General features: G+C 43.8%; 2 protein-coding genes across 3 annotated transcripts; one reads left to right on the top strand and one right to left on the bottom strand.

Moving 5' to 3' along the window:
* Positions 1–1,076: 1,076 nt before the first annotated feature.
* GPR137C (G protein-coupled receptor 137C) lies at positions 1,077–30,637 on the bottom strand. Its single transcript, XM_067463114.1, has 7 exons — positions 30,198–30,637; positions 17,333–17,376; positions 15,299–15,527; positions 7,244–7,387; positions 6,979–7,104; positions 4,183–4,295; positions 1,077–1,289 (listed from the first exon to the last, which is right to left on the bottom strand). The coding sequence occupies exons 1-7, from the start codon at positions 30,507–30,509 to the stop codon at positions 1,118–1,120; spliced, it is 1,140 nt and encodes a 379-aa protein (XP_067319215.1). The 5' UTR covers positions 30,510–30,637; the 3' UTR covers positions 1,077–1,117.
* A 563-nt stretch (positions 30,638–31,200) lies between these two features.
* Positions 31,201–92,993, top strand: TXNDC16 (thioredoxin domain containing 16). 2 transcript variants are annotated; one of them, XM_067463113.1, is made up of 21 exons: positions 31,201–31,281; positions 32,661–32,733; positions 36,516–36,680; positions 38,413–38,495; positions 39,572–39,648; positions 41,492–41,566; positions 47,705–47,826; positions 52,061–52,148; positions 53,636–53,792; positions 56,385–56,551; positions 58,880–58,940; positions 61,593–61,731; positions 65,681–65,827; positions 67,743–67,802; positions 71,797–71,965; positions 72,560–72,684; positions 75,444–75,528; positions 80,655–80,793; positions 83,295–83,455; positions 84,475–84,668; positions 92,060–92,993. In XM_067463113.1, the coding sequence occupies exons 3-21, from the start codon at positions 36,536–36,538 to the stop codon at positions 92,353–92,355; spliced, it is 2,490 nt and encodes an 829-aa protein (XP_067319214.1). In that variant the 5' UTR covers positions 31,201–31,281; positions 32,661–32,733; positions 36,516–36,535; the 3' UTR covers positions 92,356–92,993. The 2 variants fall into 2 exon arrangements, with proteins under 2 accessions (XP_067319214.1, XP_067319212.1); XM_067463111.1 differs by having other exon boundaries at positions 36,483–36,680.
* The last annotated feature ends 15,154 nt before the right edge of the window (positions 92,994–108,147 follow it).

The raw sequence follows: 108,147 nt of genomic DNA, 5'->3' as shown, positions 1-108,147 counted from the left end.
AGAAGCTTGGATCTGGAGTTTCATGGAGTGCTTAGACTTCTCTGCCAGTGAGTTCCAATGGTAAATGACAAATCTTCCCTAGGAAACTACAAATCCCATAATTTCAAGAGTTAGATCACACTTGTGCAATGAGAAAGGGGGCATAGCATGACTGTGCCTTCTCGATAGGGAAGTTTTACTCAAATCTCCACATTTCACACAGTTTGGTCTTTTTTCAGGTTACAAAACAGCACCCTTTGGAGGTCCTCAACCAAACCGAAGCGTGGCTTTCCTTTTGTTCCTAAATCAGTGCAAATCCATTTCTCCTGATGAGAGGGACCCATTCCCCAAATGCCCGTGCCAACTGGCTATCCCGCAGCCAAGGCAAGCTTGCAACTATAGTTCCTTGTGGTGCCAAAACAACACATCCGGTTCCCACCTCTGCTTTCCGCCGTGTGAGTATCGAAATATCCAAAATCGTGATTTTTTGCTTTGGAAAATGAGACTGTGAAGCCACAAAGGGCTGAATGAACCCAAGGAGTTGGTCACAAAGGGGAATTGTGGCCATGCAAAAGGGACTGCAGTCCCAGAGAAGAGGAACAAATGGCAAAAACACAATTACAAGTCGTGGCGTCCTTGGAAATGTGTCTTGTTATGCTCTCTCCCTTTGTGTATTTCTTGTACAGCTTGGATGCAAACAAGACGCAGTTCAAGACTATGTAGAGCGGTTCCAGTCGTCTCCGGAAGACTAAATGAACGTCTCCAAGATAGATATGTGCAGTTAGTTGGGAAAGAAAGGGTTGCCCAGAACAGATATTACTATCTCATGCTGCTGGAGAAGAAACACAAGATGGGGTGGGGGAAAAAGGGAACCCTTCCTTTGGAAATATTTTGGTTAAAAGTGCAAACACCGATCTCTCCAACCGTCAGAGGACTTTGTTTACGAATGTATGACCACGAAAATGCGGAAGCCATTGCAACGTCAACGCTTCCATCATGGCAGGAAACGGCATAACAAGGAAGTTGGCCTTTTGGACCAAAGTGCACCGCACCGTATTGTTCCTTCCCCATATTACGGGGAAGTAATATGGGAATGGGAACTCCCCCAAGACGCTGGGGGTGCTTCTCTTTTCCCAGGTCAGTTCTGCAGCGCCAGGTGCCCGTTGTGGTGATGCCTTGAATCCAAGCTGCCGTGAGTGAAGAGCAGCGGAGCAACGTCCGTGGAAGGAGCCGCCGAGGAAGGGATCGAGGCGCAGATGTCGCTTCCCGTCAACGATCCGTACCATCCAGAGCTCTGAGGGGTTGATATGCTACGGAGAGAAGAGGACGGTGAAAGGAAACTTGCAAGAACAATTAGGAACAGATGGTGCCAGACCAGAGAACCTCTGGCACAACTGATCACAGAATCATAACATTAGAAGAGCTTACCTGACCAAACGTATCTCTCATAGAATCATAGAGTTAGAAGAGACCTTGTGAGCAATCCAGTCCAACCCCATTCTGCCAAGAAGCAGGAAAATTGTATTCAAAGCACTCCCAACAGATGGCCATCCAGCCTCTGTTTCAAAGCCTCCAAAGAAGGAGCCTCTAACACACTCTGGGGCAGAGAGTTCCACTGCTGAACAGCTCTCACAGTCAGGAAGTTCTTCCTAATGTTCAGATGGAATCTCCCTGAGTCCCTGAGGGGAGATGGTGGTGGAGTATAAATAAAGTATAATAATAATTGGGTTGTTGTAGGTTTTTTGGGGCTATATGGCCATGTTCTAGAGACATTCTCTTCTGACGTTTCACCTGCATCTATGGCAAGCATCCTCAGAGTACCTCTTGTCCCTTGTCCCCGCCAGACGCGATTGCGACAATGGGGGAACAATGAGCAGAGTATCCTCAGATGATCTTAGGCCCCTAGGTGGATCGTAGCGGGAGATACGTTCGGACAAGTGAACTGGGCCAGAACCGTTCAGAGCTTTATAGGTTAAAGCCCACCCCCCCCCCCCCCGGCACCAACTTCTGCTCTGGCCAGAGTGAAGACAAAGGGGGGCAGAAGAAAGTTCCAGCTTGTCTCCTGTGTTTTGCTAATTATTTATTTATTTATTTATTTATTTATTATTTAAACTTATATGCCGCCACTCCCCTGGGGCTCGGAGCGGCTTACAAGAATGGCTAAAATCTAACAAAGTTTAAGAGCAATTTAAAACAATTTAAAAACAACAGTATCAAACATTAAAAGCCTGTCGAAACAGGTATGTCTTCCATGCCCTGCGGAAAGCTGGCACGGACTTCAGGTGGCAGAGCATTCCAGAGTGATGGCGCCACTGCTGTGAAGGCTCTGCGTCTGGTTGCCGTTAGAGGCAAGGTCTTGACACTGGGGACTTCCAATGGATCTTGGTCCTCAGAATGGAGGGATCTCTGGGGTTGGGAGGGGGTGAGGCGGTCCCTCAGATACATTGGCCCCAGACCATGCAAGGCCTTCAAGGTGAGTACCATCACTTTGAAAGTGATCCAGTGCTCCATGGGTAACCAATGCAGCTGTAGTAAGATTGGTGTTATATGGCATCTCATCGGAATTCCCGCAAGAAGCCGAGCAGCTGCGTTTTGTACCAACTTGAGCTTCTGAATCACCGACAGAGGGAGGCCAATGTAGAGGGCGTTACAGTAGTCCAGTCTTGAGATGACCGTGGCCTGGATCACCGTAGCGAGGTCGTCCCTGGACAGGGAGGGGGCCAGCCGTCTAGACTGCCGCAGGTGAAAGAAGGCGGTTCTGCTCATGGCGGAGACCTGGGCCTCCATCCTCAGCAGAGGGTCCAAAAGGATTCCCAGACTCTTTACCAATGATGACGGGTGTAACGCCTCGCCATCCAGGGTGGGCAGATGGATGTCCCCACTGCCCGGTCCACCCAGCCATAGGATCTCCGTCTTTGCTGGATTCACCCTCAACCTGCTGGCACGTAGCCATCCAGTCACGGCCTCGAGGCACGGATGGAAACAATCGGGTACAGAGTCCGGTCGGCCTTCCATCTTCAGCACCAGCTGAGTGTCATCGGCGTACTGATAACACTCCAGCCCAAAACCTCGAAGCAGTTGAGCAAGTGGTCGCATATAGATGTCAAACAACAGAGGGGAGAGAATGGCCCCCGAGGAACCCCACAAGAGAGAGGGGACCTCTCAGAGACCAGGCCTCCCCTCTCCACTCGCTGTCCACGGTTGTGAAGAAAGAAGGACAGCCAGTTGAAAGCTCTCCCCCTGACTCCAGCAACAGCAAGGCGGTGGGTCAAGAGATTTATTTATTTATTTATTTATTTATTTATTTATTTCCGTCGCTTTTACCCCACCCTTCTCACCCCCGGGGGGGGGGGGACTCATATAAATATAATATTTATAATATTATAATGTAATACAATATAATACTACTACTAATAATACAATATCATCATTATATATTTTATATTACATGTAATAATACTAATAATATTACAATATAATGGTATAGTACAATATAGTAATATATAATACTGATATTGTACTATGCTAATAATATAATGTGTGTGTGTGTGTATGTATATGTATGTATGTATGTATGTATGTATGTATGTATCTCTCTCTCTCTCTTGTAAGCAGCTCTGAGTCCCCTTTGGGGTGAGAAGGGCAGCATATAAACGTTGTAAATAAATAAATAAATAAAGCCAGCACTTTGAATTGTGCTCAGAAGCTGATAGGCAGCCAGTGGAGCTGGCGTAACAAGGGCGTTGTGCGCTCCCTGTACCCAGCCCCAGTGAGCAGCCTGGCTGCCGAACGTTGGACTAGTTGAAGCTTCTGGGCAGTATTCAGAGGCAGCCCCACGTAGAGTGTGTTGCAGTAGTCTATTCGGATGCAACAAGAGCATGGACCACTGTGACCAAGATGCCTTGGAATCTGGTGGAGTCCCCTTCTTTGGAGGCTTATAAGCAGAGGCTGGATGGCCACCTGTCAGAAGGGCTTGGATGGTAGAAGGGGGTTGGAATGGATGGCCTTTGGGGGTCTCTTCCAACTCCACGATTCTAACTCCTGCCCAAATATTCTCTTCAACATGCCCCACTAAAGAGGCAGGAGTCCTCTCTTGTTTTCTCATTGCAACCCTAATCCCAAGCAAGGTCTCAGAATATTTTGTGTTGCACGCAGAATGGATTTCTGTGAGGAAGAATCCCAGAGTCCGATCACGCCACCTACCTTCCTCCTCCGCCAAGCCTGGGAAGGTCGTCGTCGCTGTCGTACCGCCTTGGGTTGTCAAAGAAGTAAGCTCTGGAGCTGTAGCTGTGGCTGTTGATCATCCCCGAAGGCGCCTTTTGGGGAAAGAGCACAGGGAAATTGGGCCTTTATAGCAGTACAGGCAGCCCCCAAGTTACAAACATCTGACTCCTAGTTAAGACCGGGGCTTTTTTATTTATTGTGTCAGTTGTATTGTAGCAAAAAAAACAACAACACAAAATTTGCAGACTTGGCATTCTATTAAATATCCTTTGACCAGTATCTGGCTGGCCACTTGGAATGCCTCTGGTGTTCCCACAAGAAGGTCCTCCATGGTGCATGTGGCAGGGCTCAGGGTGCATTGCAGCAGGTGGTCTGTAGTTTGCTCTTCTCCACACTCACATGTCATGGATTCCACTTTGTAGCCCCATATCTTTGTAGCCCCAGTCTGTTCAGCGCCTTCCAAGTCGCCCAGTCTTCTGTGCGCCCGGGGGGGGGGGGGGGGGGGAGTCTCTCATTTGGTATCAGCCATTGGTTGAGGTTCTGGGTTTGAGCCTGCCACTTTTGGACTCTTGCTTGCTGAGGTGTTCCAGTGAGTGTCTCTGTAGATCTTAGAAAACTATTTCTTGATTTAAGTCTTTGGCATACTGGCTGATATCCAAACAGAGATGTCACTGCCTTGGTCCTTCCACTATTGGTTGCTACTTCCCGGCGGATGTCAGGTGGTGCAATACCGGCTAAACAGTGTAATTTCTCCAGTGGTGTGGGCGCAGACACCCCGTGATAATACAGCATATCTCATTAAGAGCCACATCCACTGCTTTAGCATGGTGAGATGTGTTCCACACTAGGCATGCGTATTCAGCAGCAGAGTAGCATAGCGCAAGGGGAGATGTCTTCACTGTGTCTGGTTGTGATCCCCAAGTTGTGACAGTCAGCTTTCATATAATATTGTTTCTAGCACCCACTTTTGGCTTGGGATTCAGGCAGTGCTTCTTGTAAATCAGAGCACGGTCCAGAGTGACTCCCAGGGATTTGGGTGTGCTGCAAGGCTCCAGTGGGATTCCTTCCCATGTCATCCTTAGAGCTCGATACTTGTCTGTTTTTTAGATGAAAAGCACACAAAACCAGCTGAAAAGCACATGTCAGCTGGTTTCCCCTGTAATAGGCAGTAAGAGTACCTAGAGCTTTGGAGAGCTTCTGTCCAGCCATTTCTAAGCTCACTGCTTGGGTGGTGATGGCATGATCGTCAGCATAGATGAAACTCTCTGTCCTTTCTGGCAGTGGCTGGACATTTGTGTAAATGTTGAACATGGATGGAGCAAGCACACTCCCCGGAAGCAGGCTGTTCTTCTGTTTTTGCCATCTGCTTCTTTGGCTCTGGAATTCAACAAAAAAGCTCCTGTTTTGTAGCAGATTTTCCATGAGGCAGGTGAGGTGAAGAACAGGGCTGAAACAACAGGAAGTGGGAGGAATCAACCCCTCGGAAGGAAGGGAAATCCACTCCTAGAAGAGTTATTATCATGGGGAAAAGAGGTCTCCACTGAAGTGTTCTCTCTAATATTTGCATAACAAGCCACATTTCTCAAAATCCCATTCTCACAGGGAAAAAAAGTGAGGTGAGATCTTCCGAACAGGTACAGACAGCCTGAGGGGTATTAACCCTTCCCTATACTATCCAAATATAAACTACACAGACACACACAAAATGCACCTGCTCTGGCTTATTTGTGTCCAATTCTGGGCACCACAATTGAAGAGAGATATTGACAAGCTGGAATGTGTCCAGAGGAGGGCGACTCAAATGATCAAGGGTCTGGAGAACAAGCCCTATGAGGAGCGGCTTAGGGAACTGGGCATGTTTAGCCTGAAGAAGAGAAGGCTGAGAGGATACATGATAGCCATGTATAAATATGTGAGAGGAAGCCACAGGGAGGAGGGAGCAAGCTTGTTTTCTGCTTCCTTGGAGACTAGGACGCAATGGAACAATGGCTTCAAACTACAAGAGAGGAGATTCCATCTGAACATGAGGAAGAACTTCCTGACTGTGAGAGCCGTTCAGCAGTGGAACTCTCTGCCCCAGAGTGTGGTGGAGGCTCCCTCTTTGGAAGCTTTTAAGCAGAGGCTGGATGGCCATTTGTCAGGGGTGATTTGAATGCAATATTCCTGCTTCTTGGCAGGGGATTGGACTGGATGGCCCATGAGGTCTCTTCCAAATCTTTGATTCTATGATTCTATGATTTATTTATGTATTTACTATATTTATATCCCACCTTTCTTGACCCTGAAGAGGACTCAAGACGGCTTACAACAATGGCATTATCACACAGGTAAATCAGCTGTTAAACTGATAAACCATGTCTTTGAACTGCCAGGAACAAAGACATGCCATTGCACAAAAATATATATTAAATGTCATATATATATACACACACACACACACACACACACACAATTAAAATGAGAGCATTTTAACCCCCTTCCACACTCCATCCTATTCACATTTGCATGTTTTTGAACTGCTAGGTCGGCAGAAGCTGGGGCTAACAGTGGGACACTCCACAGATTCGAATCTGGGACCTTTCAATTAGCAAGTTCAGCAGCTCAGTGGTTTAACCCTCTGCGCCATCGGGATCTCCTTATAGAAATATTACGGGATTATTTTGTACTCGATTCTATTTTATTTTCAATTCATTGGACTTAAGTGACTAAAATTTAATTGAAAAATTATTAGAGAAAACAATAATAAGATGGCGAAACGCCTCCACTCTTCCCTACCAAATTCTGCGACAGGCGCTGGGCTCTGAAGAACAGCACCACAAATAAGGTCGGGATAAACTCCCAGAGGAAAAAAACCATCCCAAAGACGACGTATTCTTCGCTGCTGACATCCTCCCCTCGAACCTGTGTAGGAACAGGAAGGAAGCATTCCAGGCCGTGAAATGAAGGCAAAACGACACATCTTACAGATAGACCCAATTCAACCCTTCTCGACAGATGGTCATCCAGCCATCCATTGGACTCTGATGGTCCCCTCCTTTACCTTCAGGTTGTCCCAGCCGTAGTTGAAGGGATTGGGCATGTGGTCTGGAGAGACGGTGACGGCCACCAAGTTATAGAACGCCATTGAAGAGTAGAGGAGGACGACAACCGAACCCACGAGCAGCGCTTGGCAGACAGACGTGCCCTAGATTTATTTTGTTTGCAAAAGAAGAACACATCTACATTAAAAATACAACAGGCTGGTAGACAGATCCGTCCCCCTTAAGTGGTTGTTTATGCTGGGTGAAACGTTCACCGGGAACTGAACCGGAACAGAAGGTGTATTTTTAAACTTTTGAATATTTGAATGTGCACAGATCGGGAAGTGTGTGTGTGTGTGTAAGTGTGTATACACGCACACAGACACACACACACACACACCTGCCCCAGCTGCAAAGGTGGGTCTTGCTAACCCATTGTAAGAAGCAAGTTGGAGACTTACCAGCCAGCCTACTGAGTGCATCTACAGCAGTGGTTCTCAACCTGGGGGTCGGGACCCCTGGGAGGGTCGCGAAGGGGTGTCAGAGGGGTCGCCAAAGACCATCAGAAAACACAATATTTTCTGTTAGTCATGTGGGTTCTGTGTGGGAAGTTTGGCTCAATTCTATGGTTGGTGGGGTTCAGAATGCTCTTTGATTGTAGGTGAACTATAAATCCCAGTAACTACATCTCCCAAATGTCAAGGTCTGTTTCCCCCCAAACTCCAACAGTGTTCACATTTGGGCACATTGAGTATTCGTGCCAACTTTGGTCCAGATCTATCATTGTTTGAGTCCACAGTGCTCTCTGGATGTAAATGAACTACAACTCCCAACCCCAAGTCAAGGTCAATGCCCACCAAACCCTTCCAGTATTTTCTGTTGGTCATGGGAGTTCTGTGTGCCAAGTTTGGTTCAATTTCATCATTGGTGGAGTTCAGGATGCTCTTTGATTGTAGGTGAACTATAAATCCCAGTAACTACAACTCCCAAATGTCAAGGTATGTTTCCCCCCAAACTCCAACAGTGTTCACATTTGGGCACATTGAGTATTCGTGCCAACTTTGGTCCAGATCTATCATTGTTTTGAGTCCACAGTGCTCTCTGGATGTAGGTGAACTACAACTTCCAAACTCGAGGTCAATGCCCACCAAACCCTTCTAGTGTTTTCTGTTGGTCATGGGAGTCCTGTGTGCCAAGTTTGGTTCAATTCCATCATTGGTGGAGTTCAGACTGCTCTTTGATTGTAGGTGAACTATAAATCCCATCAACTACAAGTCCCAAATGACAAAATCAATCCCCCCTACAATCCCACCAGTATTCAAATGTGGGCGTATTAGGAAGATACATCTTGCATATTAGATATTTACATTGCAATTCATAACGGTAGCAAAATTACGGTTATGAGGTAGCAGCGAAAATAATGTTATGGTTGGGGGTCACCACAACAGGAGGACCTGTACTAAGGGGTCTTGGGATTAGGAAGGTTGAAAACTACTGATCTACAGTGTAGACACAATCCATGAGATGCACAAAGCAAAGGGTTTTGGGCAGGGAATAAAAACAGGCAGTGTCATCAGTGGGGCAATGGTCCTTCTCTAGTTTTTAGTCCAAACATCACAGGAGATCTCCATGGTGCTGAACCCTCCTAAACTGATCTCAGATTGTTTTTTCAAAGGCTATACTACAGCAGCGTTTCTCAACCTGGGGGTCGCGAGGGGGTGTCAGTGGGGTCGCCAAAGACCATCAGTAAACACAGTATGTTCTGTTGGTCATGGGGGTTATGTGTGGGAAATTTGGACCAATTCTATCATTGGTGGGGTTCAGAAAGCTCTTTGATTGTAGGTGAACTATAAATCCCAGCAGCAGCAACTCCCAAATGTCAAGGTTTATTTTCCCCAAACTCCACCAGTGTTTACATTTGGGCATACTGAATATTCATGCCAAATTTGGTCTAGATCCATCATTGTTTGAGTCCAACGTGCTCTCTGTTGTAGGTGAACTACAACTCCCAAACTCAATGCCAATGCCCACCAAACCCTTCCAGTATTTTCTGTTGGTCATGGGAGTTCTGTGTGTCAAGTTTGGTTCAATTCCATCGTTGGAGGAGTAAAGAATGCTCTTTGCTTGTAGGTGAACTATCAATCTCAGTAACTACAACTCCCAAATGACAAAATCAATCCCCCTCAACCCCACCGATATTTTTTCTGTTTTTATTTATTGGTTTATTATTTGTTGTTTTGGCATTGAATGTTTGCCACTGTGTTTGTTTTGTTGAAAACCGCCCCAAGTCCCTTTGGAGAGATAGGGCAGTCTACAAATTATTATAATAATTAATAACAATAGTAACAACAACAACACATAGAATCATAGAATCATAGAATCAAAGAGTTGGAAGAGACCTCAAGGGCCATCCAGTCCAACCCCATTCTGCCAAGAAGCAGGAATATTGCATTCAAATCACCCCTGACAGATGGCCATCTGTTTAAAAGCTTCCAAAGAAGGAGCCTCCACCACACTCCGGGGCAGAGAGTTCCACTGCTGAACGGCTCTCACAGTCAGGAAGTTCTTCCTCGTGTTCAGATGGAATCTCCTCTCTTGTAGTTTGAAGCCATTGTTCCATTGCGTCCTAGTCTCCAGGGAAGCAGAAAACAAGCTTGCTCCCTCCTCCTCCCTGTGGCTTCCTCTCACATATTTATACATGGCTATCATATCTCCTCTCAGCCTTCTCTTCTTCAGGCTAAACATGCCCAGCTCCTTAAGCCGCTCCTCATAGGGCTTGTTCACACGATAGACATCATCATCATCATCAATCATCATCATTATTTGAAACACAACAAGAGGAGTCCACAGCAGACACTCTGCTGGCTGTTGTATTGGATCACACGTTGGACACTTCCCATGTGTCTAGGACTGTGTGATGTATTGGTGGATAATGCGTGCAGATCCAAGGAAGGTGGCCTTTTGCAGCTGACGTATGGTAATTTTGTCAGCGCCAATTGTTTTTAAGTGCAGGCCAAGGTCTTTAGGCACTGCGCCCAGTGTGCCGATCACCATTGGGACCACTTTGACTGGCTTGTGTCAGAGTCTTTGCAGTTTGATCTTTAAATCCTCGTTATTGTGTAAACTTTTTGCTGCTTGTCAATTCTATTGTCACCTGGGATTGCAACATCAATGATCCATACATTGTTTCCCCCCACAATCGTGAGGTCAGGAGTATTGTGCTCCAAAACTCTGTCTTAATTCAGAAGTCCCAGAATCATAGAATCAAAGAGTTGGTAGAGACCTCGTGGGCCATCCAGTCCAACCCCAATGGCTTCAAACTACAAGAGAGGAGATTCCATCTGAACATTAGGAAGAACTTCTTGACTGTGAGAGCCGTTCAGCAGTGGAACTCTCTGCCCCGGAGTGTGGTGGAGGCTCCTTCTTTGGAAGCTTTTAAAGAGAGGCTGGATGGCCATCTGTCAGGGGTGCTTTGAATGCAATATTCCTGCTTCTTGGCAGAATGGGGTTGGACTGGATGGCCCATGAGGTCTCTTCCAACTCTTTGATTCTATGATTCTATGATTCTACCCCATTCTGCCAAAAAGCAGGAATGTTGCATTCAAATCACCCCTGACAGATGGCCATCCAGCCTCTGTTTAAAAGCTTCCAAAGAAGGAGCCTCCACCACACTCCGGGGCAGAGAGTTCCACTGCTGAACGGCTCTCACAGTCAGGAAGTTCTTCCTCATGTTCAGATGGAATCTCCTCTCTTGTAGTTTGAAGCCATTGTTCCATTGCGTCCTAGTGTCCAAGGAAGCAGAAAACAAGCTTGCTCCCTCCTCCTCCCTGTGGCTTCCTCTGACATATTTATACATGGCTATCATATCTCCTCTCAGCCTTCTCTTCTTCAGGCTAAACATGCCCAGCTTAGTTTAACGTGTTCATTTTCTGTAACTTTGTCCGGCTTGTGATCCCACCAGTTCTTTGTCGCAGGCAGATGGTGTTGGTGGCACAGGTTCCAATGAATCATCTGAGCAACGGTGTTGTGCCTCTGCTTGTAGTCTGTCTGCGCGATCTTCTTGCAGCAGCTGAGGATGCGATCTATTGTTTCATCTGCTTCCTTGCAGAGTCTACACTTGGGATCTGTCGTCAACTTTTCAATTTTGGCTTGGATGGCCTTGGTTCGAATGGCTTGTTCTTGTGCTGCCAGAATCAGGCCCTCCTTTGTCTCCTTTTTCAGAGTCCCATTTGTGAGCCACAGCCATGTTTTTTCTTTGTCAATTTGGCTCTCAATTTTTGCCAGGAACTGTCCATGGAGAGCCTTCTTTGGCCAGTTTTCTCTTCTGCTCTGGATTGTGTTTTTACGGTATTCACTCTTTGTCTTTTGCACTTGAAGCAGTTTACTACTATTGACTTCCCTCATTGTTGGTTCTTGACCTATTATTATTATTAATATTGGGTTGGTGTGAGTTTTCTGGGCTGTATGGCCAAATTCCAGTAGCATTCTCTCCTTATGTTTCCATTTGTGAGCCATAGCTATGTTTATTACTATTATGTTTATTTATACCCCACTTTTCCTCTTCATTGGGAGACTCAAAGCGGCCTGTAACAACACAACCGCCAACGATCTTCGATCTAACAAGCGCACTAAAACCTCCCACAAATCCTTACACTACATCTAGGAGAATTTTGCAAAATGTGGTTAACAAAAAATGAAGATTCCCAACGATGCCCCGTGATTCACCTCGTCCTCATCTTTCCAACTGGAATGTGGAACTACATTTTCCCTGCCTTCTCCCTGTCTGCAGAACGTTAAGCCAGCGATATCTTGGGGGGTAGAGACCTGTCTGTTCTGGCTTATATTAAGCCTGCAAAGTACCATGCATATTGATGGCGCGCTATAAATAATCCACACTCGCTAATCCATGCAGGGAAGGGAGAAGCGCTTCACGTCATAGAATCATAGAGTTGGAAGAGACCTCATGGGCCATCCAGTCCAACCCCATTCTGCCAAGAAGCAGGAATATTGCATTCAAATCACCCCTGACAGATGGCCATCCAGCCTCTGCTTAAAAGCTTCCAAAGAAGGAGCCTCCACCACACTCCGGGGCAGAGAGTTCCACTGCTGAATGGCTCTCACAGTCAGGAAGTTCTTCCTCATGTTCAGATGGAATCTCCTCTCTTGTAGTTTGAAGCCATTGTTCCATTGCGTCCTAGTCTCCGGGGAAGCAGAAAACAAGCTTGCTCCCTCCTCCTCCCTGTGGCTTCCTCTCACATATTTATACATGGCTATCATATCTCCTCTCAGCCTTCTCTTCTTCAGGCTAAACATGCCCAGTTCCCTAAGCCGCTCCTCATAGGGCTTGTTCTCCGGACCCTTGATCATTTTAGTCGCCCTTCATATTCTTGCAAAATGGGAGCTGCAGGGCTGTTGGGTCTGTTAGCCTGTAAATCAGTGGTTCTCAACCTTTCTAATGCCACAACCCCTTAATACACTTCCTCATCTTATGGTGACCCCCAACCATAAAATTAGTTTCGTTGGTCCTTCATAACTGTCATTTTGCTGCTGTTATGAATAGTAATGTAAATATCTGATACGCAGGATGTATTTTCATACACTAGACTAAATTTATCACAAATACTCAATACGCCCAAATTTGAATACTGGTGGGATTGGGGGAGGGATGTTGATTTTGTCCTGTGGGAGTTGTAGTTGCTGGGATTTATAGTTCCCCTATAATCAAAGAGCATTCTGAACTCCACCAATGATGGAATTGAATCAAACTTGGCACACAGAACTCCCATGACCAACAGAAAATACTGGAAGGGTTTGGTGGGCACTGACCTTGAGTTTTGGGAGTTGTAGTTCACCTACATCCAGAGAGCACAACATGATGGATCTTGACCAAACTTGGCACAAATACTCAATATGCCCAAATGTGAACACCGGTGGAGTTTGGGGAAAATAGACCTTGACATTTGGGATGTGTAGTTGCTGGGATTTGTAGTTCACCTAAAATCAAAGAGCATTCTGAACCACATCAACGATGGAATTGAACCAAACTTGGCACACAGTTCTCCCATAACCAACAGAAAATACTGGAAGGGTTTGGTGGGCACTGACCTTGAGTTTTGGGAGTTGTAGTTCGCCTACATCCAGAGAGAAATGTGGACTCAAACAATGATGGATCTGGACCAAACTTGGCACGAATTCTCTATATGCCCAAATGTAAACACTAGTGGAGTTCGGAGGAAATAGACCTTGGCATTTGGGAGTTGTAGTTGCTGGGATTTATAGTTCACCTACAATCAAAGAGCATTGTGAACCCTACCAACGATTAAATTGGGCCAAACTTCCCACACAGAACCTCCATGACCAACAGAAAATATTGTGTTTTCTGGTGGTCTTTGGTGACCCCTCTGTCACCCCCTTGCGACCTCTCAAGGGGTCCCGACCCCCAGGTTGAGAAACACTGCTGTAAAGACTCCCAGCTAATCCAAGAATAAAGCAGACCAATCTCTCTATATAAACACAAAATAAGTATGTACATTTTGGGTCTCTCTTGGGAGAGATAAAGCTGGGTGTAAACAAATATAATAATAATAATCATCATCATCAACAACATCATCTATCTATATAAATAAAAATGTAATGTTCGTTTGTGGGATTAACATAACTCAAAAACCACTGGACAAATTGATACCAAACTTGGACACAAGACGCCTAACAACCCAATGTATGTCCTTCACTCAAAATTTTTTGATTTTGTCATTTGGGAGTTGTAGTTGCTGGGATTTATAGTTCACCTACAATCAAAGAGCATTCTGAACCCCACCAACGATGGAATTAAACCAAACTTGGCACACAGTTAGAATCATAGAATTAAAGAGTTGGAAGAGACCTCCTGGGCCATCCACTCCAACCCCATTCTGCCAAGAAGCAGGAATATTGCATTCAAATCACCCCTGACAGATGGCCATCCAGCCCCTGTTCTCCCATGACCAACAGAAAACACTAGAAGGGTTTGGTGGGCATTGGCCTTGAGTTTGGGAGTTTTAGTTCACCTACATCCAGAGAGCACAATATGATGGATCTGGACCAAACTTGGCACGAATACCCAATATGCCCAAATGTGAACACTGGTGTAGTTTGGGGAAAATATACCTTGACATTTGGGATGTGTAGTTGCTGGGATTTGTAGTTCACCCTCAATCAAAGAGCATTCTGAACCACACCAACGATGGAATTGAACCAAACTTGGCACACAGTTCTCCCATGACCAACACAAAATACTGGAAGGGTTTGGTGGGCAGTGTCCTTTGATTTTGGAGTTGTAGTTCACCTACATCAAGAGATCACTGTGGACTCAAACAATGATGGATCTGGACCAAACTCTACACGAATACTCAATATGCCCAAATGTGAACACTGGTGGAGTTTGGGGAAAACAGACCTTGACATTTGGGAGTTGTAGTTGCTGGGATTTGTAGTTCACCTACAATCACACAGCATTCTGAACCCCACCAACGATAGAATTGGGCCAAACCTCCCACACAGAACCCCATGTGGGCCACAGCAACGCGTGGCAGGGGACGGCTAGTTATAAATAAAAATGCAATATATCTTTGTGGGATTAACATAACTCAAAAACCACTGGGAGAATTGACACCAAATTTGGACACAATACAACAATCAGGCCAACAAGTGACCATCACTCATAAAAACACTGAAAAACACAGCGGAAGAGACTTAAAAAATAAAAAAATACATCACAACGAATGTGCGAAACCACATATATACACACACGAAACACATATACACAGACTGGGCCACAGCAATGTGTGGCAGGAGATGGTTAGTAGTATTATATATAGAGAGTAGGCCTGGGCAAACTTGAGCCTTCCAAGTTTCCAACTCCCACAATTCCTAACAGCCTACCGGAGTTGAAGTCCAAGTTTGGAGGACCCAAGTTTGCCCAGGACTGATAAAGAGAGATTTCAACACAATCAAGGTGGCTATGCAGGTGGCTGAACCCACACAATGTCTCCCATTTGGATGGTGGGATTTCAATGGGGGACCGTGTGCGCCCGTACCTTGGACTCGAGGTAAACATTGGCCGAGGACATTTTGGAGAGCCGGCACATGGTGCAGGCCAGCAAGGCACAGGAGAGGATGAAGAGGCCGTCGTTGATCACGACCCGCGTGAAGAGGGCCCAGCGCCGCTGCTCTTCGGGCGCATCGTCGTGTGCCAGTAGCGTGCAGGTCAAGTTCACGAAGAGGAAGAGAAGGCTGGTGAAGATGGCGCCCAGGTACAAAACCACCCTGGAAAGTTGGATGGGAATAAAACATTGGTAATACTCACAAATAGACGGAACCATGGCCAAGAGAGCGTGCTACTATTGGACCAACAACTTTTGGGCTCTACTTATGGAAAAAGGAAACTTCCTTATGCTGACGTTCCCAACGCGGATTTGAAATGGCCCATTTCTATTCCCTGCCCAAACCCTTCAAGCTTTGGGTTGTTGTAGGTTTTTTCGGGCTATATGGCCATGGTTTAGAGCAGTGTTTCTCAACCTGGGGGTCGGGACCCCTGTGGGGGTCACGAGGGAGTGTTAGAGGGGTCACCAAAGACCATCAGAAAACATAGTATTTTCTGTTGATCATGGGGGTTCTGTGTGGAAAGTTTGGTCCAATTCTATCGGTGGGGTTCAGAATGCTATTTCATTGTGGGTGAACTATAAATCCCAACAATTACAACTCCCAAATGGCAAGGTCTATTTTCTCCAAACTCTACCAGTGTTCACATTTGGGCATATTGAGTATTTGTGCCAAGTTTGATCCATATCCATCATTGCTTGAGTCCACAGTGTTCTCTGGAATTAGGTGAACTACAACTCCAAAAAACTCAAGGTCAATGTCCACCAGACCTTCCCAGTATTTTCTATTGGTCATGGGAGTTCTGTGTGCCCAGTTTGATTCAATTCCATCATTGGTGGAGTTCAGAAGGCTCTTTGATTTTATAAATCCCAGGAACTCCAGCATTACCAAATGACAAAATCAATCACCCCCAACCTCACCAGTATTCAAATTTGGGCGTATTGGGTATTTGTGCCAAATTTGTTCCAGTGACTGAAAATACATCCTGCATATAAGATATTTCGATTAGAATCATAACAGTAGCAAAATTACAGTTGTGAAGTAGCAACGAAAATAACATTATGGTTGGGGGTCACCACAACATGAGGACCTGTACTAAGGGGTCGCGGCATTAGGAAGGTTGAGAACCACTGGTTTAGAGGCATTTTCTCCTGCTGTTTCACCTGCATCTATGGCAAGCATCCTCAGAGGTAGTGGGGTCTGCTGGAACTAGGAAAAAGGGTTTATATATCTGTGGAATGACCAGGGTGGGACAAAGGACTCTTGTCTGCTGGAGCTAGGCGTGAATGTTTCAACTGACCACCATGATTAGCATATAATGGCCTGACATTGCCTAGAGCAAACTTTTGTTGAGAGGTGATTAGATGTCCCTGATTGTTTTCCCTCTGCTGTTTTGCTGTTGTAATTTTGCTTTGTATATATTTCATGGCGTGCAGCTACACTATAGAATTAATGCAGTTCGATGCTGCTTTAAACTGCTATGGTTCAATGCTATGCAATGCTGGGAGTTGCCCTCTTTGGCGGAGAAGGCTGAAAGCCTTGTGAAACCACAACTCCCCAATACAGTGCCGGTGTGGCCTCAGATGAATCCCCTTATTTGGGGATAGATACCACCTAAAGGTAAAGGTTTTTCCTTGACATTAAGTCCAGTCATGTCTTGACTCTGGGGATTGGTGCTCATCTCCATTTCAAAGCCGAAGAGCCGGCGTTGTCCATAGACACCTCCAAGGTCATGTGGCCGGCACGAGTGCACGGAGCACCATTACCTTCCTGCCTGAGCGGTACCTATTGATCTACTCATATTTGCATGTTTTCAAACTGCTAGGTTGGCAGAAGCTGGGGCTGACAGTTGTTGTATGACCCCCGGTAATCGTGGTATCAGTATGCCTTTGGTCCACGTTCTCCCCTTAAACATCCCCTTAAACAAAATTACACCCCAAACTTTGAACCCACCTTCTCATAGAACTTACTTGTATCTGTTGAATTCGGCGGCACACTTGACTTTGAAGATGACCTATGGAGGAAAAAAAATCTTTGACATTTTATTGCAAGCTGGGGTGTATGTATTGCATCATACAGATATTTTGGGGGAAGCAAAAAAATCCTTATCTTAAACAGGATGAAACCAATCAAATCCAGCAGTTGTGTTTCTCTGAGTTGTTATAAGCTGCTTTGAATCTCCCAATGGAGAGAAAAAGCAGAGTACAAATAAACATAATAATAAACACAGATGTGGTTCACAATGACAGATTCCAAGTGTAGACTCTGCAAGGAAGCAGATGAAACAATAGATCCCATCCTCAGCTGCTGCAAGAAGATCGCGCAGACAGAGTACAAGCAAAGACACAACACCGTTGCTCAAATGATTAATTGGAACTTGTGCCGCACATACCATCTGCCTGCGACAAAGAACTGGTAGGATCACAAGCCGGAAATTTTTTCAGCGGTGACCAGGGGAGCATTTGCACAGCTCAGGCTTGTGCGCCAGCTGCGCCCGTACCTCGGGAAGTCTGACTTGGCCACGGTAGTACACGCTCTGGTCACATCCCGCCTTGACTACTGCAACGCTCTCTACGTGGGGCTGCCCTTGAAGACAGCCCGGAAGCTTCAGCTGGTCCAGCGCACGGCAGCCATGTTACTAACAGGAGCGGGACGCAGGGAGCACACAACGCCCTTGTTGTCCCAGCTCCACTGGCTGCCGATCTGCTACCGGGCCCAATTCAAGGTGCTGGTGTTGGCCTACAAAGCCCTAAACGGTTCTGGCCCAAAATACCTGTCTGACCGCATCTCGGCCTATGAGCCCACGAGGACTTTGAGATCGTCCGGGGAGGCCCTTCTCTCGATCCCGCCTGCCTCACAGGCACGGCTGGCGGGGACGAGAGACAGGGCCATCTCGGTGGTGGCCCCTCGGCTGTGGAACACCCTTCCTGTGGACATCAGACTGGCACCCTCCCTTATGACATTCCGCAAGAGACTAAAGACGTGGTTGTTCGAGAAGGCGTTTGAATAAGTGGTGCTATAATTGGCAATGACGATAGGAACGGAACACGGAAAACGATATTTGGATTGTGGTTCAACGATAAGACGTCGCGAATGACTTGTTGTAAGTGTATTATTGATATTGATGTTGTTGTTTGATGATGTTTTTGATATTGCTAGTTGATGTTAGCTTATGTTGTAATTGCACCTTATTTTACATGTTGTACACCGCCGTGAGTCGCCCCAGGGCTGAGAACGGCGGTCTATAAGCACAGTAAATAAATAAAAATAAATAAATAAATTAACATGTCAAGCTACTCTGGGACTTTTGGATTCAGACTGATAGAGTTTTGGAGCACAATACTCCTGACCTCACAATCGTGTTAAAAAACAAAGTATGGATTGTCGATGTCGCAATCCCAGGTGACAGCAGGATTGCAGAGAACTGGAAAAGCTGAGACGATGTAAGGATTTAAAGATCGAACTGCACAAGCCAGTAAAGGTGGTCCCAGTGGTGATCGGCACACTGGGTGCAGTGCCTAAAGACCTTGGCCTGCACTTAAACACAATCAGCGCTGACAAAATTACCACCTGCCAGCTGCAAAAGGTTACCCTTCTGGGATCTGCACGCATTATTTGCCGATACATCACACAGCCCTAGACACTTGGGAAGTGTCCGACGTGCGATCCAATACAACAGCCAGCAGAGAGATCTTGTTTGCTGTGGACTCATCTTGTTGCATTTCAAATAACAATAACAACAACAACAACAACAACAACAACAGTCCTAGACGCTTGGGAAGTGTTCGACTTGTGATTTTGTGATACGAAATCCAGCATATAGCTCTCGTTTGCTGTGACATACTGTGCTTTTGTGTCAATAATAATAATATTTTTTGTGTGTGGTTGTGTCAGGAGTGACTCTTGGTGTGAGAGAATTGTCTGTCTGCAAGGACGTTGCCCAGGGGACGCCTGGATGATTTTGATGTTTTTATCATCCTTGTGGGAGGCTTCTCTCATGTCCCCGCATGAGGAGCTGGAGCTGATAGAGGGAGCTCATCCGCCTCTCCCCGGATTTGAACCTGCGACCTGTTGGGTCTTCAGTCCTGCCAGCACAGGGGTTTAACCCACTGCGCCACCGGGGGCTCCTCTATAATAATAATAATAATAATAATAATAATAATAATGTATTGTCGAAGGTTTTCATGGCCGGAATCACTGGGTTGTTGTAGGTTTTTCCGGGCTATATGGCCATGGTCTAGAGGCATTCTCTCCTGACGTTTTGCCTGCATCTATGACAAGCATCCTCAGAGGTAGTGAGGTCTGTTGGAAGTAGGGAAATGGGTTGATATATCTGTGGAATGACCAGGGTGAGACAAAGGACTCTTGTCTGCTGGAGCTAGGTGTGAATGTTTCAACTGACCACCTTGATTAGCATTTAATGGCTTGGAAGTGCCTGGGGGGAATCTTTTGTTGAGAGTGATTTGATGTGCCTGATTGTTTACTCTCTGTTGTTTTGCTGTTGTAATTTTAGAGTTTTTTTTAATATTGGTAGCCAGATTTTGTTCATTTTCATGGTTTCTTCCTTTCTGTTGAAATTGTCAACAGAAAATCATTCCTGATCATTCCACAGATATATAAACCCTTTTTTCCTACTTCCAACAGACCTCACTACCTCTGAGGATGCTTGCCATAGATGCAGGTGAAACGTCAGGAGAAAATGCCTCTAGAACATGGCCATATAGCCCGAAAAAACCTAAAACAACCCAATAAGAATAATAATAATATTATTATTGTTGCACCAATAGATCACTTGTGCACAACCTGTGGCCTTCCAGATGTTTTGGATTGCAGCTCCCAGAATCCCTGTCCATTGGACAAGCTAGCAATAGGGAGCCATAGGTTTTGCATCACTGGGCTAGTGTTGCAATCCAGAGCAGGAAACGAGGCCCTAAGATAACTATCCACCACACTTGACTGTGAAAAAACAATCCTTTTTTATTGAAGAAAAATGGTTTCAAAATAAAGGAAAAATGCAAAGTCAAAAGCCACAGCAAAATCAGCAAACATGAACGTCCATGAACAAGATCAAAACCCAAAGCCACACTGTAAAATACTGGAACCTGTTAGCAATCCACTAACCGTACTTGGTGTTCTAGAAATCTTTCAAGACGATGGCCAGGGAAACCGGGAGAACTGCCAAGGTCTTCATCAATCTGAAACGATGCCTGAACTGAGAAAGTCAGCCCGGCGGAAGGCATTTAAAGCCGAAGAATTGGTTTTGTGATACGTTGTTTGTATTTCTTTTAATCTGGAAGACCTTCGCAAGCTGAGTGATTTACTCCTGTCTTGCCAGATCTGGCCCCTTCTGTTCTCATTAAGGTTCCCAGGTGCAGAAGGGAGTGAAAGGTCTTGGCTTCCCTCTGAAACATTCTCATGAACACTGGTACTTTCATTTTCCAAATCTACAGAAGTTTCTTCCTCACTAATTTCAGGAGCATTGACATCAAGAAGTACATTTTCATTAGCATCAGGAGGTACAAACAGAGAATCAGGTTCAAACTCAGACTGAACCCCAACAGCTAGATAAAAAAGTGCATAGACCAACACTGGACAAGTACCACAATTGCTTTGACTGAGCATTAAGCATTGTGTTACTGCAGCATCTCTTTAATGGTACAGTAACCACTTCTAAATAGGTTCTTGTGGGTTTTTTCGGGCTATAGAGCCATGTTCTAGAGGCATTTCTCCTGACGTTTCGCCTGCATCTATGGCAAGCATCCTCAGAGGTTGTGAGGTCTGTTGGAAGTAGGAAAATGGGTTTATATATCTGTGGAATGGCTGGGGTGGGGCAAGGAGCTCTTCCCTGCTGCAGTTAGGTGTGAATGTTTAGCTGATCACCTTCATTAGCATTTGAAGGTCTGCCTGAGCCTGGGAAAATCTGTTGCTGGGAGGTGTTAATCTGTGCCTGGTTTTTTCCTCTCTGTTGTTTAGCTGTTATAATTTTAGAGTTTTTTAATACTGGTAGCCAGATTTTGTTCATTTTCATGGTCTCTTCCTTTCTGCTGAAATTGTCCACATGCTTGTGGATTTCAATGGCTTCTCTGTGTAGTCTGACATGGTGGTTGTTGCTGTGGTCCAGCATTTCTGTGTTCTCAAATAATATGCTGTGTCCAGGCTGGTTCATCAGGTGTGCTATGGCTGACTTCTCTGGCTGAAGGAGTCTGCAGTGCCTTTCATGTTCCTTGATTCGTGTCTGGACGCTGCGTTTGGTGGTCCCTCTGTAGACTTGTCCACAGCTGCATGGTACACGGTAGACTCCTGCAGAGGTGAGAGGATCCCTCTTGTCTTTTGCTGAACGTAGCATTTGTTGGATTTTCTTGGTGGGTTTGTAGATTGTTTGTACATACATGCTTGCCATAGATGCAGGCGAAACGTCAGGAGAAATGCCTCTAGAACATGGCTCTATAGCCCGAAAAAACTCACAAGAACCTAGTGATTCCAGCCATGAAAGCCTTCGACAATACACTTCTAAATGGATGTTTTGCACTACTGCAGTCCCCATCATCTCCCAGCCAGGTAAGGGCGTTATGGGAGTTGTAGTCCATCAGAACTGGAGTATCTCAGGCTATGTTTACAGAATGCAAACAAGAACACTCCCACTGCTTCGACTTTCCCTTCTCCTTTTTCAAAGCAGGCGCAATGGTTTTTTGCCATCCAGTCCTTGCGCATAGCGATTTGGATATCAAGCCCCACAGTGTCTGATTGAGTTTCAAGCCATCTAAATACTTCTTGTAATCCAGAAGAAAAAGAACATTCTTTTGATTCTTTTATTTCCATCCGTGCATGGGCATCTGTGGTTATTTTTAAGCGGTGCACATAGAGGAGCTTCCTTGCGCTTGTCCTGCGAACGCCACACCCCCAAGAACCCAATGAAATCATTGTTGACGCCACGGTCCTAAAGTGACAGGACAAATTTGCAGCAAATCAGTCGAGCGAGGGTTGGTTTGCAAGACCGGGAAGATAAACAACATTTTGTCCTTTTGCAAACAACAACAACAATAGGAAAGTAACCTTAGGAAGACGAAAACACTTGCCTAAAAAATACTCCAATCTGCTGAGAAGAGACAAAGCATCCAAGCGAAAAGCAGGTTCGGATCCAAGTCTTGCATTACGGCATGCACTTTTCCCAGGAGTAAATCCCACCGGGCAATGCGTCTTTCAATTCCAAGTAAACATCCGTGGAAATTGCATTGCAAGAGGATGCAAAACACCTCTTTTCAGCAGAGACCCAGGAGGTTGTTTTTGTTCCCAACGGAGGAGAAAACATCGAAAAGAATAGCTTATTATGGGGTTGCAAAGAGGGGAATCGACAGGACCCTAACTCGAGATGTGGGTGATAAATCAATTCAGGCGCAACCCATGTTTCACTCCTAAGCTATTCATTACCTAGAGATGCAACGACTCCATCAGTTGCATCCTTCCTATTGCAAAGGAGGGAATATAAGATTAAATAATGTAAAAAGATGATAATATTATGGAAATGAAGCCCGAGAAAAAGAAATGGATGGGAAGGAAAAGCAATGGCAACAATAGGAAGAGGGGGAAGCGGCTCTCAAGCCATGACGTAATGCTGTTCGGCTGAGCCAGCGCCGCTGTTGCTCTTCAGTGCAGCTCTCGCCACATATCTCTAGCTCTGTATCTATACTCTGGAATTAGTGCAGTTTGAGACCACTTTAACCTCATAGCTCAAGGTTTTGGGATCCTGGGATGCGTAATTTGGTGAGGCACCACCACTATTTTGGAGATAACAACAACAACAACAACTAACAAAATGAAGTTCAACAGCCAAAACTAACAAAATGAAGTTCAGCAGGGACAAATGCAAGATACTCCACTCATTCTGTATTGGATGGAAGGGCAGGATAAAAAGACGACACCAAATTGGGAGGGAGAGCCAATACTCCAGAGGGCAGGAGCAGGATTCAAAACGATCTTGACAGATTAGAGATGATGGGCCAAAACTAACAAAATGAAGTTCAACAGGGACAAATGCAAGATACTCCACTTTGGCAGGAAAAACAAAATGCAAAGATACAGAATGGGGGACAATGCCTGGCTCGAGAGCAGGACGTGTGAAAAAGATCTTGGAGTCCTCGTGGACAACAAGTTAAACATGAGCTAACAATGTGATGTGGCGGCAAAAAAAGCCAATGGGATTTTGGCCTGCATTAATAGGAGCCTAGTGTCTAGATCTAAGAAAGTCATGCTCCCCATGCTCTATTCCGCTTTGGTTAGACCACACCTGGAATATTGTGTCCAATTCTGGGCACCACAGTTCAAGAGAGAGATTGACAAGCTGGAATGTGTCCAGAGGAGGGCGACTAAAATGATAAAAGGTCTGGAGAACAAGCCCTATGAGGAGTGGCTTAAGGAGCTGGGCATGTTTAGCCCGAAGAAGAGAAGGCTGAGAGGGGATATGATAGCCATGTATAAATATGTGAGAGGAAGCAACAGGGAGGAGGAGGGAGCAAGCTTGTTTTCTGCTTCCCTGGAGACTAGGACGCAATGGAACAATGGCTTCAAACGACAAGTGAGGAGATTCCACCTGAACATGAGGAAGAACTTCCTGACTGTGAGAGCCGTTCAGCAGTGGAACTCTCTGCCTCAGAGTGTGGTGGAGGCTCCCTCTTTGGAAGCTTTTAAACAGAGGCTGGATGGCCATCTGTCAGGGGTGATTTGAATGCAATATTCCTGCTTCTTGGCAGGTGGTTGGACTGGATGGCCCTTAAGGTCTCTTCCAACTCTTTGATTCTATGATTCAAGCAAGAACGGGCTTGTATGAATGTAATCTTGTCCTTTGGAGCTCTTTCCATCAGGGGCCAGCTGGCCATCTGTCAGGACAGCCTGAGACTGTTGGGAATTGTGGGACTTGAAGTCCATAACACCTAGAGAGCCCAAGTTTGCCCATGCCTGGTCTACACTGATGTGTCAATGCAGTTTCAGCATAGCTCCAGCCTCTTCTTTTTACAGTTCTTGCTTGGGTTTTGCACCACCCTCTTGCACCCCTCTTTTCAAAGTTCCCCAAAGCTTTCTAGACACAATAATAAACAGGAATAAATCTTTGCTCTTGCAAGGGGAAGAAATCCACCTCATTTGAAAGCCCTCCAAAACTGTGCAGAACAAGAGAGGAGGGAAAAGGATGAATCCATCTTTTGTTTTCCTTGTTGTGATTGGGAAGGGAGGAGAGGCAAGGAGAAGCCCATCTCGCCCGCCTCTGTGGAATGCCATAAAAACACACACAGAGAGAAAAGAATGAATCAATCTTTGTTTGCTTGTTATTGGGAAGAGGAGAGCGGGGAGAGAGCAAACCCTCCAAGGTGGGGTTGTTGTTTGGGTTCTGGATCTGGCAGATGCTGCACCCGAATGTGGTAAACAAGAGGAAAACAGGGGAAGACAGCAAACTTAGGCAAGGAGGTGTGTCCCCTCTGGCATGAGCATGCACCCACCCATGCGTATAGGGCAGGAATGCACTATTAGCAAATAAACAAACATATATCTCTCTGTGTGGGTGTTGTCACTGTATTGCAAGAACCCACCACTGGTAAATAAACAAACAAGCCAACACACACACGCCTGCAAGGAAAGACACACATGTATGGATGCACAGAAGCAAACACATGAAAAAGCAATCATAAAAGCATGCATACTTTGCCTATGTGTGTGTTGTCACTGGCAAAGGCAGGCAAAGTATGCCTCCTTTTGTGATTGTTTCACTGGCAAACATGCTTTTGCGATCACTGGCAAACAAACAAACAAGCCCAACACACACATGTCTGCAAGGAAAGACGCACATGTATGGATGCATGGAAGTAAACACATGAAAAAAACTATCACAAAAGCATGCATACTTTGCCTATGTGTGTGTTGTCACTGTGCAATACAGTGACAACACACACATAGGCAGGCAAAGTATGCATGCTTTTGTGATTGTTTCACTGGCAAAAATGCTTTTGCGATCACTAGCAAACAAATAAACAAACAAGCCCAACACACACATGCATGCAAGAAAAGACACACATGTATGGATGCACGGAAGCAAACACATGAAAAAACAATCACAAAAGCATGTACCTATGTGTGTGTGTGTGTTGTCACTGTGCAATATAGTGACAACACACACACACACAGAGGAAGGCAAAGTATACATGCTTTTGTGATCACTGGCAAACAAACAAATAAGCCCAACACACACATGCATGCGAGGAAAGACACATATGTATGGATGCACAGAAGTAAACACATAAAAAAACAATCACACAAGCATGCATACTTTGCAAAGTATGCATGCTTTTGTGATTGTTTCACTGGCAAACATGCTTTTGTGATAATTGGCAAGCAAATAAACAAACAAGCGCAACACACACATGCATGCAAGGAAAGACACACATGTATGTGTGTGTTGTCACTGTCCAATACAGTGACAACATGCATACAGAAAGGCAAAGTATGCATGCTTTTGTGATTAATTCAATGGCAAACATACTTTTGTGATCACTGGCAAACAAATAAACAATCCAGCCCAACACATGCATGCATGCAAGGAAAGACACACATGTATGGATGCATGGAAGTAAACACATGAAATAAACAATCACAAAACCATGTATAGTTTGCCTAGCTGTGTGTGCGTGTTGTCACTGTGCAATATATTGACAGCACACATACACACACAGGAAGGCAAAGTATACATGCTTTTGTGATCACTGGCAAACAAATAAATAAGCCCAACACACACATGTATGCGAGGAAAGACACATATGTATGGATGCATGGAAGCAAACACATGAAAAAAAAACCAATCACACAAGCATGCATACTTTACCTATGTGTGTGTTGTCACTGTGAAATACATGTATGTGTGTGTTGTCACTGTGCAAGACAGTGACAACACATATAGGCAGACAAAGCATGCATGCTTTTGTGATTGTTTAAGTGGCAAACATGCTTTTGTGATCATTGGCAAACAAACAAACAAGCCCAACACACACATGCATGCAAGGAAAGACACACATGTATGGATGCATGGAAGCAAACACACAAAAAAACTATCACAAAAGCATGTATAGTTTGCCTAGGTGTGTGTGTGTTCTCACTGTGACAACACACACACACACACAGGAAGGCAAAGTATTCATGCTTTTGTGATTGTTTCCATGGCAAACATACTTTTGTGATAATTGGCAAACAAATAAACAAACAAGCCCAACACACACATGCATGCGAAGAAAGACACACATGTATGGATGCATGGAAGTAAACACACGGAAAAAAACAATCACAAAAGCATGCATACTTTGCCTAGGTGTTTGTGTGTTGTCACTCTGCAATACAGTGACAATACACACAGAGGAAGGCAAAGTATGCATGCTTTTGTGATTGTTTCAATGGCAAACATACTTTTGTGATAATTGGCAAACAAATAAACAAATAAGCACAACACACACATGCCTGCAAGGAAAGACACACATGTATGGATGCACGGAAGTAAACACACGAAATAAACAATCACAAAAGCTTGCATACTTTGCCTATTTGTGTGTGTGTTGTCACTTGACAATTCAGTGACAACACAGACATAGGCAGGCTAAGTATGCATGCTTTTGTGATTGTTTCAATGGCAAACATGCTTTTGTGATCACTGGCAAACAAATAAACAAATAAGCTCAACATGCACATGCATGCGAGGAAAGACACTCATGTATGGATGCATGGAAGTAAACACACGGAAAAAAAACAATCACAAAAGCATGCATACTTTGCCTGTCTACAGCTTTGCCTGCATTGTTGTTGTGGTTTAATCTCATTCATTGTGACTCAAAGTATATTAATATTATAATATAATATAATATTAATTAATAATAATATTAATGCCTGTTTCATTATCAAATAAAAGTATAGGATAGTTGCCACCCGGCTTGGAAACAATCCACGTGAAAGGGATCTGGGAGTCTTAGTAGACCATAACGTAGACATGAGTCAATACTGTGATGCAGCAGCTACAAAAGCCAATGCGATTCTAGCTGGCATCCATAGGAAAATAGTTTCTAGATCAAGGGAAGTCTCTTCTGCTTTGGTCAGACCTCACCTGGAATAACAAGGATGTTTGGACAAGATGGAACATGTCCGGAGAAAGGCAACCCAAATAAATGGTCAAAGGTTGTATGAATGTACACCTGTCTTTTGCAAGCTCTTCCAGCAGGGGCAGTCTGGCTATCTGTTGGGAGGGCTTGGATTGGGCGCCCCTACCTGGCAAGAATGGGCTTGGATTGGATGACTTCTGGGGATCCCTTCCAAGTCCAGGATTCAATGAATGAACGCCTGTCCTTTGCAAGCTCTTCCAGCAAGGGAGGTCTGGCCATCTGTTGGGAGGATTTAGTTTAGTTATTCCTACTTGGCACTAATGGGCTTGGACTGGGTGAATTTTGGGGGTTCCTTACAAGTCCAGGATTCAATGAATGCAAACTGGTGCTTTGCAAGTTCTTCCAGCAGGGGCTGCCTGGCCATCTGTCAGGAGGGCTTAAAGGTGAGTAGGTTGGATGACCTTTGCGGACCCCTTGACTCAATAAATGTAAATGAGCTTGGACTGGATGGCCTTTGGGGACCCCTTCCAACGCTAGGATTGTATGAATGCAAGCCCAGGGGCTGCCTGGCCATCTGTCGGGAGGGCTTTAGAAGGCGGGTGGACTGGATGTCATTTTGGGGTCTCTTGATTCAATGAATGTAACTGGGCTTGGACTGGATGGCCTTTAGGGAGCCCCTTCTAACTCTAGGATTGTATGAATGCAAGCCTAGGGGCTGCCTGGCCATCTGTCGGGAGGGCTTAGAAGGTGGGCGGACTGGATGCACTTTGGGACCTCTTCTCAACTCTAAGATTGTATGAATGCAAGCCTGTCCTTTGGGAGTTCTTCCAGGAGGGGCTGCCCGGCCATCTGTCGGGAGGGCTTAGAAGGTGGGTGGACCGGATGTAATTTTGGGGACCCCTTGATTCAATTAATGTAAATGAGCTTGGACTGGATGGCCTTTGGGGGGACCCCTTCCAACTCTAGGATTGTATGAATGCAAGCTTGTCCTTTTGGGAGTTCCTCCAGCAGGGGCTGCCTGGCCATCTGTCGGGAGGTCTTTAGAAGGTGGGTGGACTGGGTGGCCTTTGGGACCCCTTCGAAACTCTAAGATTGTATGAATGCAAGCCTGTCCTTTGGGAGGCTGCCTGGAGGGTGGACTGGATGGCCTTTGGGGACCCCTTCTAACTTTAGGATTGTATGAATGCAAGCCTAGGGACTGCCTGGCCATCTGTGGGGAGGGCTTTAGAAGGTGGGTGGACTGAATGTCATTTTGGGGTCCCTTGATTCTATGAATGTAAATGAGCTTGGACTGGATGGCCTTTGGGGGCTCCCTTCCAACTCTAGGATTGTATGAATGCAAGCCTGTGGACTGCCTGGCCATCTGTCGGGAGGGATTTAGAAGGTGGGTGGACTGGATGTCATTTTGGGGTCCCTTCATTCAATGAATGTAACCGGGCTTGGACCGGATGGCCTTTGGGAACCCCTTCCAACTCTAGGATCGTATGAATGCAAGCCTGTGGACTGCCTGGCCATCTGTCGGGAGGGCTTTAGAGGGTGGGTAGACTGGATGTCATTTTGGGGTCCCTTGATTCAATGAATGTAAATGAGCTCGGACTGGATGGCCTTTAGGGACCCCTTGATTCAACGAATGTAACTGCGCTTGGACTGGATGGCCTTTAGGGACCCCTTTCCAACTCTAGGATTCCATGAATGCAAGCCTAGGTCCTTTGGTAGTCCTTCCAGCAGGGGCTGCCTGGCCATCTGTCAGGAGGGGTTAGAAGGTGGATGGACTGGATGTCATTTTGGAGTCCCTTGCTTCAATGAATGTAACTGGGCTTGGACTGGATGGCCTTTAGGGACCCCTATCCAACTCTAGGGCTGTATGAATCCAAGCCTGTCCTTTGGGGGTTCCTCCAGCAGGGGCTGCCTGGCCATCTGTCGGGAGAGCTCACAAGGTGGCCTTTGGGGACCCCTTCCAATGCTAGGATTGTATGAATGCAAACCTAGGGGCTGCCTGGCCATCTGTCAGGAGGGCTTAGAAGGTGCCTGGACTGGATGACCTTTGGGGACCCCTTCTAACTCTAGGACTGTATGAATGCAAGCCTAGGTCCTTTAGGGGTTCCTCCAGCAGGGGCTGCCTGGCCATCTGTCGGGAGGGCTTTAGAAGGTGGGTGGACTGGATGTCATTTTGGGAACCCCTTGTAACTGGGCTTGGACTGGATGGCCTTTGGGGTCCCGTTTCCAACTCTAGGACTGTATGAATGCAAACCTGCTGTTTGTAGATTCCTCCAGCAGGGGCTACCTGGCCATCTGTCGGGAGCGCTTTAGAAGGTGGATGGACTGGATGTCATTTTGGGAACCCCTTGTAACTGGGGTTGTATTGGATGGCCTTTGGGGACCTCCTTCTAACTCTAGGATTCTATGAATGCAAGCCTGTTGTTTGTAGATTCCTCCAGCAGGGGCTGCCTGGCCATCTGTCGGGAGGGCTTTAGAAGGTGGGTGGACTGGACGTCATTTTGGGGTCCCTTGATTCAATGAATGCAAATGAGCTTGGACTGGATGGCCTTTAGGGACCCCTTTCCAACTCTAGGATTGTATGAATGCAAACCTGCTGTTTGTTGATTATTCCAGCAGGGGCTCCCTGGCCATCTGTCGGGAGGGCTTTAGAAGGTGGTTGGACTGGATGTCATTTGCCTGGCCATCTGCGGGGAGGGCTCAGGTGTTGACTCACCTGCGCGAAGTAGAGGTTGAGGAGGGCGAGTGCGGCGAAGCGGAGGGCGGCGGGGGCGGCGCCGAGGAGCCAGCGGGGGGCGGCGGGGAGGCTCCGGCGGGGGCGTGCCGGGAGGAGGGCGGCGCAGAGGACGGTGCGGAGGGCGGCCCAGAGCAGACCCAGGAAGAGCCCCGCCGCGCGGAAGCTGAGCCGCTTCTCCCTCCCGCAGAGCAGCAGCCAGAGCTGCAGGTAGGCGAAGAGGAAGAGGCCGCCGCAGAGAAGACCCTGCACCAGCCTCGCGCCCAGCTCCAGCCCGGGCTGCAGCCCCGCCATCCTCCCCGCCTTACCACCCCCTCTCCCCGGCTTGCATGGCTCTCACACCCCGGCCCATTGCCAGCCTTGGGCTCAGATTGCACCCTCCCGAGTCGCACCACCGCCGCCTGCTCTCTCCGCAAACTCAGCAACAACAAGCGAGTTTTGAGGCTCAGCCTCGCCTCCTGATTGGCCCGCGGTGTGCACAGCGCCGCCGTCATTGGTCCTTCAGAAGTGACTCCCCGCCTCCTTTCCCTCTTGCATCCCTCTCTCGCTGAGACTCAGGGAAGGGGCGTGGATTTTTAGGTTGGCGCCGCCCGCCCGTTCCGGATTTCTCCACCTCTTTCTCATCCTCTTTTTCTCATTCCTTCTGCATCAGGGTTGTTTTTCTTTTTGGTCCCTTTCTTTTTTCCACCCTTCCCCCTTTCTCTCCGCCCACCCGGAGCTAAAAAGAGGCCTGCATTGAATAGGGGCTCTTTGCAAAAAATAATATTTTGCAATAATAATATTTTGTTATGTTATTTTGACCAATTCTCTAGATATTATATTATATTATATTATATTATATTATATTATATTATATTATATTATATTATATTACATTATATTATATTATTATATGTTTGTTTTGGGGTTTTAGCTTGCATTTTGCAAAATAATATTATGTTATTTTGACCAATTCTCTAGTTCTTATATTATATTATATTATACATTATGTTATGGGGTTGTTTTCGCATGCTGAAGTATTCCAGGCGTTGCAATAGAAAACTGAAAAATAAAACCAGCCTTGGAGGTATATATTCAAAACCAGGCTTCCTTTTTCTTGCAAAAGCAGTTTAAAATCTGAAAATTGTGTTAAGATTTGATTGCAAAGGTTTGGCTGCTTTTCTCCTTGGCTTGCTAAGCATCCCATATTTTAAATATATCTTATCTATTTATAATCAGAAGCCTCTGCCAAGGATCTTTTCCCCAAAACCCAACAGATTGCACAGAATTAGGCCAGCTCGCAATGTAAGCCTGGCTTTTCTTCTTTGATAGGATGGGTCTCTGTGCATTAATTTGCATTAATTAATTTGCATTTATTTATTATTATTTATTATTACATATTTGAATTTATTTATTATTTATTATTTATTAATTTGCATTTATTTATTATTTATTATTATTATATATTTGCATTTATTTTTTATTATTTATTAATTTGCATTTATTTATTATTTATTATATATTTGCATTTATTTATTATTATATATTTGCATTTATTTATTATTTATTATTATTAATTAATTTGCATTTATTTATTATTTATTATTATTATATATTTGCATTTATTTATTATTTATTACTATTAATTAATTTGCATTTATTTATTATTTATTATTATATATTTGCATTAATTTATTATTTATTATTAATTAATTATTTGCATTTATTATTATTATATATTTGGATTTATTTATTATTTATTATTATTAATTAATTTGCAATTATTTATTATTATTTATGTGCATTTATTTATTATGTATTTATTATTTATTTGCATTTATTTATTGTTATTACTAATTTGCATTTATTTATTATGTATTTATTATTTATTTGCATTTATTTATTATTATTACTAATTTGCATTTATTTATTATTTATTATTATTTATTTGCATTTATTATTATTATTTGCATTTATTATTATTATTATTTATTATTACTATTTATTTGCATTTATTTATTATTATTATTTATTTGCATTTATTAATTATTTATTATTTATGGGTTATTGGGAACCATTATGAGTTGTTTTGGGTTGTTTTGGATTTTATGCATACATAGTCATAGTTAAAACCTGGGCCTTTAAATGGCCCCCAATCCTTTGCATCATAGCCTTGCATTGTTGGAAAAGGTTCCCCAAAGGTCATCCATTCCAACCTCCCAAAAAGAGGAGATCTGAATTCGAATCCTTTCTCTATTGACAATCCCCAGTTGTTTGCTTCTTGGAATAAAATAGACCCAAGGACTCAAATCTTGGAAGTAACTACAACAGAGTTAAGACAAAACATTATATATATGTATATGTATTTATGTATGTATATGTATATCAAAAGACATAGAAATCAAAACATTTAGTGCTGGATTTGGGACGATGAACAGTTATTTTTATTTTTCAACTGATTTATAGTTATTGGCGACAAGCAATTGCAGACCAGCACATCCGTCGCTACAAAGAAGAGTAAATCCTCCAAAAGAAACAGGTAAGTCTTCTGTTTATTGCCATAGGATTGCAAAGAAGGAGGCTCCTTTGGAGGCTTTGAAACAGAGGCTGGGTGGCCATCTGTCGGGGGTGCTTTGAATGCGATTTTCCTGCTTCTTGGCAGAATGGGGTTGAACTGGATGGCCCAGGAGGAGGTCTTTTCCAACTCTATTGATTCCTAATTTATTTATTTGTCGTGTCAGGGCAACCAGTCAATTATATTACATTTCTAACAGAACAAAGCAAACAAACAAACAGACAAAATACAAAATTTGCAAGCTTGATAGTTGATGAAATGTCCTTTGACCAGTATCTGGCCACTTGGAGTGCCTCTGGTGTTGCTGCAAAAAGGTCCTCCCTTGTGCATGTGGCAGGGCTCAGGTTGCATTGCAGCAGGTGGTCAGTGGTTTGCTCTTCTCCACACTCGCATGTCGAGGATTCCACTTTGTGGCCCCATTTCTGAAGGTTGGCTCTGCATTTCGTGGTGCCAGAGCACAGTCTGTTCAGCGCCTTCCAAGTCGCCCAGTCTTCTGGGTGCCCAGGGGGGGAGTCTCTCATTTGGTATCAGCCAGGTTTGAGCCTGCCACTTTTGGACTCTCGCTTGCTGAGGTGTTCCAGCGAGTGTCTCTGCAGATCTTAAAAAACTATTTCTAGATTTAAGTCGTTGACATGCTGGCTGATACCCAAACAGGGGATGAGCTGGAGATGTCTCTGCCTTGGTCCTTTCACTATTGGCTGCTACTTCCTGGCGGATGTCAGGTGGTGCAATACCGGCTAAGCAGTGTAATTTCTCCAGTGGTGTGGGGCGCAGGCACCCCGTGATAATGCGCCATGTCTCATTAAGAGCCACATCCACTGTTTTAGCGTGGTGAGATGTGTTCCACACTGGGCATGCATACTCAGCAGCAGAGTAGCATAGCGCAAGGGCAGATGTCTTCACTGTATCTGGTTGTGATCCCCAGGTTGTGCCAGTCAGCTTTCGTATGATATTGTTTCTAGCACCCACTTTTTGCTTGATGTTCAGGCAGTGCTTCTTGTAGGGAAGAGCACAGCAGTGTAGACATATAAATCTGATAATGTGAATTATTAGATTTGGTAATCTGGAGTATATGGTAGTGTAGACTCATATAATCCAGTTCAAAGTAGATCATGTGAATTTTCTGCTTTGATAATCTGGATTATATGGCAGCGTAGAAGGGAGACAATGAAAGCTGGATATTTCGTAACTTCTGCAAACAGATCTGAAAGCTGAAATTTAGCATTCATCCATAGATTAAATCTTAATATCAATTACAGTTACCAAAACATATTTGGTACTTTCCAATGTTAAAAAAGTTGGGAAGGAATGCTTTTCTCTGCAAAAAGAGTAAACAACCGAAATGTCAATCTGAATGGGCTTATTGTTTGCGAACCAGGATTCTAAATGTTTAGGGCTGGCAAATGTCATTTATTTTACAGTGAAACGACGGGTGCGTCTACACTAGAGACACTGTTTTAATTGCCATAGCTGCATGTGATGGGATTCTGAGCATTATAGTTTTACAAGGCCTTTAGCCTTCCCTGCACAAGAATGCTGGTGCTTCATCCATCTGTCAGGAGGGATTGGATTGTGTCTTCCAGCAGGACATATCACACGATATGATGTCTTCCTGGATGATACTTGGGGCCTCTTCCACCTCTTCCTTTTCAAGCACAATGTCATTATGTGTCTCCCCTTTTTTTGTCCTTCAGAGGTTTTGAAACAGGAGTGGAGTGGCCATCTGTAGGGAGGGCTTTGATTGTGTCTTCGTTCTTCTAGAAGGGGGTTGGGCATTCTATTCTATGATTCTAATTCAGCAAGGTTGTGCAAAGGGGGTGGGGGATTATGCACTTTGCAGTCAGCTCAGGCAAAAGCAAACTGTCTGCCCTTCTTTAGCATTACCTATTATTATTATTAGGTAAACATAAAGGTTTCCCCTGGGCATTAAGTCTAGTTGTATCTGACTAGATTAATCAGGCCAGAATCAAACCCTGTTTTTTGAGGTATTCATTTCTAAGCCGACGAACCAGTGTTGTTCATAGACTCCTCCAAAGTCATGTGGCCAGCATGACTGCATGGAGTGTCATTACCTTCCCGCCAAAGCGGTACCTATTGATCTCACATTTGCATGTTCTCAAACTGCTAGTTTGGCAGAAGCTGGATCTAGCAGCAGGAGCTCACCCCACTCCCCGTATTCGCAGCGCCAAGCTTTCAGTCAGCTGCGCCTTGGTTACACCCACACTGGACTATTGCAATGTGCTCTACGTGGGGATGCCCTTGAAGACAGCCCAGAAGCTCCAACTGGTACAACGGGCGGCAGCCAGGCTCCTTACTGGAGCAAACTATAGGGAGCATACAACACCCCTATTAAAACAGCTTCATTGGGTGACGATAACTTGCCGAGCCAAATTCAAGGTGCAGGTCATGACCTATAAAGCCCTAAATGGTTCGGGCCCTGCCTATCTCCGTGATTGCATCTCCTTCTATGAACCAGCACAAGCTCTAAGATCTTCCGGGGAGGCCCTCCTCTCGGTCCCACTACCGTCTCAAGCGCGGTTGGTGGGGACGAGAGAGAGGGCCTTCTCAGTGGTGGCCCCCCACCTCTGGAACGCCCTTCCAAGGGAAATAAGACAGGCCCCATCCCTCCCCACCTTTCGTAAGAGCTTGAAGACCTGGTGGTTCAAACAAACCTTTGAGAACGACTAGTTCTATCTTCTACCAATTACCCAGGTCACTTTCTTCTCTTAGGCCCTGGAAATGTACAGCCATAGACTCTACCTAATTTCCCGGGTCCTCCAAAATCACAGTCGCCCAGCCTGGCCTTTTAAACTGCTTTGGAAGGCAGGATTATTTTAAATATATGTTCTATTGTGGTTTTTGATGTTTATACTGTCTTGTTAATTTTATGTTTATGCTGTTTTCTTTGTATGTATTGATGATGTCGCTTGGAAACCGCTCTGAGTCCCCTCGGGGAGATAGAGCGGTATATAAATAAAGTTTTGTTGTTGTTGTTGTTATGAAATTTCTGTGGTTTTTAACCATTGTACACCGCTTTGAATCCCACTCGTGGGATAAATGTTGTTGTTCATTCGTTCAGTCGTCTCCGATTCTTCGTGACCTCATGGACCAGCCCACGCCAGAGCTCCCTGTCGGCCGTCACCACCCCCAGCTCCTTCAGAGTCAAACCAGTCGCTTCAAGGATACCATCCATCCATCTTGCCCTTGGTCGGCCCCTCTTCCTTTTGCCTTCCACTTTCCCCAGCATAATTGTCTTCTCTAGGCTTTCCTGTCTCCTCATGATGTGGCCAAAGTACTTCAACTTTGTCTCTACTATCCTTCCCTCCAGTGAGCAGTCGGGCTTTATTTCCTGGAGGATGGACTGGTTGGATCTTCTCGCAGTCCAAGGCACTCTCAGCACTTTCCTCCAACACCACAGCTCAAAAGTTTCACGTGGGATAAATAAATAACTAAAATATTCTGTTTTTCATCTGTGAAATGTCCTTACAGGGTGCAGCTATATAGACTTAATGCAATTGGACACCACTTGAACAACCTTAGCTCAATGCTCTGGAATCCCGGGAGTTGCAGTTCTACAAGGTATTGTTTGCAGCTCTGAGGATTCCATCGTATTGAGTACTAGTATCTCTAGTTAATCCCGCAGTGCAGATGTACCCCTGTTAAGAGACTTGATGCAAGTTGCATCAATAACAGTAATGCTTTTCATTTTAAAGGGCCGGTGCCTCTGTGACCACATTGAACTGCAGGAGCCGTGCTGTTCCTTCCAATGGATCTTTTCTTCTTGTTCCTCCTCGTCTTTGATGTGGCCAGATGTGAAGAGGAGGCTGCTATTCCGGAGCTCGGCTCCCAGGAGGAGCATCTCAGCACCTTGCCGAGGTCGAAAGCAGCCTTGGTCTATTTTCGGAAGGACAGTGAGTACTTCTTGCTCCTTGCATTTGTAGTGCCTTTGGTTAGGAAATGAAATTTTATTTATTTACAAATAAAATGAGAAAGCTTTAGTGAAATAGTGAAATAGTGACATACAGAATATGAGGAAGAAACTAATCTCAGCCGGTAGACCAGGGGTCCCCAAACTACGGCCACGCCCACCCGGCTCCGCCCATCGCAGGAACCCTCTGCTCTGGCCACTCTGGTCTCCAAGGAAGCAGGTAAACTACAACTCCAAAGCCTTTTGTAGTTTACCTGCCTCCTTGGAGACCAGAGCGGCCGGAGCAGAGGGTTCCTGCGAAGGCCGGAGCGGCGCCGGGTGGGCGTGGCCAGAGAACGCCCACCCGGCGCCGCTCCAACCATCGCTGGAACCCGCTGCTCCGGCCGCTCTGGTCTCCAAGGAGGCAGGTAAACTACAACTCCAAAACCAAAGGACACTGCCCACCAAACCCTTCCAGGATTTTCTGTTGGTCATGGGAGAACTGTGTGCCAAGTTTGGTTCAGTTCCACCGTTGATGGGGTTCAGAATGCTCTTTGATTGTAGGTGAACTATAAATCCCAGCAACTACAACTCTCAAACGTCAAGATTCTATTTCCTCCATACTCCACAAGTGTTCACATTTGGGCATATGGAATATCAGTGCCAAGTTTGGTCCAGATCTATCATTGAGTCCACAGTGATTGATGGAGGCAGGTGAACTACAACTCCAAAACCAAAGGACATTGCCCATCAAACCCTCCCAGTATTTTCCGTTGGTCCTGGGAGAACTGTGTGCCAAGTTTGGTTCAATTCCACCGTTGATGGGGTTCAGAATGCTCTTTGATTGTAGGTGAACTATAAATCCCAGCAACTACAACTCTCAAACGTCAAGATTCTATTTCCCCCATACTCCACAAGTGTTCACATTTGGGCATATGGAATATCAGTGCCAAGTTTGGTCCAGATCTATCATTGAGTCCATAGTGATTGATGGAGGCAGGTGAACTACAACTCCAAAACCAAAGGACACTGCCCACCAAACCCTTCTAGTGTTTTCTGTTGGTCATGGGAGAACTGTGTGCCAAGTTTGGTTCAATTCCACCGTTGATGGGGTTCAGAATGCTCTTTGATTGTAGGTGAACTATAAATCCCAGCAACTACAACTCCCAAATGACAAAATCATTTTTTTTTTGAGTGAAGGATATACATTGGGTTGTTAGGTGTCTTGTGTCTAAAATTGGTGTCAATTCGTCCAGTGGTTTTCGAGTTCTGTTAATCCCACAAACAAACATTACATTTTTATTTATATAGAAGTGTGGGTCTTTGTTTTTTGATTTTTTTTTGTGGGGGGGGGGGGGTTTGCACTGCAAATAATATATGTGCAGAGTGCATAGGAATTCATTCATTTTTTTTTTCAAATTATAATCCGGCCCCCCAACAGCTTGCGGGACTGTGACCCGGCCCTCTGTTCAAAAAGTTTGGGGACCCCTGCGGTAGACTGTTAGGAATTGTGGGAGTTGGAGTCCAAAACACCCGGAGGGCCAAAGTTTGCTCATGTGTGGTGTAGAGTATCACTGTCCAGTTCTGATCAGAGTTTCCTTTTCAGTTCTTATTTGCAACTTTTAATTACAGTCCGGCAAGGAGTTTTAGTCATTATCATAACTCTGAACTGTGTGTAACTCTAATGATCATAACTGTGATTATGAGCCTGAAATAGAGTTTGTTTGTATTTACAGCATCTCCGTCGGCTGAGATTTTCTTGGAACAACTAGAAAACTCCGTCGAAGCCCTCCGAGATTACGGAATTTCAGTCTTAAAGGTATATACATCCATTGAATGCATGAAGGAAAAGGGCTGGATGAGTGCAATGAAATGAGAGAAGTGGGAGGAGGATTATACAATCCTTTTCCGCCACGCAGGAAAAGCACAATCAAAGCAACCCTGACAGATGGCCATCCAGCCTCTGTTTAAAAGGTCCCGCTTAGAGAAAAGACATTGAAGAAGAGGACATGATAGCCATGTAAAAATATTTGAGAGTATGTCCTCTTAAGTGGAAGGAAGAGTTGTTTTCCTGCAACTGTCCTATAGAAACTATGCAGTTTGAAACCAATTTAACTGCTAATAATAATAATAATAATAATAATAATAATCTGCAAAGACTCTGGCACAAGCCAGTCCCAGTGGTGATCAGCACACTGGGTGCAGTGGCTAAAGACCTTGGCCTGCACTTAAACACAATTGGCGCTGACAAGATTACCATCTGCCAGCTGCAAAAGGCCACCTTAAAGGGATCTGCACGCATTATTTGCCGATACATCACACAATCCGACGTGTGATCCAATACAACAGCCAGCAGAGTGATCTTGTCTGCTGTGGACTCATCTTGTTGTGTTTCACACAGCAGCAGCAACAACAACAACGTTTATTTATACCCATCTGCTGGTGGGGATTGGATTGTGCCTGGCAGAATCGGGTTGGGCTGGATGGCCTCTAGGGGTCCCTCCCAATTGATTCATTATGTGCAGCCATTCATTGGTTCGAATCCGGGGAGAGGGCGGATGAGCTCCCTCTGTCAGCTCCAGCTCCCTGTGCGGGGACATGAGAGAAGCCTCCCACAAGGATGGTGAAACATCAAAACATCTGGGCGTCCCCTGGGCGACGTCTTTGCAGACAGCCAATTCTCTCACACCAGAAGTGACTTGCAGTTTCTCAAGTTGCTCCTGACACGACAAAAACAATGTGTGCAGCCATTCATTGTATGCTTGGAACTGTTACCCACACCAAGGTTCGTCTGGAATTTGTTAACTAATGCGGTGCCTGAAAAATTGGCCCAATATTTTCAGATATGCTCTCTTGATAAATATAATCATAAGATGCCTTCCTTTCTTGTCACAGGTGAACTGCCACAAAGAAGGGGAAGCCTCACGTTACTGCAGAGAAGACAATTCGATAGGGAAAGCGTACCTGTTCAGGTAAGTCGTTCACTCGATTGCAAAGGTAAAAGTTACCAAACTCAGGCCCCTTTTACATTGCCACATAATCCAGATTATCAAAGCATATAATCCACATAATCCACTTTGAACTGGATTATATTAGTCTACACTGTCATATACTCCAGTTCAAAGCAGATAATCTGGATTTTATGTGGCAGTGTAGAAGAGGCTACAGACTTCGCTTAGATGGAACTGGGTTGTGATTGGGTTTCCAAAAAAGTTGGTATATATCTCAAATAAAAGGGGAAAGCTGGCTTTGATTCTGGCCTGATTCATCTAAAAATTTGCAAACTGCATTATTGTTTTCTCAAGTTGGATGTTTGTTGAGCCCCCCTGAATGACACAGAATCCTGGAGTTGGAAGAGACCTCGTGGGCCATCCAGTCCAACCCCATTCTGCCAAGAAGCAGGAATATTGCATTCAAATCACCCCTGACAGATGGCCATCCAGCCTCTGTTTAAAAGCTTCCAAAGAAGGAGCCTCCACCACACTCCGGGGCAGAGAGTTCCACTGCTGAACGGCTCTCACAGTCAGGAAGTTCTTCCTCATGTTCAGATGGAATCTCCTTTCTTGTAGTTTGAAGCCATTGTTCCATTACGTCCTAGTCTCCAGGGAAGCAGAAAACAAGCTTGCTCCCTCCTCCTCCCTGTGGCTTCCTCTCACATATTTATACATGGCTCTCATCATGTCTCCTCTCAGCCTTCTCTTCGTCAGGCTAAACATGCTCAGCTCCTTAAGCCGCTCCTCATAGGGCTTTTTCTCCAGACTCTTGATCATTTGTGTGGCCCTCCTCTGGACACATTCCAGCTTGTCAATATCTCTCTTGAATTGCGGTGCCCAGAATTGGACACAATATTCCAGGTGTGGTCTAACCAAAGCAGAATAGAGCATGGGGAGCATGACTTCCCTGGATCTAGACACTAGGCTCCTCTTGATGCAGGCCAAAATCCCATTGGCTTTTTTTGCCACCACATCACATTCCTGGCTCATGTTTAACTTGTTGTCCACGATGACTCCAAGATCTTTTTCACATGTACTGCTCTCAAGCCAGGCATCGTCCCCCATTCTGTATCTTTGCATTTCGTTTTTCCTGCCTAAGTGGAGTATCTTGCATTTGTCCCTGTTGAACTTCATTTTGTTAGTTTTGGCCAATCATCTCTCTAATCTGTCAAGATCGTTTTGAATCCTGCTCCTGTCCTCTGGAGTACTGGCTCTCCCTCCCAATTTGGTGTCGTCTGCAAACTTGATGATCACGCCTTCTATGTCATCAATAATTGTATTGCCAAAGGGTTTCATGGCCAGAATCACTGGGTTGTTGTAGATTTTTCGGGCTGTATGGCCATGTTCTAGAAGCATTCTCTCCTGACGTTTCACCTGCATCTATGGCAGGCATCCTCAGACATTGTAAGGCCAACCTCTGAGGATGCGTGCCATAGATGTAGGCGCAACATCAGGAGAGAATGCTTCTAGAACATGGCCATACAGCCCGAAAAACCTACAACTCCTCATCAATCATTTTTCCCCATATTCCTTTTAAGATGTTTATAATCAGAGTCAGTGATCATTTAGAATCATCGAGATGGAAGGGATCCCAAAGGCCATCTAGTCCAACCCTCTTCTCAATGCAGGATCTCCAGCGAAAGCAGGCATGGGCAAGCTTTGGCCCTCCAAGTGTTTTGGACATCAACTCCCACAATTCAATTTTCTTTATGTGTTTTCAGCTCATGTTTATCTTCTCTCGATTTCGTGTATTGCCTGGAGATTGCACCCGCCTACCTGTTGTTGTTTCCTCTTATTTTGCGATATTCTGATTCCTCCGCAGGGGCCACGTGCTGCTTCGGGAGCTGCCTACGGATGCCTTGTTCAGCGTGGATGCCATTGTGGCCAACGTCCTCTTGTGAGTAGTGACACTTTTCTTTTTCCTGGTCATTTCCCCCCATTCTGTGCTGCAGGGATTTTGGAAGAGTCCAGGATTTGAGGGATTTATTTATTTTTTTATTTCTCGTGTCAGGGCAGCCAGTCAAATATGTTACATTTCTAACAGAACAAAGCAAACAAACAGAGAAAATACAAAATGTGTGAGTTTGGTAGTTGATTCAATGTCCTTTGACCAGTATCTGCCCCTTGGAGTGCCTCTGGTGTTGCCGCAAGAAGGTCCTCCATTGTGCATGTGGCAGGGCTCAGGTTGCATTGCAGCAGGTGGTCAGTGGTTTGCTCTTCTCCACACTCGCATGTCGAGGATTCCACTTTGTGGCCCCATTTCTGAAGTTTGGCTCTGCATCTCGTGGTGCCAGAGCGCAGTCTGTTCAGCGCCTTCCAAGTTGCCCAGCCCTCTGTGTGCCCAGGGGGGAGTCTCTCATTTGGTATCAGCCATGGGTTGAGGTTCTGGGTTTGAGCCTGCCACTTTTGGACTCTCGCTTGCTGAGGTGTTCCAGCGAGTGTCTCTGCAGATCTTAGAAAACTATTTCTAGATTTAAGTCGTTGACGTGCTGGCTGATACCCAAACAAGGGATGAGCTGGAGATGTCTCTGCCTTGGTCCTTTCACTATTGGCCGCTACTTCCCGGCGGATGTCAGGTGGTGCAATTACACCGGCTAAGCAGTGTAATTTCTCCAGTGGTGTAGGGCGCAGACACCCCGTGATAATGCAGCATGTCTCATTAAGAGCCACATCTACTGTTTTAGCGTGGTGAGATGTGTTCCACACTGGGCATGCATATCCAGCAGCAGAGTAGCATAGCGCAAGGGCAGATGTCTTCACTGTATCTGGTTGTGATCCCCTGGTTGTGCCAGTCAGCTTTCGTATGATATTTTTTCTGGCACCCACTTTTTGCTTGATGTTCAGGCAATGCTTCTTGTAGGTAAGAGCATGGTCCAGAGTGACTCCCAGGTATTTAGGTGTGCTGCAATGCTCCAGTGGGATTCCTTCCCAGGTGATCCTCAGAGCTCAGGATGCTTCTCTGTTCTTGAGATGAAAGGCACATGTCTGTGTTTTAGATGGGTTGGGGATCAGCTGGTTTTCCCTGTAATAGGAAGTGAGAGCACCTAGAGCTTCGGAGAGCTTCTGTTCAACCATCTCAAAGCTCCCTGCTTGAGCAGTAATGGCACGGTCATCAGCATAGATGAAACATAAGCAACCATTTGAGGGATGAAGCACAGTCATGGAGAAAAGGCAGAGCAAGAAGTAATTGGTAACAATAGGGATGCACAACCAGCCAAGGGTGCATCTGCACTGCAGAATAGATACAGTTTGATACCACTTGAACTACCACGAGCCAGTTCTATGGAATACTGGAAACTATAGTTTTGCAGGAACTTTGGCCTTCTCTGCCAAAGAGTGCTGGTTACTTATCAAATCCCAGGATTCATTAGTGTAATGAATCCCTTTCCTTAGCTAGCGGACAAAAGCCTAAAGGGAGTGGGCCTGGCGAAGTCACAGCATCCATTTTAGGAAAGGGAGACAGGGAGAAGCCATCTTGGGTTAGGTTTGCCTTAAGGGGGGGCGGGGCGTGTTCAAGTCTAGGAGGGAAAATCAGAAGGCTAGGATTCTGCCTTTTTACCCTGTTTATGTATAGTTGGATTGATTGGTTATTTATAGCTGTCAATCAGTGTTGCATCCCAGTTCAAGAAACGAGACCATAAGATTAAATCCACCACACTGGACTGTAGGAAAAGCAATCCTTGTTTATTGATGAAAAATTGGTTACAAAAGAAAGGTAAATGCAAAGTCAAAAAGCCACAGAAAAACACACAGTCAGTAGAATCTCTGAACTTGAGCAAAATTTCAAAAGCCACAATACAAGAACCAGGAATCTGTTAGCCTTTTACTAACCATGAACTTGATAACTAAGCCTCTGGGATTACTGGCCATGAAACACAGGAATTCTGCCAAGGCACAGCCACAGTCCCAAACGTTGCTTGATCTAAAGAGGCACCCGGCAGGAGGCCTCTTAAACCAAAGAAGCTATTCTTTGAAACGCCCCTTGACTTTGACGTCTGGGCCTGTTTCTCCTGTAATCGATGTGACCTTCGTAGAAATTGGGAAACATTTCTGTCTCTATCTGTTCTCTTCGGTCCTCATTAAAAACCCCAGGTGGAGAGATATCACGGCTAACTTCCAAAACATTTTCCTCCAGCTGTTGAGTTTCGTTTTCATTGCCGCTGACCTCTGCATCAACAACAGATTCCACACTGTCAGGGTCAGGGAGAGCTTGCTCAGTTGGAAAAACTGTCAGAGAATCCGGTTCACACAGATCAGGATCAGGCTGAACCCCAACACTCAGTGTTGTTTGCACCAGTTGAATTGCTTTTTCAGCCCAATTGTTTGGCTCCACCTCTTCCTGGAAGAGGGGAGTGCTTCCCTTTTTTATTCCACCTTCAGATTTTCTATCAGATGGACTTGGCTCTAAAAGCCCCTGATTAAATTACCTCTCAGCACCAATTCTGAGGTTCTTACCCTTGAGACTTATGCTTCATGTTCAGACCAACCTGAATGACGTTGGAAAGTCTCAAGCGCCTTCAGACCAGTTCCTTTGGCACCAGAGGAAGACCCTGTGTCTTCAAACATAGGCCATCTGGACTGGGGTTGTGAATTGCTCCGGCATTTACAGCCATTGAGAAAGAGGGACCTGGAAAAGCTTCTCAGCTTCAAAACTTCTTGGACCCAAGACAACCAGAGACTGTAATGTACATTTTCCTTCACTCCTTTGAAACTTCCAGCTTATTGCCTTAAAGCTTTGTGAACAATAAAACATATTTTGAGTTATCTACAGTGTTTGGGTTTTTGAGAATTCCAGTTTCCTAAAGGAGGGCAAGAAGCAATCCCCTGGGGGAAAGATGTCACGTCCATGCCTCTTTCACTAAGAGCTATAGCCCCCCAGGCGCGACTGCAAAGGTCTGTTCATTTCCTAAAGACGTCTAGTTCAGGATTTTTGGCTAGATTCCTACGGGGGATTTTTGGGAGTTACTTTCAGAGATTTATTTCCTGAAGTATTTTTCTGTGGTGGAACTTTTAAGACTTGTAACCCAGAAGTTTTTAAGATCTTTACTCAAACACAACCACAAGCTTTTTATGCCAGTATTTTACTGAAACCATTAAGCATTTGTACCTCAAATATTCAAGCCTGTTCAATAAACATTCTTGCTATTTTTATCAACTTATACCAGCCTCAGTGTGAATACCTTTGTGGTCAAAGTGTTATTACAGTCAGCTTTTAACAGCCTTTAAGAAAACTATAGTGACACAGAGTGTGTTTGTTGGGGTTCAGCCTGTGTCTGAACCTGAACCTGAACCTGATTCTCTGATTGTATTTCCTGATGCTAATTTATTTCCTGATGCTAATGAGGATATTGATTCTGAGGTCAATGTAGAAGAAACTCCTGCAGCCTTGGAAAGCGAAAGTCCAAATTCCCATGAGAATATTTCAGAGCCAAGCGGTGAACTTTCACTCCCTTTTGGCTCTTCAGAGAATCTGACACCTGGGCTCTCTAATGAGGATAGGAGAGGGCAGATTTGGCAGAGCAGGGGGGAATCGCTAGGTTTACGAAGGTCAGCTAGATTGAGAGAAATGCAAACAAGGTCTTCAAAGCCTTCAGGCGTGTCACGTAATAGATTTCTTGGCTTTAAGTGCCTCCCGCCTGGATGCATCTTCAGACCAGGCATCATTTCAGATTCATGTGCAAACTCTTGCAGTTCTCCTGCTTCCACTGGCTTTGTTCCAAGGAGTTTTTCTAGTGCTTCAAGTACGGTTAGTGGATTGCTAACAGGTTCCAGGATTTAGCAGTGTTACTGTGGGTTTTTGATCTTGTTCATGGACATTTCTTGTTGGTGATTTTTACTGTGGCTTTTTACCTTGCATATTTTCCTCTATTTTTGTACTCATCTTTCATCAATAAAAAGGATTGTTTTTCCTGAAGTCAAGTGTGGTGGATTGTTGTCTTAGGGTCCAGTTTCCTGCTCTGGGTCGCAACATAGAATCATAGAATCAAAGAGTTGGAAGAGACCTCATGGGCCATCCAGTCCATCCCCTTTCTGCCAAGAAGCAGGAATATTGCATTCAAATCACCCCTGACAGATGGCCATCCAGCCTCTGTTTCAAAGCTTCCAAAGAAGGAGCCTCCACCACACTCTGGGGCAGAGAGTTCCACTGCTGAACGGCTCTCACAGTCAGGAAGCGCTTCCTCGTGTTCAGGTGGAATCTCCTCTCTTGTAGTTTGAAGCCATTGTTCCATTGCGTCCTAGTCTCCAGGGAAGCAGAAAACAAGCTTGCTCCCTCCTCCCTGTGGCTTCCTCTCACATATTTATACATGGCTATCATATCCCCTCTCAGCCTTCTCTTCTTCAGGCTAAACATGCCCAGCTCCTTAAGCTGCTCCTCATAGGGCTTGTTCTCCAGACCTTTTATCATTTTAGTCACTCTCCTCTGGGCACATTCCAGCTTGTCAATATCTCTCTTCAATTGTGGTGCCCAGAATTGGACACAATATTCCAGGTGTGGTCTAACCAAGGCAGAATAGAGCATGGGGAGCATGACTTCCCTAGATCTAGACACTATGCTCCTATTGATGCAGGCCAAAATTCCATTGGCTTTTTTTGCTGCCACATCACATTGTTGGCTCATGTTTAACTTGTGTTACTGAACAACCTCTCAATAATACCTCAGCCTGAGTATTATTAATATGGTGGCAGCAGAAATCTTTTCAAGATTCATTTTAAATCTTTCAGTTCCAGTGGTTCGCAGTTCCTATCTTTTAAAAGTACAGTTGGTTCAGCAACCACACTCCCTCTATGTTTTGGTGAGCTAGTTATAGTGGTGATGTATCGTTATAATTTGGCTGAGCAGTGTTGGGATTATTTTTCTATATTTCCCCGTCTGATAAATCAATTTAAAATCTTACTACTACTTGGCTGCTCATTGTAATTAGCGTAGAATCATGTGTTAAAAGTGGTGTCAAACTGCATTCATTGTACAATGTAGATGTACCCCAGGTCTCATGGGGCTGGTTGTGGACATTTTTGAATGCCACCTATCTAATTATGTGCATTTATGCAAATATAGATAATCCAAAATACAGAAAATCCAAAACAACTGCTGGTTGGAATAATTTTGGATAAGGAATATGCAACCGTACCAATTCGGCCTATGTTTCCAAATTAAGAATGGAAACCATTTGTGCAGTTTTTGAGCAAGAAGAGATCTCCCAGATGTTCTAATCTGTGGTTATGGTTACTAGGAACTTTAGTAACTCTAGTACAGTGGTTCTCAACCTGGGGGTCGGGACCCCTGGGGGGGTCACGAGGGGGTTTCAGAGGGGTCACCAAAGGCCATCCAAAAACATAGTATTTTCTGTTGGTCATAGGGGTTCCATGTGGGAAGTTTGGCCCAATTCTATCATTGGTGGGGATCAGAATGATCTTTTATTGTAGGTGAACTATAAATCCCACCAACTACAACTCTCAAATGCCAAGGTCTATTTTCCCCAAACTCCACCAGTGTTCATTCACATTGGGCACATTGAGTATTCATGGCAAGTTTGGTCCAGATCCATCATTGTATGAGTCCATAGTGCTCTCTGGATGTAGGTGAACTACAACTCCAAACCTTAAGGTCAATGCCCACCAAACCCTTCCAGTATTTTCTGTTGGTCAAGGGAGTTCTGTGTGGCAAGAAAGGTTCAATTCCGTTGTTAGAGTTCATAATGCTCTTTGATCGTAGGTAAACTATACATCCCACTACAACTGTCAAATGACAACATCAATCCCCTGCCAGTATTAACGTATTTGTGCCAAATTTGGTCCAGTGAATGAAAATACATCCTGCATATCAGATATTTATATTATGATTCATAATAGTAGCAAAATTATAGTTGTGAAGTAGCAACCAAAATAATATTATGGTTGGGGGTCACCACAACATGAGGAACTGGATTAAGGGGTCGTTGCATTAGAAAGGTTGAGAACCACTGCTCTAATAAGTTTAAATTAATTAGATCTGTAATGGTAGCATAATGCATTTTCCTCTTTTTCCTCCTTCCAGCGCCCTCCTCTTCAACGAAGTGAAGTATCTACGGACCCTGGAAGACCTCCAGAAGCTGGAAGGCTCCTTAAAGGGCCAGTCAGATCTGGTGTTTGCTTATGTCCAAGCCATTGGGACAGCAGGTTATTATTCACATTATTCCTGAATCCATATTAATCTCTTGAGTTTTGTCAGAAATAAAATTATCTTCAGGCTATGTGTAATTTATGTTGGAAATGAAATGCACATGCGGCCCGCTCATTGTTATGTTATTTTGGGTATGATTTTGCTTCATTGTTTTTCTACTCATATGTTGTATGTATTTTACTGTGTTATTATTGTGTTTTGATTTTACTTTATTGGGCTTGGCCTCAGGTAAGCCGCCCTGAGTCCCCATTGGGGAGATGGTGGCGGAACATTAAATAAAGTTTATTTATTTATTTATTTGCAGTATTTATATTCCGCCCTTCACACCCCGCAGGGGACTCAGGGCGGATTACAATGTACACATATATGGCAAACATTCAATGCCAATGACACACCACACATATAGACAGACAGTCAGAGGCTATTTAACTTTTCCGGCCGCCAGGGGAGCTGTCACTTTCATCATCCATCTGCGACACCGATGAAGTACTTCCGCATTCCCCGCATGCTTTTGCTGGAGTGCTTTAATGGAGTCTTTTTTATGGCCTTGTAAATTAGTTAAATTAGCCTCCCCACACATAGGTGGTACCTAATTTTCCTACTTGACAGATGTAGCTGTCTTTCGGGTTGCAAAGGTCGACAACAAGCTACACAATTGGTCAGAAGCTCACTCCAACCCGGGCCGGCTTCGAACTCATGACCTTTTGGTCAGAGTGATCTTAATGCAGCTGACATTCAGCCAGCTGCGCCACAGTCCCGGTTATTAATAATATATAATAATTATTATAATATATTATTTTCAGGCTTAGATTCAGGTCCAATCTTCAAGATGTTTAGTTGTATTTATTTCTGCAATTATATGTTTTTAGAACCTGAAAAAATCCAAAATTCCTAACTTGTCTTTATCCAAATCCCAGAATAATCAAACCTTCAAAAATTAATCTTGCAAATTTGAAGGGCCAGCTATAGAGGAAACTCACTGCATCAATTAAATTTGCTGTGTAACAAAATTAGAATTTTTTTTCTGTTCCTGGTTTGAAAGTGTTATTTCCTGTTTAATTGTGCCGTCCTTACTTTGAAAGTAGTTGTTCTATTCCAGAAACTTTGTTCTTGTGGCACAAACTATGTTGAATTTGTTGTGACTATGAGATATTCATTGAGATATTCATTCATTTCAATGAGATATTCATTGAATAGTTTTTCAGTGAATATCTCATTGAAATGAATGAATATCTCATAGTCACAACAAATGTATTGTCGAAGGCTTTCATGGCCGGAATCACTGGGTTGTTGTAGTTTTTTCAGGTCACTACTTCTGAGGATGCTTGCCGTAGATGCAGGCGAAACGTCAGGAGAGAATGCCTCTAGACCATGGCCATATAGCCCGAAAAAAACTACAACAACCTAGAGCAAAATGTGCTGTAGCAGGATGTCCCTCCCTCAGAAACAAAGTTTGTGCAGTTTAATACACTTTTTCCATGTTTTTTTTATGATAGGACCAATTAGGAAATAACCCAGTAACACAAATTGAGTTATAGTGTTATGTCTTCACTTGTGATCCCAATGCTTGGCATGCATGGGTCTTCCTGCAGATGTGCAGGACATTTGGCACCTTTTGAAGCAGAACTTGCGCACAATCCTGCCACCTGCTGTTGTGAGGTGGTATGGCAAGGACTCCTGGCTCAAGAAGGCTTATTTTATTTATCGAGTCATCAGCAACCACTCAATTATATTACATTTCTAATAGAACAAAGCAAACAAACAGACAAAATACAAAATTTGTGAGTTTGGTAGTTGATTAAATGTCCTTTGACCAGTATCTGGCCACTTGGAGTGCTTCCGGTGTTGCTGCAAGAAGTTCCTCCCTTGTGCATGTGGCAGGGCTCAGGTTGCATTGCAGCAGGTGGTCAGTGGTTTGCTCTTCTCCACACTCGCATGTCGAAGATTCCACTTTGTGGCCCAATTTCTTGAGGTTGGCTCTGCATCTCGTGGTGCCAGAGCGCAGTCTGTTCAGCGCCTTCCAAGTCGCCCAGTCTTCTGTGTGCCCAGGGGGGAGTCTCTCATTTGGTATCAGCCATTGGTTGAGGTTCTGGGTTTGAGCCTGCCACTTTTGGACTCTCGTTTGCTGAAGTGTTCCAGCGAGTGTCTCTGTAGATCTTAGAAAACAATTTCTAGATTTAAGTCGTTGACGTGCTGGCTGATACCCAAACAAGGGATGAGCTGGAGATGTCTCTGCCTTGGTCCTTCCACTATTGGCTGCCACTTCCCGGCGGATGTCAGGTGGTGCAATACCAGCTAGGCAGTGTAATTTCTCCAGTGGTGTAGGGCGCAGACACTCTGTGATAATGCGGCATGTCTCATTAAGAGCCATATCTACTGTTTTAGTGTGGTGAGATGTGTTCCACACTGGGCATGCGTACTCAGCAGCAGAGTAGCACAGCACAAGAGCAGATGTCTTCACTGTGTCTGGTTGTGATCCCCAGGTTGTGCCAGTCAGCTTTCGTATGATATTGTTTCTACCACCCACTTTTTGCTTGATGTTCAGGCAGTGCTTCTTGTAGGTGAGAGCATGGTCCAGAGTGACTCTTCCCAGGTACTTGGGTGCGCTGCAATGCTCCAGTGGGATTCCTTCCCAGGGAATAATCCTCAGAGCTCGGGATGCTTGTCTGTTCTTGAGGTGAAAGGCACATGTCTGTGTTTTAGATGGGTTGGGGATCAGCTGGTTTTCCCTGTAATAGGCAGTAAGAGCACCTAGAGCTCCGGAAAGCTTCTGTTCAACCATCAAGAAGGCTGTGCTAATGTGATAATTGCACAATGCAGCAACCTTACTGAATTGCAACACTGTGCTACCTATGTTCACCCAAAGACATGCACATCCACATGGCCAATGCTTATTTGCATACACTACCTATTTTGAGTCTGACCTGGTAGCAATGATGGCATGATGCAATGCATTCTGCAACCTTTTAATTACAAATTCCCACATTGCGTGAAAATGCCCAGTAAGACATCAACAGGGGTCTGGCTTTTGTGGCAGTACCACCATAATTTTCATCTAAAATGGATGTAGATCTGAAATGAATGAGGGAGATACCCTGGTCTTTGAAGTCATAACACTATGTAACGAATTTGGAAAAAAAAATATGTTCCTGGTTTGAAAGTGTTATTTCCTGTTTAATTGTGTGGGCCTTACTTTGAACTATGTTGAATGCGTTGAGACTCGATGATAAGATACTTATGGAACAAATGGAGCAAAATGTACTGCAGGATGTCCAATAGAAAGTTTTTGGAGTTTAATAAACTTTTTCCATGTTGGGTTGTTGTAGGTTTTTATCGGGCTGTATGGCCATGTTCTAGAGGCATTTTCTCCTGACGTTTCACCTGCATCAATGGCAAGCATCCTCAGAGGTACTGAGGTCTGTTGGAAGTAGGAAAATGGGTTTATATATCTGTGGAATGACCAGGGTGGGACAAAAGACTCTTGTCTGCTGGAGCTAGGTGTGAATGTTTCAACTGACCACCTTGATTAGCATTTGATGGCTTGGCAGTGCCTGGGGGAATCTTTTGTTGAGAGGTGATTAGATGTGCCTGATTGTTTACTCTTTGTTGTTTTGCTGTTGTAATCTTTGAGTTTTTTAATACTGGCAGCCAGATTTTGATCATTTTCATGGTTTCCTCCTTTCTGTTGAAATTGTCCACATGCTTCTTGTGGATTTCAATGGCTTCTCTGTGTAGTCTGACATGGTGGTTGTGAGAGTGGTCCAGCATTTCTGTGTCCTCAAATAATATGCTGTGCCCAGGCTGGTTCCTCAGGTGCTCTGCTATGGCTGACTTCTCTGGTTGAAGTAGTCTGCAGTGCCTTTCATGTTCCTTGATTCGTGTCTGGGCCATTCTGCTGCTGCGTTTGGTGGTCCCTCTGTAGATTTGTCCACAGCTGCCTGGTACACAGTAGACTCCTGCAGAAGCGAGAGGATCCCTCTTGTCCTTTGCTGAACGTAGCATTTGTTGGATTATCTTTGTGGGTCTTTTTCCATGTTTGTATGATAGAACCAATTAGGAAACGACATTGACAACACAGGAACAACCGTGCTGATTTACCAGGTTCCTTTCTGATTTTGGTAACTTCATTGCAATTTTCAGCTTGGCCAGATTTTTCTGTGAGTGAGAGATGAAGCGGTAGATTGGTGTTCTACATTAAATTGCAGAGTATATTTCTCTTTTTCTTTCCAGAACACAGAGTTGTGATGGAGGCGGCTTTTGTCTATGGTTCGTTCAAGTTTGCCTTAACCACCGAAGTGGCCCTTCTGAGGAGCATCCGGTACGTATTCAGCAGATAGTGGCCAGGGGACACATACGGCAGCTTTAATTTCACTTCCTCGTGTGTGTGTTGTACCTCAGAATAGATTCACCTTGCTGAAATCACCTTATCTGCACACAGACTGAAGTCTTTGTAGTTTATTAAAAGCAAAAGATGAAAAGTTTAAAAAGCACGTAGTGTTCCAAAGATCAATAAAACATAGCACTGTAAAGCAGAATTCCAAATGGCACCAGCAAAACTGTTGCATCCCAGTTCAAGAAACGAGACCATAAGATTAAATCCACCACACTGGACTGTAGGAAAAGCAATCCTTGTTTATTGATGAAAAATTGGTTACAAAAGAAAGGTAAATGCAAAGTCAAAAAGCCACAGAAAAACACAGCAGTCAGTAGAATCTCTGAACTTGAGCAAAATTTCAAAAGCCACAATACAAGAACCAGGAATCTGTTAGCCTTTTACTAACCATGAACTTGATAACTAAGCCTCTGGGATTACCGGCCATGAAACACAGGAATTCTGCCAAGGCACAGCCACAGTCCCAAACATTGCTTGATCTAAAGAGGCACCCGGCAGGAGGCCTCTTAAACCAAAGAAGCTATTCTTTGAAACGCCCCTTGACTTTGACGTCTGGGCCTGTCTCTCCTGTAAACGATGTGACCTTCGTAAAAATTGGGAAACATTTCTGTCTCTAACTATCTGTTCTCTTCGGTCCTCATTAAAAACCCCAGGTGGAGAGATATCACGGCTAGTGATATCACGGCTAACTTCCAAAACATTTTCCTCCAGCTGTTGAGTTTCCTTTTCATCCCCGCTGACCTCTGCATCAACAACAGATTCCACACTGTCAGGGTCAGGGAGAGCTTGCTCAGTTGGAAAAACTATCAGAGAATCCGGTTCACACAGATCAGGATCAGGCTGAACCCCAACAAAAACCAAATCCCATGAGAACATGACAAAATCCCAAGACCATGGACACAGGAAAACGAGCACAAGCTGCTTGGTTGAGCGAGAAGTTGCTCTGACAAAGGTTTGTTTTCAAACACACTGCTTAATACCCCTTGCAATACATGAAAGCATTTCCTTGGCCTCCAACCTCCTTCTTGTTGGCTATTCTCACACTCCTTCGAACTCTGAATTCCAAACTGTCAGCCCGATCTAAGATTCCCGTTTCCTCAAAGTCAGGCTGCTCATTAGTGTCAGCCTGGTTGCCTTCTTGCTTACTATCAGGCTGAGAACTGTCCTCCTTCTCTGAGTCAATTTGCACCTGGCTAGTTTCAGTATCAAAAACATCATTCCCAGCTGTGGGAAACTGAACTTGCACATCCTGTTCCTCAATATCTACAACAGGAACATTTTGAACCTGATTGTGAACCTGAATCCCATCATCCTCGCCAGAGTCACTCTGAGACCCCATCTGAGTCTCAACACTATCAGTCTGTGTCTGTGGTTTCAGCTGAGTCACAACAGTGTGTTTCTTTGTCCTACAGAAGTGGAGAGCCCGAAGTCCCCTCTTCGCAGCTCTTTTTCTGCCACTGTGCCATGCAAACGGATCCCTCCCAGCCGTGCCGAAGGACCCGGATGGAGTGGCTGCTGACCACGCTAACCGTCCACAAGTTCCTGAAGCTGATGCGGGAACCCCTCGTGGTATGTCGGGCGGTGGCGGAGACCTCCCCAAACTCTGTCCAGAATTCTTCTGCGCTCACCGTTGCTCATGAGAGCATCTTGAATCTGTTTTGGGCTTTAGTCTGAACTTTAAAGAAGTCATCCAAGATACTGAAGGTATTCTGTAGAGCAGTGTTTCTCAACCTTCTGAATGCCATGACCCCTTGATACAGTTCCTCATGTTGTGGTGACCCCCAATCATAAAATTATATTAATTACTACTTCATAACTGTAATTTTGCTACTGTTATGAATCGTCATGTAAATATCTGACATGCAGGATGTATTTTCATTCACTGGACCAAATTTGGCACAAATACCCACATTTGAATACTGGTGGAGTTGGGGAGAAAGGTAATTGATTTTGTCATTTGGGAGTTGTAGTTGCTGGGATTTATAGTTCGCCTACAATCAAAGGGCATTCTGAATTCCACCAATGATGGAATTGAACCAAACTCAGCACACAGAACTCTCATGACCAACAGAAAATGGTTTGGTGGGCATTGACCTTGAGTTTGGGAGCTGTAGTTCACCCACATCCAGAGAGCACTGTGGACTCAAACAATGATGGATCTGGACCAAACTTGGCACGAATACTCAATATGCCCAGGTGTGAATACTGGTGGAGTTTGGGGAAAGTAGACATGCTGGGATTTATAGTTCACCTACAATCAAAGAGCATTATGAACCCCCCCCCCCCCCACCACCACAATTGAATTGGGCCAAACTTTCCCCACACAGAACCCCCATGACCAACAGAAAATACTGTGTTTTCTGATGGTCTTTGGCGACCACTTTGACACCCCCTCGCGACCCCTCCCAGGAGACCTGACCACAGGTTGAGAAACGCTGCTATAAAGGATACAAAATTCAACGTGTTGGACCCCACCACTCAATTTGAATTAAAACCCAGAACAGATTCATTGTGCCTCTACTTCCTCTTTGGTTTCTCTATGCCTGTGGAAGTTGTCAACATTGAGGGCCCTTCCATACAGCCATATAACCCAGAATATCATAGAATCATAGAATCAAAGAGTTGGAAGAGACCTCCTGGGCCATCCAGTCCAACCCCATTCTGCCAAGAAGCAGGAATATTGCATTCAAATCACCCCTGACAGATGGCCATCCAGCCTCTGCTTAAAAGCTTCCAAAGAAGGAGCCTCCACCACACTCCGGGGCAGCGAGTTCCACTGCTGAACGGCTCTCACAGTCAGGAAGTTCTTCCTCATGTTCAGATGGAATCTCCTCTCTTGTAGTTTGAAGCCATTGTTCCGCGTCCTAGTCTCCAAGGAAGCAGAAAACAAGCTTGCTCCCTCCTCCTCCCTGTGGCTTCCTCTCACATATTTATACATGGCTGTCATATCTCCTCTCAGCCTTCTCTTCTTCAGGCTAAACATGCCCAGCTCCTTAAGCCGCTCCTCATAGGGCTTGTTCTCCAGACCCTTGATCATTTTAGTCGCTTTCCTCTGGACACATTCCAGCTTGCCAATATCTCTCTTGAATTGTGGTGCCCAGCATTGGACACAATATTCCAGGTGTGGTCTCACCAAAGCAGAATAGAGGGGTAGCATTACTTCCCTAGATCTAGACACTATACTCCTATTGATGCAGGCCAAAATCAAGGTAGATAATCCAAAATATTTCTGCTTTGAACTGGGTTATCTGAGCCTACACTGCCATATAACCCCGTTCAAAGCAGATAGCTGTGTGGAAGGGCCTGAGTCTCCTTGTGGAGAGAAAAAACAGGATATAAATAAACAAACACAACAACAACATCTGAGGTCTTGGAACCTATGAAAGTTCAGCCAGCCCTACACACTTTTTTTAATTTTTAATTTGCGACATTTCTATGCCACCCTTCTCACCCCGAAGGGGACTCAGAGCTGCTTACAAGGCGTTTTGGACTTCAACTCCCACAATTCCAACAGCTGGTAGGATGTTAGGAATTGTGGGAGTTGAAGTCCAAAACACCTGGAGGGCCCAAGTTGGCCTATGCCTGGTGCAGAGGCACCCAAAATGAGTTTTTGAAGGCACAAGCCCTATGAGGAGCGGCTTAGGGAACTGGGCATGTTTAGCCTGAAGAAGAGAAGGCTGAGAGGAGATATGATAGCCATGTATAAATATGTGAGAGGAAGCCACAGGGAGGAGGGAGCAAGCTTGTTTTCTGCTTCCCTGGAGACTAGGACGCAATGGAACAATGGCTTCAAACTACAAGAGAGAAGATTCCATCTGAACATGAGGAAGAACTTCCTGACTGTGAGAGCCGTTCAGCAGTGGAACTCTCTGCCCCGGAGTGTGGTGGAGGCTCCTTCTTTGGAAGCTTTTAAGCAGAGGCTGGATGGCCATCTGTCAGGGGTGATTTGAATGCAATATTCCTGCTTCTTGGCAGAATGGGGTTGGACTGGATGGCCCATGAGGTCTCTTCCAACTCTTTGATTCTACGATTCTATGATTCTTTGCTGTTTTCTGCACTTGACTGTATTCAAAACTAAAACAACTCTCTTTCCAAAAGTTAGGGTGAGGGGGGCACCCTGTTATGGGTTTTCAGGGAATGAACAACTTCTCTTTTCTCCAGGTGGAAGTCGCTGGAGACCCCCAAAAGGTTTCAACGCCTTCCTTGCAGTTGGGCCTCCCTCTGGTCTTCATTCTGACCCACAAAGAGACTTTGGAAGCCGACCGGAGGACAGCCGAGTCGCTGGCCTGGAGGCTCTTGGGCAGAGCTGGCGTTCTCCTTTTGCCACGGTATGTCGTGTTACACTATGCAACATATTTCCTGGGTATATAAATGTCATTTCCTAATTGGTTCTATCATAAAAACATGGAAAAGGTTTATTTAACAGCAAAAACTTTGTTTCTGAGGGAGGGACATCATCCTGCACCTCGTTCTGCTCTGGTTTTTCAATGAATATCTCATCATTGGGTTGTTGTAGGTTTTTTCGGGCTCTATGGCCATGTTCTAGAGGCGTTCTCTCCCGACATTTCTCCTGCATCTCTGGCAAGCATCCTCAGAGGTAGTGAAGTCTGTTGGAACTAGGAAAAAGGGGTTTATATATCTGACGAATGACCAGGGTGGGACAAAGGACTCTTGTCTGCTGGAGCTAGGTGTGAATGTTTCAACTGACCACCTTGATTAGCATATAATGGCCTGACAGTGCCTGGAGCAAACTTTTGTTGAGAGGTGATTAGATGTCCTTGTTTGTTTCCTCTCTGTTGTTGTGCTGTTGTAATTTTAGAGTTTTTTAATACTGGTAGCCAGATTTTGTTCATTTTCATGGTTTCCTCCTTTCTGTTGAAATTGTCCACATGCTTCTTGTGGATTTCAATGGCTTCTCTGTGTAGTCTGACATTGTGGTTGTTGGAGTGGTCCAGCATTTCTGTGTTCTCAAATAAAATGCTGTGTCCAGGTTGGTTCATCAGGTGCTCTGCTATGGCTGACTTCTCTGCTTGAAGTATTCTGCAGTGTTGTGTTTCCTCATCAGCTTCTCTCTGAGGTCAGTGGTTCCCTTGATGTCTGGCAAGAACACTTTTCCTCTGGGTAGATCTTCATCTTTACTCTCGTGGCTTGTTCTTGGTCTTGCAGCTCTTCTGATGTCTGAGGTGGAGTCTCCATCGGCCTGGAGAGCCCAGTTGAGGTGGTTCAGTTCATCTTGGAGGAGGTGGGCTTCGCAGATTCTTTTTGCACGGTCTGCCAAGGCTTTAATGGTGCTTCTTTTTCGACTTGGGTGATGGTTGGAGTTTTTATGTAGATATCAAAGTTGGTTATATTGGATATATGTGTCAAGTTTAGTCAAGATCCATCGTCAGTTTGGTGCACAGTGCTCTGTTGGGAACTATAACTCCCAACTAAAGTCAATCCCCTGCAAACCCTGCCAGTATTTGAAGTTGAGCATGTCTGGTTTGCATGTCAAGTGTGGTCCAGATCGATCATTGGTTGGGTTCAGAATTCTCTCTGGATGTTGGGGAACTATAAATTCCAGATTCTATGGTCAGTTCCCCCCAGGCCCCTTCAGTATTTTCTGTTGGTCATTGGGGGTTGGGGGGGGGGTGTCTGTGTGCCAAGTTTGGTCCAGTTTCCATCATTGGTGGGAGTTACAGTGCCATCTAGAAGTTGGAGTGTTTTGGAGATCCATTGCTACTAACATACAAACTTTGACTTTCACTAGATAGATAACCAGATTTATATTGTAAAATATTTAAATTGTTTTATTTCATACTATAGTGAATTTAATTATTTATTTACAGTATTTATATTCCAACCTTCTCACCCCGCAGGGGATTCAGGGCGGATTACAGTGTACACAAATATGGCAAACATTCAATGCCAGAGACACACAATAGATATAGAAAGTCAGTCAGAGACTATTTAACTTTTCTGACCGCCAGGGGAGCTGTCGCTTTCATCATCCATCTGCGACACTGATGAAGTACTTCCGCATTCCCCGCATGCTTTGCTGGAGTCTTTTTTTATGGCCTCTTAAATTAGTTAAATTAGCCTCCCCACACATAGGTGGTACCTAATTTTCCTACTGGACAGATGCAGCTGTCTTTCGGGTTGCAAAGGTCGACAACAAGCTACACAATTGGTTGGAAGCTCACTCCGACCCGGGCTGGCTTCGAATTCATGACCTTGTGGTCAAGAAGTGATCTTAATGCAGCTGACACTCAGACAGCTGCGCGACAGTCCTGGTGCTCAATGTTTGTTTGTTTTCCCACTACAGTCTCTCATTCTGTGGGTCAGGGATGCCCATGGGGAAGATATCAGGCCTAAGATGTGGAGTGCATCCACGTTATGGAATTAATCCAGTTTGTCACCACTTGAATTGCCATGCCTGAATGCTATGCACTCATGTGGGTGGGGTTGTAGTTTGGCGAGGCACCACCAACACTACAATCCCCATGATCTCATAGCATTGAGCCATGGCGTGGATGCTTTCTTGATGGGGTAGGTTTCTGCATGCAGGGAAAAATTACACAGAAAAGTACTAATCTCTGTAGTCGGATGCAGGAACTGAACCCTAGATATTGCATATTGCATTCCCCATTTCTCAGTTCTGGTTTCTGTTTCGACAGGAGTTCTGCTGGTCCGGATGTTCTTCCCCAGCATAACGTGGCCATCAGGAAAGCTGAAGAGGTTAGTTTCTTCCATTGCCCTTTAAAGGACCTTTCATATTTACAGTTATGACAGTGTATGTCATTTAGCGTGTTGTAGGTCACCTTGAACCGAGCTTGGAAGCCATTTGGGAACTAGGGCAGTGCTTGCAAAACTGGCATTGCAGAGTCTTGCAAAGGCACCACTAATAGGGATGTGGCTGTTGCTTTTTTTTGCAATAGCTGCAGCTTCCAAAGGCTTTTCAGGAGCAGCCATGCTTCATATACCACATTCAATGCTTTTTATAACAGATTGCTCCTTCATACTTATATATATATATATGTATGTATATATAATTTATACCCCCGCTACCATCTCCCCAAGGGACTTGGTGCGGCTTACATGAGGCCGAGCCCACAATACAACAATAAAAACAATAGCAACAGTAATCTATATAAATAAAAATGTAATGTTAGTTCGTGCTACCATCAGAACTCAAAAACCACTGGGGGAATTGACACCAAATTTGGACACAAGACACCTAACAGTCCAATTTATGTCCTCTAAAAAAATTGATTTTGTCATTTGGGAATTGTCGTTGCTGGGATTTATAGTTTACCTACAATCAAAGAGCATTCTGAACTCCACCAATGATGGAATTGGGTCAAACTTAGCACACAGGGCTCCCATGACCAACAGAAAAAACTGGAAAGGTTTGGTGAACATTGACCTTGAGTTTGGGAATTATAGTTCACCCACATCCAGAGAGCACTGTGGACTCAAACAATGATGGATCTGGACCAAACTTGGCACGAATATTCCATATGTCCAAATATGAACACAGATGGAGTTTAAGGGAAATAGACCTTGACATTTGGGAGTTGTAGTTGCTGGGATTTATAGTTCACCTACAATCAAAGAGCATTCTGAACTCCACCAATGATGGAATTGAACCAAACATGGCATACAGGACTTCCATGACCAACAGAACACACTGGAAGGGTTTGGTGGGCATTGACCTTGAGTTTGGGAGTTGTAGTTCACCTACATCCAGAGAGCACTGGACTCAAACAATGACGGATCTGGACCAAACTTGACACAAAAATTCCATATGCCTAAATATGAACACAGATGGAGTTTGGAGGAAATAGACCTTGACATTTGGGATTTGTAGTTGTTGGGATTTATAGTTCACCTACAATCAATGAGCATTCTGAACTCGACCAACAATAAAATTGGGTCAAACTTCCCACACAGAATCCCAATGATCACCAGAAAATACTGTTTTCTGATGGTCTTTGGCGACCCCTTTGACACCCCCTCACGACCCCCTCAGGGGTCCTGACCCCCAGATTGAGAAACACTGCAATAGCTGCCGCTTCCAAAGACTTTTCCGGGGCAGCCATGTTTCATATACCACATTCAATGTTTTTTATAACATATTACTCCTTCACACTTATATATATATAATTTGTTGTTTGCAGAGTGTTAAGTTTTGCATCAATATTTGTGTACTATGCTCTCTTAACAGTGATATAAATTACTACTGGAAATCCGAGTATGTTCTAGACATGCTTGCTGAAGATATTTGCCAATAGAGGCTGGCGTTAGTAGGAGTACTAGTAATAACAACAACAATAATAATGGGTTGTTGTAGGTTTTTTTGGGCTATATGGCCATGTTCTAGAGGCATTTTCTCCTGACGTTTTGCCTGCATCTATGGCAAGCATCCTCAGAGGTCGTGAGGTCTGTTGGAACTAGGAAAAAAGAGTTTATATATCTGTGGAATGACCAGAATGGGACAAAGGACTCTTGTCTGCTGGAGCTAGGTGTGAATGTTTCAACTGACCACCTTGATTAGCATTTGACGGCCTGGCAGTGCCTGGGGGAATCTTTTGTTGAGAGGTGATTAGGTGTGCCTGATTGTTTACTCTCTGTTGTTTTGCTGTTGTAATTTTAGAGTTTTTTTAAATATTGGTAGCCAGATTTTGTCCATTTTCATGGTTTCTTCCTTTCTGTTGAAATTGTCCATATGCTTGTGGATTTCAATGTCTTCTCTGTGTAGTTTGACATGGTGGTTGTTGGAGTGGTCCAGCATTTCTGTGTTCTCAGATAATCTGCTGTGTCCAGGTTGGTTCCTCAGGTGCTCTGCTATGGCTGACTTCTCTGGTTGAAGGAGTCTGCAGTGCCTTTCATGTCCTTTGATTTGTGTTTGGCCAACGCTGCTGCGTTTGGTGGTCCCTATGTAGACTTGTCCACAGCTGCATGGTATTTGGTAGACTCCTGCAGAAGTGAGAGGATCCCTCTTGTCCTTTGCTGAACGGAGCATTTGTTGGATTTTCTGGTGGGTCTGTAGATAGTTTGTGGGTTGTGTTTCCTCATCAGCTTCCCTCTGCGGTCAGTGGTTCCCTTGATGTCTGGCAAGAACCCTTTTCCTCTGGGTGGATCTTTGTCTTAAGTCTCGTGGCTTCTTCTCGGTGGTCTTGCAGCTCTTCTGATGTCTGAGGTGGAGTCTCCATTGGCCTGGAGAGCCCAGTTGAGGTGGTTCAGTTCATCTTGGAGGAGGTGGGGTCAGATTCCACAGTAATTTGCTGCTGTGCTTTTTACTAAAGCTTTCTTTCCTTTTATATATTTTTAAGTATCTTTAAGAAGGTTGTTATGATACCTTGGTTTCCCTCTTTGGCCTCTCTGTAGGGCATTCCTATTCAGTACCTGGTTTTGAAAGACGTAGACGAGATCGTCGCCATGGTGGAAGGGGATACGAAACCGTTGGAGGAAGAGGAGGAGGAGGAGTACGAAGAGGAGTACGAAGATGAAGAGTATGCAGAACAAGGTAAGTGAGCCATCCCATTGCTCTTAGTTCAGCCGTGGTCCTTTAAATCCTTGTTCAGCACAGACGGACAGCCTCCCCAGATCTGAGTTAGATCTCTGCCCTTGAATCTTGGAATCATACACTCAGAAGAGATCTCAAAGGCCTGTTTGGTCAACCTCTTTCTCAGGCTGCCTCAAGACATCTTTATCTTGTGAATCAACAATCCCAGAATCCTCAGTTTCACTCTGGCTAACTGTATTTTCTTGGCCTTCATTTGCATTCACAAACCCCCGAGAATCAACAGAAACCTGATCATTTAAGTCAAACCTGGGAACCTCTGATGTGCCATCATCATTCCCCTTTGAGTCCTGTGGCAAAGAGACAATCCCAGGCTGAACCCCAACACCAAGGCAGAATATTCCATTGTTGAACATCTTTTACTGCCATACTATTTAGATGGAATCTCTCCTGCAGTTTGAACCTATTGCTCCATTGCATCCTAGTCTCCTAGCCAATCCTTCTCCAATGCCAGAGATACAGCTTAATGGTGTAACATTAGAAAATGTTGACCATTTCCACTCCCTTGGCAGCCACCTCTCCACCAAAGTCAACATCGACACCGAAATACAACACCGCCTGAGCTCTGCGAGTGCAGCATTTTTCCAAATGAAGCAGAGAGTGCTTGAAGACTAGGACATCCGTAGGGATACCAAGGGGCTTGTTTATAAAGCTATTTCTGCTTCCTTGGCAGCCACCTCTCCACCAAAGTCAACATCAACACCGAAATACAATACCACCTGAGCTCTGCGAGTGCAGCATTTTCCTGAATGAAGCAGAGAGTGCTTGAAGATTGGGACATCCGTAGGGATACCAAGGTGCTTGTTTATAAAGCTATTGCCCTCCCAGCCCTGCTATACGGCTGCAAAATGTGAACTGTCTACAGACGTCACATGCAACTTCTGGAACGATTCCATCAGCGCTGCCTCTAGAAAATATTGCAAATCTCTTGGGAAAATAAGCAAACAAATGTCAGCATGCTGGAAGAAGCAAAGACCACCAGCATTGAAGTGATGGTCCTTCCCAAGGACATCCCAAGGACATCACTTCCCAAGGACACCAGGCATGCTCCAACTCTAGCCATCTTTAGGAGGAGCCAGAAAAAGTTAAATAGCCTCTGTCTATGTCTGATCTCAATTCGAGTGCAAGGAAAGCCTTTCAACATTACAGTGATCCAAATATACGCCCCAACCACAGCTGCTGAAGAAACAGAAGTAGATCGGTTCTATGAGGATCTGCAGGACCTACTGGATAATACACCAAAAAGAGACATTATTTTCATTACAGGAGACTGGAATGCCAAGGTGGGAAGTCAAATGACAACTGGGATCACAGGCAAGCATGGTCTGGGAGAACAAAATGAAGCGGGACGCAGGCTGATAGAATTTTGCCAGGAAAACTCGCTGTGTATAACAAACACTCTCTTCCAACAACCTAAAAGACGGCTTTATACATGGACCTCACCAGATGGTCAGCACCGAAATCAGATTGACTACATCCTTTGCAGCCAAAGGTGGCGGACATCCATCCAGTCGGTGAAAACAAGACCTGGGGCTGACTGTAGCTCAGATCACGAACTTCTTATTGCCCAATTTAGAATAAAACTAAAGAGATCAGGGAAAATACACAGACCAGTTAGATATGATCTCACTAACATTCCTAGCGAATATACAGTGGAAGTGAAGAACAGATTTGAAGGACTAGATTTAGTAAACAGAGTCCCAGAAGAACTATGGACAGAAGTCCGCGACATTGTTCAGGAGGCGGCAACAAAGTACGTTCCAACGAAAAAGAAAACGAAGAAGGCAAAATGGTTGTCTGCTGAGACACTGGAAGTAGCCCAAGAAAGGAGGAAAGCAAAAGGAAACAGTGAAAAGGGGAGATATGCCCAGTTAAATGCGCAATTCCAGAGGTTAGCCAGAAGAGACAAGGAACTATTTTTAAACAAGCAATGCATGGAAGTGGAAGAAGACAACAGAATAGGAAGGACAAGAGACCTCTTCCAGAAAATTAGAAACATTGGAGGTAAATTTCAGGCAAAAATTGGTATGATAAGAAACAAAGATGGCAGGGACCTAACAGAAGCTGAAGAGATCAAGAGAAGGTGGTAAGACTATACAGAAGATCTGTATAGGAAGGATAACAATATCGAGGATAGCTTTGACGGTGTGGTGAATGAATTAGAACCAGACATCCTGAGGAGTGAGGTTGAATGGGCCTTAAGAAGCATTGCTAACAACAAGGCAGCAGGAGACGACGGGATCCCAGCTGAACTGTTTAAAATCTTAAAAGATGATGCTGTCAAGGTGATGCATGCCATTTGCCAGCAAATATTGAAAACACAAGAATGCCCATCAGACTGGAAAAAATCAACTTACATCCCCATACCAAAAAAGGGAAATGCGAAGGACTGCTCCAACTTCCGTACAGTGGCCCTTATTTCTCATGCCAGTAAGGTAATGCTCAAGATCCTGCAAGGAAGACTCCAGCAAGACATGGAGCGAGAGTTGCCAGATGTTCAAGCTGGGTTTAGAAAAGGCAGAGGAACGAGAGACCAGATTGCCAATATCCGCTGGATAATGGAGAAAGGCAGGGAGTTTCAGAAAAACATCTACTTCTGCTTCATTGACTATTCTAAAGCTTTTGACTGTGTGGATCATAATAAATTGTGGCAAGTTCTTGGTGGGATGGGCATCCCAAGCCCCCTTCCCTCTCTCCTGAGGAATCTGTACAAGGACCAAGGAGCAACAGTCAGAACTGACCACGGAACAACAGACTGGTTCAAGATTGGGAAAGGCGTACGGCAAGGCTGCATCCTCTCACCCAACCTTTTTAACTTGTATGCAGAACACATCATGCGATGTGCGGGGCTTGAAAATTGCTGGAAGAAACATTAACAACCTCAGATATGCAGATGACACCACTCTGATGGCCGAAAGCGAGGAGGAGCTGAGGAGCCTTCTAATCAAGGTGAAAGAAGAAAGCACAAAAGCCGGGTTGCAGCTAAACATCAAAAAGCCAAGATTATGGCAACAAGAATGATTGACAACTGGAAAATAGAGGGAGAAAATGTGGAGGCCGCGACAGACTTTGTATTTCTAGCCGCAAAGATTACTGCAGATGCAGACTGTGGCCAGGAAATCAGAAGACGCTTCCTTCTTGGGAGGAGAGCAATGTCCAGTCTCGATAAAATAGTGAAGAGTAGAGACATCAGACTGGCAACAAAGATCCATTGCCTAGTCCAAGCCATGGTATTCCCTGTAGTCACCTCCGGATGTGAGAGCTGGACCTTAGGGAAGGCTGAGCGAAGGAAGATCGATGCTTTTGAGCTGTGGTGTTGGAGGAAAGTGCTGAGAGTGCCTTGGACTGCGAGAAGATCCAACCAGTCCATCCTCCAGGAAATAAAGCCCGGCTGCTCACTGGAAGGAAGGAGACTAGAGACAAAGTTGAAGTCCTTTGGCCACATCATGAGGAGACAGCAAAGCCTAGAGAAGACAATTATGCTGGGGAAAGTGGAAGGCAAAAGGAAGAGGGGCCGACCAAGGGCAAGATGGATGGATGGCATCCTTGAAGTGACTGGACTGACCTTGAAGGAGCTGGGGGTGGTGACGGCCGACAGGGAGCTCTGGCGTGGGCTGGTCCACGAGGTCACGAAGAGTCGGAGACGACTGAACGAATGAACAACAACATGTCTGTATATGTTTGTATGTCAAAATTGGCATTGAATGTTTGCCATATATGTGTACACTGTAATCCGCCCTGAGTCCCCTGCGGGGTGAGAAGAAGGGCGGAATATAAAAGCTGCAAATAAATAAATAAACAAATAAATAAATAAATAAATACTTCCTCCTTAATTTGAGGAGGATATTTGAGTGTTTTCCTTGCCAGTGGGCTTTGTGTTTGTGTCCCGCAGAGATCGAGGATGATCAAGTGGTGGAATCCATCATCAGAGACCGGAAAAACCAACTCTCCTTTGAAAACATCCAGACCTTGACGGAGGAATCCTTTGGCTCTGTGCTCACAAAGGCCAAACCCATTGTGGTGCTTTTTTATGCCAGCTGTAAGTCCAAAAATAAACTAGCAAGTTTTCCAATGAGTTTCATTAGCCAGTTTGGCTCATTCCCCCACCTGAAATATATTTGGGAATGGGGACTTTAGGAAGCTTCAAAGAGCATACTTTGGGACCCAAAAGCTGTACGCACTTTGGCCATAATGACCTTAGACAGGTATGGGCAAACTTGGGCCCTGCAAGTGTTTTGGACTTCAACTCCCACCATTCCTAACAGCTTCAGGCCCCTTCCTTTTCCCCCTCAGCCGCTTAAGCGGCTGAGGGGGAAAAGGAAAGGGCCTGAGACTGTTAGGAATGGTGGGAGTTGGAGTCCAAAACACTTGCAGGGCCCAAGTTTGCCCATACCTGAGCTAGACAGATGATGGGAGAAAGAGGAGGCAGGACAGGCATTTGTTGCAATAGAATCCGTGAACTGGAAGGGACCCCCAAAGGCCATTCTGTCATGGAGGAAGACACCATCCAAGCCTTCCTGACAGATGGCCATCCAACTTCTATTTAAAGTCCTCCAAAAGAGGAGAGCGAAGGTCAGAAAGATAATTAAACACGTGATGTCATTGCAATTCGGATCTTAGAATCGAAAGAGACCCCAAACCCATTCTCTCATGCAGAAAGGCACAGTCCAAGCCCTCCCGACCGATGTCCATCTAGCCCAGTGGTTCTCAATCTTCTTAATGTCGCGACCCCTTAATACAGCTCCTTATGTTGTGGTGACCCACAACCATAACATTATTTTCGTTGCTACTTCTTAACTGTAATTTTGTTATGGTTCTGAATCGTAATGTAAATATCTGATATGCAGGATGGATTTTCATTCACTGGACCAAATTTGGCACAAATACCAAATATGTCCAAATTTGAATACTGGTGGGGTTGGAGGAGATTGATGTTGTCATTTGGGAGTTGTAGTTGCTGGGATTTATAGTTCACCTACAATCAAAGAGCATTCTGAACTCCACTAATGATGGAATTGAACCAAACATGGCATACAGGACTTCCATGACCAACAGAACACACTCGAATGGTTTGGTGGGCATTGACCTTGAGTTTGGGAGTTGTAGATCACCTACAGCCAGAGAGCACTGTGGACTCAAACAATGATGGATCGGGACCAAACCTGACACAAATATTCCATATACCCAAATATGAACACAGATGGAGTTTGGAGGTAATAGACCTTGACATTTCGGATTTGTAGTTACTGGGATTTATAGTTCACCTACAATCAAAGAGCATTCTGAACCCCACCAATGATGGAATTGAACCAAACATGGCATACAGGAATTCCATGACCAACAGAACACACTGGAATGGTTTGGTGGGCATTGACCTTGAGTTTGGGAGTTGTAGTTCACCTAAATCCAGAGAGCAATGTGAACTCAAACAATTATAGATCTGGACCAAACTTGGCACGAATTCCCAGTATGCCCAAATGAGAACACTGGTGGAGTTTGGGGGAAACAGACCTTGACATTTGGGAGTTGTAGTTGCTGGGATTTATAGTTCACCTACCATCAAAGAGCATTCTGAACCATACCAATGATTGAATTGGTCCAAACTTCCCACACAGAAACCCCATGACCAACAGAAAATATTGTATATTCTGATGGTCTTCGGGGACCCCTCTGACACCCCCTCGTGACCCCTCCAGGGGTCCCGACTCCCAGGTTGAGAAACACTCATCTAGCCCCTGTTTCAAAACATTCAAAGAAGGAGACTCCACTAGATTTATTATGCAGATTGAATTTTGCATAGTCTTAATTTGCAAAATATTATACTGCAGGCAAAATGCAGTGGAGAAGGGGTTTGGCGGGGAGTTTTGTGTGCCTTCATGCAGAATTTTGGTTGACAGCTGAGTCAAGAAACCTCAAAGCATCTCAAATAAAATATTTCTTCATTTGTGCTGCAGGGGATGCCGTTTCCCTGGTCGTAATGCAGACCTACGTTGAGGTGGCAGCTCAGCTGAAAGGTATGACTCCAAGTTATTATTTTAACCATTTCTGGTGTACGTCTTCAAAGAGTATCCGTTTCCCATTTAAAATCTCAATTGATGCAGGGAGGTTAAGTGTGTGTATGTGCAAGTTTGCTTTGGGTTTTAGTCTGAACTTGCAAAGAGCTATATGTAAAGTGCTAGATAGAACTTTTTAGGGAATGGGGTGTCCATAGCTTGCATACCACCTCTAAAGTTCTGACTAAAACCCAAAGCGGATTCTCAGGAACTCTCGGGGCAATTGTTCTCAGCTTATTTACCTACTCATAGCAAAAAGCACAAGGACCATCTGGTCTAACCCCATCTTATGATACACAATCTAAGCCTTCCTGACAGATGGCCGTACAGACTTTGTTTGAAAACCTATAGAGAAGGAGTCCTGAACTCCTGATGGCAGGTGTGTGGCCAAACAGGATGGATTTGCCCGCAGTATTATTGGGGTATTGTCGAAGGCTTTCATGGCCGGAATCACTGGGTTGTTGTAGGTTTTTTCGGGCTATATGGCCATGTTCTAGAGGCATTCTCTCCTGACATTTCGCCTGCATCTATGGCAAGCATCCTCAAAGGTCTGTTGGAAGTAGCAAAAAGGGTTTATATATCTGTGGAATGACCAGGGTGGGACAAAGGACTCTTGTCTGTGGGAGCTAGGTGTGAATGTTTCAACTGACCACCTTGAGTAGCATATAATGGCTTGACAGTGCCTAGAGCAAACTTTTGTTGAGAGGTGATTAGAAATCAGCCATAGCAGAGCACCTGATGAGCCAACCTGGACACAGCATTTTATTTGAGAACACAGAAATGCTGGACCACTCTCACAACCACCATGTCAGGATACACAGAGAAGCCTTTGAAATACACAAGAAGCATGTGGACAATTTCAACAGAAAGGAGGAGACCATGAAAATGAGCAAAATCTGGCTACCAGTATTAAAAAAAACCATATGCCATATATGTGTACACTTGTAATCCGCCCTGAGTCCCCTGCGGGGTGAGAAGAGCGGAATATAAAAGCTGTAAATAAATAAATAAATAAATCTAAATGATGGTAAAAGGTATTTGGCAGCGGAAGATGCTCCTGGAGAGTGTTTTAGCGTCTTTTTCAGAATGTTGGCCATCTGTCAGGAGGGCTTTGATTGTGTCTTCCTGTCTAGCAAAAGGGGGTTGGACTAGATGGCCCTTGGGGGTCTTTCGCAGCTCTAGGATTCTAAGAAAAAGAAGGCAGATGTCTTGCTAGCCCCTAAGTGTGTCTCCGGAGGTCCTCCAGAAGAGTGCGCTTTCCCCCACTTTGCATGAAAGCCCTCCAGTTTGGTTTGGAAAGACTGCGAAACACACACATCGCAGTGATGGATGTGCGGCTGCAGCAGGAAGGCTGCTCCTCACATTAGTGAAATAATAGTCCAAAGGACTCTGGCATGTTTACGTTGGAGGTTCCAGGAACTCTGTTTTCCCGGCTGACTGACATCACCAATGGATTGAGAGAGCTTTGTCCATGGCTTCTACACATCCACTGTTGGTTTGAGACAGTGCAGGAAAGCCGCAAAAGGGCCATTTGTCACGGGAGCAACTTCAGCCTCTGTAATCCATGCAAGAGAATTAGAAAAGGCAGAAACAAGGAACAGATGTTTCAATGCCTGCAACTGGTTTTGCCTGCAGTTGCAATGCGACCATGACCTTGTAAACAGACACAGGACACTGGCTCGGTTCCCTCTAAGGGTGCATCTCCACTCCAGGATCAATACAGTTTGACACCACTATGATTTAACTGTGATTTTAAAAATACTGTTTATGTTTAATAGTGTTTGAATGTTTGCATACTAGTATATTTTTGATTGTATGCTAATGCTGTTATGTTAAGCCGCTTTGAGTCTCCTTTGGGAGAGATAAAGCAGGGTATAAATACAAATAATGATAATGATTGGGTTGTTGTAGGTTTTTCCGGGCTATATGGCCATGTTCTAGAGGCATTTTCTCCTGACCTTTCGCCTGCATCTATGGCAAGCATCCTCAGAGGTAGTGAGGTCTGTTGGAACTTGGAAAAAGGGTTTATATATCTGTGGAATGACCAGGGTGGGACAAAGGACTCTTGTCTGCTGGAGCTAGGTGTGAATGTTTCAACTGACCACCTTGATTAGCATTTAATGGCTTGGAAGTGCCTGGGGGGAATCTTTTGTTGAGAGCGATTTGATGTGCCTGATTGTTTACTCTCTGTTCTTTTGCTGTTGTATTTTTTGAGGTTTTTTAATACTGGTCGCCAGATTTTGTTCATTTTCATGGTTTCTTCCTTTCTGTTGAAATTGTCCAATTGTCCACAATCAGGCACATCAAATCACTCTCAACAAAAAATTTGTATTTGAATTACTTCTAAGCTTATTATTGTATTTATATTCAAATTATTATCTCATGTTTGTTATTGTATGTTTAAATTGATATGTTAATAGTTTAAATTCAGATGTTATGTTTAATATTATATGTGTAATGCGGTATTGTATGCCATGGATTGTAAGCCACCCTGACTGGGGTGAGAAGGGTGGGGTATAAATGTAGTATAATAATAATAATAACCATAAAAACACAATGCAGAACAGAAGAGAAAAGTGGCGAAAGAAGGCTCTCCATGGACAGTTCCTGGCAAAAATTGAGAGCCAAATTGACAAAGAAAAAACATGGCTGTGGCTCACAAATGGGACTCTGAAAAAGGAGACAAAGGAGGACCTGATTCTGGCAGCCCAAGAACAAGCCATTAGGACCTATGCCATCCAAGCCAGAATGGAAAAGTCAATGACAGATCCAAAGTGTAGACTCTGCAAGGAAGCAGATGAAACAATAGATCACACCCTGAGCTGCTGCAAGAAGATCGCACGGACAGACTACAAGCAGAGGCATAACACCTTTGCTCAGATGATTCATTGGAACTTGCACCACAAACTCCATCTGCCTGCGACAAAGAACTGGTGGGATCACAAGCCTGAAAAGGTTACAGAAAATGAACTTCTGAATTCAGACAGGCAGAGTTTTGGAGCACAATACTCCTGGCCTCACGTGTTAAAAAACAAAGTATGGATCGTCGATGTTGAAATCTCAGGTGACAACAGAATTGCAGAGAAACAACTGGAAAAGATGATACGATAGGAGGATTTAAAGATCAAACTGCAAAGACTCTGGCACAAGGTGGTCCCAGTGGTGATCGGCACACTGGGTGCAGTGCCTAAAGACTTTGGCCTGCACTAAAAAACAATCGGCGCTGACAAGATTACCATCTGCCAGTTGCAGAAGGCCACCTTACTGGGATCTGCACACATTATTCGTGGATACATCACAGTCCTAGACAGTTGGGAAGGGTCCGACGTGTGATCCAATTCAACAGCCAGCAGAGTGACCTTGTCTGCTGTGGACTCATCTTGTTGTGTTTCAACTAATAGAATCATAGAATCAAAGAGTTGGAAGAGACGTCAGGGGCCATCCAGTCCAACCTCCTGCCAAGAAGCAGGAATATTGCAATAATAGAATTAAATAAAAGAATAATAGAATTAAATAATAAGTAATCTTGACGCGAGTATAAGCCGAACTGGACTTTTTCAGCCTAAAAAGGGGGCTGAAAAACTAGGCTTATACTCGAGTATATACAGGATTTCAATAGGGTTTACTATTATCCATGGTTTTCCATTTGTTATAAGTTTTGGAACATATCCCCATGTGCATCAGAGGGATACCTTAATGAGAAAATAATGTACCTCTTAGGGTACTTTTATATCAGGCCTGGGCCAACTTCGGCCTTCCCTCCAGGTGTTTTGGACTTCAACTCCCACAATTCCTAACAGCCTACCGGCTGTTAGGAATTATGGGAGTTGAAGTCCAAAACACCTGGAGGGAAGGCCGAAGTTGGCCCAAGTCTGAGTTAAATGCACCCTAGATTTGGACAGCAGACATTTGTAACTTGCTTCTCTCTATTCCTTTCCCTATGAATATTTTGCAGGATCTTCCGATATCTCTCTTGCGCGGGTCAACTGTTGGGATTGGCCGCACGTTTGCGCGCAGCAGAATGCCACCCAATTCCCTACCCTCAAGGTGTTTACAAAAGAACGGAGGTGGATGACGTATTCAGGGATGTGGGGGACCCAGGAGATGCGCAGATTCATAGAATTGTGAGTATACACTTTCTGGATGGGAGATGATTTTGAAGATGATAAGGCAACTTATAGAATCATATAATCCTAGAGTTGGAAGAGATCTGGTGGGCCATCCAGTCCAACCCCATTCTGCCAAGAAGCAGGAATATTGCATTCAAAGCACCCTCAACAGGCCATCCAGCCTCTATTTAAAAGCCTCCAAAGAAAGAGCCTCCCCCACACTCTGAGGCAGAGAGTTCCACTGGTGAACAACTCTCACAGTCAGGAAGTTCTTCCTCGTGTTCAGGTGGAATCTCCTTTCCTTCCTGTAGTTTGAAGCCATTGCTCTATTGCAGTGGTTCTCAACCTTCCAAATGCTGCGACCCCTTAATGCAGTTCCTCATGTTGTGGTGACCCCCAACCACAACATTATTTTTGTTGTGACTTCATAACTGTAATTTTGCTAATGTTATGAATCATAATGTAAATATCTGATATGTAGGATGCGTTTTCATTCACTGGAACAAGTTTGGCACTGGAGGTGCCCCAGTTGTAAGAGATTGTATTGCACGAAATATGCCTTATATGTAAACCTGAAGTCTTCTGCGTGCTCTCGACTTCTCCCCCCAGAAGTGAAATCCCTTGTCCAATGAGGCTGATGTCTCCAAAGGAAGTGGAAGAATATTTAAGCTTCAAGCTCCTGCCGTACCATCATGCTACCGTCTTAGGACTGTTCGATCCAAGTATGACGCAAGGTAAGGCCTTGTCTTTGGTTAGACGCCAGATGTTTTGCAAATAGCGGGTATGTCTTTATTTACGCATGTTGTGTGCGTGGATATCTAGTGAAAATAGACCCAAAATCGTCAAAGGCTTTCATGGCTGGGATCACTGGGTTGTTGTAGGTTTTTTTCAGGCTATATGGTCATGTTCTAGAGGCATTTTCTCCTGACGTTTCGCCTGCATCTATGGCAAGCATCCTCAGAGGTAGTAAGGTCTGTTGGAAGTAGGAAAAAGGGTTTATATATCTGTCGAAAGACCAGGGTGGGACAAAGGACTCTTGTCTGCTGGAGCTAGGTGTGAATGTTTCACCTTGATTAGCATTTCCAGCACATTGATAGCACTTCTAGGCTATCAAATGCTAATCAAGGTGGTCAGTTGGAACATTCACACCTAGCTCCAGCAGAGAAGAGTCATTTGTCCCACCCTGGTATTTCCACAGATATCTAAACCCATTTTCCTGGTTCCAACAGGACTCACAACCTCTGAGGATGCTTGCCGTAGATGCACGCGAAACGTCAGGAGAGAATGCCTCTAGAACATGGCCATATAGCCCAAAAAAACCTACAACAACCCAGACCCAAAATCATTTAAAAAAAAGGTTTTTGTGAGTTGCGCATTTTGCGGAACGAGTGGGTTTGGGAGCTGCATTTTAGCAATTGACTTGTTGCTGCTAGAAAATCTTTGAAAATGATGAAAACTATTTGTAGTTTGTGCAAACTTTGTTCTAGGAGTTTTACGTGTGCAAAAAACAATATTTTCTGCAGAGGAAACAACTTTTTTTTAATAGCAGATGCATCTACAGAAATGACTTTTTTGTACAGAAAATATTCTAGTGGGTTTTTAAAAAATCTGTGTGCACAAAAAGGACAAAATATTTCTGGTGGGAAAATGCTGTTTTCCTTTAAAAAGAAATAAATGTGTTTGAATTTTGTGCAGAATAAATTGTGATCTGCAAAGGTTTTGATCAGTTCAAGATTTTGGACACTTTCCAATAGTTTCTAATGTGATTATCGTCCCTAATTTTTTGAATTTTGGCTCCGTCAACCGCTCTGTGTCTCTTTGGGCGGCTCTTTATTTGCATCCAGAATAACCAAATAAATATCTATATAAATAAAAATGTAATGAGACTTAAAAAGCCAAAATTAAAAAGTACATTACAATGCATGAGCAAAAGCACATATAAATACAGAAACACCCATATATACACATATACACATATCTACACAGAGTGGGCCACAGCAACGTGTGGCAGGGACGGCAGTACTGTAAATAAAAATGTAATGTTTGTTTGTGGGATTAACATAACTCAAAAACCATTGGACGAATTGACACCAGTTTGGACACAACACACCTATCAGGCCAATGAGTGACCATCACTCATAACAACACCGAAAACCACAGCAGAAGAGACTTAAAATGCCAAAAAAATTACATTACAATGCATGTGCAAAACCACATATGTACACAAACACACACATATATACATGCACACAAATATATACATAAACATATACACACATATATGCACATAAAAACACATACACAGAAAGGGGGACGGAAGGAGAGAAGGAGGGAGAGAAAGAGGGAAAGAAGGAGGGAAGGAGAGAAGGAAAGAAAGAAAGGTAGAGCAGGAAGGAAGGAGAGAAAGAGGGAAAGAAGGAGAGAAGGAAAGAAAGGTAGAGAAGTAAGGAAGGAGAGAAGGAGGGAGAAAGAGGGAAAGGAGGGGAGAAGGAAAGAAAGAAAGGTAGAGAAGGAAGGAAGGAGAGAAGGAGGGAAAGAAAGAGGGAAAGGAGGGAAAGATAGAAGGAAAGAAAGAAAGACAGAGAAGGAAGAAAGGAGAGCAGGAGGGAGAGAAAGAAGGAGGGAAGGAAGGAAAGAGAGAAGGAAAGAAAGAAAGATAGAGAAGGAAGGAAGGAGGGAGAGAAAGAGGGAGAGACGGAGAAAAGGAAAGAAATTTAGAGAAGGAAGGAAGGAGAGAAGGAGGGAGAGAAAGGGAAAGAAGGAGAGAAAGGAAGAAAGAAAGGGAGAGAAGGAAGGAGGGGGAGAACGAGGGAGAGAAAGAGGGAAAGAAGGAGAGAAGGAAAGAAAGAAAGGAGAGAAGGAGGGAGAGAAAGAGGGAAAGAAGGAGGGAAAGGGAGAAGAAAAGAAAGAAAGGTAGAGAAGGAAGGAAGGAGAGAAGGAAATAAAAAAGTGAAAGAGGAAAGAAAGGAGAGGAGGAACAGAAGAGAGAAAGGAGGGAGGGAGGGAGGGAGGGAGGGAGGGAGGGAGGGAGGGAGGGAGGGAGGGAGGGAGGGAAGGAAGGAAGGAAGGAAGGAAGGAAGGAAGGAAGGAAGGAAGGAAGGAAGGAAGGAAGGAAGGATGGAACCAAAGAGCAAAGTAAGCAAGAAAAGAAACAGGTAGAGAAGGAAGAAAAAAGAAGGAAAAGAAAAAGAGGGAAGGAAGGAAAGAGGGAAGGAAGGAAGGAGAGAAAGAAAGAAGGAGAGAAAGAGGGAGGGAAGGTTGGCCACAGCAACATGTGACGTGCACAACTAGTTTGTTCGTAAGGAAAAATAAATAAAATTGTGTTCTCTTGTTGCATTAGGCAGCCTTCTCTCTCAGAGGCCGTCAACACTGTAGAATGAATGCAGTTTGACACTGCCTTTAACTGCACGGCTCAATGCTATGGAACCACGGGAGTTGTAGTTTTACAAGGGCTCCTTCTCTGCCAAAGTCTGGTTTGTTTCTGTTTTGACAGCGAGAGAGGCCTTCGTTGCAGCTGCCAAAGTGCTGGAAGGAACCGTCATCATTGGGATCTACTATGAAGAAGATGCTGCCACTCTGTATGTTTTTTGTTTGATTTCCTTGGATTTTTCTAAAGAGGGAATCAATCTAGCAGGACTTTAAGGTTATCTATCTGACTTTAGCATGAGCTTTTGCAGAGTATAGTTTGCTTTCCCAGATGTACAAACACCTGATTTCTTCTACCATGAATTATAAGGGATTTCAACCCACGTCGTCAGGACTTTTTAAAAATCTGATATGTCTTTGATTTGGAAGATGGGAATAAAAAGTTGCAGCTATTGCTGGGAATTGTCATTACGAGGGTTGAATGAAAAGTAACGCCTCCACCTCCTCAACAGATGGCAGTACTGGTATGCTTGTTCAGTAGACTCCCCTCTACAGTACTGAACAAGATAGGTACTGGCTTGTTCAGTAGACTCTTCTCTACAGTTCAATTTTGGCAGGAAGTCTTAGCATTGAATGGTTGTGTTGTTAAAGTGCGAAGTATGGAGCCCTGCGCAGACGGTTGGTCAATGCGACTTAAGCAACGTATGTGGCAGGTACTGGCTTGTTCAGTAGACTCTATTCTACAGTTCCATTTTGGGGGGGAAGACAGCATTGAATGGTTGTGTTGTTAAAGTACGAAGTTTGGAACCCTGTGCAGACGGTTGGTCAATGCGACTTAAGCAACGTATGTGGCAGGTACTGGCTTATTCCGTAGACTCTTCTCTACAGTTCCATTTGTGTTGTTAAAGTGCAAAGTATGGAAGCTTGCGCAGACAGTTGGTCAATGCGACTTAAGCAACATATGTGGCAGGTACTGGCTTGTTCAGTAGACTCTCCTCTACAGTTCCATTTTGGCGGGAAGCCTTAGCATTGAACGGTTGTGTTGTTAAAGTACGAAGTATGGAACCTTGCGCAGACGTTTGGTCAATGCGACTTCAGCAGCGTATGTGGCAGGTACTGGCTTGTTCAGTAGACTCTCCTCTACAGTTCCATTTTGGCGGGAAGCCTTAGCATTGAACGGTTGTGTTGTTAAAGTGCGAAGTATGGAACCTTGCGCAGATGGTTGGTCAATGCGACTTAAGCAACGTATGTGGCAGGTACTGGCTTGTTCAGTAGACTCTCCTCTACAGTTTCATTTTGGCAGGAAGCCTTAGCATTGAACAGTTGTGTTGTTAAAATGCAAAGTATGGGACTCTGCGCAGATGGTCAGTCAATGCGACTTAAGCAACGTGCAGTCATTGAATTCTTGACAGCAGAAGGTGTCACCCCAAAGGAGATTCATTGGAGAATGCAAGCTGTTTATGGGGATTGTGTTGATGTGAGTACTGTGCGTCATTGGGGGAGTAAGTTTAAAGATGTTGAGGTGGGAACATCTGACTTGCGTGACAAACAAAGAGTTGGACGTCCTCTGACAGCAACCACCGAGTTTCACAAGCAAAAGGTTGACAGATTGATTCAGGACGATTGTCGTATCACTCAGAGAGAAATTTCAACCATAATCAGCATTTCGCAAGAACATGTGGGTCACATTATTGCTTTGCTTGGCTATCGGAAGATCTGTGCACGATGGGTACCCAGGATGCTGACGCCTGAAATGAAAGCACACCACAGCAGAACTTCAGAGACTGGATCTCACCACCATACGACATCCTCCATGCAGTCCAGATTCAGCGCCGTCTGACTTCCATCTGAAATGAAAAGAACATCATGATGCTTCTGATGAAGACGTTGAGAGAACTATGAGATGCTGGTTGTGGAAACAAAGTGTCGACTTCTTCCGTGACGGCTTCAGAAAACTTATTCATCATTGGCAGAAATGTATCCAATTGTCTGGTGATTATGTGGAAAAGTGGATAGTGGTAGTTAAAGAGCACATTCTAAGGATTATTTCTGCGTTTGATTTATGAAAATATTCCCATCCAAACCCAAGTAACGAAGGTGGAGGCATTACTTTTCATTCAACCTTTGTACAGAAGAAACTCATAGGAAGAGATCCTGCCAATTTCCAGCATCCTTTATCTCCATGTTACCTTATATCAGCAATTGGAAGAAACAATTGTTCAGATTACTCCACAGCAGACAGTAGAGGGAGTCAAAGCTATTTGCAAGTCTATTATATACTACTAGCCATCCCCTTCCATGCGTTGTGGCCCACTCTGTGTATATGTGTTTCGTGTGTATATATGTATGTTTGCATATATATATATATATGGGTGTATATATGTATGTGTGTGTATTTGTGTCTTTATATGTGTACATGCATATTTTGTATATGTGTATATATTTGTGTATATATGTGTGTTTGCTTATATATATGTGTGTGTGTGTGTGTATGTGGGTGTATATATGTGTGTGTATTTGTGTGTTTATATGCGTACATGCATATTGTGTATATGTGTGTATATATTTGTGTATATATGTGTGTGTATATATTTGTGTATTTGTGTGTTTATATGTGTACATGCATATTGTGTATATGTGTGTATATATGTGTGTATTTATGTGTGTGTATATATTTGTGTATTTGTGTGTTTATATGTGTACATGTATATTGTGTATATGTGTGTATATATTTGTTTATATATGTGTGTTTGCTTATATATATATGTGTGTGTGTGTGGGTGTATATGTGGGTATATATATGTGTGTGTATATATTTGTGTGTTTATATGTGTACATGCATATTGTGTATATGTGTGTATATATTTGTTTATATATGTGTGTATATATTTGTGTATTTGTGTGTTTATATGTGTACATGCATATTGTGTATATGTGTGTATATATTTGTTTATATATGTGTGTATATATTTGTGTATTTGTGTGTTTATATGTGTACATGCATATTGTGTATATGTGTGTATATATTTGTTTATATATGTGTGTATATATTTGTGTATTTGTGTGTTTATATGTGTACATGCATATTGTGTATATGTGTGTATATATTTGTGTATATATGTGTGTTTGCTTTTTATATATATATATATATATATATATATATATATGGGTGTATATATGTGGGTGTATATTTGTGTGTTTATATGTGTACATGCATATTGTGTATATGTGTGTATATATTTGTTTATATATGTGTGTATATATTTGTGTATTTGTGTGTTTATATGCGTACATGCATATTGTGTATATGTGTGCATATATTTGTGTATTTGTGTGTTTATATGTGTACATGCATATTGTGTATATGTGTGTATATATTTGTGTATATATGTGTGTTTGCTTTTATATATATATATATATATATATATATATATATATATGGGTGTATATATGTGGGTGTATATTTGTGTGTTTATATGTGTACATGCATATTGTGTATATGTGTGTATATATTTGTGTATATATGTGTGTTTGCTTATATATATATATATATATATATATATGGGTGTATATATGTGGGTGTATATTTGTGTGTTTATATGTGTACATGCATATTGTGTATATGTGTGTATATATTTGTTTATATATGTGTGTATATATTTGTGTATTTATTTGTGTATATATGTGTGTATATATGTGTGTATATATTTGTGTATTTGTGTGTTTATATGTGTACATGCATATTGTGTATATGTGTGTATATATTTGTGTATATATGTGTGTTTGCTTTTATATATATATATATATATATATATATATATATATGGGTGTATATATGTGGGTGTATATTTGTGTGTTTATATGTGTACATGCATATTGTGTATATGTGTGTATATATTTGTGTATATATGTGTGTTTGCTTATATATATATATATATATATATATATATATATGGGTGTATATATGTGGGTGTATATTTGTGTGTTTATATGTGTACATGCATATTGTGTATATGTGTGTATATATTTGTTTATATATGTGTGTATATATTTGTGTATTTATTTGTGTATATATGTGTGTATATATGTGTGTATATATTTGTGTATTTGTGTGTTTATATGTGTACATGCATATTGTGTATATGTGTGTATATATTTGTGTATATATGTGTGTTTGCTTTTATATATATATATATATATATATATATATATATATATATATGGGTGTATATATGTGGGTGTATATTTGTGTGTTTATATGTGTACATGCATATTGTGTATATGTGTGTATATATTTGTGTATATATGTGTGTTTGCTTATATATATATATATATATATATATGGGTGTATATATGTGGGTGTATATTTGTGTGTTTATATGTGTACATGCATATTGTGTATATGTGTGTATATATTTGTTTATATATGTGTGTATATATTTGTGTATTTATTTGTGTATATATGTGTGTATATATGTGTGTATATATTTGTGTATTTGTGTGTTTATATGTGTACATGCATATTGTGTATATGTGTGTATATATTTGTGTATATATGTGTGTTTGCTTATATATATATATATATATATATATATATATATATATATGGGTGTATATATGTGGGTGTATATTTGTGTGTTTATATGTGTACATGCATATTGTGTATATGTGTGTATATATTTATTTATATATGTGTGTATATATTTGTGTATTTATTTGTGTATATATGTGTGTATATATGTGTGTATATATTTGTGTATTTGTGTGTTTATATGTGTACATGCATATTGTGTATGTGTGCTTGTCTATATGCATATTTGTGTGTATATATGTATGTATGTGGATATGTATATGTGTGTGCATGTATATATATGTATGTATGTGTGTATATGTGTGTGTGCATATATATATACGTGTGTGTGTGTATGAATATGAGCATATGTATATGAGTGTATGTATATATGGTGTATTTTTTGGGTTTTTAAGTGTGTATATGTGTGTGTTTGTGCATATATATACGTGTGTGCATGAATATGTGCATATGTATATGAGTGTATGTGTGTATGTATATATGGTGTATTTTTTGGGTTAAGTCTGTTCTGCTGGGGTTTTGTGTGTGTGAGTTTATGGGTGATGGACACTCATTGGACTGTTTGGTGTCTTGTGTCCAAATTTCGTTTCAATTCGTCCAGTGGTTTTTGAGTTCTGTTAATCCCACAAACGAACATTACATTTTTATTTATATAGATACAGATTGAGTATCTATCGTTTCTCCAGAAACACTGGTGACAAATGTGACTTTGAAATTGCTCATTTCCCCTCTTGCATTTTCCCCCAGCTCCCAGAAATATGCCGTCCCTCTTCCAGCGCTGCTCTTTGCTAAGCCTGAAACTCAGAAGCAGGGCTTTGTTCACCTCTCCAATGATGAGACCCAAGACATTGTCAAATCCATCCGCCGTGTTCTTCTGGAAACATTTGTGAGTACTGCTTCAGCTTCTGCCTGACGTGGAATAGGGTCCTAATGCCATGACCACTTAATACAGTTCCTCATTTGTGTTGACCCCCAACCATAACATTATTTTCATTGCTACTTCATAACTGTCATTTTGCTACTGTTATGAATCAGATATGTGGGATGTATTTTCATTCACTTAACCAAATTGGGCACAAATACCTGATACACCCAAATTTGAATACTGATGGGGTTGGGAGGATTTATTTTGTCATTTGGGAGTTGTAGTTGCTGGGATTTATAGTTCACCTAAAATCAAAGAGCATTCTGAACCACACCATTGATGGAATTGAACCAAGCTTGGCACACAGAACTCCCATGACCAACAGAAAATACTGCAAGGGTTTGGTGGGCATCGACCTTGAGTGTTTGGAGTTGTAGTTCACCTACATCTAGAGAGCACTGCGGACTCAAACAATGATGGATTTGTTGGCACGAATACTCGATATGCCCAAATATGAACACTGTTGGAGTTTGGGGGGAAATAGACCTAGACATTTGGGAGTTATCATTGCTGGGATTTATAGTTCACCCACAATCAAACAGCATTCTGAACTCCACCAACGGTGGAATTGAACCAAACTTGGCACACAGAACTCCCATGACCAACGGAAAATACTGGAAGGGTTTGATGGGCATCGACCTTGAGTTTTTGGAGTTGTAGTTCAACTACATCTAGAGAGCACTGTGGACTCAAACAATGATGGATCTAAACCAAACTTGGCACAAATACTCCATATGCCCAAACATGAACACTTGGGGGAAATAGACCATGATATTTGGGAGTCGTAGTTGTTGGGATTTATAGTTCACCTACAATCAAAGACCATGCTGAAAATACTGGAAGGGTTTGGTGGGCATTGGTCTTGAGTTTTTGGAGTTGTAGTTCACCTACATCCAGAGAGCACTGTGCACTCAAACAATGATGGATCTGGACCAAACTTGGCACAAATACTCAATATGCCCATATGTGAATACTGGTGAAGTTTGAAGAAAAAAGACTTTGTCATTTCAGAGTTATACTTGCTGGGATTTATAGTTCACCTACAATCAAAGAGCACTCTGAACCCCACTAATGATAGAGCTGGGCCAAACTTCCCACACGTAACCCCATGAACAATAGAAAATACTGTGTTTTCTGATGGTCTTTGGCGACCCCACGCAACCTCTCCCAGGGGTCCCGACCCCCAAGTTGTAAACACTGGAAAAGGGCTTGATTCTTGCGTTATTATGAGGAATAGTTCACTGGGAGACAATCAGTAGGTCTGGAACATTACTCTTGGCAAAAACCCAGACTTTGGAAAAGTTTGGGGGACTATAGTTCCCGGAATTGTTGAACTCATTGTCTGTCCTGTCTGGGGGTCATAGGATCAGAGAGTTGGAAGAGATTGGTGGGCGAGTGGGTCTATTAACAAAATACTCACCTCATAAACATATAGCATATATGGTTGGGCATTCGGACAACATGACCGGTCCAGCGGAGTTGATGGCGGAGGTGATCACCCTCTCCCAAAGCAGTTACTCTACTCTGAACTCAAGAATGGGAAACGTAACGCTGGTGGACAGGAAAAGAGATTTAAAGATGGGCTAAAAGCCAACCTTAAAAACTGTGGCATAGACACTGAGAACTGCGAAGCCCTGGTCCTTAAGCACTGTAACTGGAGGTCAGCTGTGACCAGCAGTGCTGTAAATTTGAAGAGGCATGAGTGGGGGATGAAAGGGAGAAATGTGCCAAGATGAAGGCATGTCAAGCCAACCCTGACCGGGACCGCCTTCCACCTGGAAACCAATGCCTTCACTGCAGGAGAACATGCAGATCAAGAATAGGGCTCCACAGCCACCTACGGACTCACCGCCAAGATACTGTTGAAGCTGTTTAAAATTTATAATGTAGATTTCAAAGTATGTATGTATGTTTAAAAATACAGTAGCTATGTGCCGAGTGTATTCCTGTGTGGAAAGAGTTAACTGAACCATGGAGGGAATGGCATTCCTCCATCATAAATCAAGTGTATAGAACAAATGAATGCAGCTTCCTGCGTCATACGTCATACGTCACTCTGGAATGCAAGAGGTGTGGACTAGTACTGATAACGGTTTGTGTGTTGGCGATGTTACCATTGGACGGAGAAGAAGCAAAGTTTTACGATGTGCTCAGTGTTCAGTAGCTTCTAATGTATATAGCTGTAAAATAAAGTAGTTTATAGCCTCAAGTGTCTGTTATTGATCGTGTTACTGCCTTGCTGTGCGGCTGATGTCACTGACAGATACTACACTTGGCGGACCATCATCTTCGGGCTACGAGGGACCGCCTCAGTAAGTAAGTTAGTAAATTACATAGTACATATTAGTAGGTCTGTAAAGTGGATGTAGTCTTGTAAATGCCAGAATGCTTGCTTGCAAAGCTCCTTTTCATATGTCATGTTCACCTCTTTCCTTCCATTCTTCTCATCCTTTCTTCTGCAGCCAGAAATCTCTGTGAGGAACCTGCCAGAGTTTTTCCAGCTAGAGAAGCCCTTGCTCATCATGTTCAGCGATGGGGCCTTGAGCGAAAGGGACGAAGGAGAAATGAGGCGTTTGGCTGAAGAAGAGATGGACGAATCCTTTGTTGCCTGCTGGCTGAACCTGTAAGAATATAGTTTTGCCCCCATTGGCTTCCATTTGGAGACTTATTTATTACACTATGCAACATGATTTTGGTTCCTGGGTCATAAATGTCATTTCCTAATTGGTTCTATCATAAAACATGGGAAAAGCTTATTAAATTGCAAAAACTTTGTTTCTGTGGGACATCTTGCTATTACGAGGGTTGAATGAAAAGTAATGCCTCCACCTTCTTAACTCCTCAACAGATGGCAGGTATTGGCTTGTTCAGTAGACTCTCTTCTACAGTTCTATTTTGGTGGGAAGCCCTAGCATTGAATGGTTGTGTTGTTAAAGTGCGAAGCATGGAACCCTGTGCAGTCGGTCAGTCAATGCGACTTAAGCAGCGTGCAGTCATTGAATTCTTGACAGCAGAAGGTGTCACCCCAAAGGACATTCATCAGAGAAGGCAAGCTGTCAATTGTGATTGTGTTTGCAACAGCTGGCATTTTCTGATGAATCTCCTTTGATACTTCGATAATTACCACTCCAGGAGGAAGGTAACAGCACTCCATGTAGTCATGCTGGCCACATGACCTTGGAGGTGTCTACGGACAATGCTGGCTCTTCGGCTTAGAAATGGAGATTAGCACCAACCCCCAGAGTCGGACACAACTGGACTTCATGTCAGGGGACAACCTTTACTTTTACCTAAATAAATAAATAATTTTTGCTATATTTTGTTAACGAAGTCCCAACCCATTCAGTGAATGACTATCTCATAGGGTCTCAGCCAATTCAACCTAGTTTGTGGCAGCTACAAGACAGAATTTCTGGTGTAGAACAACTACTTTCAAAGTAAATACCACATAATTAAACAGGAAATGATGCTTTCAAACCAGGAACAGAAAAAAATATCAAATTTTGTTGCATAGTGTTATCCTTTATTTATATTGCTCTATCAGTGTACATGGTGCTTCAGAGTAAAATGACCCAAAACAGTGGGTAGGATGGGGGAACGGTTTCTGTTTATATTATTAATCAGCCGCTCTTTGTAACGCAGTAAGAACACACCTGTCGGTCGAGGAATATTGAAGGCCTATTTTGGAAGCTCCGTCCCTCCTCTTCCGCTTCTCCTCTGGATCAATCTCCATTCCGGGGGCCAAGTGTTCGCCTTCCCATCCGATCGATCCCTTTCAGAAGCCAATGTCCAAATGTGGATCGAGAAGCTGAAGGCCGGCCAGGAAATCCCAAGCGGTAAGTATGTCAGAGTGGCAGAATGGCTTGAGCGTTGGGCAATGACTCTGGAGACCAGGGTTCGAATGCTTTCCCAGCCATGAAAACCTACTTGTTGACTTTAAGTGAGTCACACGCTCTCAGCCCAAGAAAGTCCCTTGGGGTCGCCAATAGTCGGAAATGTTTTGAAGGCACACAACAACAAAGTATAAAGCATTGTGCAAAAATACACCAGTCTCACATTCGTTTGTGCTCTGTTGCATCTGGAGGGTAAAGCTGAGCTGCACAAATATCTCAGATTTCAGCAGGTTGCCTTTGCACCATTAGGTTATCATATGTTTATATATATAAACACATGATAATTTAATGGTGCAAAGGCACCCTGCTGAAATCTGAGATATTTGTGCAGCTCAGCATCACCCTCCAGATACACGCACACACACACACACATATATATATACACACACACATATATATACACATACACATACATATAGATATAGATATATATCTGAGCTTTTATATGTATGAGTTTTACAACATTAGAATGTTGTATTTTTATATTAAAAATATATTTTAAAAATGTACCATTTGGATAGTGTGTGTGTGAGAGAGCTTTTGCACCAGTAGGATGGTGTGTGTGTGTGTGTATGGGATTTTGGCCTGCATCAATAGGAGCATAGTGTCTAGATCTAAGGAAGTCATGCTACCCCTCTATTCTGCTTTGGTTAGACCACATCTGGAATATTGTGTCCAATTCTGGGCACCACAATTCAAGAGAGATATTGACAAGCTGGAATGTGTCCAGAGGAGGGCGACTAAAATGATCAAGGGTCTGGAGAACAAGCCCTATGAGGAGCGGCTTAGGGAACTGGGCATGTTTAGCCTGAAGAAGAGAAGGCTGAGAGGAGATATGATAGCCATGTATAAATATGTGAGAGGAAGCCACAGGGAGGAGGGAGCAAGCTTGTTTTCTGCTTCCCTGGAGACTAGGACGCAATGGAACAATGGCTTCAAACTACAAGAGAGGAGATTCCATCTGAACATTAGGAAGAACTTCCTGACTGTGAGAGCCGTTCAGCAGTGGAACTCTCTGCCCCGGAGTGTGGTGGAGGCTCCTTCTTTGGAAGCTTTTAAGCAGAGGCTGGATGGCCATTTGTCAGGGGTGATTTGAATGCAATATTCCTGCTTCTTGGCAGAATGGGGTTGGACTGGATGGCCCAGGAGGTCTCTTCCAACTCTTTGATTCTATGATTCTATGATTCTATGATAAACACAACGTGTATATATACACACACATGTACATTACACACATTACACATACATACATTGTATATATATGAGCTTTTACATCATTTAGGTATTGTGGTGTGTATATGTGTGTGTATATATATATATAAATACACACACACATGCTAGCTTTACACCATTTGGATGTTGTGTGTGTATGTGTGTATTTGTGTGTGTGTGTGTGTATGCTTTTGCACCATTAGGATGTTTTGCACCATTAGGATGTTGTGTGTATGTGTGTGTGTATAAACACAACATGAGTGTGTGTGTGTGTGTATATATATATATACACACACACACACACACATGTACATTACATATATTACACTTATATACACTGTGCATGTGTATATATATATGTATGTGTATATGTACGAGCCTTTGCATCATTTAGGTACTGTGCTGTGTGTGTGTATATACACACACACATACACAAGTTTTACACCATTTGGATGTTGTATATATATGTATTTATACAGACATATATATACATACATATATATGCGCATACACACACACACTAGCTGTCTCCTGCCATGTGTTGCTGTGGCCCAGTCTGTGTATATGTATTTTGTGTGTGTTTATGTGTGTATATGTGTATATATATTTGTGTATATGTGTATATATGTGTGTTTGCATTGCATTGTAATGTATTTTTTTATTTTTAACCTCTTCTGTTGCCTTTTTCGGTGTTTTTATGAGTGATGGTCACTTGTAGTCCTGATTCATGTATTGTGTCCAAATTTGGTGTCAGTTCGTCCAGTGGTTTTTGAGTTATGTTAATCCCACAAACGAACATTACATTTTTATATATATAGATATATATATATGCACGCTTTTGGACCATTAGGATGTTGTATATGTGTTTGTAAATGTGTATGTGTAGGTGGATGACTTTTACACCACTTGGATGTGTGTGTGTGTATGTGTATATCTATATATATAAATTTGTTAGGGGCATCCAACGAGGAAACAAAACTCAAAAACCCCCCAACGAAACTTAACCAAAATTCCCATGCCCATAACACAACCCACAAGGTACAAACATATCTACTCAAAATGAAAAACAACACAACAACACACTTACAAAACGGCAAAACAACAAAACTCAAAAAAAACCCAACGAAACTTAACCAAAATCCCCGTGCCCATAACACAACCCACAAGGTACAAACATATCTACTCAAAATGAAAAACAACACAACAACACACTCGCAAAACGGCAAAACAACAAAACTCAAAAATCCCCCAACGAAACTTAACCAAAATCCCCGTGCCCATAACACAACCCACAAGGTACAAACATATCTACTCAAAATGAAAAACAACACAACAACACACTTACAAAACGGCAAAACAACAAAACTCAAAAAAACCCCAACGAAACTTAACCAAAATCCCCGTGCCCATAACACAACCCACAAGGTACAAACATATCTACTCAAAATGAAAAACAACACAACAACACACTCACAAAACGGCAAAACAACAAAACTCAAAAATCCCCCAACGAAACTTAACCAAAATCCCCGTGCCCATAACACAACCCACAAGGTACAAACATATCTACTCAAAATGAAAAACAACACAACAACACACTCACAAAACGGCAAAAGAACAAAACTCAAAAAAAAAACCCAACGAAACTTAACCAAAATTCCCATACCCATAACACAACCCACAAGGTACAAACATATCTACTCAAAATGAAAAACAACACAACAACACACTCACAAAACGGCAAAACAACAAAACTCAAAAATCCCCCAACGAAACTTAACTAAAATCCCCGTGCCGATAACACAACCCACAAGGTACAAACATATCTACTCAAAATGAAAAACAACACAGCAACACACTCACAAAACGGCAAAAGAACAAAACTAAAAAAAAACCCAACGAAACTTAACCAAAATTCCCATACCCATAACACAACCCACAAGGTACAAACATATCTACTCAAAATGAAAAACAACACAACAACACACTCACAAAACGGCAAAACAACTGAGCATGCGCATTGGCGCCCAGCCGCAAGTTCCCTGGCGCGCGCACATGGCCTTCCGGCCAACGTTCCCTCTGCGGAAACCATGCCCACTCCAAGCCCCGCCGCGCCGCTTCCCGCACACACACACCCCCTGCCGTACACACACACGCAACCCCACGCTCCATCACTCCCCCCACAGCCGCACACACACGCAACCCCACTCCCCCCGCCGCCGCACACACACACGCAACCCCACTCCCCCCGCCGCCGCACACACACGCGCAACCCCACGCTCCATCACTCCCCCCGCTGCCGCACACACACACGCAACCCCTCGCTCCATCACTCCCCTGCCCCAATCTTACCTCCTTTTACTTCAGGCCACCTCCAAACCCCACCCCGCCCCTTCCCGCCCTGTCAAAATCTAGGAAGGACAGGAAGGAAGGAAAGAAGGAAGAAAGAGAAAGGGAGGTAAAGAAAAAGGGGGAAGGAAGGAAAGTTAGAGGAAGAAGAAAAGGAAAGAAAAGGAAAGATGGAAGGAAAGAAAAGAGAGTCAGCAGAAGAGAAAGAAAAAGGGGGAAGGAAGGAAAGAGATAGAGAAAGAAGAGGAGAAGGAAAGATGGGAGGGAAGGAAGGAAGGAAGGAGGGAAAGAAGGAGAGAAAGAGGGAAGATTGGCCACAGCAACACGTGGCGGGTAAAGGTTGTTATTTCTATGATTATTATTATTATTATGATGCTATTATTCTTCCTCTGAGACCCTTTTAGGGGGAATGGGAGAGGTGTCAGGTCCCAGAGGCAATGCATTGCATTATTGTTATTGTTATGATGGTGGTGAAATAAAAGGAAATAAAAAGAGAAAGAAGGATGCAAACAAGGAAGGGAAGAAAGGCAAAGGAAGAAAGGGGGAGGGAATGAAGGAAAGAGAGAAGGATGAAACCAAGTAGTGAAAGAAAGAAAGAGGTAGAGAAGGAAGAAAGGAGAGAAAGGGGGAGGAAAAGGGGGAAGGAATAGGTAGGGACCTCTCTTTCATAATAGTCCAGATATCTACCTCAACTTTGATAAGTTTTACTATAGGCCACAGCAACGCGTGGCAGGGCACAGCTAGTATATATATATATTAGTCTTTGTGTGTGTGTGTGTGTGTATAAAAATATATGCTTTTGCATCATTAGGATGTCGTGTGTGTGAGAGAGTTCAGTTCCTCTCTAAGGCCTCTGCTTGAAGTCTGATCATTACATCCGTGGAGATGCACCATATAAAGAAATAGTTGTGTTTCTAATCTCACAATGCTTTATATTTTGGGAACCCAAAGGGTAAAGTCAGCCTTCCACATTCCCTATAGAATCCCTAATTTTAAGCCCCATCAAAACCATTCCTCAGCATGCTTTGCTTAGGTTCCTCCTTTGGACTTTAATGCAGTCAGCCATAAACATCTTCTGGGATCAGAGGCATTACTTACTTAGGCGATCCCTCCTAGTCCGAGGATGATGGTCCTCCAAGTGTAGTGTCCTGGCGGTGGGTCCATAGGTGACTGTGGAGCCCAATTCTTGACCTGCATCTTCTCCTGCAGTGAGGGCATCCGTTTCCAGGTGGAAGGCAGTCCGGGTCGGGGTTGGCTTGACGCGCCTTCCTCTTGGCACATTTCTCTCTTTCGCCCTCCATTTGTGCCTTTTCGAATTTACAGCACTGCTGGTCACAGCTGACCTCCAACTGGAGGGCTCAAGGGCCAGGGCTTCCCAGTTCTCAGTCTCAGGGATCAGAGGCATAAAACCCTTGTGAAAGTGAAAATGCGCTGGTAAGGAAATTGCTAATTGTTTTATCTGGAGAGGAGAGTTTTCTAGGAATGTGGAGGCCTTCCAGCATGACTGTATGGGCTGTTTCTACTGGAAGTGGACCATGGAATCATAGAATCAAAGAGTTGGAAGAGACCTCATGGGGCATCCAGTCCAACCCCCTGCCAAGAAGCAGGAATGTTGCATTCAAAGCACCCCTGACAGATGGCCATCCAGCCTCTGTTTAAAAGCTTCCAAAGAAGGAGCCTCCACCACACTCCGGGGCAGAGAGTTCCACTGCTGAACGGCTCTCACAGTCAGGAAGTTCTTCCTCATGTTCAGATGGAATCTCCTCTCTTGAGTCACACTGGAGTCACACTGGAAGACTTGGAGAGAGTATTCTTTAACCAAATCCGTGAATAATAACATCCAGAAAACTCAAAACTGCCAATATGGAGGGATGACTGTATAAAACAGAGTTGCAACATGAAACAGCTTGGATTTCTCCAGGCTAATGAATGTGGTGCTGTTGGAGAGAGGTTCTGTTTGCAGTATTTCTGCAAGTTTTTCTTAAATTGCCGTCTGCATCCGGTTGTGTCTCAGGCGTACTGAGAACTGGGTTTTCCTATATATACGAAGTTGTGAACATGAGGGGAAATATTGACCTCATATCCGCAGCTGAAGGGATGCTTTCCTGGAAATGAAAAAAACCATAGTCACCAAAAAGAAATTTCGGTATTGCTCAGCTCATTAGGTCGCAGTCGCTTGCAGTTATGGGTGATTTGGAGTGAATAAGAAAGGCTACCCATAGTATCAAGTGAACTTGGTGTTAAGCAAGTGTTATATTCCCTATTTGCACTAAGTAGCTGAAGGAAAAGTGGTATAAAAGCATCTCAACACACTTTTTGTTACTTAAAAATCACGTTTCTAGCTCTTATGATTTGTTTGCGTGTGTAGTTTGTACATGTTTACAGTTTGCATGAATGCATGTTTGTCAACCCCCTGTGTCTGCAGATTTAAGATTTACTAATTTGATTGAAAATGGTCTGTTGTGAATCTCTCTAGGTCCTCCAGTGCAATTCTGTGACCCAATTTTGGGGGCAAAGTGGACGTGTGCTTAGTTAATTACATGTTATTTAATCTAGATTTTGTATCCTTGTTTTTATTTAAGTTGTTGTATTGTGCGTGGGATTTGAGGAAGATGTTTAGCTTTTCAATGTAGTTTAAATTGCATTGAGTTGCTGTGAGTTTTCCAGGCTGTCTGGCCATGTTCCAGAAGCATTCTTTCCTGACGTTTCACCCACATCTATGGCAGGCATCCTCAGAGGTTGTGAGGTCTGTTGGAAACTAGGCAAGTGGGGTTTATATATCTGTGGAATGATGTCCAGGATGGGAGAAAGAACTCTTGTCTGTTTGAGGCAAGTTTGAATTTTGCAATTGGCCAGCTTGATTAGCATTGAATGGCCTTTCAGCTTCAAAGCCTGGCTTGTTGTTGCTTGGGGGGGATTTTACGGCATTTTAAATATTGTATCCTTGACACAAATAGCACAGGGCTTTAGCACGGCAGGTTAACCACCATCTGCAGTAAATCTTGCCAACTGAGAGCCGTTCAGCAGTGGAACTCTCTGCCTCAGAGTGTGGTGGAGGCTCCTTCTTTGGAAGCTTTTAAACAGAGGCTGGATGGCCATCTGTCAGGGGTGCTTTGAATGCAATATTCCTGCTTCTTGGCAGAATGGGGTTGGACTGGATGGCCCATGAGGTCTCTTCCAACTCTTTGATTCTATGATTCTGTGACAGTTCGAAGCCTGTGTTGGGTTGAGCTCCTGGCCTTTAGCCCAGCTTCTGCCTACCTGGCAGTTCAAAAACAGCAATAGTGAGTAGATAAATGGGTACCTCTTTCAAAGTGGGGAGGTATTTAAGGCACCCATAACGAAATGCCTGAAAAATTCGATCAACGAGGAAGTTTATGAACATAGCTCTTCGGCAGGGAAAGTGGAGCAACAGCACCCCCTGTGGCCGGAACCAAACACAGTCTCCAAGATGCCGAAGATGGGAAAGCCTATATATATATACCTCTATCTATGTACAGTTGTCTGTCTAGCAAAAAAAAAAAAGTGTGTGGTATCATTAAATCTCTCCTTGCTTCTGCCTCACCCTTATTATTATTATTAGTGAGGGAACACTGTATACATTCACTTTTATTTTATTATATAAATAGATATATATAAATAGATAGATACAGAAGATAAATATAGATTTATTTACTTATTTGTATGCAAATTGTTATAGTGTCAGTATTAATAAACAACTTCAATTAAATAAATGCTATTATTGTGCTCTTGTCCCCCTCCTTCCTTTCTAGCCGTGCTGTCTGAAGAAGACTGGAAGCCCCGCCTCCCCGCCTACGACTTCCTGAGCAAGATGGGACCCGCGCTGCCCGAATTCACCATTTACAGCGGGAGGACTACTGTAGGCAACGGCCCAGAAGAGGTGGACGTCCTGGGAGACAAAAAGGAAGGAGTGAAGAAGGAGTCCATGGAAGGAGGAACCCCGGAGGCCGAAGGGGAGAAGAGACTGCCGTCCAGGGGGGACCTCCGAGGGACAGTCCCACGTCTGGCCTCCCGGGAGAAGCCCCCCAAGCGCCACACAGAGCTATGATCCTCACCGGGACTTGGGCACTTGGACAGAAAACGTGAAAGGCACATAGATATAGGATGGGTGGCACCTGGCTTGAAAACACTCCATGTGGAACGGATCTTAGAGTCGGATTAGTTCCCAAACTGAGTCAAGAGTATGATGCAGCAGCCTTGGTTTTCCTTAGACATACGAGCAGCGTTTTGAGTTAAGAGCTGTCACCATGTTTTGGTTTTCCTTCAACATACGAGCAGTGTTTTGAGTTAATAGCTGTCACCATGCCTTGGTTTTCCTTCGACATACGAGCAGCGTTTTGAGTCAAGAGCTGTCACCATGCCTTGGTTTTCCTTCGACATACGAGCAGCGTTTTGAGTCAAGAGCTGTCACCATGCCTTGGTTTTCCTTCGACATACGAGCAGTATTTTGAGTCAAGAGCTGTCACAATGCCTTGGTTTTCCTTTGACATACGAGCAGCGTTTTGAGTTAAGAGCTGTCACCATGCCTTGGTTTTCCTTTGACATACGAGCAGCGTTTTGAGTTAAGAGCTATCACCATGCCTTGGTTTTCCTTTGACATACGAGCAGCGTTTTGAGTTAAGAGCTGTTGCCATGCCTTGGTTTTCCTTTGACATACGAGAAGCATTTTGAGTTAAGAGCAGTCGCCATGCCTTGGTTTTCCTTCGACATACGAGCAGCTTTTTGAGTTAAGAGCTGTTGCCATGCCTTGGTTTTCCTTCGACATACGAGCAGCATTTTGAGTTAAGAGCTGTCACCATGCCTTGGTTTTCCTTTGACATACAAGCAGCATTTTGAGTCAAGAGCTGTCACCATGCCTTGGTTTTCCTTTGACATACAAGCAGCATTTTGAGTTAAGAGCTGTCACCTTGGTTTTCCTTTGACATACGAGCAACATTTTGAGTTAAGAGCTGTCACCATGCCTTGGTTTTCCTTTGACATACGAGCAGCATTTTGAGTTAAGAGCTATCACCATGCCTTGGTTTTCCTTTGACATACGAGCAACATTTTGAGTCAAGAGCTATCACCATGCCTTGGTTTTCCTTTGACATACGAGCAGCATTTTGAGTCAAGAGCTGTCACCATGCCTTGGTTTTCCTTCGACATACGAGCAGCATTTTGAGTTAAGAGCTGTCACCATGCCTTAGTTTTCCTTTAACATACGAGCAGCATTTTGAGTTAAGAGCTGTCACCATGCCTTGGTTTTCCTTTGACATACGAGCAGCATTTTGAGTTAAGAGCGAGTGCCAGAGAATAGGATTTTAGGGCTTCGAGGAAGCAGCCTCCATGCCTCAGTTTTTGTCCACATTGGGAGATTGCTGTCTGCTTTGCTCTTGTTTACTTTGAGGAATTTTGGGTTAGTTGATTTTGTGTGGTTTTTCTTCCCGGTATATTTGTCTTCATGAAGGGAGAGGGAGAGAGATAGCAAGAGAGGGAGGCTGGAATGAGTACAGTATGAAGAAAATGATGCTTCTGCCTCTTTACCTTCTGCTTCCTTCCCACAAACAAAAATGGGAGGGGGGGGGGAAATAATATTTATATCTCTATGTATTTGGCTGTATTTTGTATATTGTTGCACTACTGAACGTTTTTTGTGAGTCCCATCAGGGAGACGGTGGCGGGATAAAAATAATGTTATTTATTATTATAATAGCATTTCAATGGGAATTTTGCTTTGAGATAAGTGTTTTGAGTTAAGAGTTCAGCCACAGAACAAGTTAAACTCTTAAGTCAAGGTATCGCTGTGTTACAATTGTCTTAACGAGAGTTGTACAATATTACAGCATGACTCTGGAAATGTAAAGTTATGGTCCATTTCAATGATGGTGTCATGGATAGCATGGATGAGGGTTTGCAGAGTGATGGCTCAGCCAGGAACAGCAACTCCCTCAGAGCTACTCAATCTGATGGCCAAACATAAGAGAAGAAGGCCAGCAACAGGGATCAGCCGTGAAAGCAGCATTTGAGGCTTTGCAGTGTGCTATCCGATTACTGGTGGCAACTTCTGTGTTCATGCCTGGACCTTGGTACCTTGTCTCTCGTGTACCTTTTGGAGTTTGGACAGCTCCTGGACTACGGCTCGTGGCTTCTGGACACAACCTCGTTGCTTGAAACTCTGCTATTTGGCTTTGAACCTGGACTGGACACTTGTCTTTTGCTTCTGCTAGTTCCCTTATGTTCTGTTTCTATTTTTGTGGACTCTGACCTTAGACTGTAATACACACCTGTCAGTGTTTGAGATCAAGGCTCATGCAGATTGGAGTATCTCAACCATGCCTTTCCTAGGATAGTGCAATGATTTCTTTGAGTGCAATGAAAATGGAGTCCTTTTAGGATCTTGGATATGACCTTGTTTTACAAATAACATCATTATTATTGTTGTTATTTGATGCACAACAAGATGAGTACGCAGCAAACAAGATCACAGTGCTGGCTTTTGTATACGATCACACGTTGGACACTTCCAGAGTGTCTAGGACAGAGTGATGTATCTGTGAATAAAGCATGCCGATCTCAGCAGGGTGGCCTTTTGGAGTTGACAAATTGTTGTTAAGTGCAGGCCAAGGACTTTAGGCACTGCACCCAGTGTGCCGATCACTACTGGGACCCCCTTGACTGGCTTGTGCCAGAGTCTTTGCAATTCAATCTTTAAATCCTCACATCGTGTAAGCTTTTCCAGTTGCTTGGTGAATAATGCGTTCAGATCCCAGTAGGGTGGCCTTTTGCAGATGGCAGATGGCAGTTTTGTCAGCACCGATTGTGTTTAAATGCAGACCAAGATCTTTAGGCATTGCAACCAGTGTGCCAATCATCACTGGGACCACCTTGACTGGCTTGTGCCAGTGTCTTTGCTTTTCCAGTTTGTTTCTCTTCAATCCTGCTGTCACCTGAGATGGCAACATTGACAATCTGCGCTTTGTTTTTTAAAATGATCATGAGGTCAGGAGTTTTGTGCTCCAAATCTCTGTCTGTCTGAATAATAATAATAATAATAATAATAATAATTATTATTATTATTATTATTTGATGCACAACAAGATTAATACACAGCAAACAAGATCCCTATGCTGTGTTCAGATCCCAGTAAGGTGGCCTTTTGCAGCTGATGGATGGTAATTTTGCCAGCGCCAATTGTGTTTAAGTGCAGGCTAAGGTCTTAAGGCACAGCACCCAGTGTGCTGATTGCCACTGGGACCAACTTGACTAGCTTCTGCCAGAGACTTTGCAGTTCGATCTTTAAATCCTTGTATCGTTTTCCAGTTGTTTCTGTTCAATCCTGCTGTTGCCTGGGATTGCAACAGCGATGATCCATACTTTGTTTTCCTCCACAATCGTGAAGTCAGGAGTCTTATGCTCCAAAACTCTGTCAGTCTGAATTTGGAAGTCCTAGAGTAATTTTCTGTAACTTTTTCTAGCTTGTGATCCCACCAGTTCTTTATCGCAGGCAGATGATATTTGTGGCACAAGCTCCAATGAATTATCTGAGCAACGGTGTTGTGCCTCTGCTTGTAGTCCGTCTGCGCGATCTTGCAGCAGCTGAGGATGGGATCTATTGTTTCATCTGCTTCCTTGCAGAGTCTCCACTTGGGATCTGTCGTTGACTTTGATGGCATTTGTTCTAATGGCTTGTTCTTGGACTGCAAGAATCAGGCCCTCCATCTTCTTCTTCTTCTTCTTATTATTATTATTATTATTATTATTATACACAACAAGATGAGTACACAGCAGACAAGACCACTATGATGGCTTTGTATTGGATCACATGTCAGATAATTCCCAATCAGTATCAGTGAATAATGTGTGCAAATCAAGCAGGATGGCCTTTTGCAGCTGACAGATTATTTTTAAGTGCAGGCCAATGGCTTTAGGCACTGCACCCAGTGTGCCAGTCACCCCTGGGACTACCTTTAGTGGCATGTGCCAGAGTCTTTGTAGTTCAATCTTTGAATCATATTGTGTAAGTTTTTCCAGTTGCTTCTCGTCAATTCTGCTGTCACCTGGGAAGAGGAGGAGGAAGAGGATTATTATGTGATCCATAACAAGATTAGTACACAGCAAACATGATCATTATTCTGACTTTTATATTTGATCACACTGTCGGACACTTCCCAAGTGTCTAGGAGTGTGATGTATCGGTGAATAATGTGTGCAGATCCCAGTAAGGTGGCCTTTTGCAGCTGACAGATGGTAATTTTGTCAGCACTGATTGTGTTTAAGTGCAGGCCAAGGTCTTTAGGCACTGCACCCAATGTGCCAGTCACCACTGGGACCACCTTGACTGGCTTGTGCCAGAGTTTTTGCAGTTCGATCTTTAAATCCACATATCGTGTAAGCCTTTCCAGTTGCTTCTTGTCAATTCTGCTGTCACTTGGGATCACGATGATGATGATGATTAGCTTGGCTATCTTATAGAGGCTAGTGCGGCTCCTGTGTCAATGTGGATCCTTTCTGAGACACAAAAACACAAATCCCATGGAGAAATAAGATGGAGGATCACAGAGAATCCTATATTTTGACTACACTTGGGCTGGAAGCATATCATAGAATTGCATTGGAGGGCCGTAGAAAAACCCACAAACACCTCCAGAGAGTTGTTGTAGGTTTTTCGGGCTATATGGCCATGTTCTAGAAGCATTCTCTCCTGATATTTTGCCTGCATCTATGGCAGACATCCTCAGAGGTTGTGAGACCTCATAACCTCTGCGGATGCCTGCCATAGATGCAGGCGAAACATCAGGAGAGAATGCTTCTAGAACATGGCCATATAGCCTGAAAAACCTACAACAATCCAGTGATTCCAGCCATGAAAGCCTTCAACAATACCTCCAGAGAGGATATTTTGGGGAACACGAATAAGCAAAATCATGGATATTGAGTCTGTGGATAAGTGGGAGGGGGGGGGCACTATATTACTGATTAAACAGTACAGAGAGGTTAAATATGCTGTTTTTGGTTTGGAAGGTGAAAAGTCAATTTTTAAAAAATGTTCTTTATGGGAAAAGAGATTAGGAGAGTTTTTTTGTAGTATTTCTGGGTATTTTTTTAAGTGGATTTGTTAGTGTTATTATAGTGTATTGTTTATATACTTAATAAAGATTTTTTTATAACTCTGGCTCATTCACAGAACTGGATGTGAAAATGGGAAGCCAAGCAAAATAAGCTGAGATAAATATAGAAAAATTGCTCTTGGGAAGAAAGGAGGACTGGTGTCCCAGTAAGGAGAGCGTGTTCAAATCTGGAGTCGCTGGAAGCATGAGTTCATGTTGTTATGGCTTTGCAATGATGAAGTTCAACAGTGACAAATGCAAGATACTCCACTTTGGCAGGAAAAACGAAATGCAAAGATACAGAATGGGGGACAATGCCTGGCTCGAGAGCAGTACGTGTGAAAAAGATCTTGGAGTCCTCGTGGACAACAAGTTAAACATGAGCCAACAATGTGATGTGGCGGCAAAAAAAGCCAATGGGATTTTGGCCTGCATCAATAGAAGCATAGTGTCTAGATCTAGGGAAGTCATGCTCCCCATGCTCTATTCTGCTTTGGTTAGACCACATCTGGAATATTGTGTCCAATTCTGGGCACCACAATTCAAGAGAGAGATTGACAAGCTGGAATGTGTCCAGAGGAGGGCGACTAAAATGATCAAGGGTCTGGAGAACAAGCCCTATGAGGAGCGGCTTAAGGAGCTGGGCATGTTTATCCTGAAGAAGAGAAGGCTGAGAGGAGATATTATAGCCATGTATAAATATGTGAGAGGAAGCCACAGGGAGGAGGAGGGAGCAAGCTTGTTTTCTGCTTCCTTGCAGACTAGGACGCAATGGAACAATGGCTTCAAACTACAAGAGAAGAGATTCCATCTGAACATGAGGAAGAACTTCCTGACTGTGAGAGCTGTTCAGCAGTGGAACTCTCTGCCCCGGAGTGTGGTGGAGGCTCCTTCTTTGGAAGCTTTTAAACAGAGGCTGGATGGCCATCTGTCAGGGGTGATTTGAATGCAATATTCCTGCTTCTTGGCAGAATGGGGTTGGACTGGATGGCCCATGAGGTCTCTTCCAACTCTTTGATTCTATGATTCCTCAAAGAACGGTGCACTGATTCACTTTTGGCCACTATTAGTGCCGAACCTCAAAAGTGTTTATATCAGGTATGGGCAAAGTTGGGGCCTCCGAGTGTTTTGGACTTCAACTCCCATCATTCCTAACAGCCTCAGGCCCTTTTCTTTTCCCCTTCAGCCGCTTTCATCTTATGCTAAAATATTCTTTCTGGTGTTGAATAATAATAATAATAATAATAATAATAATAATAATAATAGGCTCAAAGCAGCTTTTTTTGCATATTGTTTATTGTGTTCTTATGTTTTGTACTTTATTGCAATGTTGTTATTTTGTTGTAATTTGTATTTTATTTATTGTAATTTGTTGTTTGGGCTTGGCCTCATGTAAGCCGCCCCGAATCCCCGTTGGGGGAGATGGTGGCAGAGTAAGAAATAAACATTATTATTATTATTATTATTATTATTATTATTATTATTATTATTAGCTCCTGTGTCCATGTGGATCATTTCCAAGACACAAGCACACAAACTCCATGGATAAATGAGATGGAGGATCACAGAGAATCCTATATTGTTGTTGTTGTTGTTGTTGTTGTTGTTGTTATTATTATTATTGTCAGCTTTTCCAGTTGTTTCTCTGCAATCCTGTTCTCACCTGGGATTGCGACATCGACAATCCATACTTTGTTGTTGTTGTTATTATTATTAGTATTATTTGAAACACAACAAGGTGAGTCCACAGCAGACACTCTGCTGGCTGTTGTATTGGATCACACGTCTGACACTTCCCAAGTGTCTAGGACTGTGTGATGTATAGGCGAATAATGTATGCAGATCCCAGTAAAGTGGCCTTTTGCAGCTGGCAGATGGTAATTTTGTCAGCGTCGATTGTGTTTAAGTGCAGGCCAAGGTCTTTAGGCACTACACCCAGTGTGCCGATCACCACTGGGACCACCTTGACTGGCTTGTGTCAGAGTCTTTGCAGTTCGATCTTTAAATCCTCATATTGTGTCAGCTTTTCCGGTTGTTTCTCTTCAATCCTGCTCTCAACTGGGATTGCGACATCGACGATCCATACCTTGTTGTTGTTGTTGTTGTTGTTATTATTATTATTATTATTATTATTATTATTATTAGAAACACAACAAGATGAGTCCACAGCAGACACTCTGCTGGCTGTTGAATTGGATCACACGTCAGACACTTCCCAAGTGTCTAGGACTGTGTGATGTATCGGAAAATCATGCATGCAGATCCCAGTAAGTTGGCCTTTTGCAGCTGCCAGATGGTAATCTTTGTCAGAGTGCGACAGAAGCTTAGAAGCTTAGAAGAATGGACACTTTGAGACTTCAGTAAAAGCAAACAGTTAGCTTTACTGAGTAGAGCAAATATACATCACACATTCGCATTTACATCCAACCAAACCAACAGGTAACAAGACAAAAGACACACCGAAGTAAGAAGGACGAACGAAACCTTATCTCTGGATCCTCCCTACGCGTTCCAGGCACACTCAGGGTCACATCTTCACAGTTCATTAGAGGCTTTCAGAGTCAATACACTCTCTGGTAATACAAGCATTACACAAAATTACATTTAAACATTCACATTACACTAATCTTACATTAGCAATCTTGTCAGCACCAATTGTGCTTAAGTGCAGGCCAAGGTCTTTAGGCACTGCACCCAGTGTGCTGATCACCACTGGGACCACCTTGACTGGCTTGTGCCAGAGTCTTTGCAGTCTGAATAATTTTCACCCTTGATCTGAAATTGCTCTTTGGGAAAGGGATCTAGACATCTTTGCGGACCGCAAGTTGAATGTGAGCCAAGAGTGCGATGCGGCAGCTAAAAAGGCCAATGCAATTCTAGGCTGCATTCAAAGGAGTCTAGTATCCAGATTGAGAGAAGCCACAGTCCCATTCTCTTCTGCTATAATAGGATCTCACTGGGAATTATAACCCTATGTCCAGTTTTGGACAAAGCAATTCAAAACAATTGGTTGTTGTAGGTTTTTTCAGGCTATAGGGCCATGTTCTAGAGGCATTCTCTCCTGACGTTTCGCCTGCATCTATGGCAAGCATCCTCAGAGGTAGTGAGGTCTGTTGGAACTAGGAAAAAAGGGTTTATATATCTGAGGAATGACCAGGGTGGGACAAAGAACTCTTGTCTGTTGGAGCTAGGTGTGAATGTTTCAACTGACCACCTTGATTAGCATTTGATGGCCTGGCAGTGCCTGGGGCAATCTTTTGTTGAGAGGCGATTAGATGTCCCTGATTGTTTCCCCTCTGCTATTGTGCTGTTGTAATTTTAGAGTTTTTAAATACTGGTAGCCAGATTTTGTTTATTTTCATGGTTTTTTCCTTTCTGTTGAAATTGTCCACATCCTTGTGGATTTCAATGGCTTCTCTGTGTAGTCTGACATGGTGGTTGTGAGAGTGGTCCAGATTTTTCTGTGTTCTCAAATAATCTGCTGTGTCCACGTTGGTTCATCGGATGCTATGCTATGGCTGACTTCTCTGGTTGAAGTAGTCTGCTACCAGTATTAAAAAAACCTCTAAAATTACAACCATAAAATAGCAGAGGGGAAACAATCAGGGACATCTAATCACCTCTCAACAAAAGATTGCTCCAGGCACTGCCAGGCCATCAAATGCTAATCAAGGTGGTCAGCTGAAACATTCACACCTAGCTCCAGCAGACAAGAGTACTTTGTCCCACCCTGGTCATTCCACAGATATATAAACCCTTTTCCCTAGTTCCAACAGACCTGACTACCTCTGAGGATGCTTGCCATAGATGCAGGCGAAACGTCAGGAGACAATGCCTCTAGAACATGGCCATATAGCCCGAAAAAATCTACAACAACCCAGTGATTCCAACCATGAAAGCCTTCGATAATAAATATCAAAACAAGTTAGAAAATGTCTGGGAAAGATTGGCCAAAATGGTAAAAACGTAAGGAGCTGAAGTTGAACGGGATCCCATTGGTTCCTCCACGTTGGGGCAGATCTGCTTGCACACTGGACCCAGCTATCAATAGATGTAAATAAAGGAATGGGAAGCCAGCTCTCTCCGAACTCCAGTGTGTTCCAAAGGCCAGCTGTTTGCTTCTGTTGATAATTCATTGCCTTAAAAGTAATCAGTAGTGGATAATTGAGCAGCTGGCTGATGTCCAACATTTTTTAGCTGACACAGATGAAACCTTTTGTCTGGATGGAGACCTCATTGTTATGGGAAGCAGGACCCATCTGGTTTCATACCCTACTCTCCATATTTGTACAATGTATATTGAATGAGTGACAGTGATACTCACTACCTCTGAGGATGCTTGCCATAGATGCAGGCGAAACGTCAGGAGAAATGCCTCTAGAACATGGCCCTATAGCCCGAAAAACCCCACAAGAACCTGGTGATTCCAGCCATGAAAGCCTTCGACAGTGACAGTGATAGTTTGGCGACTCTCGCACCAGTGGGATGGGGAATCAGCTCTGGGTTTTAGTCCAAAGTTCAAAGGAGATTCCTGATGTGCATGATCATGTCCTGAGGATAAATCGTTTTGAACTGGAGAAGCTTAGGGAGCTGGGTATGTTTTGCCTGGAGATGCGAAGGCGAAGAAGGGACAGGATATACTTTAAACAAAAGCCAAAAAAGAGTCAGCAGTACAACCAATGCAATTATAGGCTGCGCCAATAGGAATGCTTTTGGAGAAGTTACGATCTTTGGGAAGACAAGACCTTTTTAGAAATCATAACCTTTTGGAAAAATGATGCCATAACCTTTTGGGAAGTGGAAATATCCATAACCTTTTGGGAAATGACATTCACTACTGTTTTTGGAAAATAGGGAATTTCCCTGATAAGTTAAAAACTCGCTTGAGTCAACCTTCTCCTTAGTGGTAAACATCCATTAGTATGCATGCAAGGCAATTAGGTTTCTCAGTTGTTAGACTGATATACCTAGATATCTCTTTGAACTGTTAGGGACAAAGATATGCCTATGCACAACACAGACACAGACAGATAGATAGATAGCAGAGTTTCAAAAGTGTTCTTTCAGTTTGTCCTGTTTTGCTCCAGAAACAGCCTTACAACATGAGTAAAGGTAACTAAAAAAGCTTTAGGTAAAGGTAACTCCACTTGTGTCTGACACTAGGGGTTGGTGCTCATATCAATTTCTAAGCCGAAGAGCCGACATTGTCCGTAGACACCTCCAAGGTCTCGTGGCCAGCATGACTGCATGGAGCACCTGTTTGCCTTCCTGCCAAGGTGGTACCTATTGATCTACTCACATTTTCATGTTTTCAAACTGCTAAGTTGGCAGGAGCTGGGGCTGACAGTGGGAGCTCACCCCATCCCGCGGATTCACACTGGCAACCATCAGGTCAGGTTCGTGGAAACCAAACAAATGGGAAAGGAGGCGGAGTAGCCTTATATGTCAAAAACTGTTACGCTGCAGAAGAGATGCAAGACAGCAAACCGGGAAACCAGCTTGAAAGCATCTGGATAAGAATCAAGGGAACTGGGACGCAAAAAGATGTCGTAGGCGTCTACTACAGACCTCCAAGCCAGGAGGAAGAACTTGATGAAGTCTTCTGCCAACAGTTGACCAAAAAGGCACAGAGAAGAGATGTAGTAATCATGGTGATTTCAATTATCCCGATATTTGCCGGAAAACAAACTCGGCCAAGATACTCCACTTTGGCAGAAAAACAAAATGCAAAGATACAGAATGGGGGACAATGCCTGGCTCGAGAGCAGTACGTGTGAAAAAGATCTTGGAGTCCTCGTGGAGAGCAAGTTAAACATGAGCCAACAATGTAATGTGGCGGCAAAAAAAGCCAATGGGATTTTGGCCTGCATCAAGAGGAGCCTAGTGTCTAGATCTAAGGAAGTCATGCTCCCCATGCTCTATTCTGCTTTGGTTAGACCACATCTGGAATATTGTGTCCAATTCTGGGCACCGCAATTCAAGAGAGATATTGACAAGCTGGAATGTGTCCAGAGGAGGGCGACTAAAATGATCAAGGGTCTGGAGAACAAGCCCTATGAGGAGCGGCTTAAGGAGCTGGGTATGCTTAGCCTGAAGAGGAGAAGGCTGAGAGGAGATATAGCCATGTAGCCTAGGAAGTCCTAGGGAGGAGGGAGCAAGCTTGTTTTCTGCTTCCCTGGAGACTAGGACGCAATGGAACAATGGCTTCAAACTACAAGAGAGGAGATTCCATTTGAACATGAGGAAGAACTTCCTGACTGTGAGAGCAGTTCAGCAGTGGAACTCTCTGCCCTGGAGTGTGGTGGAGGCTCCTCCTTTGGAAGCTTTTAAACAGGGGCTGAATGGCCATCTGTCAGGGGTGATTTGAATGCAATATTCCTGCTTCTTGGCAGAATAGGGTTGGACTGGATGGCCCATGAGGTCTCTTCCAACTCTTTGATTCTATGATTCTACCTTGAGCCTCAATAGAACTTTGTGTTGGGAAATCTAAAGGGCCCTTCAGCTGAGGCACCCCGGCATCCCGTTGGGCATACAGAGAGCACGTCCTGTAAACAGACATTATTTCAGGCCCAGCGTGCGACAGCACAGGTTGGTGCTCATCTCCATTTCTAAGCTGAAGAGCCAGCGTTGTCCATAGACACCTCCAAGGTCACGTGGCCAGCATGACTGCATGGAGCGCCTGTTCTCCTTCCTGCCGAGGTGGTACCTATTGATATACTCACATTTCCATGTTTTCAAACTGCTAAGTTGGCAGGAGCTGGGGCTGACAGTGGGAGCTCACCCCATCCCGCGGATTCAAACTGGCAACCATCAGATCAGCAAGTTAAGCAGATCAACGGTCTAACCCCGTTGCGCCACTTTGGCCCCATGGTCCAGTTTTCCGTAACAGTGTCAAACCACATCCCAAATGGGGAAAGAAGATTAAACCTCTTCTATAGCTGTGAATGCAAGCCATTGCAAGGAAAACAGATATATTTGGATTTGCTGGATTATGGGAGGAGTGGGGGTTTCCATGTTATCCATGATATTCCAAAACTGAAAATCATTATTATTTCAGGACACCTTAGAATCATAGAATCCAAGAGTTGGAAGAGACCTCCTGGGCCATCCAGTCCAACCCCATTCTGCCAAGAAGCAGTAATATTGCATTTAAATCACCCCTGACAGATGGCCATCCAGCCTCTGTTTAAAAGCTTCCAAAGAAGGAGCCTCCACCACACTCTGGGGCAGAGAGTTCCACTGCTGAACGGCTCTCACAGTCAGGAAGTTCTTCCTAATGTTCAGATGGAATCTCCTCTCTTGTAGTTTGAAGCCATTGTTCCATTGCGTCCTAGTCTCCAGGGAAGCAGGAAACAAGCTTGCTCCCTCCTCCCTGTGGTTTCCTCTCACATATTTTGTACATGGCTATCATGTCTCCTCTCAGCCTTCTCTTCTTCAGGCTAAACATGCCCAGCTCCTTAAGCCGCTCCTCATAGGGCTTGTTCTCCAGACCCTTGATCATTTTAGTTGCCCTCCTCTGGACACACCTGGCAAAGTTACCTGCATTTTTTAAAAAAGAAAATGAAAATTTACCTGGGAACTAGCAGGTACATCTATGGGAATTCTTCCAAAGTAGTTGCTAATTCTGAAGTTTCATTTTAAAAGCTGATGACGGGAAATCACGGGGAAATCGTAAAGCCTTTCTATTGTCCACCCTTCCTCACATGGCTATAAATTGTGTTTCCAAAGGTTTATATAAAGCAATGATGGGAAACAAGTGGCAGGGCTTGGGAACTAGTTATTTGGAAGTTTGCAAAAACATAACCTTGGGATTTGGAGTGTACTCAAAGGTTAATCACATAGAAAACCCATTGGGAGGACTAAGTCATGTTCATATTTCTCATGAGTCAGATTATGTCCAAGGCAAAAGAGTGTCCAAATAGACTCATGCGACATTCATACGTTTCTGCAGATTTGATGGAGTAGAACAACGTCTTTCGGCTTGGTATTGGACTACAGCTCCCATCATAGATAGAACCATAGACTCATAGAGTTGGAAGAGGGCCATCCAGTCCAACCCCATTCTGCCAAGAAGCAGGAAAATTGCATTCCGCGCACCCCGACAGATGGCCATCCAGCCTCTGTATTGTCGAAGGCTTTCATAGCTGGAATCACTGGGTTGTTGTAGGTTTTTCGTGCTACATGGCCATGTTCTAGAAGCATTTTCTCCTGATGTTTCACCTGCATCTATGGCAAGCATCCTCAGAGATTGTGATGCAGGCGAAACATCAGGAGAGAATGCTTCTAGAACATGGCCATATAGCCTGAAAAACCTACAACAACCCATCCAGCCTGTTTCAAAACATTCAAAGAAGGAGCCTCCACCACACTCCAAGGCAGAGAGTTCCACTTCTGAACAGTTCTCTTTGCAGTCAGGAAGTTCTTGGTATTGGACTACAGCTCCCATCATAGAACCATAGAGTTGGAAGAAACTTTGTGGGCCATCCAGTCCAACCCCATTCTGCCAAGAAGCAGGAAAATTGCATTCCACGCACCCCGACAGATGGCCATCCGGCCTCTGTATTGTCGAAGACTTTCATAGCTGGAATCACTGGGTTGTTGTAGGTTTTTTTGGGCTATATGGCCATGTTCTAGAAGCATTTTCTCCTGACGTTTCACCTGCATCTATGGCAAGCATCCTCAGAGGTTGTGATGCAGGTGAAACATCAGGAGAGAATGCTTCTAGAACATGACCATATATGTATTGTCGAAGGCTTTCATGGCCGGAATCCATGAGTTGTTGTAGGTTTTTCCGAGCTATATGGCCATGTTCTGGAGGCAATTTTTCTCCTGACATTTCGCCTGCATCTATGGCAAGCATCCTCAGAGGTAATGAGGTCAGAGGTAATGAGGTCAGAGGTAATGACCTCATTACCTCTGAGGATGCTTGCCATAGAGGCAGGCGAAACGTCAGGAGAAAAATTGCCTCCAGAACATGGCCATATAGCTCAGAAAAACTTACAACAACTCATGACCATATAGCCTGAAAAACCTACAACAACCCATCCATCTTCTGTTTCAAAGCCTTCAAAGAAGGAGCCTTGACCACACTCCAAGGCAGAGAGTTCCACTGCTGAACAGTTCTCTTTGCAGTCAGGAAGTTCTTCCTAATGTTCAGGTGGAATCTCCTTTCCTGTAGTTGGAAGCCATTGTTCCGTTGTCTCCAGGGCAGCAGAAAACAAGCTTGCTCCCTCCTCCCTGTGATGTCCTCTCACATATTTATACTTGGCCCTCATCATGTCTCCTCTCAGCCTTCTCTTCATCAGATTAAACATGCCCAGCTCTTTAAGCTGCTCCTCATAGGGCTTGTTCTCCAGCCCCTTGATCTTTTGAGTCACCCTCCTCTGGATACATTCCAGCTTGTCAACATCTCCCTTCAATTGTGGTGTCCAGAGTTGGACATAGTGTGATTCCTGGTGTGGTCTGACCAAGGTGGAATAGAGCATGGGGAGCATGACTTCCATGGATCTAGACACTACACTCCTATTGATGCAGGCCAAAATCCCATTGGTTTTTTTAACTGCCGCATGATATTGTTGGCTTATGTTCATCTTCCTGTCCACAAGGACTCCAAGGTCTTTTCCACATGTCCTGCTGTCGAGCCAGGCATCATTTTCCATTCTATCTCTTTGCATTTCCTTTTTTTCTGCCTAAGTAGAGTATCGTGCATTTGTCCCTGTTGAATTTCATTTTGTTAGTTTTGGTCCATCATCTCTCTTAAGTTGTTGAGATCGTTTTGAATTCGGCTCCTCCCTTCTGGAGTATTGGCTCTCCCTCCCAATTTGGTCCCGTCTGCAAACTTGATGATCCTGCCTTCTATCCCTTCATCTTAAGTCATTAATGAAGATCCTGAGCAGAACCGGGCTCAGGACAGAACCCTGCTGATGGCACTCCACTCTCCACTTCTTTCCAGGATGAAGAGGAAGCCTTGGGGAGAATCACCCTCTGGGTTCGTCCACTTAACCAATTCCAGATCCACCTCACCGTAGTTTTGCCTAGCCCACATTGGACTAGTTTCCTTGCCAGAAGGTCATGGGGGACCTTGTCAAAGAAGGCCTTCCTGAAATCCAGGTACGCTCCATCCACGGCATTCCCCGCATCTACCCAGCTTGTAACTGGGATCAGATGAGTCTGGCATGACTTGGGGAGAATCACCCTCTGGGTTCGCTTAACCATTACAGATCCACCTAACCATAGTTTTGCCTAGCCCACACTGGACTAGTTTGTTTGCCAGAAGGTCATGGGGGACCTTGTTGAAGGAAGGCCTTCCTGAAATCCAGGCATTCCGGGCATCTCCCCAGCTTGTAACTCTATCGAAAAAAGAGATCCGATGAGTCTGGCATGACTTGTTTTTGATAAATCCATGTTGACTATTGGCGATGACTGCATTTGTTTCTAAGTGTTTGCAGACCGCTTCCTTAACAATCTTTTCCAGAATCTTGCCTGGTATTGACGTGAGACTGACCGGACGGTAGTTGTTTGGGTCATCCTTTTTTTCCTTCTTGAAGATTGGGACCACATTGGCCCTCCTCCCATTGGCTTCTTTAGCTGCCGCATCACCTGGTTGGCTCATGTTCCTCTCCATGAGGACTCCAAGACCACGTGGAGCTGTCGAGTGAGGCACTGTCCCCCTTTATTTTTTGTGCCTAAGTGGAGTCTCTTGCATTTGTCCCTGTTGAACTTCATTGTGTTAGTTTTGCCCAGTCTTCTCTCCA

Source organism: Anolis sagrei, chromosome 1, assembly GCF_037176765.1.
Source record: "Anolis sagrei isolate rAnoSag1 chromosome 1, rAnoSag1.mat, whole genome shotgun sequence".
NCBI classification, from domain to species: domain Eukaryota; kingdom Metazoa; phylum Chordata; class Lepidosauria; order Squamata; family Dactyloidae; genus Anolis; species Anolis sagrei.
This window is presented reverse-complemented; position numbering and strand designations above follow the sequence as displayed.

Coding starts and splice junctions, on each gene's coding strand:
- GPR137C (XM_067463114.1), bottom strand. CDS start 30,509: ATGGCGGGGCTGCAGCCCGGGCTGGAGCTGGGCGCGAGGCTGGTGCAG. Junction 15,528..17,332: donor GCCGAATTCAACAGATACAA/GTAAGTTCTATG, acceptor CCAACTTTCCAG/GGTGGTTTTGTACCTGGGCG. Junction 1,290..4,182: donor AGGCTTGGCGGAGGAGGAAG/GTAGGTGGCGTG, acceptor TTCTCTCCGTAG/CATATCAACCCCTCAGAGCT.
- TXNDC16 (XM_067463113.1), top strand. CDS start 36,536: ATGGATCTTTTCTTCTTGTTCCTCCTCGTCTTTGATGTGGCCAGATGT. Junction 36,681..38,412: donor GGTCTATTTTCGGAAGGACA/GTGAGTACTTCT, acceptor TTGTATTTACAG/CATCTCCGTCGGCTGAGATT. Junction 53,793..56,384: donor TGATGCGGGAACCCCTCGTG/GTATGTCGGGCG, acceptor TCTTTTCTCCAG/GTGGAAGTCGCTGGAGACCC.